The following is a 144,179-nucleotide window of genomic DNA, read 5'->3' on the forward strand; positions in this document are numbered from 1 at the left end:
TTGTTATCACTTGCTGTTTTTGTGCACTTACTATATTGAAGATACTACTGCACACTGAAGTATCTATAATATCTATAACTTCATGCACCTAAGCTGTTTATAGATACAGATAAAAGATTTTAATATTCCTCTTGCACTGAAAAAATCTGCTTTGTCTATATCATGTCTCAATTTCCTTCCCTATGTTTCCAGGGGAAAATCATTGCAATTTTCCTTGAGCCAGTGGAGCACATGGGAAAATTAAATGTCTGTTTGGCCTTCTCACAGCAGCATGGGGGTTCACAAAGTCTTTCCAGGATCAGATCTCTCTGCTTGGCTTCAAATGAAGTGGGAACCTTCTTCAACTGCACTATCAAGCACTTTCATGCAATTACAGTCAATATGTGAGGAATGGTGGTGGGGAGGGGGGAAGGCAACTGACCGGTACGGCTGTCATGAGAGGGTGGATTCTGTAGCACTGGTGTGGGTGGAGGCTTGAGGAAGCAGAAAGATCTTGGTGGGGAATGATTTCAAAGCCATGCGCTCAGCAACTCTGGATGTGCTCCGTGCAGGCACACACTTGATCGCAGACAGATTTGACGATAATCGTCCCAGTGAGGGACAACTGATAATCTTAAAGCATTGCTGTTGTGCATTGTAGTGGAAAGCCGTGTAATACTAGATCTCCACGCATCAGTATGTAAACCTCTAGAATGGAGGACGAGATGGAGGAGAAGAAAGTAAAAAAACAACAACAAATGCAACATGGCATATTATTGATGGCCTTCCTTCCTACTCTTAGTGTGTGTTTAAGAAATGAACACAAGCAACCCAACAAAGAATGCCTTCTACCCAATTTGATGTGGACTTCACTGGAATCTTTGCAAGTCTGAACGAGTTCAAAGTCTAACTGTGAGAGGTTTTCTAAGTGAATCCATTGAAAAGAAAACTTCTCTGCCCTGCTAACATGGTAAGCTAGCTGGACCGCATGCTGTACGCTAGGCTGAGAGCACATGGCTCGGGGGAGAGAGCTTACGTGGGAGCATTACCACTGCCTAGTGTGTGGGCTGGAAAGTCTTTGTTGTAGATTACTGTCCCATGAGAACCCAGAGCAACAAGCAGGCGGGGAAAGCAGGCTTTCCATGAGGGAGGGGTATACGGAGACCGACGTGTATCAAGCCAGGAATGCATGCTGCCCCTGATACACACTCAAACACCAAACATGTGCAGATATACACACAAACACCCACAGACACAATACTCGAGGATCATACAGTAAACAACACTGATGAGGGAATAACATCAGAGGATGTCCCTGAACAAAAGGCATTTGTAGGAAGTCAGGTTCCCAGTCTGATACTCCTGACTGATGCTTGGAATTCCATCGGATTTGAGGTACATCCAGGATGAAAAGACTGTGAAGCTGGCTTTGGTTACAGCATGCAAACTCCATGCAGTGACTGATCTTCCCATTGACCATGCCTTGTTCTTCATCCCATTAGAACTGATACCAGTCATCAGACATTACAACTTTACCACACTCTCTTGACCTCTGTGAAGTTCTACATCACATTTTTGGCACTCCAGCATGCCATGTGTTGGCTGGCCTGGTGTAGGTCAAGCACTGTCTTGCTGTGCCTTATGAGTCATAAAAGCTTCTCCTTTGATATATAACACATAATAATTGCGCTTGCATACTGTGCCTAAGGAGTATCTTAGGAATTCTTGAAAACAACAAGTAGCCATGTAAACTTGTGTGTGGGTGTGGGTGGGTGGGTGTGTGGGTTTGTGTGTGCACGTGTATATGTGTGTGTGTTGCTGCACATTGTCTTACCTGCTTACCTGCTCAGCCACTTGTAATGCTAATTGTAGCAGTGGGAGGCAATGACTATCAGAGCCAAGACCTGAGAAGCTGTCATTCAGGTCTTAAAACAGTAAGTCTATGAGCCTCATCCCCCCTTTATTCATCTTATTTTCCCAGCCCTCCCACACTCTCATGTGTTTTACAAGCGCAATTGGATTACAAGCGCCACCTTGAGGAACCAACATTAAACTGCACTCCTTTCATAATAATCCATATCCCTTTCTCCATTTCAAACAATATTAGAAATGTAATATTTTTGCCTGATTTTTTTTATTTATTTATTTATTTATTTATTTATTTATTTATTTATTTATTTATTTATTTTTGGTTGTGACTTTGCAAATTAAAAAATAAAAAATAAATTGAAAATAAAATGCTACTTCTTTGGATGTTCTCAATCATATGGCGTAATATGCCTTCTCAAAGATTCTTTGCAGATTCCAAAGACAAAAATTAATGATACAGTCCAATACAGAGCATACCTTCTTCAGTGTGAAGTGCAATACATCAAAATTAAAATAAATCACGTTAAACGGTGCATAAACCTCAACCTGATACAATAATTTATGTTCAAATGAAAGTAAATCATATATGGAAAGCAGTTGTCCGATTTCATATATCATGAATTGTTTAAGAACATCATTAACGCCTAATTCTTACATTTACTACACAACACGTGAGCTGTGCAGATGGGTGTAAGTGAGTAATGCATATGTTTAGAGATATGCTTTGGGTATCTATTATTTAAGCTGATGTTTCTGGGCTTATTCTTGTGAAACGTGACAGGGGTTTACCTCTGTCAGACCCTGATAAGTACAACATATTTGACACCCTTTTTTTTCCCTCTCTCCAAGGGTGTGTTAATGCTCCAGAGTGACATAAGCACAGATGATGATTTCATATGTCAAGTTTATCTAAAACTGTCTATTATTAATTAGAAATATTAGAGGAAAAAAAAGAAAGAAAATGATGTAAGATTTTTATTTTAAATCTCAAAACAGTATCTTTCAATATCTAGCTAAAATGATGTTAGAACTGCTCTACAGAAAATAATACACAACCATTAACAGTATCCTGTTAGTAAAATTAAATCTGCTAAAATAAAAATAAAAAGTTGAGAAATAAATATCAATGCAGATGTGTGAAAAAAATCAGACTAGCTGTTGGTAGAGTAATTTAGGTGGTTATTGTTTTCTGTTATCTGTTATTACTGTTATAACCGTGACCTACTTTATTCTAATCTGCTAGTGATCGGTCTTTTTACAGATCACATTTGTTTATTTTAACTCTGCTATCCAGGTTCTATTATGTAGGACAACCTTTTTAGTTCAAGGACAAAAAGCCTAACCTAGTTAGTTATCTGTAAGATACAATTAAAGATACTAACAACATTCATATTCACTTCATTATTCCTTCGATGGCTACAAAAAGAGAAGTCTATTCTTTTTATTATTATTTTTTTCAAATATTTTCACAACAGAAACATTTTGGCACGTACAACTAGCAGTTAAAGCATGCCATTGAGGAGCCAATTAGCATAAAGCTAGCTTTCTTTACTTGTTAGCAGTATTAGTACCCATGGGAGAACTTGTACCCATTGGGGGTGGACTATTCCCAAAGGTAGTCTTTTCTTCCTCCTTCATTGTGTCATCAGTTAGCCCTCCTACAACTACAGGGGTCAGCTGTCAGAGGTGAGACGTTCAAATCGTCTCTCTAACACCGAGGATGTGTATGGGACAGGGAGGTGACAGGGATGTAATGGCCACCATGCTTGTTTTGGCTTGCTTCAGGTCAAGTCAGGTTTATAAAGCAGACCAGGTGCTATCAGTCAAGCAGAGGCCAGGATGCTGACCTGGGATCAGGTCCTTGTTTGCTTTTTAGCATGAACTCATTTGTCAGAGAAGCATATACAGGCATGGTTGCCAAGTCTCAGAAAAAAAAAATTACAGGCTGTTTCTAATTACTTGACTGATGTAGAATTAACACAATCAAATTATGTAGTACTAACATTGAGATATCTCGTGAGGATTTTGGCACTGATAGGAACTTCAGCTACATGCATGGTAGATTAATGCAGTGGTAATGTGTCTGTTGTAAAACACCGGTGTTGGTTTGATTCTCAGCTCAGGTGAATGCTTGCTGTTTGATTTTATTCAGGGCTTCCGGTCATGTTGGAATAATGAAAGCTTACTGCTTGTGTTAATGTTACTCTATTCAATCACATGGAACCGATATACACATTTAAATTACTTTTTTCAGCATAGATACACTGTTTGCACTTTTCTTTTGTTTGTCATAAAACATTTGTAGAATTTGTTTAGATTTCATTCAGATTATTTGCTCTTAAGTAACATCCTGGCAGCCACAGACTGTTTCTTAAAGGGCACCCGTGGACTTGTTGTTTCCACCCACAACCTTGTTCCAAAACAAGCCCAACTTGGCGTATTAACAGTGAGCCTGGCAACCCTGCATTCAAGGCCTACAAAGCTGCCGGTTCTGTTTAGGCTGGTCTATCCTTCCGTTTTCTTGTAGCTGGGTCAACGAGCCAGACAATCACTCAAACTTTGAAATAAAGAAAGGAGAAGACCTGACACACAGGTGATGAGTGATACCTCGATCATTATTGAGTTGTGTAAATATGACAGTTTTTTTTTTCTCCAGACCAACTTGTTTCAGGCTTAAATGCATTATTAAGAGGCCCCATGGGTACACACCCTATAGTAAAACATTCCTGAATAGACACAGAGAATAGAGCTTTGTTCTTGATAACCATGCATGCTCAACTCCATAAAAAAGGAGAGGTCTCTTTGATATTTGTCTTCTGAAGAATATTTTATGACTGGCATACAGTGCAATCAAATGATAAGGACTAACAAGTGCTAACTTATTGCTGGGCTGCAAGACTTTGCCTCGGTTATATGCAACACTGGAACAAATCTTGAAAAAGTTGACCTGGAAAAACAAACACTATAAGGCCATGTGTCTCTTGCAGTGTTATTTTGACCTACATAAAATATCCGTAGATATTTTCTCATGTCTCCTCCCCGACTTCATTGGGCCAAGTTGTTGGAGGAGACTCCTTGCTGTTTACATTTACTCCATATCCTTTACTCTGACACCTTCGGTAGGAAATGAAACGTAGGTAAATATTGATAAAAAGCACTAACACTAAAAGATTTGTGTTCTGCCATCTTGGCATCCACCCCTGTTTGAACAGTGCAGGTCAGATGACTAATGGCATAAAGAAATTGTGAATGAAGGAGGGAGCTACTGATATGAAGAGAGCACCATTCATTCATTGCAGCTCTTTAAGGAAACATGAGCCTAAGTACAGGGGGTGGGCTCTTAAGATCCTGCTGCACGGCTACTGAAAAAAGATGCTGTCAATCATTCCTGGAAATCTGAAGATCATGCAGGCAAAGTGAGGCCTGACGAATAAGTGAATGAAAGAAAGAATGAATGAACGGATACCAATTTACAATTCAAAAGATTGGGAACATAGCACTGTTACCCTGTTATGCAGCTTTGCCATAGTTCCAGAAGAACCGGAAAACACAGACTCCTTGAAGAAACATCTAAACACTTCGGCACATTTATGGCATTTGGCAGACACCCTTATACAGAGTGTCTTACGTTTTTATCTGAGCAACTAAGGGCCTTGCTGAGGGGCCCAGTACTGGCAGCTTGGTGGAGCTGGGATTCAAACTCACAACCTTCTGATCAGTAGTGCGACACGTTAGCCACTGAGTTACCACATCCCCACACTCTTTCCTTAAGTAAACATAACAGAAATCTCCACTCTAAACTAACAGCATATTTTTTATCCATATTTATTAATTTCAGATAACGCGGCATATTTGTTACTTACTATAGTAATAATAACATATTAAAATGAGCATGTTAAAATAAACCTGTCATTTATGTTACAGTCAGAACTACTGTCAAAGCTGCTGTTATAGGAAATTAATCCACACCATCTGATTCATGAATTCAATAGCTCTGTGGTAGAAATGCCTTTAAAACGCTGACCTCACTCCGTGCTGTCATAAATAAATATTTTATGTTCCTCCAGGCCAAGTCTGAAGAATACGTTCGTTTATGGCACGAACATCTGTCTGCATATGGCTGACAGTGTTGCGTTATCCTCTTGTACAGTGTGAAGGAGGTAACCCAATTCCAAGGCCAGCTGTTGCCCAATGGGTGTTCTAGAGCAGGGGGAACATTACTCTTCTCTCTGGCTCCTTCTGTGAGCACTTCTGAGGAACAGTTTATAAAAACCCAGGCAGCGCTTCTACAAACTGGCTCATTCCAGCACTCCTGCCTGACCTCCCCAAATTTAACCTTTGGCCCGGAAGGCCAATATTAACTCTCAACCAATTGTCTGGGGGCTCCCAACTTCCCCTGTGCAGCCCGTGAGAACATTCCAGGACTGGTTGCCAGGCGAGGTTGGGTGGTAGAATGTTGACCTCCAATATGTCCCGGGTTACCCTTGATCTCCTCTCCGGTCCCCCCCTCTCCACCACCTCTCCCAGCATTTTCTTAGAGGGGCTACTGCTTACTCTCATACACAACACCTTGAGTCGTCAAGCCGTGCTACCCCCAGCTCAATTACTACTAAACACCTGTAGCTGTTTAGGTTTTCTGAATATACACAGACACTTCCGGTGTCAGAAATTGCTTTCCAAATACCTGTGGAATCTGACCTTTGAGAGTTGTAATAGGCCACTATTCCATGTTGAAACTCATGTATGCTCAGATATCACTTCTTTTTTTTCCAACTGCAGATTTGAGCACTGCATATAAGATTAAAAAAAAACTCCAGGTTGATACCCATTTACTGTGGACAGTCAGTGTCCATTTCCATTACATGTGTAACTAGGTCAAATTTCCTTTCGTCCTTGTCTATCTCTTTGGAGGTGAAGGATCTGGGGGTTCTGGGGGTGGAAGTTTTTTTTCTGTCAAGTCACTAGTGCATCGGACTGGGAGTGACCTCAAAGAACAAAGGCTAAAGCCGCCGTATCGCTGCGTGGGAGGATGAAAGGCCGGTCGCTATCAGGCCAGAGCTAAGGGCAGCTGCACTCAGCTGAAAAACAACACAGGCCACAGTGTGAGAGGAGCAACACCACACTGTGTGTGTGCAAGCAATCAGAGGGCATGGACCTGCAAGAAAGAAAATGAATGCTCCTCTGCCACAGAATGCAAGGTTTTACTCAAAGTGACAGACCTCCTAACAAGCTGCATGTAAGCTGTTTCCCTAATCAAGTTTCCTTAAGCTAAGCAATGTGACTGATATCTGAGGTAAACAATGCCGCTTTGATAAATTAGGTACACTAAATCATCATTAGTCAGGCGCTTAATCAATTATGTCAGGGAAAAGATTAATGATATTAAAAGGATCGAAAGCGCAGTGTTTTGAGTCAAGGCCTGGGCATGGTAGGTGAAAGTATGAAGAGATATTTTTGCTGTCTTGCATTTGCATACTCAAAAAAGAAATCCCATCCATTCAACCAAACCAGCTGACAAGATTAGAATCAAGAAAGATCTAGAAATCCTGTAGTTTCACTTATAGCATTGTGTAAATGGAGAAACTGTACTGCTTTCATTTGTTTCTTCAACTAAATGATCAAATGCATTTTTCCTATATGAAAGTAGTTATAGCATCTCTATTAAATAGGCTACTAGACAAACTTCTAACAAACCTGTTGGGTTTATGTATGTATGTATGTATGTATGTATGTATGTATGTATTTTGTCTCCTGTTTTACTGTATCCTAAAGATATCCACAACACCTCTCGAAAATGCTGAACCAAGGGCAAATAAAGCCACAAGCCCAAAACTCATGACTCGTCAATCAATGACTTTCTTCACACTGCGCCACATATGTAGTTTGTCACTTACACTAGAATGACCTCTGCTTCTAAACAGCATGAAAACATTTAGACTCTTTCATGGAGGTTAGTTAATGATAAGTAGACAAAGGCATGGGAAAGGGGATCGCTTATCAATTTCACAGGTTAACAATGTCTTGGGTGCAAAGTGTTCTTTGAGAAATACTGAAACTAAAAGTATAACATAAAGGCAGTGACCCATACATGGCATATGTTCCATAAAAAAAAACCAGACACACATAGATTGCTAATCATGATAGATGCCAGAGATATAAATACAGGCTACATGGTATGTAAGACGTTTATTTTATTTAAACCTGGTGTACACCCAAAAATGATACAAGTGAAGCCACATTCAAAATCTACAAATAACAGTCTACAAATAGTACGCCCGAGTCAGCTTTCTGCCCTAAATGCGACCTTTGTGAATAATTCACCGCTACAAAACATTACTCACTAACCTTGAGAGTCTCTTGAGATGAACCAAAAGTATGACTCTTTTCATTCCTTAATAGCAACACTGGCATGTTCACACTTTCCTATATGAGTCACACAGGAATCTAACATAGCTTCTCAAAACAATGCCCTGAAACATTAACTCAAAATATTGCACGAAAAAAAGCTTTTATTGGTTTGGCTCAAAAGAAAGTGCCTTTCAGCCTTCCCTTTTCATCCAAATGATTCAGCCTGCTATTTTTGATAGTTGAGGGTCACTCAGGCAAGAGCAGAGAGTATGAAGGACCCTCCATTCTTCCTTCTGTTGTGTGATTCTAGCTATCTGCATCCCACCTGGAAGGGCTACAAAGACTCGCAGTGAGCTCTAAGGGCTTTCCAAGGCTCTCTGGTCAGCAGCGGTCGATCAAAGAGCAATGACCGCCAGGCCGTGAGAAGCCGTTCTGATTAAATGCATTTAGAAGAGGAATCCTGAGTCAGCAAGTTTGGCAGTGGATCACTTGATCTATCACTGTAACACTGAGTCAAAACTGGTAACAGGGAACATACAGGAGAGGTAGGTATGGGCATGTTTTCGGGCAGTAAACAAACCTCATCTGATGGGGTGGGATGCCTGGTCATGTGATGTCTAGGCAGGTCAAAGCCTTGAAAGGTCTTACATCATTTTGAATTGCAGGTTTTTCTGATCAGTCACAGAGTTGCTGGGAAGGTTTACATATAAATGTTTGAAACGAATTTATGTTTTAATACATAGCAGGTCACACTTTGTAGACATCAGTTTTTTTTTCCTGGTGCAGTCACAATGGCAAAAAGCTGAGAAGTTCATTCTAGATTTCTTTAGAGGCTTAGCTGGTTAATTATAGTTCTACTCAGAGTGCCACTCTGGGGCTCTGCATTGGCACGTCTTTATGTTTGGATAGTTCAGACAGACTTTTTTATATAGAAGCCTTTGCAGCACAGTGAAATTCTTTCTTCACATATCCCAACTTTGGAAGTGTGCCTGGAGTATTGAGGGTTGAGAGCCTTGCTCAGGGGCCCAACAGTGGCAGCTTGGTGGTGCTGGGGCTTGACTGTGATCCTCCGTTCAACAACCCAGAGCCTTAACCACTTGAGCTACCACTGCCCCATACCATAGCCAAAGCAGCTGTCAGAGCAAATTTAAATAAAACTTACTTCATAAAATCCTGAAAAATGGCCTAAAAGATATCTATTTGTTTCAACAATATTTTGGTGAAAACTGCTATTTGAACACATTTACAGTATTGCAATATTTTGAATAGCCTCAGTCTTGTGAGCCAATGGAAAACATGTGGGTGGGGCCATGGTCTCTGGCTGGTTAAAAATGGAGTAGCTTTTTATTATTAATACTGTGTTCATGACGCCTTGTAAGTGGTAACTTGCCAGTTGTAATTTGCATTTATGCAATGCACTTATCCAAATGCTTTGTGTTTATTAAAAAGCAAATCCTGATAATGGTCACAGATTAAGAATACTATCAGGCACAAAAACTATAATAGCTCTAAGAACATAATTTCCTACCTCAGCACTTTCTGTGTGCATACTAACAACAAAAACATGGACAGGCCTTCACAAAAGTGTGTCTTTTGTCTGCTCTGTCAGAGAACATAAAGCTCATTAAAAAACTACTTTAAGCACACATTTCAGTTACAGGCCTGTGTGGCATTTGCTACTGTAGTGAACTTCATTCATGCAACAGCAACAACAGCAGACAATCATGAGTAGTTTAAGCAACAAGCTAGCTGGCTAACATGAGTGATAAGTAATGTTGATAATTACCTTCTCAAAGCAACGATTAGTATCGTCGGTGTCATAGATTAAGCTAAGTACCATGTCTGTATATTAACTGATCTGAAGCCAAAATACTGTTTTTCTTTTAAAAGTAGTGAAGGGGATTTTAGACAGTTCACAGTGTGAGCAGCCATGTTGAGTTTATCTCACTCCATAAACAGGGAAGAAACCAGTAATTGAGAAGTTGAAATTTGTAGTTGATGGGACGTTTTTGGTGGCTTTTACCAGTACAACATCAGGAATTACAAGTTGCCACTTCACCTCAAACACAGCATAAGTAGAGGTTGTAAACATTTTTGCAGCACATTCCACAACACCATGCACATGCAAGCTCTAATATGACTAAAGTGATCCATTCGTGTTTTTATACAGTGCCAGCATGTATAAACTAGTTTGTTCTACTTTGTTCTGCTCTGATTGTTACAAGACAGGAATACAGCGGGATTTTTTGAAGTGAGTGAAGTAGAAAAAGAGGACAGAGAACTAAGGAGCAAAGGGCTTCTACAGCTCAAAGCAAGAGAAAAAGTCTATCCTTGTTTGTTCAACCAAGAATTCGCTGGTTAGGTGAGAAATGTCCAGCAAGACGAAGCTCGTGAGGAAGAAAGGCATTCCTGTGGGTGAATGATTGAAAGGTCCGATGGCCGCTGCGGTTTCACGGTGTTCATGGCTCTTCACACGGATTCGGCCTGTCGCCACTGAGCCTATGACATTTGCTGCTCTTGTTTCACACTCCATCTCTCAAATGGTTAATGTACATTGGTCGCTTTAATCTGATTTTATAGATAGAGTACCTGATTTTCCGAGCTTGAAAATTAACCTCCACATAACTGGCCAAGCAGCTGACTAACGGATGGGCAAAGTCAAGCGTTGTTTTGGAGAGTGAGTCTTAAGGCTTCGTGGAAAATGCCTCAGGATAATTGGTTCCACAGTGATAATGAATTCTGAATGAACTTAATTCTGGTAGCATGGAACCTGGTGAACCAAGCCTCAGAAAGCCTATATCACTATGTCAAGGGTCATAAGATTTGATGGTATACAGTCTGATACACAGGCTTTCTAAAAGGTAATGGGTGACATGGCAGCCATCTGTGGGAAACCCACGTGGATTATTTGTTCAGCATTTTGTTTTGTATTACCTAATACCTACCCATTTCAATGTTATGTGATTCCTATTGACCAATCGTTAAAAGCTAGTAATTGAGAGGGAGGTAAGAGCCCTGCCCTCTCATGTTTAGAGGAAATAGATCCAGATGGCCAGCTGTTCATGTACAGAACCTGATAATCACGGGCCTCCTCCTACTTGGCCCATGTCTGTGCTATGGAAGAGAGTTATCAGGGAAGAACCCTCTCAGGCTTAGACCACGGGTGGAGGTAGACACCCTAATACCTCGCACTGTACCTTCATGATAATAACCTTATCGCCATAACCACATCTGCAGGCAACAAGAAGTAGGCAAAAGGACAACGAGCTAGATGTTTCGCACTTGAAATGTACAAACTACTGGGTACAATTCTTCAAGAGCCTACTCTTCATTGTACCTTGACTCTTTTTTTTTTTTTGGATCCACTGAGTGCATGGAAGAACACAAAGTCCAGTTTTGAGCAGGTGCAAGTAAGGTTATGAGGTTATGAGGAGTGTCTCGAGAGGAACAGAAAGGTGAAGAAGGAAATCATCGGTAGTCAGTCGACTTGCAGCTGCCAGCCTCATCCTTCCTTCAGCCATTTATGATCTTGACACCTCCCTGAACTAGATCCAACACCAACATGCAGCATGCTCCATGGGCTTTGTTGAATCAGAGATGTAAAGATGCAGATGCTATTTATTTATTTATTTATTTCAGTTAGAGCATCTATTTTTAATACCCTCTGCTCCGCTGTGTTCATTATGCTCACTACACCACAAGGGTCCAAAATGGTGTCCTGTATGTCTAATAAGAGTGGGTTTTTCTTGCCTGCTGATCACAATTGCCTTAGACAGCAAAGTCTTGGTATTTATATTGAGTTAAAAAAATGTTAGTTCTGTTTTTATTTTAATTATTTAAAAATAAATGTATTTAAAAAATAATTTTAAATTTATTTTATCCTTTGAAAGTATTTTTTAAATTTATTTTATATATATATATATATATATATATATATATATATATATATATATATATATATATATAAAATAAATTTAAAAAATACTTTCAAAGGATAAAATAAATTTAATAGTGATATATATATATATAAAATGAATAAATAAATTATGTTTATTTCTGTATCCTAGGTTTCTTTTTATCTTATCTTATTTATATAAATTAATCTTTTTTTATTTACTTTTATTTTATTATCGCATTAGTAAGGAGAAAGGACCACTGCCTCCTGAGAGCACAACATAACAACATATAGGTGTGTCCAGCACCTGGGATTAGAGCAGCCCTAGTAATGCTATGTTCCTTAAGTGGCCAGAGATCCCTAAGGACAGGACTAGTAAAGTAGTCATAAGGAGGGAGGACCAACAAGGCCCCTTCAGTCTGTGTTATACAATCGACTGCATGGTGTACTGATATACACTGGAGCTTGGTAGTGCTACATAGCCTGCAGTTTAAATACTGGATTGGAGAAAAAAAAGTCTTAAAACTAAAAGCATATACAGTATAAAACACTGTTTTTTATTGCATTGTGTCATACTGTGTATTCTGTCATACACTATGATGACAAAAAACATCACATCACAATATTTTAAGACACTTGTATGATACATAATATTTATCCTGGTATATAGGCTTTCAGTGTTTTACAATAAACCTTTAAAGAATTCACTTGCTGATTTTTTTTACGTCCTTTTTAATATTTCAGAGTTTGGAAAATTGAAATAAATAAATAAATAAATAAAGGTAAAACATTATTTAATAAACTCACAATACCAGCAATATCTCATAAAAAATTATTAAAACAATCTATCACAAAATCAATATTATATCATCATTTTGCCCAGAGTCATATGCGTTCCCTTAAGAGACAATGAAGTTTATTTAAACCAACAATCGAATTAGTGGTTTTATAAAAACTCTCAAATTGTACATATTCCGATCATTGTGGAAAAATAAAAACCATGTCAGTTAAACAGTTTGTAGATCATTTTTCGGAAGGTGATATACTGGATAGACTTATTAATTACTTACGGTCTCACCCTTTGCTTTTATGTCTAAGCCCTTTCATTTACTTTAGAAGCTTTGAACCATTGTAGTTGACTTATTAATACTTCAATTCTTGACATATCTGTCAGAAAGTCTGGCTTTTGGTTCTTTTCAAATCATTTTCTCTTGATTTTACCTTATTATCACTATAGTTCTTGACATCTGTCAAAAAATGTCTGGCCTTTGGTTCTTTTCAAACTTTTAGTTTCTCTTGTCTGGCTTATGTATTCTCTTATGATGTGCTTTTGATTTTGTAATTTAATTGTTTAAACAGAGTTACCTAGAGGTATTTTCCTTTCTTTCCCTTCTCAAAAACCGTAGGGGATGTAAACTTTTGCACTGTATTGTATATTCCGCATCAAACAACTTACCAAAGGCTTCATGTGAATTTCCTGCCATCGTTCTCAGAGATACAGAGAATGCGACTGCAGAACCAAAGAAATGCTTCTCAGCATCTGTACAATGACGATCACAGGAATCACAGGAACTAGTGACCCATAGCAGGTCAGGCTTGAGGTCAGAGGTCACAACAAAAAACTCACCCACAGCATGCAGACAGAGTGAAGCAGGCCTGAATGAGCAAAGACCAATGTCACTTCCAGATGGACATGATCTTCAAAACGGCATGATGTCTGACACACATAGATCTTCTGTATACCCCATTCTATGTTTAATAAACGTTCCCAGAATGTAAAAAACTCAAACGCTGAAGTAAAATATCCAACCAATGCTACAACATCTTTTCTAATTCATAAAATTGCTATTGATACTTGACACTATACCTATCTGATATATCACTATATCTTATCTATATATTATCCATCCATTAGCTGGCAATTGTTGCAAATGGCAATTTCTTTAATTAGGAAAGATGTTGCTTTGAAACATAGTTTTTGGGAGACATTTGGGACAGTTTATATATTCTTCAAATAAAACCTCAAAAGGTTTCCACAACAAAACCTAACAATTTCATTTATAGCTTACTTTAGATGCCACTTTCACATTCATCCATTTTTTGTGTCGCTGCCAATCCTTTTGACTGTTTAAAAGGTATATTCCCTCGTAAGCCTGTATTTGCTTAACGTCTTCTAAAACCTTCCCCCAAACTAAGTATACACCAAAAGGGACAGGTGGCGAGCGCTTAAGGATAATGAAATAGCAGATAGGAAGAGACATATTGACATTCATATTGTTAACTCTCCCTCCTTTATGGCGGGGAATTTACCTGAGTGCACACCTGCAGCTCCATTCATAAGCCCTGGATTAGTCTTTGTGCATGTGCGACTATGAGGAAGCGCACCGAGAGGGCGTTACATAACAGCTAAGTCAATACGTGTTTGAAGATCACAAGAAAGTTTCTACTGCCGGTTCAGATTTGCAAATGTTTAAAGGTTAAACATTAAAAAAAAAAAAAATTCAGTCATTCATTTATATTTGATAAGTTCTTGATCAGGATCATAGTGGATCCATAGTGGAGTTTATCCCAGGAACACTGTGAGGAAGAATACACACTGGATGGACACCAGACCTTCACAGGACACACATTCTGATACTTATTTAGACCTGTGGGGAATGTTAGAGAAGCTAGTCCACCTGCTGGCATGTTTTTGGTACATGAGAAGAAAACGGACAACTCGGAGGAAACCCGTGTGGACACTGGGAGAACATGCGAAGCTTTACACAGGCAGTAACCAGAGATCGCGTTCTGACTTAAGAGCTCTGCTACCTGCTGTGCCACCATGCCACCTATAAATAAATAATAAATAAATATGCAAGAAGAATCTAGGTCTAATTTAACCACATTTAAATATGAACTTCCAAAATGAACACACCAATGGGACATGATAAAAGGAAGGAAAGAAAATTCCTTTTTTTTCTCATAGCTTGCATCGGTACTTTGACTATAGGACGTTTTCAAATCCCACATGTCCAGTCCACGCACTACACCCAGTAGTCTGACTCACTGACAGATTGTCAATCCAACAGCTAATACGATCTCTTTTGCCAAACTTTTTGATGAGTTTTTAATCCTGTTATATAACCTACAACGCACAGACATGCAATCGCAGTCCTCAAGCTGTCCGGTCCTCCCAGCCACCCACTGCGAGAGACAGAAGAGGACAATTCAAGTGGCAAAGTTTCCCGCTTTCTCTCCCACAATCCAAACTGTCAATTTCCAGAGCAGCACTATGGCAGATTATTTCTAGCCCAGTGGCCACAATCAACAGGTCCTGCTGGCTCATGGCTAGTTTGTCCTCATGAGGACCGTCCCGTTTGCTCACGTGCACACGTCCATGCACATATGTGATGTCAGAGATATGTTTTATAATCAGAAGGAGAACGTGCCCTCCCTCTCGTGTCCTGTGGAGCACGCCTTTTCTAGGCAGCTGTCCCCATGCTGTGTTCGTGAGTGTGCGCTTGTGTGTGTGGCTGAACTCTGCAATTGGGAGCTGCATGCCACTCATATGTCAAGGGACAATACGTGGAGCGAGGCAGATATGGGTGAACAATGGTCATCTGTCTGGTCAACCAAAGACAACACAGCAATAATAAAAGGCTGTCAAAATGATTCAAACCGACCCCACGATCAGACATGTCTTTGTTTCACTGAATGGGCATGGTTGAAAAGAATTTTACATTGCCGTCATATTTAACGGTGTTCGCTGTACCTTTACAATTCAACACTTAGTCCAGGATGTAGGTATTCGTAAAGAGGCTTGTTGTGACAATACAACAAGTTTCATCTCGTGGACATACACAAAAGACACAAGGACAAAAGATTGTGTTTATAGAGCTTCACTCCAAGGCAATGGTCAATCGCAAGCCATCCTTAGCTTACAGATAAACACACAAACATGTGATTTTGAATTGCATCCAAGATATATTTTAAAGTGATTCACTGACCTTATCTTTTGTCACTCCATATTATGTAATTAATGGAATATCATTTTTAGGGAAATTGTATCTAGTAGCTATCAGTTGGCTGTGGTTGTTGGCAGTTTTTGGAAGCTTGAAAGCATGGTCTGATCAAAACAAATGAACACAATGGATTATGGTGTCCATATATTTTCTTCTTTGAAATGAACCAATCAAAAAGCAGAAGTGAGAAGCAACAAAGTACAGGTTAAACTTAAGTACTTAAGTCTGTTTATAGTCTGTACTTTACTCGAGTTATTCTTTCACCTAATACCTTTATTTACCGCTTAAAAGAAAAAAAATCTCTACTTATTATTTCCAGTCATCACTTCAATTCTCTATAATTACACATTTGTAAAGACACTAGGTGGCTTTTCAGCATCAGACAGCTTCAAAGAGTCAATATAAACTCCTAACCAAACTTTAACAGATGTGACAGTGAGAAAGAGACCTAATACCCATCCCTGTAATCTGTATGTTACTATGTACATGTGGTATTTATCACAGCAGTTTGTATTGTTTAAATTGCCGGAGTTATCATTACACTAGCTAACGTTCAAGACAGGAACAAAGAGGACTGTTTATCAATGTTTTAACAAAAGTTGTTCAGACACAAGGTGCTTCAACATTGAGGCTCACTTGCGCTAAGCATATCAATCTCGATAAGATGCAATTCAGTGGAAATGATAACATGCAGAATTCGACTATCTTCCTGGCATAGGGTGGGAATCATTACTAACCTGGGAACCTAATCCCTAAGGAATGCTTCCCTCCACGACCGGATGCATCCATAGCCCCAGAACCTGAGGGAGACAGTCAACTGAAGCTGCCGGATTGAATTTACTCCTGATTTGCAACACAGATCCCTCTATTGTCCAAACATTTCAGCTTCTAAAGAGCAGTCATGGGGAAAGACGCTGGAAAGGGGCATGATTTAAAAACTTAATAGTGCATAGAGGTTTATTAGGTGCACCGGCTAATCTAATATTGAGCTAGCATTTAAATTAAAACAATTTATACCAGCTATAGACAATGCTAGCAAACCTAGCGATTTTATTTTCAGAAACAGTGTAGCCAGGAATGTTGTTTTATTCATACAGTGACAAAGGTTTGTCTACAGTGTGTCTTCATTTTGCCAAAATCAGCAATGTGTGGACTTGGAGTAGGGCCGTAGGTCTTTGGACACCACTACACCACTTGGGACAGTACCGTTCTCATGAAAGTTTTGAATGACATTGTACCTTCATACCTTTAGAGACAACCTTAGACAATTATTTAAATGAAGCCATTTGTGTGGTCCATTATTATTAAAGGGTATTTCAATTTCACATTCTTCCCTAGAAGTATTCTTAGGGTAATATCCTAATCCTAATCATAAAACTGATAATATGATGTTAATAAGGTTGTGTGCCATGACCTGTTGGCCTTCCAACACAAATTTAAATGGACCCAATGGCACTGATAAGAGCAAAGACTGGCCCTGCCAACTGAACCAGTTAAGTAGCCCAGAGGAAACCTTACCTCAATCCCATTCGATCTATTCATCATCACCATAATGTCCTGAGTCCAAGGACTCAATCTGGTCCATTAGGACTCAATCTGGTATCTTTCAGTGGACAGAAGGACCTTAGTTCCATCTAATTGAACACCTTCAAAGTTCACTGATGCTTTTGTTTGAGCAGTTCCCTAACATGACGTGAGGTCAGCGTGTGCCACTCATTAACTTTGCAGACCCTACCAAGCACCTGCTTAGCTGCCAATAGCCAAGCTCCTACCCTTTTCTAAGCAATCACCATGAAACATATTCCTAAATGGATTTGGCCACTGTCCACTCTGGCCCTGCACCCCTCCCCTGGCCAAACCTGGTCTTGCCCTTTCTACCCTCTGCTAACAAGAGGTGTTTGGCCGGTCTGGTGTCTGTGGCACCATCTCCAGTCTGTTTTTGGCTGCAGCCACACGCTTCAGCAGCCAACTGACCGTGCCAGAACCTCACAGCCATTCATACGAGTGAGCTTTGATTCCTTTTGTTGCTGCTAACTGTACTGAGGAGTTCACAGTTGTTCACTAATAAAAGAGGTCCTTGTCTCTTTACTCAAGGGTGGGGCAGGGGTACTGCAGAGGAAGGGAGATGCTGGACTGGCATTTGTTTTACTGTCTGTTTACCCACACTTCAGTGTAGTGTTCATCCCCCATGCTCCTGACACTCACAGATAATGTCTCTGTATTGTTCTGGCAATAGCATCTTTAACAGAGATACACTTCGCTAATTATGTTTTCCAAGTACAACTCAAAGGCTGCCACCACAGTCAACAATGTCATCTGGACAGATGACTAGACAACTTGTATTCCAACCATTTCTTGCTGACTATAATATCATTATTAGGAAATGTGCCATGGGGAATTTTCAGGACTGGTTTGTTTTCTACATGGTTGGTCACAGACAATTTTCATCAGCAAGTAGAATAGACCAGTTGTTGCTCAAATTGCAGATGCCTAGAACTCATTACATGTCAGAAAGATTCAGTCCAATTCTGTCTGTCCTCTGGGGGGGGGTCTCAAAGGTTTTAAGTTGAACAATACGTCTGAGAACTTTCAAATTGAGCCCCTTTGGAAAGATAGATCCATTAACTGTCAAAAAACACTTAAGGAAGTATTTGTATTTTTTCTCAGGTATTGGCCCTAATGCATGATTCTGCACTCAGGACTGATTCTTGGCTCATTTGGAGGAGGGGCTCATAATCACAGGTTAGCTTTCACATAGAAGAATTTTTCCAAATTGTGGATTCATTGATAGATTCTAGGTTAATCCTTTAACAGTGTTTTATTACTGTATTTTGGTAAAAAAAAATATTAAAGTGGCAAAGATAACCACTTTTTGGACGCCTGAATATCATTGTGCAGGAATGCCTGCAGAGCCTTTCTCATATGAGATTATCTTTGGCCATGCAGGCTGGCATGAGATTTTTTTGTGTTTTTCTCATCACCACAAAGGTGAGCTAATTACAGTGCTCCAGTTCTATGAAAGTGTGGTTTTATATATCAGTAGGACATTCCAGCCCCTGATTATAACAACCCTGCCATTTCCCTGCCATCACCAAACCTGAAACAGCAAGCAATGTGAAAAGTTGGAACCAGTCATGTTAATCAGTGTGTACGGATAGCTTCCACACACAATGCACACAAAAGTTCAATGAAACAAGCCTCAGACCAACATTTTCAAGAGCACCAGGGATTAGTTCACAGGACTTCTTTATGTCTGGAATTCCAAGGGCAAACCATTGTGATGCCATCCACAATATTAGGGTTTTAAAATGTTGCTAAGTGAACAGTCCCACTGGAGGCTGATTGGTCTCTCCAAATTGTCTTTGCATCCCTTGAGGGTCATAAAAGTCCAAACTGTGTGGGCCACAACAAAAGGTGCTAGTGTAAAGTACAGTAAAACTGAACACTGTTGACCCACTCCCATTTTTCCCCTCTCCTTTTCTTAAGCGCTCATGGATGGGATGGGGTCATGGGATCTCGTTGAGAAAACTAATGAGTTCGGAATGATTGAGGAACAAGCAATAATGAGGTCAGCATGTTGGGGGAGGATGACCCCCATCCATTAGGGACCACAGGCCAGCCACTGTCTTAAGCCAAGCACACTCCATAACACCCCACTGGGTTCTGTCATATCTGATGGAGGGGAAACTTGTCACATAGTTGACAGAGTGAAGTTAGTTAAGAAAGTGGAGCAAAGAAGACAGATGTATGGTTTGGGTGGTGTTGGTAATTTCCACACTGGCAAGATAGAAGAATTACATTTGGACTGTGGAACGCAGCAATATTTCAAAATTCAGTCACTGTTCCAAGAAGTAATGAAATTTCTGATGCTGAAATGGCCCAGGCATTGTTATACTGTCAAAAACAGGAATATTATTGAAAAATTGTCAAGCCCATCTTTTAAATTCTATAGAAAGAGTGAGCACTTTACTAACATTAATATGTAATTAAGCTTCTTAATTTCTCATGCACAGTCTGCCCGAGGCCTCTGCTAACTACATGTCAGTGAGTGGAGTGACAGGTTCAACGCTATTGTCTGCCATCACTGCCTCCAAAACAAAAGAAGCACCTGCCAGATTAGCTCCCTGATGACCCATCAGCAAGGACCAGCATTGCCCCCACATTGGTTTGCCATGTGCCTGACACAAGGCCTTCATTATTAAACCAACAGCCCAGCTACTCATTTCTAGGGAAGTCCCTGGGGGATTGAGTACAGTATGACATGCTCTGGGGTCAACTCGGTGCAACTGTACAGTACGCACCATGTTGGCCCTTTATCAGGATTACTGTGTGTGTGCCAAGACAATAAGCCCCTCTGGGCGACTGACCTACTGGGGTGTGTTGAACACATGGAGCCATCCTTCCAAAATGAGAAATAAAAGGTCACATTATCAGACTATACAGCTACTGTACAAGAGGCCAGTATGCCCATGGATGGCCGTGCATTGTGCTTTGGCCCAGAAGCCTCATTTGCAGGTGCGGGTGTTATTTTCCCAGGCCAGTGCCAGGAACGACAGCATGGACAGAGGAACATGTGGCACAAAGTTTGGCATGAATCTGCCAAGATGAAGCTACGCACTTGTTACATGCGTCCATTTGTTGCACATCTGTTGCACATCTCCTGCTACAGTATGTGTGTGGTGGCCTGGTGAAACCCTTCATATGATGACATTGTCTGTTGTAGCTCTTAAAACTAATATGTTTCTCTTTTGCTAGAATCTCAAACACAAATAAAGTCTGAGCATTTTAAAATTTGATTACCCCCAAAGATTAAAAGGCAGAAAATTGCATTTAAAATATACCATTCTGACTGCAGCACAGGAGCATCGCAGACATTTGGACAGCTGTTATCTGAGTTGATTAGGTGATTAGGTATATGTCATTTTAGCCATCAGTTCGCTGTCAGCTAACAACATGATCCAACAGGAAATTACACTTAAGCCTCATGCACAATTTTAGCCCCAATTTCGCCCCATTTACAGACTAATTTTGGGGCACAGCATCAAACCAAAGCTGTTTGTGTGGGAGTGTGAGGGCCTAATATAAGCACAATAATACTGGTTCAGTGGGACATTATTTGTCATGCTATACCCAAATTAAAAAAAAAAATAAATAAATAAAAAAAGACAAGATGATTTATGGTGGCACCTAGTATATAAATAAATAAAGTAATAAAGAATATATTATAAATAAAAATATTTTAGCAAGAAAGAATGATTGATAGGCTTAAGTATATATATATATATATATATATATATATATCTTCCTTTTTATTTATACTTTTATTTCTCTTTCTTTTTTGTTCCTGTTCATAATCAAATGCTAGACATTGCTAGACATTCACATTTATTTATTTATTTATTTATTTATTTATTTATTTATTTATTTATTTATTGGTTTACTTATTGGTTTATTTTATTGGTTCATCCTCAGGCACACTGACACAACATGATCTGTGCAAGACTGTGCAAGAGGTAGACTAGGAAAGACTAGGTAAGATTAAAAAGGAGATAAAAAAACATGTTCATGTCACTTTGGTGTCGAAGTATATCACAGGTGACAAAACCTGATTTGGTCCAAAACCTGAATTTTTTCATTTTTATCCCAGAATTCGTAGACATGAACCCATGATTGACCTGATTTTCCCAGTTTGCCCATGCACACCACTGATATACTTAAGTCTTCTCAAGGTCTTTCTGGTCACATGAGCCACAATCAGTTCTACGTCCATGTTAATCATTATAACTATAAAAAGTTCAACATTTCTGTGCAAACTCATTTCTACCTGGCAGTAAAAAGCGCCTACATTTAGAGAAGACCATGGATAATGTTTGTGCAAGTGAGATCAGATCCTCCTGATGTACTGCATCCTGTACTATAATCCGCCTGCCCATCTCTGTGGTGCATAAACAGATAACCATAACTTTTCTTTTCTGCTTGGGAAAAACTGGTTTGTAATAGGTTCTAACCATACCTTGCATTGTCTAAATGCTTCTTTCATCCCCCGCAGGAGGGTTTGTGCATTCCACACTAATCTGATTGAGATGTGCTCATGGTGGTGATTATCATGCAGAGACAGAAGATACCCATAAACAGAAAATGCAAGCTCTTCCCCTGAAGGAACCATGTACATTATATAATGCATTCTAGATGAAATTTCACATTGATTTTAAAGAGGATATCTCATATCACAATGATGCAGTGGGTCAAACCAAGCCAAGTCAAACTCAGAGCAATGTACTGCTTTAAACCCAGCACTGGCAGTTCAGCAAGAGCAAAGAGAAGCATGTTTTCTTGTACTGTGCTTGCAATACACAGCAAACCAGTTGATAAGCTTGGCACATGAGATCAGAAAGTGGTCAACTTGCACCTTAGTCGGCTCAGGTACGTGTACGGATTCCAGGATTCTGCCGCCCACGTTGTGAACACAGGTTAGAGGGTGCAGTCAGCATGGAGCCACCTCAGCAGAACGCGTGTTTGTTTTGGAGAGTAAATAGAGACCAATTACCATGCGGTAACTTTGATCAGCCCGCTGTGTTGTTTGTGGGAAAGAGTGACACGGTTACCATGTTCGACCAACTGGGATTGATGGACAAATATTCTGGAGAAATTAGGATGGAGAAGTAAATCGGTTTCGTAGAACTTCAAAGGTGGCATCGTGACTGTATTTATTCCATTAGCTTTAAGTATATCGGTTTTCAACCAAAAGTTGGTGTTTGATGGAATGGAATATGGTCCTATAGTAGCAAAAAACAGAAAAAGTTGTTGTTGTTTTTTTAATTCTTTGCTTCAACCTACAACAAAGAAATTGCAGGCTTGAAATGCCCGAGCCCTAAAACAAAAACAGACCCGCAGAATATGGTGCGAGTTTCCACAACCTCCGAGAGCCGAGTTCCTCTGTGACTGAGCGCCACCCGTTGGTGGACTGTGCCTGTTGCTAGCCAGCCTGCACTTCCACCTCAAAGAACATACCAATTAACAGGGGTATCAGTGCTGGGCTTTATGCTGCATGATTCGCAGCACCTTCAGACAAAGCTCCCTTCACTTTGAGACATGTTTAAAGAAATGGAGCACTCATCAGAAAGTGAATGGAAGGAACAACACACAAGACAAACGCGCTTTCACAAGAGGGAGTTTCTGAACGCGTAAATCCTCCACGCTCTCTTTGGCTGCGGCCTTAATTCAGAGGTCGATCATGTAACAACAACAAGCGGTGACAACCCCTGCTCCCCCAGCATCTTGTGAAAAACACAAGGTTTTTGCGATGGACTTCAGATTGATCTAAAAAGAGCGCCGTCTCGAGATGCCCACACAATTAAATTACTCTAATGCAAGTAGACAGGCAATCTCTATACTATAGTCAGTGCGCACAATGCACTGTAATTACGCATTCACAAAATGCAAGCATTTAAAATGTAGGTGTAAGAGAACTATAGGCTTGGAAAAACAGAAAATGGGCCACAACCACCGTGAAAGTAAGTGATCTTACCCTTGGAGCCCTACAAGAAAACTGAGCTCAGTGTCCTTATGAATAGCTGAGAGTTAGAGCATGATACAAAGTTCAAATAAATAAACTGCAGTGGAGTGTGGTACACCAAAAGGTCAGCACTATGAATTGAAAGAGGCCCAGAAGTTTACCATCAGCTGTGTAATGCGGTTGGTTGGACATCGTGCTTTTTAAAAGAAGTGCTTTTCTTTCAGTAGCTGAACTAAGAAAGGAGGCAGAGGAAGTGGATAGATCTTTAACGCTAGGCTTGTGTTAAAACTTTGACGTTAAAGCCATCATTGATGTATAGGTACCATAAACAATTATTTAATTGAATTAAAAACGATTTTTGAATGCAATTAAATATTAATGACTATTAATGACTGCCAGACAGTGAACATTAGCAGTAGCAGAACAACGTGTGCTTATAGTGAAATCCAAACAAAGTGAAAATTCTGTAAAAGAAGATTGTGAGGTAGCGAGATCACAATCTGTCATTTATTTTCAATCGATTTTGTCAAATCATTTGGACAAATGTATCTGATATGATCCACATACAAATTCATCTTCAGTTAGATTGACCCTCACATAGCTTCATATTCACTATATGTGCTCACTACATAGGGTATAACATAATGGCATTGTAGTGCACTATAAGCTCAATAGAATGCCTACTGAGATGCGGTCACAGGAACAGTGTGACATCTAATAGTGCTTATAGGAAATTAACTATGTGGATGTAATATCAGGTTTTAACATATCCATACCTAATTTTATATATATATATATATATATATATATATATATATATATATGAAAATGAAATAATTAAATATTTTGTAATACAGCTGACTTTTTCTGAGATCAACAAAAGAGAAAAATCATTTGGCCAATTAGTAATAAATGTACAATGAAACAAAAGACAATAGAGATACATAAGTTAACGCTAGGGGGAAAACAACAACAACAACAACAAACACTGTGGCATTTTAGAACATCAGACTCCAGATGCATTTGTTGGAACAAAAGACTCTCTGCATCAATAAGAAGAATGTAGAAACAACCCAGAGGAGGTTCCTTAAAGCTCTGCTCTTTCTTCCAACCCAAGATTGAGAGCTGCAGAGGGTCTATATTTTCTTAACAGATGGGTGCTCTGCTATGCTAAGCTGTGAGGGTGTAGCTCTTGTGGTGCATGTGTTCAGAAATGCAAATGGAGTCTGCCGGCAGATGTGGCTTTAAATAGTGTCACACAGAGAGCCCCACTGCTGGAACCCACAGGGCTCAGGCCTGAGCAGCGCTGGGTGGGGGAACGTCCCACATGAAAATAAATGGATCCCTTTGGGTTAGGGCTAGTTTAAAAGCGTTAAGGCCTCTCGCTCAAAGACAGAGGGTTCGGTGGAGGGGAAGGAAATGGTGAAAATGTGCATTTAGCACTCTTGTATGAAGGGCTTGAGGGTAGCGTGGTGAGGTTTTTGTGGGAAGGGGGGGTGATTGTTGGGGGACGCAGAGTGTTCAAGAAAATGGAGAAAGAACGAAACAACGGAATACAGATGTTTCTGGAATTGAGAAATTATGTTTGTGTGTGTGTGTGTGTATTTTCTCCCCCAGTTACAGTACAGTGTAGCTCTGTCATCATTTCCAAAGAGGAAACCTGATACCTCATGACAGTCCTAAAAAGATTCAATAGAAGTTCAATAGAAGAACACTGTAATCTGAAACAACACACACAAAAAAATCTACTGTAGTAAACAAAAAGACTCAACTTAAACCTGCACTTAGGTAAATGTAAAGCTGCAGCAGGAAGTGGTGAACGTTAAATAAACACTTCTCTCCCTCACCGTGCTCAAACAGAGGCCTCCCAGATGCAGCTTAAATGGGCCGGAAGAGTTTTTTTTTCCTTTCTCCTCCTTCTGGAAGGAATTCCCATTCACAAAAAAAGATGAAGTGTTTTAAAACAGAGGCTGTTTCGGCCCGTGTTTCTGAGACTGATGAGGCAACAACTCGTTAAATAATCTAGCCATGCATACTTGCAATTTAAGCCATGGTTCATATTCAGGGACGTCTGGAGGTGATTCATTTTGTTGGGTTAAGAGTGATAACAAGGGTGACTAGTCAGATTATCAACATTTGTAGAAATTTCCAGAAGGTTCAAGGATTTGATAGATTTTCTGGATTTCAATGAATATGCAAATTGCATTTGGAGTTTTATATACCGCAATAATTTGCAATTTCTTAATGAACTTTAACCATTTATAGCTACATTTGTAGCTGTGAGAAGCTGGTGAAAACAATTAGTGTAAAGGAATTGTCAGTTTAGAAACTAATGTAGTAGCACAAATGTATGATTTATTTTATTTATTTATCAGTGGAGTTACAGAAGAAACGATCGTCAGAGCTGCTGTTATAGAAAATGAATCAACACCTGATCAATCAGATTCAAGAATTCAAGACTGCTCTGGCATAAAGGAGGGTTCAAATGCAACGTTTATTTATTTTCTCTTTAGTTTCCAATTTTTAATGAAATGTTTTTGTAACAATCCATCTTTAAAATCTTCTTTTCCCCAATCTGAGCATCGCCTCTTGTGGTTGTCTTGTGTAAGTCAATATCTGATAGATAACACGCTCTTTAGTCTGAATCTCTTTTTAAGTGGTCATGGCTCAACCATTAGGTCATTTGAGTTGAGGAATGACAAGGTGACTCTGAAGTCACACAGATGTCTTGGGTATAAATGCTTCACCCTGGGGTGAAACGACTGAGAGACCACACTGTCTGCCACATTCCCAAAATGATGGCCTGGAGAAGGCGAGTTTAAGCCTTTTAAGTGATGAATAGCAACATACACCATGAAATTGGGAGACAACAGAGGGCCATGAAATCGGGGAAAGTACCGGAGGTGTTTTTAGTAAGGTGTAAATTGTAATTGGTAAAAGCTTAAAGACGCTGTAAACATAAGAGCCCTCTTGGAGAGGTGTGAATCCTTGTTGAAGCCATGCATTTTAAACTCTTTCACCAGGCCATTGTTAGGATAGGTCAGGTTTTCTTGGTGTTAGAGAAAAGGGGAAGTGGAGGGCAAGTTTACATGGCAACAACCGCCTCTGGTGGTCCCATTAGGGGCCATTAGTTTTACTGACATTTTTTTAAGGCCTTGGCATCTAGGCTGACCCAGAGCTTAACTCCAGGCTGGATACCAGCACCATCAGTGCCTTATGATAAACATGGCTGGAGAAACATTCCACCGGGACGGACACAGCCCAGCTCCATCAAAGCGCTGGGAAGCTTCCGTTTTGACATGGCTCAGGTTTGGCATCTGAGGAATCCCTTTTAGGCTCATTTATAACAGGATGAGGTGACAAAGACATCATGAAAACATTTGCCAAAAAGAGAGTGACCAGATGGTAGCCGATGAAAGGATTACCAGAGCTCATAGTGTTGTTGATGGTCAAGTACGTCCCTTTATTTTTATGTCCTGTAAAGAAACTGAGTTGGACCTAGAGGTTTGTATAGACTTTATCTTTGAGGTCAGAAATGATTAGATAAACCAAACCACCTAAGAAAGCAGTGTTTCAAGCTGAAACTTTACATTTTCCGACACAGGACAATTTTCAGGACTGAGGATTTTGTGGATTGTGGGAAACAATTTTTTTTTATCTTATTAAATCCAATAAAGGGGGAAAATGAAGACTGATGATGGAACTATTGTTTATAGATGTGGTCACGAACTAATCTGTTTTGTGAATGTTCCAAAAAACCAAAACTGAATATAAATCCAAAAACTGTGTTGTTCTTTAATAAATAAAACATTATTAGCATTTGCAAATAGCTTAATTTATTAGAAAAGAAATAAAACACAATAATATTGTCTGGGCTGTTAATGGAAAATAATCAAAACGTCTTCATGTCTGGCTCCACACAAGGCTCACACCACCCCATTGCTGATTATTTTCCTATAACCACAAATGTTGTATTCCTTACATATCTCTTAAGATTCCATAAAGACTCATTTACTTCACTGTCATTCTGCACACTGCACTTTACTGTTACTCCATGTAACTCACCGGTACGTTAAATACATCACTTTCCAATCTGTAATGTTTACACAATCAGAATAGTTACTTATTGCTAACTTCTTATCATTTCTATTCACTCTTTCATTAAGCTTAGTTCATAAATTGAGTTTATTTGTTCATTCAGTCTAAAGAACAGAGGTCGGGTTTTCATTTCACTGCATGCTGTATACTGAATATAACTCCAGGTGTGATAAAAAAAAATCTTGACACTCGAATCTATGACTTAGTCCTAGCTAGGGTGCATTAATATTCAAGATGCTATATAAGGGTATGTAGGGTTCTTTGAGTAATATGATTCTGTTCAAAAAGCTATGTTGCATTTTTATGGCATTTCTATTTAAAAAAAAAAAAAAAAAAAAGAGGAAGGAAAGAATGTAGTTAGTTATAGGACCACTCTTTTTTTTGGTCTTGCGTAAGTCCATTCCAGCCCTGCAGTGTCAATGCCATGGTCTGGTGTGGCACCCAGACAGGACAGGAATAGAGGTTAAGCCAAAGTCATTAGTACACCCACAGAGCCACCACAAAGCATGGGCATGTACATGTGCACAATTAAACTACTAGGTGCACTGACCAGTAAAAAGCAAACGCAAAAGCTCAGATCTGCCTATTATCTCTGGCACGATAAGGCAACAGATCACCTGATGATAACACGTTATACTTTTGTGTTTTAAAGAAAGAGGACATTTACCAGAACAGGTCCTTGACTTTGGGGGTCCAATAAAACAATAAAATCACAGTAAATCCTGCCAGCTAGGATCTGTGGGAGGGTTGCGGTCACATCGAGCATGTCACAATGCTGGGAGCCCTATGACTGACCACTGAGCTTCTTTGTTGGCCAGTTGAGGAGCAACGTCACCATATAAAAATAAGAAAACAAAAAAGGCCAGCTGTAAAAAAAAAAAAAACCTCACAATGGTCCTATTCTTAAGCTCAAATGAGATATAAATGCCCCCAAAAAGTCATATGAAGGAGAGGAACTTTCCCGTAACAAAATAAGCGCATTCTTGTTCTTAACATTCCCTCGTAAATGTGTTGCTTCTTTTTGTGTGAATTGTAGCGTCTGGCTGTTGGTCAGTCAACTCCCTGGCCTGCGTCGTGATGACTGAACAATTACACGTAATAAAGAAATGAGAACACATGCAGAAAATGCTCATCAGTACAGAGAAATCTGAAAGAAATAAATAAAAAGCTCGAGTGTGGCTTTTCTTCGTTTTGATTTATGGCTCAGTCTTTAAAAACTGGAGTGTCTGAGTTTTCTCTCAATGTTTAGAGTCCACTAGACCATGCATTCAACACCAATCAATCAGTGCGACCAGTCAGACGCAAAGCAGCGGAGGATTCCAGAGCTCTCTCCCATGACGGAACCAACAGTCCATTATAATTTAACAGAAACAACTGTATGGCTGCTGAAAACAACATTATCTCAGTATCCCATGTCATTGGCCAGTGCTTTTGTTTTGAAAATAGCATTCTATTTTTAGTTCATTTACACATTCGTTAATGAGACCTTAAGTAAACAGCAAAAAGTCTGCCAAAAAGGAAGGAAAGGGGTGGTGGTGGTGGGGGTATAGGTTCAACTACTGTTTAATAAAGTGTCAGTTTAGTATGTAAGAGTTTGGTATGAGCAATTAAGATGGAACAGCCTCATTTTAATATTCATACAATATCTAGATATTGAGAGATGAATTTAGTAAAGAAGCAACCTATATGTTCTTTGGTGGTGGAGGTAGCAGGAAGGACTGGGAAACTAGTCAGTACTGAGGTCAAGATGGATGAAGGACAATTAAAAAGTTGCTAAAAAGCTTCTGGCTGCACAATTGCACTTGACTACATGCAGTTATAGAAAGGAAATGATTTATAATCCCACCCTCTGGTGCCACCCAGATGAGGATGGGTTCCCTTTTGAGTCTGATTAAAGGTCTCAGGGGCTTTTTCCATTAATCACTGTTGCCTCTGGTTTGCTCATTAGGGATAAAAAAATAAATTAAAATCTTAAACTTTATCAGTTTTATCTCCCAAGTCTCTCTTTTAGTCTCCCAACTAGCACCCTGGTACAATGACCACACATGAATCTTGAAACAATCAACTAGGAAATTTGGCAGGAAATGGTGTCAAACTAAATTGGAAGTATTTCAAATAGCATGGAAGGAAAGCCTCCTGAGCTACAGGAGGACAGAAAATCTCTCAGTGCGGCTATATTATTATATAATACAATATTAACATATTTCTCTAAATGTTATTTAATACTGTAGCAAAATTAATTAGGAATAAAACCACTGCAGGGACACGAGGAGAACTCAGAAATGATACTGACCTACAAGTTGCTCAGGAGCTCTTGGTTGCACAAATCTACTTGACTATATACATCTGTAAAAAAAGACATTATTTATAATCCCACTCTCTGGGTTCACCCAGATGAGGATGGGTTCCCTTTTGAGTCTGGTTCCCTTCAAGGTTTCTTCCTAAAATCGTCTCAGTGACTATTTCTGTTAACCACTGTTGTCTCTGGATTGCTCATTAGCGATTAAAATAAATAAAAATCTTATATTCTGAATTTTCTACTACCGTAAACTTGCTTTGTGACAATTACCATTGTTAAAAGCGCTATAGAAATAAATTGAATTAAAAAGAATTCCTCTTCCAATCTTCCAGACTTGAGAACAAGACAATGGCCAGAAGTGATAAAAACTACTCTGCAGCAGAAACCAAGAACCTGAATGTGATAGAACGGTCCAGTCAAAGTCCAGACCTCAGTTTAAAAGAATAAAAGTTAAAGGTGGGCGAATACTTATGCAAAACACTCTAGGGACCCTTATTGTTCTAGAACATCCATGAAACAGTTTTCTTTCTCCTGTGGTCACTTACACTACAGCAGCTTTCCCTCACCAGCAGCTGGTCATTTAACAAGAAAAAAAAAAAAAAAACGCTTTAAAATCCCAGAGGATTATATGCAAACTCACAAATAAATGTTTTCTTTCAGAAAAAAATAATGACATTTTTTTTATATGGATTTTTATTTTTATTTATTTAGCGCCTGAATGAAATTACAATGATAACACAGAACACTCCAGTAAATAAAAGATGGATTTTAAACATTCATGATCATAATATAAACGATTAGAGAACTCAAAATTTTATTCAGTGTAGAATTTTTTATTCCTAATTATAAAGTACTAAAACAACAAAATGACAAATAATCATATACTGAAATTAAAATGGCATGATTTATGAATATTGTGTGTCATCCCACTCAGACAAATAGTACATATAGAATATTAGCCAACCTAGTTAGCAGATTATGTAACAGCTAGTAAATAAGCCCCCATGTGTTTTGAACTGATTTTTTTCTAATATTCTCGGTGATTTATTTAACCATTAGAGTAGATTTGTCAGTAAAATGAGTTTATTTAGGAAGCCAACTAGCAGTGTTTCAACCTTTAATCTCATTGATTTGTTTTCATCATTTAATCTGATTGTGTATTAATTATTCATTGAAATGACATTATAACCTCGGATGATGATGATAATTACTATTATTAAAAATTATTATTATTATTAGTAGTAGTAGTAGTAGTAGTATTCCAGAAAGTAGAATGTGAATGGATTCAAATTTTATTTCAGATTCTGTATATTTGTAGATTTTGAGTTAAAGCCAAACAATATTCAAGAAGATGAATATGACTTCTATGACATTTTCTTCAGAATGTGAATGTAGAAATTTAATTAAATTTAATTAAATTTAAAATTAGCTCAAATTTGACCCAAATGATATATTTTTTTAAAAAAACTCAAAAGAAAAACAAAACAAAACTGTTCTCATTGTGACTTCTACTCTGACGGTTCCCTCAGTCTCCTGGCTCTTGGCTTTTTCCTGAGCAGTTTATCACCAATGAAAAGGCAGATGACATTCCATAAAACCCTGCGAAACAGCAGTAATATAACCAAAACCACCACTAGAACACCAGAAAACATTTTGAAACTACACTACAAAGTGAAACCTAATGATGTTTTAAAGCGACAAAAGCCCTTTTACACTCCTCTGTATATTTCTTGGGCCCCCCTTTTCTCTCGTTCTGTTTGACAGCCTCAATGCCCTGTGCCTGCTGGCCAAACAGAGATGTGTAAGTATTAATTCCAAAGACGAAGCAGGAGTGTGTGCCCGGAGCAATGTAATCTCAGCTGTATGCCAAGCTCAGGCGCGGGGCCGAGGCGCGGGGCTCAGGCGCAGGCAGCTGACAGGGCAAGGTTGAGTTGCTGTTGCTGTGTTGTCAGGATGTAGAGGGGGGGGCGCAGTGGTGACGAGGGGGGCCTGCTGCACTATTCAGCCCTGGCTTTACCCACTTCAACCTGCTAACAATGACAGCTCTGTCCGAGAGAACTCCAAGAACCGAGCCGGGGCCCCCTCCCAAACTAAGAGCCCTGATTTGTGGAGTGTGCCCCGCTCCCTTCTCCCTCTGATCCCTTGTCTATCTGTCCTTCGCTCCTTTCTTTGGCACAGCACTGATGTAATCCAAAAACATCCACGGGAGCAGCTGCACAGCGAAACTGTCCTCTCCAGCTCTCTCTCCCTCTCCCTTGCTCGCTTTTTTTCTTCTTCTCTCACTCTCTATCTCTCTCAGCCGCTTTCTTCTCCTTTTCTTTCTCCAGTGGCATGCGAGGCTGTCGCAGGGAGGGAGCTGTGGGGAGCGGAGACAATTAGGGCCTTTCTCTTCTCTAAAATGGGCTATCACTTCAAATCTCCTTTGCCATCTACCTCCGTATCCTGTTTGAAGAGCTTTCGGCGTCTGGGTCGAGGACAAATAAAGAATTCCAACAGTTTGGGAATGCGGCTTCAGACGTGCGTTTAGATTCAGAAAGTAACCTGAATGATGAAATCAGAAGGAGTTAAATTCTATATAATGTGTGGAGAAACTCACCTAGTGTTCAGCTGTCAGGAGCTCTTGCTCAGTGAGCTTAAGCAGCAGTCTTATCCCAAAGTAAAGACCATGTGTTTAAATTTAAGATTTGAAGCGTAACTTTTCTGATACAGACACAATAGCGTTCACCTTTGGTCCGATAAGGAATTGTGGGAGGAAATCCTTCAAATCACATTGGACATACTTGGGACTGTGAACTTCTCTGAAGGTGAACTTGTGGGACTTATGTTTCTGTTTTCGCTCCCAGTGGAGCTTCCTAACACCCTGCTGCACACTTTTCCAAGGAGCCCTGAGGGTTATCCTGTGTGGAAAACCTTGATCGATACCATCCCTTCTACATGCCACAGAAGATGGAGGAGCACAGAGGCTTGGCAGGCTGTGTCCTACCCAAGACCCACAAAAACACCCCTTTCCCAGCAGATTTTCCATCCCATAAAGAAATGAGTACATGTGCTGTCGTCTGGAAGAGCACGACAACAAACACTCCTAAAACAACTCTGATTAGGTTCCATGCTATCATTGTGCGGATCTGGGAAATAGCTGGAGTTCTGACATTCTGTTTGACCCCAGTTGACCTCTGAGAAATTTGAGGTGGGGTGAATGCATGCAGAGTTTCTCAACAAGCCCTTGGTAATGGCAACCAGAGAGGCCAAAAGCTACAAGCTGCCGAGTGGAGGAACAGGTTAGGGCACTAAGGGTCGGAAACAGGACTCCGTACAGCCACAGGGCAGGAAGTGGTCTGTTCAGTGTTAGCAGGGGGACCGTTGATGGTAAATAAACAGTGGTAAAGAACAGTGCAGTCAAGCCTTCTGTCAGCTGCCAACTTCTCTGATGGAGAACTAGTCTTCGATCCAGTGATCTGATTGGTTCTCTGGGAGGAATGGTTTTCGAAGCTTCCTGATCTAAGATATGAAAAAGGTTCTTTCCTGGTTAAAAAAAAAAGTATTCGGTTTCTATAACAACAGCTCTGTCAGTACTTTTCACTGTAAAATAAATCACAGGTTTATAGTGATGTGTTTGTTCCAATACTGTATGTTATCGTTTCTATGGTGACAACTTACTGAGCTATGTTTATTTAACATTTTCAAGAGGAGTCTCCATTTAGCAGAAGTTTACATTTCTGTCATTTAGCAGATGCCCTTATACAGAGCAACATACAGTTTTATCACTTTTTTATACAAGTGAGAAATTAAGGGTTAAGGGGCCCAGCAGAAGCAACTCGGTGGACCTGAGATTTGAACCCACCACCTTCTAACCTTCTAAGTAGACCAACACATTAACCACTAAGCTACCACATCCTGAGTCTCCCGCATCAGAGCTTTGTAACAGGTAAGACTGTTCTCAGTCCCAGGGAAGTGTGCAGAACTTCACAATTTATGGTATCTCTTTAACATGACAGGTTGCAAGACAAATTGTGTCTTATTGGCTTCAAGAGAAAGCAAAACGTCAGGCATGACTAATAACAGGAACTTGTTTTGTGGATATTCCATAACATTTATTGGATAAAAAGTAGATATGACACACTTTAATAAATATTAATTAAAATGTTAGCATTGGCAAATTGTTTTGATATAAGAGGAATGAAACACTTCAGGACATGCTGTTATTGGAAAATATTCTGCTTAGGGAACTTTGAGGCATGTCATCTCACCACACCATCACCAAACAGTTTCTTGTAACAGCATGCTCCATTGTTCTTTGTTTACCATTTTTAACATTTTTGATGAATGTATGCCCATTATATTGCTTAAAACTATCAAAACTTTGAAAATATATGCTTTATAGCTCACTAAATATTTAGATGAATCCTGGCCCTGAATATCATCTACATCATGATCCATATTAAGTGGTCATAAGAAGTCATAAGAAGTGGTTCATAGTTTTATAATCTATTTTTTCATTTCACTTGAAATTCCATCCACAAGTTTAATCCTGCATGTAAATTCTTCACATAATTATCTTCCAGCAATATGCGTTTGATAAGCCGTGTAAGTTTGCCTGCATTGGCTTGTTCACTCCATCATGAGTTCCTCAGTATACCATCACACCTGAACGTAGCTGGCGACACGAATGTTTCTGGAATAAACCGAAACATCTTCAGAAACAATCACATGGACTCTTGGTGATATTTAAGTGACATGTGGACTGATTAAGGTCAGGAAGGAAATAAGGGTTAAAAGAGAAGGAAGCATCACACAAAACCCTTGGTTCAACTGGCAGAACTTAAGAGGGTAAAGGGACACTGCACTGGAGGCAACAGCCATTTTGGTCTTCGTCCAAGCCAAGCTGAGTGCCAAATGATGAGGACACAGGGCCCAGGATGTGGGCAGACTGTGCAGTGTGGGTGGGCTGACCCCACCTCCCTTTGTGCCTGGGCCCCTGTTGATAAAATGGGCATGAAGGGATGTGCCTATTCTATCCCCATTTAACCCACATTGTGAGCCTTCACTAGTTAGCTGGTCTTCAAATGAATTGTTGCCACTGCTTCATGCCAAGGTTCATGCCTTATTACTCTTACCGTAGAAAAGCCAATTGGTTAAGTGTGCATCTCAAGGGCTTTAATGGCACACATCTTTGATATGGTATCAACTTGCGTGGGGTTATAGAAAGGGACAGACCAAACCTTCCACATTATAGGCATCAATTAATTAACAAAGAAAATGATCTTTGTTAAAAAAATCTGGTGAAATTCTACACCATTCATTAAAGCTGCTAAATTCTTTGAAAGCATGTTTTAAAAGTAGAAGAACTGGCCAAATCACAAGGTTAGTAGGACTCTAACGCCCAGCTCGTTTATCCAGGAAGTTGCTCAAGAACTGTTCTCTGTTCACAGATTCTGAAGTCGCAAGATGCTTAATTTCACAGTTCATCTATTCAAAAACAAACTCTAACCAAATCTCATGCAATCAGAGTTTTACATGGAATTTACATTAGGATTCATTTGGTATTCAAGTTCAGCTAAAAAAATTATAGTAGTAATATTCATTTTAGAGTATTGTATCCCAAGGCCATGCCTCTCTGGAGACAAAACAGTATCAAAGTGGGATTTCTCCCCCACTGGGAAAAGCGTTGCGAGTTTATCACTAATCACCATGAAACCGTTGCTTCATGCAAATAAACCATTTACCTGCAAGTTTACAGTAAATTTCTAATATCAGTGTCCCAGAATGCACTGTGCTCTTGGAAATAAAAAAAATTGAGACTATATTTCAAGAAATATTAACACATGGCAGGCTAAATGGTTGAGTGTCAGACAGTTAAATGAGGAATTGTAGACTTAGGCAAAAAGGGGAAATGATAGATGATTAGCCAAGTCTCGTTGGCAATGGCAAAGTTAAATGTTTTTAGTATACAGATGATAGTAAAACTCATTCATTCATTGCTTTATCCCAAGTCATGGTGGATCTGGAGCCTATTCCAGGAACACTATGCAAGGCATACTGAGAAGGAAATAATCTCTGGATGGAGTGCCAGTCCATTCACTCACTCATTCACACCTAGCATCAGTTTAGCATAACCAATCCACTCTACAGGAGATGGGAGGAAACCAGAGAACCTGAAGGAAACCCACATGGACACACTGAGGACATATGAAACTCGGCATTATTGGGACGCACAGTCATGATGCGCATCATCTGTGCAGATTTATAGCCAAGCTTTTGGATTGCTTTGTAAAGTTACATGTTTAAGAGTTTCAATCATATCCATAGTCTTGACTGTGGTATTTGAGAATAAGACATTTTGTCAATAAAATTGAATGTTTAGGAAAAGAGATCTGTGTTTGTGTGAGAGAAGGCAGGAATGGAGTGTGTGTGTGGGGGGGGGGGTGGTTGGAGGGAAGCGCGGGTTATCGACAGGCAGGGCGCAACGAATGGCTGGCGCCAGACGAGCTCTACAAGCCTGGGGAAGATTTAGCGCCATAGAGAACCGAGTGTCGGAGCGAGTGCGTGTGTGTTTGGGAGTGTATGTGAGAGGGTCAGGCTCTGAATGCTGAGCTGTTCAGGGCAGATTTCACGGCTGGCTGATCACAGGCGTCCGAGCCTCGACCCTCGCGACAGCTGCAAGGCCCTGCCGGCATTGCCCACTCCCCCCTCTACCCACACACACACCTCCTCCATCTATACTCTGCACAAAGGGGGCCAGCCTGGACCGGCACAGTCCAGCCCAACACTGCAGCGCCTGACAGGCCGCACTCGCTGCTAACGATGGCAACTGTGTGAGGTATGCATGAAGGGTGGTTGGGGGGGGGAATCATGGTAATGGAGTGAGGGAGCGGGAAACACAGCAGCCCCTGCTCTCCCCCTGCAAGCTCAGCGAGGGGCTCCCGCTTTCTATGAGATTATTTCTCTTTCTTCTCTCTATTTGCTTTGCCCATTTGTTTCATTAGCATCATTTTTTCCTCTTTCTCACATCTTTTATCAAAGGCTTTATCCCAATCTGCATATCCTCCGCTCCAATGAGAGCACACCCCGTGTACAATACAGGGACGCCGTGGCCTTTGCACACGGGAAGTTTTTGGGAGGCCAAATTGGGTCAGAGTTCGTGGAGGACAGATTGGCATCGAGCACGGCTGTGCTTACTGTGCCCGATCAGTGACAAACGGCACAAACGAATGACAGGATGATGAAGATGGGAATAAATAGCTGTAACCGGTGATAAAGGATCAGTGAATCAGTGTAAGCAGAAAACAATGGCAACAGATATGCTGATCTACAACTTTCCACTTATTTCCCAAGCTGTCGTTATTTCAAAATACAAGCCCATTTAACTAGCTCCAGTTCGAAGACTACATTCACATTTAAGTTTATGGCATTTGGCAGACGGCCTCATCCAGCACGACTTACAGATGTGCTATGAAGTCTGTATCACATAATACATAGATACCGGATCAGTCTAAAAACTCGGCTATATTTTTTATTTTTTCTAGTTTTCAGGTGCTACTTTAAGTACTTCAGGAATGGCTAGCTCTTTATATGCCATTTTAATACCTCCAGTTAGCTGTTTGAACCTTTACAGGACGTTCATTCCCCTATAGAAGTGTGAAGGCATATTCCATAATGCTAGCTCTTAAAGACTATAAATCAATTACAGATTTTAACTTTAGAAAAACAGAAAGCTCCATAAAGACGTCATGAATAAACAACGAATTAGCTTAATTAGTAGGTTAAAATATTACACCACAAGCATTTTATGCAGAATGATACAAAAATTTGATTATTTAAGAAACGATACACCTAATGTCCACTATTCAACACTGTCATCAGTGTAGTAGTGTCCGTCTGGAAAATAGGTGAGGTTGTGGTGCAAAACTTTGCATCTCCCATGGTTTCTATGTGAAGAATAGAAAAATCTGCATCTTTAAAGCAAAATTCAATAAATTGCTAGAACACAATTTTAATCATTACGGCAATCAGTAATCAGAATCATTAATCGCTCAGAAATTTGCATTATTTTAGCAGTTATCTTCAACAGCAAGGTTTGTATCCTGGTTTACTTAACCACGATTTAAACAGTCAAACTCCTGGTGTCTTTTTTAGTTCAGAACGGTTCGCTGTTTAGTGTTAAAGGTATAGCTATATAGACCTTTCACATAGCAGGGAATTTGGGGTAAAACAATATCAAAGTTCACTCTTATAGAGCAAAACCAATATCAATAGTTAGAATCTGAAGAAGCACATACAAATGAAAGCAAGAAAAGACCTGAAAAGAGTTAGAGTAAGAAGGGATTAAAATGCCACACATGCATTACATTCTCAAACTTGTCTTTTGGGGTTTTTTTTGATTGTTTTTTTTTTTTACTATTAATGCGAAAGAACAATTAATTTGTATTCTTTGGTTGCACAATAAGTGCAGTGTTTTCCCACACACGGGTAAGATATGGGCAGGATGCCCGGGTATAATAACAAGACCCATTAAAAATAATTTGCATTGTATTTATTAATCTGTTCCAGGGGAAATACAACAGCGCAGCAAGAGCAACTAATATGAGAGAAGAACCTGTAAAATGCCCTCTTTTAATATTAATGCTTGGCTGTTATTTACCTTCTGGCTGCTTTTCAGTAACTACAAAATCTAAAGAAGCTGATAAGCAGCTGCACAAGCATTTTCATGGTACAGCTCCAGTCTGTCAGAGGAGCTCCTAATATTCCCCTGCTCTCACTTTCCATAGAATACAGTAATGTTGCTTGTAAAACCCTAAAACAGACTTAATGACAGGTTAAACAAAATAGTTGCCAATGATTTTCCATCACTAATTTGCATTTTCTAAATGCATACCTTGTCCTTGTGCCCCATTAAACTAATATAGTCACAGCGCATTTCCAAGCAGAAGAATGTGAACGATGAATAAACTTAATTCACCTCGATATCAATTTTGGCCAAGACATGTGGCGACACTTTTGAGCGCTCTTTCAGTCCCGGCAGTTTACAGCTTAAAAATTTCCTCATAGGATCTACCTAATGAGTGTGTGAATGATGCCCTGAAATGGAACGGTGTCCAGTCCAGGGTGCATTCCCGCCTCATGCCCAGTGTTCCCGGAATAGGCTCCGGATTCACCACAACCCTGACTTGGATAAAATGGTTACTGAAAGTGAATGAGTGAATTGAAATAAATCGTCCTTATTATTTCTTTCAACCCCCCCTAAACTTCTCTCAGTCTCCTGATACTTACATTGCATTTGACCACCTACGAGGCTGTAAAATAAATCTCATCCATCACTATGATGAAAAGCAGAGCTTTCAACACAAATGAGGCAGACTGTTGACTTGCACAAGTCAGCAATTGGACATAAAAATCCATGATCATAAAATATCAGCACGATGAGGGCCTTCATTAAAAAAGGATCAAAAGCAGTTATGAATGTGCCAGGAATTAGGTGCGTGAACATACTTGGCTGTAGATAGATCCATCGAGAAGATAATGACCTCGAACATACATTTCAATCAACACAGCAATGGTTGCAAGAACATGGTCATCTCAGTCTTGGGATCTGAACTTTACTGAAAACCTGTAGTCTGTATAAAGAGGACAGTTCACGTGCACTTATACAGCATCTTAAGATGTTCTACATGAAGGAGTGTCCCAGATCCATCTGCCACTGGCTAGTGTAGTTCCTCTAGGAGAGACTTCTTTAAATATTACTTGTAAGGGTGCAAATACTTTGGAATTAAGAAAAATGTAAACAATGCTCTTTTGAAATCCCCATTCATGATTTGTTCATTTTTCTGAGGGGGGCTAATACTTCTGGAATATCTGTTGTGTCATATACCGCACAGGTAAGATTCCCACCTTGATCTGAAGATAAAAACTACAATTAAAAACATGAAAAGTTTCATATTATCCATTGTACCACCACAGTTTGTCTATGGATCTCATGCTGAAGTCGTTTGACCAAAGTTCTTCTTTAAAAATTCTGTCTCTTTGTTACAACTAATAGTCTGGACATGCGCTAATGCTTCATGCTCATCATGGCCCTTCATGCAGTGTAAAGATGATAAACTTTGACCATTCGGGGTCACTATGCTTGATCACCAGTCAGTTTAATGCCCCTGAAACTATTGTAATGAGCTTAGACTGGCCTTGAACTGTGCAGACATGGGCTTAACACATAATAATCCTTTTTCTTCCTAGAATGAACTCTATTCTAACTCCAGTAACTTCAGACCAGCGAACACATAGCACACCTTGCTAAAATTGGGTACGCAGTCATTACACCATACCCCAAAAATGGCTACAAATTGCAATTTATTTTTCAATGACTCATTTACCCACTTGGCTGTATTTGGACTCGGCTGTGGAATGGAACTCATAATTGCATAATTGATCTGTTATCACACCTAAGCCTTTGTTCCGTTTGAGAAAATACAATGACTGGGATGTTTGTCGAACAGATATTAACGTTCATAGCAAGGAATCCGCTCCCCCGCCCTCCTGTTGGCTGGCACAGACTTACACCCACAACGAAAATTTGGCACAAAGGTTTCATGCACCTCATGTGACAGCAAGAGCAGTTGAGTGCCTGCTGAATCTGAGCCGATATATGCATTCCACACGCTCTGAGAGCCGGGATCGGCTAGGCAAAGACAGAGAGGGCAGGTAGCTGCATTTCACCGCTCAAGACTGGGCTCATTGTCCAGCTTCTGTGGGAAACTCGCAATACTTCCTTCAAGGGTGATTACTAGGAAACTTAAGATTTCGTATCAGTGACGCTTCTCACGTTTGCCACAGGAACACACATCTGCCCCTTCATATCTACCAGGCCCTCACATACAAGCATGCGACTCCCTACCTCCCATCCCTAATTTCGTACACATACTCACATTTACACAAAAATACACACAAATGATGAGGGTACCTGGTCTTTTATCACTTGGCCACTTGAACCATTGCAGAGGGTGAGGTGTGAAGATTTAATCCAATCCCTCAGCATGGTCTATGTGCACTCTCTGCAGGGAGGAAGATAAGCTCATTCTGATCAGGAGATAGATGTGGCCTTGCAAGCAAATTATTGTGGTTACTCTGAGCAGGATAATCAAGATTTACCTCTTTATCATTTGAGGCAACTTGTGACTAATCAACTGCTTGTTCAATGAAAAAGCAAAAGCAGATCTCGAAATTCAGTAACCCCAACTGTTTCTTGCATTTCTGTAAGAGAAGTGAAAGAGTATGTCCAAGTCTTTGGTTATGTAAATCTTCTTCATGTAATCAACTGCCTCAGCAGCAAGGACTTCTGCAACAGAAAGAGCATGGAAAGACTGCTGCTCAGATAGAGACTCTTGCACTTGTTGCTTGTGGGATGGGCCATACTGACATCTAGCGGCAGTCTCCATCACAGCTCCACAATGCATTCTTGGAGACGACCTCGAAGCAGTGCTGACATAGACTAATGGCTCCTTTTGCAGCTAATGATGGAGCAATGTGGACAGCTGCTGGGCAGTCCATGGAATGCCAACAGTGACCCCAGGCTTTGGTGGACCAAGAAGAGAGATATTCACTTTACCTCTCTAACTCTCTTTCCTTTACTTCTGCTTGAAATTATCCCTCTTTTGCCCATTCAAAGCTCATCACACCAGTTCCTTTCGTTTCTAAAGGCCTGCTTCTTTTGGGGTCTTTCTTCGGCTCACCTGTATGCAAATTGGCCCAGCATTCTGTTTCATTAATCTGGGAGAGGTAGGGCGAGATAGCAGCAGATTGCTTCCGCCGCGGCAGAATGTTCGCCGCACTTTGGCCACAAGTTAATTTATTACTGGAGGGTTTGGAGGGCCAGGCGCACAGGGGATGTTTGTTAAAGATCCTTTTCAGTGCATTCACTCGGCCAGAGTACGGTGCTTTGAAACCCCCCCCTGCAAAAGAGTGGCCATTCACAGAGAGTGCAGGAAACCTGAGGGAAGAACTAGAGGAACAATTCTGAAGAAAGAGAGAGATTAAGCACGGGGGAGTGTGTGTGTGTGTGTTTGCAAGAGAAAAAAGAGGAACAGAACTAGCTTTAAAATGTACAAAAAAAAGTGTGTTAGGCTGTGTACAATGATTTCAGATACGCTGAAATGAAAACAATCAAGTGAAAAACTTTGCCTTGGAGTAAACTTTAAGGTCTTGTGTTGATCAACTTGACAAAACCTGGATTAAACTATGCATAGTTTACAGTCAGTTGAATATTTTTGAGTTCTGGGAAGGTCCCTAGGTAATGCTGTAAAGTCCTGTTGTCTTCAGTGAAAAGAACACTAAAGAACACCTTATCAGTATGCTACTACTGAAACACACCTCAGCAGCTGCCACTAACAAAAGGCCAGGCAGTGTGAGAAAGGTGTGGGTTGAGCTGAAGATGAGGAGAGCTGAACTTTCTTCTCAGTAGCTCATTATTTACCGCCCTCCTTTTCGACTGAACAAAATTGAGCCGGTCGGACAAGAAACAGGGTACGGAAAGATGACGGAGTGGCACCTGGCCGACAGGTGTTTGGGCTGTCGGGGTCACGGGATTAACGGCTCCGCTCACCTGACTAACCTGAGTGAGGGGAAAGGGGCAGATCCTAAACAGACAGGTGCATCTGCTTGAGCAGTGGTACAAACACATCCAAAAAACCCTGGACCTACAGAGCCGGCCACATAATTACAGCTGGGGAAGCATGTGGATAGGGCTTTGAATTGCAGTGGTGGAGGTGCAGGAGAATAGAAGGGGAGTGAGAGAAGCAGATAAGTTGTCCAGTTTTCAAACCACATCAAAAAATTGATCTGTAGCCCAACTTCATTGTGTGGTTGCAAGGACAACCTCCTTTTCTTCGTCGAAGCCCCTGCCAGAGGGTAAGGACGGCCGTCCTTTTAATCACAGTGATGCCCTGGTTTTCGCTTTCTTTAATTATAGCCTGAAAAATGCGAGCCCACTCAGTCCAAAAACGGGACTTTGGAATTGGGGCCAGGTGCATGGGCTTCAAAGGACTGGGGCAGAGAAGGAGGTAATAGTGGGATGTATGTTTAGTGCTTAAAGAGGCAGTTAGCTAAACCGCCCCAATGAGCACAACACAGCAGTAAAGGGCCATGCAACAGCTGTTTCTGGATCGGTTTCCTTCCATAGAACTGAGGGATCGATTCCTTCAAGGTGTCAGTAGGTCAAGCTGGTTGACGTATCAAGCTAGTAAGCTAAAAGTTTATGTTCTGCCATTAAAAAAAAAGCTGCTGGATGTAAGACTCGGGATTTACACCCTACTAGTAGAAAAACGACACAGCAAGCTACTTGTGAAATAATATTTCGTTACATGGGTTGTATTTCCCTCTTATCTCTCACACAGATTAATCTTATGGCTGCAAGAGCCAAGTTGATGCACATCCAGGAAGTATTCAAGGCTGTATCCCAAACCGCATAATGTGCACTAGGAAATATACCTAGATAGGAACAATCCCAGTGGTCTACTGACATTCTAACAAACGTCAGGCAGTAGAACAAAACTTCTTGGCTGTGCCTTGCTGCCGTGTAGTTCACATATAACTGCATCAGAGACGGCTTCCTGCATCTCCGACACCAATAAACGCAGTGGACCCCAATGTGGTCTGCTGTTTTTTGTCCATCTCAAGGTTTATTGTATTGTGTGTTCTGAGATGCTTTTCTCCTCAGCATGATTGTAAAAAGTGGTTATTTGTCCAGTTTTGTCGAAACCAGTGTCCAGTGTAGCATTGAATTCCTGTTCTTGGCTGTCAGGAGTGGAAATCATTTCGTAAGTAGCTTGCTGTTTTTGTCACTTGGCGTGTTTTGAGATGCCTTCCTGCTCAGCACAACTGTAAAGACTGTTTATTTGTCCAGTGGTAGCTTAAGTGGTTTAAGGCTATGGGTTGTTGATTGGAAGGTTGGGGTTCCAATCTGCCACTGTTAGGCCTTGAGAAAGGCCCTTAATCCTCTCTTCTCCAGGGGGGCTATATCATGGCTGACCACACCTTCCAAAGCTAGGATATGTGAAGAAGAGAATTTCACAGTACTGTAATGTATATTTGACAAAAATAAAGACGACTTCTTCAGTAGGTATTTCTGCCTGCAGAACTGCCACTCACTGGATAATTTTTTTGCACTAAAATCTAGAGACTGGTAAATCCTTTCATGTACACCCCTATGGAGAGTCATACAACAGACAGTTTAGAAGCTAATGATTCTTAGAAACCCTGAAAAGCCGTTTTGACCTTCCCATTTCAAGTCAAGCAAAGAAGCTTTTATTGTCATTTCAACCAGATACAACTGGCACAGTAACGGTGAAACGAAACACCGTTCTTCCAGGACATGGTGTTACATAAAACACAGCCACATAAAACAGCAGAACTAAGCGAAGTGCATGTTCGCAAATAATGCAATACACTACAATACAGTTTTAATGGTTTTTACCTTGCAGCACCAACCAGTACACAGTTCTGTAATGAGTCAAATGCAATAGTAAAAATGCTATGGATGTAAACATTTAACCTTCATAAATCTAGATACGTGACGTGAAAAAAAGGAAGAAAGACCTTATAAGGCGAGGCAGCTGAGTGAGATAAATAACCAGGTAAATAAACAGCCAACAAGGAGCAGGTGAAGCTCAGGAATGTCATCTTGGCCACCTGTCAGCTAGAATTTTATAACCGGAGCCCCAACACGTCGATTTGCATAATTCTTTCATAATCTACTTCTAATTACTCATTAATAAATCAAAACGTCAATCAGCTTTAATACTGTAAGCCTTTAATGCGGCATGAGGAAAAGATCTGCTATAAATCAGCAGAAGAGATTTTTTTTATTCTCTGCCAACTAGGAATGCAGAGGGAGGGCAAGGCCTTACAGGCTGTGAATTCCACAGGTGAACACCTCTGCAGAGGTAGCGATGGGAAACACCTCAGCCATCAGAGAGAAGACAAGATAAGCACAGACAAGCTAACCACCATCCAAATAGTTAACATAATACAGGGCCTCACATCGCTTACACATCTGTCATCACAAGCAAACTGTACATTCCGGTTCGGGAAAGTGTTGTACAGTGTTGGGCGAAGGATCCTGATACAGAAATGCTGATAAACTTCGATAAACCAGTAAATGATTGATCATAATCTAACACAATCACAGAATGAATCACTCGGCATACACAGAGCTGTTTGAGAGATTATTGATTTTAATCAGATTTCAGTTTGGTATGACAAAAAAATGGGACATATATGGGATATATATTTGTTTTCACATATTTCTTAACTATGTATCAACTTCCTAACTGAGCATAAGAAACAAACAGTGCATTGGAAGTGAAAGGGTTAGGGTTAGCAGCTTTACAGAGGTATAGACATATAGAATAAAAATGCTAAATTCTAAAAGTTTAAAATTAAGTTACTATTTATCTCTAACATTTATCCCTATTGAGCAAGCCTGGAGGGAAAAACTCCCTGACATGATATGAGGAAGAAAGCTTGAGAGGAACCAGGCTCAGAAGGGAACCCATCCTCATTTGGGTGACAGGAAATAATGTAAATGTAAATAATCTATTTTCGACAACAGTTTTTAGTCAAGTGCAACTAAGGGCTCCTGAGAAACTAATAGGTCAGCGCAATTTCGGAGCTCATTATAGACTTGATGCTAATTCCTCCCTGCCAGAAGTCTTCAAATGTTTACTGATGAAGACCTGGAATTTCAGGTCAGTAGTGACTTCTATTAGACAAGCAGGTCCTATAAAACCATAAATTTCTATCCTATAATGCAAATAAATGAAATCTGTGGTGAATCTTTTCTTTACTGTGTCTTTTACTGTCTTCATCTTTACTTCTGGGGGATGTCTTTTGTCTTTTGCATTGCTGTTTCAGTAAAAAGAACCAATTTTAGTCTAAAAAAAAAAGGATGGTACAGAAAAAGTGTGTGTATTGTTAATGACATAAATTATAACCACAGCTCTTTTTTTTTTACTTCACAGAAACTGCTAAAGTCTCCACAACATTTTTTTTTATTTTTATTAAATGGCCTGAAAAGAAAGTTAATCGACTTCGGGATGGTAACGTTAATTGTTCTTTGCTTTAGACATCACATGACCCTGTTGTTGATTGTTTTCCTATAACAGCAAGCCATGTTGTTTTTTATTTTAAAGACTGCATTTCTGATTTAAAAGTCCAAAGAACTGTGCATGAGAAACCCAATGCAGGTTTAAAGGCAACCGGCTACACCAAATATTAATTTGTTTTACTGGATATTACTGTTTACATAAGGTGTATTAGTCCAGTGTTGGAGCTCTACAAGCTGCCAAAACGGCTTCAGTGCTCCTTAGCATTGATTAAACATATATACTAAGGGGAAAAGTTACAGTGTAGTTGGCATGGGATTAGTTTTAATGCTGTAGGGGACCTAGTTCCTGTCTATAAATCTGTTTACACATAAGCATATTTTCCCTATGTGCCTTTTATGCTCTATTTTATCTTATTTGTGTCTTAATTGGCTCTATATTTATATTAAGGACAGTCATAAAAAGCATTTCTCTACATGTGGTACTGTGTGATTGTGTAATGAAATGTAAGCTTTAATTCACAATGATCTTCAAGTATTTTAAAGCACAAGCAAAGGCTGGTGGCAGGGAGGTTTTTAATTTTTGTTTCTGGCATAAACTCTAGGTAGTGATTAAAAAAAAAAAAATGTCAATCAATAATGTAATTAGACACTTACCACAGTTCCAGTTCTTCTCATAACCCAAACACTCTTGTGGGTGTGGTCCATTTACAAACGTTTATTTACAGAAATGCAAAGCAAACAAGTCCAAATCAGCTAACTGTAAACTGTAAATGCCAACGGTTACAGGAAGGGCAAGGACAAAAAAAAAAGGGAATGTCCAGAGGACTAGTGTAAGGTCATGCAGCACAGAAGGTACAGTGAGAGGAAATGTGCCTTTAGACTGAATGATTTTCTGCCTGAATTTCCAGCTGTCGCTTTTATAATTTCAAGTTAAAAAGTTTTTCGCTTGTTTGTTTGTTTGTTTGTTTCCTGTAAGCCTGGAGCACTTCCTATTCCTAATGTTGGCACATTTTGTACTGTTATTTCATGTAACATAATACATCATGTTCTACTGCTTAAACATCTAACTTATTATATATTGTGTTTTATTTCTTTTTTAATATATCCTTCTTAATATATTCCTTTTTATTTTGTATTCAAATTGGTTTTGTTGTGTTGTTAAAATACGGAATTTAAAAATAAAATAAAAATAATAAATGGAATTAGCTGTATGGAACAGAAGAAAAATAAACAGACAAGATCTAATTCTATTAAAGTAGTATGTATATATTTTGTTCATTTATTTGCACATACTAGGCTGGGTTTTTATTTCAGCGCCTACTGTATAGAACTGTGTTCATGACAAATAAACACCCGAGTCTTGAATTTCGATTGATAACGTGAGCCAAACTGTAATTGTCTTTAATCGCAGATTGATCTCCAGCATACATAAACTGACATGAAGAACATTTTATCCCAGACTGACTAAATGAGAAGACATGACAGCTTGCACTGAGTTTCAATTAGCCCAATCAAGTAACTATGGCAACCTGCAGTTGGATCTAATCCCTCTAGTGGACATGTGAGGAAGTGCAGTAAGGTGATGTAACATCTACGGACCGGCGAGGTCCCATAGTCTGAGAGCACTAGCAAGAATGCTTCTGTTTTAACACAAAAGTTTTTCATACAAATGATATTATTATCAGTAAAACCTCAAGTGAAACGTAGAATCTTGGAAATATTAGCATGACTTGCATGGGTTATTATGCTATTATTATGCCCCATATGCTAAAATTGCTAAACCCTGCCTTAATCCACCAGCAGCTTTCCAAGGCAACAGAAAGGCCAGAACTTATTTCAATGAAAAACATCAATAGTTTTACTGTTTTGAGAACTGTATTAATAAAAAGCAATAACTTCAACAGGATAGACTTCATCTGAAAACTAGAATGAAACTCTTGGTTACACTATCGTACTTTTTTTTTTTGACTATAAAGTACACAGCAATGGAAGAGAAATGATTTATAACCAGTGTCTCAGATGAGAATGGCTTCTGTTTTGAGTCTGGTTCCTCTCAAGGTTTCTTCCTCAAATCTTCTTCTGCTCATTTGGGATAAATTTATATACTTCTGTATAGCTGCTCTGTGTATGTCTATTGCTTGTGTACTGCTATACAAATAAAACTGAACTGATTTGAAACATTGTGATTTGATGACTACCAATAAATTTGAGGGACGGTGGTTTACAGTTTGTGAAAAGTACTCCCAAAAAAAAAAGCTACAGTATTTGGTCTGGATATACTGACAAATGAAAAGAAAAAAGAAAACCTGTGTGTGATACAAAAAACATTTAAGAATTGTTTTAAACAACTACTTATAGCATTGCCACTATACAGCTACGCTCACACAGTCGCTGTACTGCGAAATCGCCAGTAGGCGTTCCTATTACCGGTTGCCATAGTAACATCAGTAGGTGGAGCAGCTAGCATTTCAAATCTAAATGAGAAATTCTAGAGGGAGATTCGGTGATTGTATATAAAATTCAGAACTGTCTATCTGCATCATATGATACAAGACGAAGGAGAGGAAGTGTGTGCTTTTTGCCACGGATCACATGCACTCTACTGTCTTCATTCCCATTGGTAGTCGCTGCACCAATTCTGTTGCCTCACAGCAAGAAGGTTCTGGGTTCAAATCCCAGGTTCGAACAGACAGGGGCCTTTCTGTGTGGAGTTTGCATGTTCTCCCCATGTCTGCGTGGGTTTACTCCGGGTACTCCGGTTTCCTCCCACAGTCCAAAAACATGTACACTGTAGCTGAAATTAGACTGTAAAGTATACACTGATCAGGCATAACATTATGAGCAGTGAGCGGTGAAGTGAATAACACTGATGATCTCCTCATCATGGCACCTGTTAGTGGGTGGGATATATTAGGCAGCAAGTGAACATTTTGTCCTCAAAGTTGATGTGTTAGAAGCAGGAAAAATGGACAAGCGTAAGGATTTGAGCGAGTTTGACGAAGGGACAAATTGTGATGGCTAGACCACTGGATCAGAGCATCTCCAAAACTGCAGCTCTTGTGGGGTGTTCCCCAATACACTCTGTATTTGAATAAAGTTCGATTTTTCTCAGCTTCAGCGCATCACTGGACACGCCCACATCAAGCTGTCGATGGTCACTGTCGCTCGTGTCACCAGAAGTCACCAGCTCTCATTGATATTGAATGATTTCTGGTAGCTTCGTTGCTGTGAGCATTATGCCATTTACTTTACCAATAATCCTACAAATACTGATCCTGTAACCCAACTGATATTTATAACCATTTAATGTTTTTTTTTTAAATATTATTTATTAAAAAATACAGGAAAAATATATGTACCTTTTTTTTGCAGCGTTTTTTATTTAATTAAACTCAAATCCAATTCTAATCTTATCTATTTGTTACAGGATCGGATCAAATTCATTTTTTCTCAGAAATCTGATCCTCCATTTGTTACCGGTCTTCAGCCCAGTACTGATCCTGTGTATCGGATCAGTGGCATCTGTTCTTACTTATTTAATTGTTTAATCATTTATTTAGTACCAGCTCCCTGTGTTCTTTGCGCTCGGGTGATTTTTGTGACTTTCCAAAGGTTTATTTTATCTTTTCTGACTAAAGCGTTCTGTGAGTAAATTTTCCCCAACATTTTTCCCCCCCATCACATTTCGGTTTGTTTCATTAGCTAAAGTGTGAAACCAAACCAAATAGCAACCAAAACAAAAGTTTACATTTGTTCAGACGTATATAATGATTATGAATGTGCAATGAGCTTTATTTATAATCTCAGGATGTGAATTGACTACGTAAGTAAACGCTAGTGTACTGTGAGTTGTGAACTGAAGGCAATGATACACGTTTGGTGCAGTGGATTAGGTGATGCATGAGGAGGCAAATGACCTGCAAACGTTCATGAAAATGAGAGTGTAAAGTAATTTAAGTGATGGCTGAGGTTGTAGAGCACTTCACGTTATGTGTCAAATCAGGAGAGAAAGTAAACAATGGGCAGAGAGGGAGACTGTTTGTGTACAGAGAGGTCAGAGTGACTTTGTTTGTGTATTGGTAAAGGGGTGATGTGTGTCCTCAGGGGCTCAGGTTGTCAACGCATACTGTTTTGGGTAAACATGCCCCGTGCGACTGGGTGTGTTTGTGTGTTTTGCTCTCCGAGATCAAAAAGGAACAGAAAAACAGACAGAGACGCAGACGAACACACAGGATCAATAGTTTTCTCCCGAGACGGGAATTTAAAGCTGCATTCGGATAAACAAAATGCAAATTAAGGGCAGCGTGGTGGCTTAGTGGTTAGCACTGTTGCCTCACAGCAAGATGGTCCTGGGTTTGAGTCCCGGGTTCGGACAGGCAGGGGCCTTTACTCGGGGTACTCTGGTTTCCTCCCACAGTCCAAAAACATGTACATTAAGTTGAATGGTAATTCTAAATTGCCCATAGCAGTGTGTGTGGTTGTCTGTCTATAAGTGTGGCCCTGTGATGGACTGGTGACCTGTCCAGGGTGTACCCCTGCCTTTTGCCCAATGTGTGCTGGTATAGGCTCCAGCAGATCCCTGTGACCCTAATTAGGAATAAAGCGGGTATAGAAAATGGATGGTTGGAAAATTAACGCCAAATCTGTGAACCGGTGACAGGGTCATGGCTGGCCATGGCTCACTGATGCATATGGGGAGCAAAGGCTGGACCGTGTGGTTCGACCCAACAGACCAACTACTGTTGCTCAAATTGCTGACGTTAATGCTGGTTCTGATAGAAAGGTGTCAGAATACACAGTGCATGATGGGTCAGGGTTGATTTGGCAGCAAATGGAGGACCAACACAATATCAGGCAGGTGGTCATAATGTTATGCCTGGTCATTGTATGTAAGGAATAAGTCACTGTGTTTTGCTGTTATAGGAAATTAATCACCAATGGATTAGTCCACCTTGAAGCTTTTTAACAGCTGTTCTGTTAACAATCCTCCTATACCACAGATATTTTGCAACCGTTACAATCTTAATAGAAACTTCGTTGCTATAGAAGCCATAGCAACCACAGCAACACTAGCGTCACAAGCTGCTGTTATAGGAAATTAATCAACACCTCACTTTCTGACCAATCAGATTCAAGAATTTAACAATGAACCAAAGAAAGATGATATATATATATAAAAAAAAAAACTCCAAGAATGTCATTTCACCTTTAGGACAACATTCTATTTTATTCACATGTACCTCAGAATGCTGAAAGGCTCAGTCGAGGGGACCAGAGATGCATATTATGTTTATATTACACACAATCTATGACTAAGAATGATAGCTTAAAATATTTTTTTTTATCCAACACTCACTATAAAAGTTGTATTAAAATCTTATTTACATACTGAGTTTAAAATGACCCAGTCATATTGAGAGTTTATTTTATTACTGATAATTTCATACAACAAACTATACACGAGTTCGAAAGCTCCATCATACCTTCAGCTACATTTCTCTGAAAAGAAATGAATTCAATAAAGCATTTTTCAATCCAATATTACCTAACCACATTTGTAGAGCGTGTGAGATTTTCAGATACGAAATGAGAAAGGAAGTGAAAGTGTTTGATTTTGGTACAAAGGGTCCGTGATTAGCTCTAGAACATGAATTCAAAACTACACCATTATATTCAAACAGTAAACCGTACTATTAACACGAGAGACGTGACCTAAATGTGAAAGAAAGACAACAAAACAGATTGAATGATTCTAATTCTAGTTCCTTTTTGTGCTATTCATGTGTTATGCTTTATAACTACAACACCTACATAGGAATTCCATCCATCCATCCATCCATCCATCTTCTGTAAGAGTTCTACACTCAAGGCTCAAGGTGAGGGACACCCTTATTGGTGTACCAACCCATCACAGTGCACAATCACACACACACACACACACACACTAAGGACAATTTACCAATCGGCCAACAACACTTTTTTTGACTGGCGGAGGAAAATGGAGTACGCAGAGTTAACCCCCGAAGCACGAGGAGAACATGCAAACTCCACGCACAGGTTAGAGACAGGAATCAAACCCTCACCATGCAAAAAATCAACAAAATATCTTGAACTTAGTCAAACATATCAACAACCAAAATCTCCAGATTATTAAGGCTAGACATATTTTACAGTATTTAAGCTTATATTTTCTTGTTCTATTGGCAGATTATTTTAAGAAGTAGTTTCTAGAAAGAAGCTAAACTATCTGCCAAAAGAATAAGAACATGTAAAGCTTATAAAGAGTAAAATAGGCCTTTTTATATTTGGTTTATTTGAACTTTATAAAATGAAATGTGACTAGATATCAAAATATTATAACTGAGATTTTTTGCATGACAACCATGGACATAAGAGGTAAGCGTTATTAATTACTGCCCTTAAGTTTCCATTACACAAAACTTTTGTGTACACAGTAGTTCTGGTTTTTTGGTTATCACTCCTACACTACAAATGTGGTGGATAAAAAATTAGGATGAAAAACACGGGCTACATTTGACTGGATATACAGACTAATATTGCGCTCTGATGATTGTACACAGCAACGAGAAATGAACCAAATTATCCAGCAACCAGACTTGGTCTGGGAAAACCATCGGATGATTCTGACAAAATGAAACAAAACAAACCAAAAAAATAAATCAGGTTTGTCCAAAATTGAGGATATATACATTGAAAAACCATAAATATATTTCACTGAAATGATATAGAAATGTATTTACATACTTTTTCAATCTTTCTATGCTATAAAGGGCCAAATGGGTCCCATTCACATGTATATTTTAAAAAGTTTTTTAAAACTTTCTGTTCAAAAGGAAAACCCAAATGAACAGAAATATCTTCCTCCAAATGAAACTGCAAAAAAATAAAAACTTTCACATGAAGAGCATGCCAACACGGTGACAGCATTTCATAACCTGTAACATCAAACGTCTCAAGAATTTAAAGAACTTTAAGAGCTGCGCCTTGGGCGGCAGAGGAAGTGTGGAAAACGGTAATAAAAGTAAAATAAACCCTCAGGTGAGGTGCAACAGTTATGTAAGGAGGCGCCTGAATCCATAGTGTCAAAATCCAAATCTCCATGTGGTCTGTACAGACAGAGCAGTCCATTCAGAAGCAGTACAACATCTGGCACATCTGCACAAGGGTGTAATAATAATAATAATAATAATAATAATAATGAAACAAAGCCGGAATTACATTCATGAAAAACCCCAACAGGCATGCACAGGTTCACACAGTGATATCAGCCCTTCCAAAAACAAATCCATCCATCCCGCCATCCATCACACTGCTCATCAAACTGTGTCGCAGGGTCAAAAACAAATATCTGTACTGAAACTTTTCAAAGATATCTGTATATGGATGGGGTATCAGTCAACATACTGTAAAAATGTCAATAGAACATTGCTCGCTAAGTCTGAGTTCTTCAAAAACCTTGCTAGCTAATCCTGAAGCTGTCATCTGCAGCCAGAATGAAATCCTTCTGCAAAGTTTCTACCTTTTCACTTTTAAAAGTAAGCAGCTTTCAAACCTATACTTCTATTCATGAAAAGAGAAACAGGAAAGCCTGCAGCATTCAGAATTAAAGCAGACAGTGGCTTCCTTAGACTGCCCCACACAGAACAGCACCATTTATCAAGGTTTGAAGGTCTCAAGGAAGGTATACTGTATGTGCCATCTACTGCTCCAGTGACCCTATATGCTTCTTTTGTAGAAAGTTTAGACAAAAAGATATCTGATAATGGTGTGACACCATTACATCTTTGTTGAGTTTTAAAGCACCTCAATAAATTCTACATTTCAGCAGCACACCTGTCCTGATCTTCACATTCCCATGACTGCACCGATACACAGTCAGAGCTTCAGGGTTATTTCAGTGCACTAGTTCCATTCCACCGTCATCTCCTGCCTGTGTTTGAGCTCAACGGTGCTTCTGGGAGATGAGTAGTTGAGTGAGTGAGAAGTAGTGGAGTAATAAAAGTGATGCCATTTGACACTTTAATGACATTTCAGACAATGTTGCATAAGTTTTCACTCCCCATCTTACATTTCGCTATTTCGCATTAAGTTACAACCAGGAACTCGAATGGTTTTAATTGGGTTTACTAATCACGACTTATAAGAATTTATAAGAATTCCACCAAATATATTCGTGGAATCAGTGGAATGAAGTCTAAAATCTATAGTGACCTCCCCACACTTAAATAATCATACGTTCGGTGTAGATGCATGATATATAACCACGACAAAATACGCAGAAGTTCAAGGGGGTTGAATACTTATGCAAGCAATTTCCGATTTTTTTGGAAATTCAAACTCTCCATAAAATTCTTCATCTAGATAAAACATTCATTTCAAAACAAACAAACAAAAAAAATCTGATAATTTCCCTTTGGTAACAGAGATAGAAACGTTCTAATACTAAACTAATGGAAAAATAAATAAGTTTAAAAACGATATTAAAAAGACTTTGGCATTTTAAAACAGTGCCATGTCACTTTAGAAGAAAACTGAGCAGCAGATGACGCTGTCTTCTGCACCATCCCCACACCGAGACTACGGACGTCTGCACCCCTTCACACTGCAGGCAGGAGTAATGTAAATGTGTGTGTCGCTGCGGTTAAGAGCTGTGTGATTGCAGCGACCAGCGAGGGAGATGAAGATGTGGAAGACACTGGAGATGGTTCTCTACGTCTTCCAGACTGGGTTCTTGGATTTGATCTCTGAGGAGGAAGCAGGGGGCAAGAGAATACAAATGCGTGTTAAAGCATGTTTTAGAGCAGAGCGTGTTACGGCGCATATAGGTCGCTGAGGTGTGATCACGCATTAGATACGTTCACAAAGGTGCAGGGATTGGACAGCATGTCAGTAAGGAATGTGCAACATACTTTAATTAGAAACCTTGAGGCTTGACTCACTGCATATTGAAATATAACCAGACTTGATATGATGCTCGAGAACCAATACCAATCAATCAATTTCTACAGTACTCTTAACTAGGCTAAAATTCAATGACAGGTCACTAAATTCTAATATTACTATTATTTGTCAAATAATCATGGCATGAGAAATATGAGATGATCACTTTTGAACATCTTTGAGACAAACAGATTAATGAATTGAAGTCTCAGTTGACAAAAGTCTTGACACTATATGTCTCACTTAAACCCATGGAGGCTCAATTAATTTAGTTTGCTTCATATGTGGAATCATTTCCAAAGCTTTAACTCTTTAGTTTTTCATGACTGGAACCAAAGAACTGAATCTTTTGCAGGATCGAATACCAGCAACTTTGATGTGCACCAAAAGCAGGAGGAGAACTTGATCACTTGACACACAATATGTACATGTACATATATATATATATATATAAATACATATTGTGTACTTTAAGAAAATGAAATATTGTAATGTTTAGCTGATTTGGAATAATGTGCATTTGATATAAACAAAAGTTGCATTTGTCTGTCTTGTCATACATACAAGCAACCATCATTAATCTTGCTGTCAAATGTGGATGTCTCTGTCTCTGATTTTTTACTTTCTTTCATGGTTTGTTGATGATCGTTTTTCAGACCCAACAAAGTGCTATTCATATAAATAAATATAAATTTGTTTAACATATATATATATATATATATATATATATATATATATATATATATATATATATATATATATTTAAATTCATGTGGCATGTCAGCTTGTTTGAGCTGTGATCTCAAAGAATGTGATCTCTGTCTATAGAAAGATCTTGTATGAAATTTACATCAGGAACCAAAAGCAGCACCATGTATGTCCAGCATCAAACAAAGTCGTTAGTGCGATGCAAATAGCCTGGGGGGCAATAAACGTATCGCGACCTCCAAACAAAAGAGAACGTAACAGTCTAAACCGTTCCGTGTGCAAAAGGCAGAGGCTCAAGCAGAGAGAAATTCATAGAAAGTGGAAGCACGAGGAGCTTTACCTGAACATCACGTGCACTGTAGTCTCATAGCTTGTTCTCTCCACATCTGATACACTCATCGCATGGCTTTTGTCCCATTTGTAAGTGAAGTTCTAGGACAGTAAACATGAATGTCATTATGTACTGCTTATAAGCATTATATGCTGCGTACACACGAGATGGATAACGCCTGTGTGTGCAGCCTGGAGGCCGATCTTCACTGATTTCACATTCCAGAAGTAAGAACAGAGCGTGTAATGCACATTACAATTTCTCCATTTTTTCCAATAATGTACAAACAACTGTACCATTATCACCTAATTACAATCCTTGTGTGCAATATTATAGCTCTACACTAGTATTTGTACAGTATTTGTGTAGTATGTGTACAGAATATTTATTTATTCTTTTTTTTACTGTTTATAAAACAGTGTATATATCTCTTATATTTTATTTTCATATTTTATATTTCTTTCTTCTTCTCTTATATTTTTATTTTCATTAGAGCAACTGTAACATGGCAAAGGAATTTCCCCCTGGGATTAATAAAGTTCTTTGAATCTTGAATCTTGAATTAGCAGAGCAATAACACAGCTGTACATAAAATATTGCGAGCCACACAACATAATGAGAGACATATCAGTGGCTTTGTGATGTAATCTTTGTGTCTTTGTGAGAGCCAGGGCATCCAGGGTAATGTCGGTATACTAGTTACTTGTGTAACATGTACTGTTCTAAATTTAAAACTGTCTTTCCAATAGTTATGGTGTGGAGAATCCGCAAAGAATCTCACAACCCAGATAGCTGCTTGCACAGAGTGAAGCACAGTGATGGTTCGGGCTGCAATATCATGGCATTCCCTCAGCCCACGACTTTGCTAGATAGGCATGTCACCACCAAGGACTACCAAACCATGCTGGAGGACCAACGGTTTAAACATTGTGTCCTGAAGTTAGAGTCATGTACCAGGATGATAATGCACCAATACACACAGGCGGTCAGAATGGTTAGATGAGCATGAAATTGAAGTTGAACATCTTTTATGGCCTGCACAGCCATCAGATCGAATATTATTGAGCCACGTCATGAAATATATTTTCCTCCACCAGCATCAAGTAGTGACCTGGCCACTGTACCGCAAGAGGAATGGCTCAAAATACCAGTGCTGGACTTGTATCAGTCGTTCCCAGAGAGAGTTTTTCTTTGAACAGCCTTGTCACTTCCTCTAAATATCACTTCAAAATACTTGAATACTCAGAACCATAAAAAACTACAGAATTTATGTGTCTATAATAATAACAACTAAACAGAAAGCAAGACAGCTGTACGTATAACAATAACAGCAAAAAACTAATCCTCTGTAGACACAATAACTGCTCCACAGACATTTTCAGGCTGTTTTCATTACAGACAGCACACCAGAATTTACAGACAAGGCCATAACTGGCTTCAAAAGCTTGGTTTTGGTACTTTGGAAAAACAGTCTATAAGTACTGAAACCTCCAGAGATAAAATAAAATTAGTAACATACCTCCAAAATGAGTGCCACAAACAGATTGACCCACATGACAGACGAGGTTAACCACCAGGATACAAAGTATACCTTGGACCACCTAAAGACCAAGAGGATTATAGTAATTACGCAGAAATGTATAGAGTATAAAAATAGATGAAACCAAAACGACCAAAACTGTTGCCTTACTCAGTGCTGTATCTTGTGTAGGCGTCCATAAACACCTGCCAGTTATTCACCACCATCACGTCATACAGCAGTACTAGAGATGACTGAAAGACCCAGAAGTGAACATCGAGTGTTATGAACAAGACAATGCTTAAACTACGCACTGAATACTTACAGCGAAGTCATCAAAGTTGTTTGGCCAATACTCCAGTTGTTCATAGGAGCCACACTCCATGGTGAAGTTTGATGTTCCATTCTCACTACTACTTGAGTTGGCCACACTGCAAGAACATTTACACAAATAGTGTATAAAACAGAATTGTATCAGCTTCTTCCAAGGAAAGTTACTGAGTTTACTACACACGTCCATCCTTTCTCTACACTGCTTATCCTACTGGGTTGTCAGGAATCCTGAGACTTTCCTAGGAGACTCGGGACGACAGGCATGGTGCACCCTGGACAGGATGCCAGTCTATTGCAAGGCACACTCACACACCCATTCACATACTACAGACAATTTAGAGATGCCAATAATTCATGTCTTTGGACTGGGGGTGGAAACCTGAGTGCCTGGAGGTAAAACTTCCAGGGACAGGATGAACAAGGGTAAAAAGTGTTTACTGTGATATCAATATTATATGATCCATCTGCCAAGCCCAAATCTGTCTATTTACCAAGTTCCAACATCAATTCTGAGTGCATCATGACTGGTCCGTTCTTCCGCAAAGTAAAAATTCTATGAGTATGTAACAGCTTTATAAAGTGATAACCGATGTACATACAGTACCTTGAGAGTGGAGGTGTAATAGCTCCCTGGAAAAGCCAGATACCAATCACGGCATACACATAGTACACCACCTAAACCAGAGAGCAGAGAAGATGAAGACTACCTGCTTAACTCATCGCTGATGATGCTGGTAAAGCCTTAAAGCACTGTCTGTACTCACCACCAGAATTCCGGCAAAAGCTCGCAAGTTCTTCACAAGGTCCACCAGAGTGCTAGCCACCAGAGCCATCAACTACAAACAGGAATAAAAGTAAATTTAACATGTATACATATATAATATATACACCATGGAGTCATGAAGTCTGGACCATTAGCATAATTGGAAAAAAAGAAAAACACGGTTTAAACAAGGGGAAAAAAATATTCCATGGAAATACAATATACAGCTCTAACCACTAGATGGAGCCAGAATTCCATGTAACATGCGTCTACTAGGACCACCAAATTGTAATATTAATGGCTGTTGCAATAAATATTTCTTTTAAATATTTAAAAAATGTAAAATAAATAAATAAATAAAAATAATAATAATAATAATAATAATAATAATAGTAATAGTAATAATAATAATAAAGAAAAGAAAAGAGCTAAAAAAAAAAATTAAAAAGTTAAAAAAAAAAAACATTTTATGCAGAACTGGAAAAAGTGTAATTACAATTAATTCTAACAAAATTAACAAATCGCAGATGTTGATGTCCTAATACATTATTTTTTGTATAGTAACCACATAATTTAACAAAAAAGAGCATAAAATCATTAATATGGTGATGTTTTCTGTTTTATGAAGCAGTTATGGAAGGTAATCGTCAGCACGTTTTCTACCCCAGGAAGATATTCTGGATGTTTTTAATTTAAAATGACAAGTCATTTGTCTTCAAGAGAGAGAGAGAAAAAGAGAGAGAAAGGCTGGTGATGGAGCAACTGTTTATAGCGGCTACACCGTAAGTGATAACAGGAACTAACTTGCTTTGTGATGTTCCACAACATTAATGGACACAAAAGGATGTCATGTACAACATATGGCGCTTTAATCATCTGTAAACAGTAAAAATCAACAGTGAATATTTTAGCATAATGATACTCAATGCAGGCTTGCGATGTGACTGTCGCAGGTGCATGAGGTGGACTGAAGAAGTTGACATAATTATAATGTCAATATAAGTTGTTCATAATAAATGAACTAACTGATAGATTGATTAATTGGTGATTGGTTGATTAATTGGTTGATTGAGTAATTGATTATTTTGGTTGATTGCTTGCTTGCTTGCTTGCTTGATTGTATTGTTGATTGATTGGTTGATTGCTTGCTTTCTTGATTAACTGATTGATTGTATTGCTGATTCATTGGTTGACTGCTTGCTTGCTTGCTTGATTGTATTGTTGATTGCTTGCTTGATTAATTGATTGATTGATTGTATTGCTGATTGATTGGTTGATTGCTTGATTAATTAATTGATTGTATTGTTGATTGATTGGTTGACTGCTTGCTTGCTTGATTGATTGATTGATTGTATTGTTGATTGCTTGCTGGCTTGCCTGATTGATTGTATTGTTGATTGATTGGTTGATTGCTTGATTAATTGACTGACTGATTGTATTGTTGATTGCTTGCTTGCTTGCTTGATTGATTGATTGGTTGATTGATTGATAAATATAATATACATATAAATTAAAAAGGACACCGCTGCTGACCTTGATTTCCGGAATGATCCTGAGGAAACGGAAGACAATCAACATGTTGACCAGTCGCACCATTTCCCACAAAGACATGTCCCCGCTCTGCCTCGGCATCCTGGGAACAACACACAGGCACCGTTAGCACGACTGACTGAAAATAATGTCAATATAGTAGCGTTTTAATACTATGTGAAATCACACTTACGATTGTGGACCAGTAATCCTGAACATGACAAAAATAGTAACCTGGAGAATCTATTTAAATAAAGATACAGATTTCAGAGTTTAGATTATTGTTTAGCGAGTTAGAAATCATGAAGTGTGTCTCCATCAAACATTAACAATGATAATTTTCAAATGAATGCATAGATGTATTTATATACCAGCAGGACGAGGGTGAAGAACCCATCAAAGATGTTATTTCTGTAAGAGAGGTAGCCCCTCCAACCAAAGGCAATCAGCTTCAGTATCATCTCTATTAGGTAGTAGACGATAAACGCCCAATTAATGACCTGTACAAACAGAAAACAGCCAGTTATCTGCAACAGGAAGTACCAAGGTCAAAATGTAGCACCAGTAGATATATGAGGTTTCCACAAAATACAAGATATACAGTATATAAAGTTTTCTATTAGTCTATCCCAGGGGACATTTTAGCTCACGTCATGCATTTTTACACAAAACTCTTTACACTGTAAAGTGTACTAATGATCGTTTCCTGTCACTCAACAAGATTCAGCTGTGTGAAAGTGTTTCACACGTGGCTTTTTCTGCCACAGAGGTCCTTCACATGTTATTTCCTGAGATTAGATCACAAAAGAGAGAAATGACTTCAACAAGACAAACATCCTCCTTATCAGTTAAACCAAATACCTGATACTAAATTGGATATAAAGGTTACAGTGTGCTTGTCTTTCCTTCCTATCAGCACAAAAAGCCATGTGTGAAAGTACCCCTATGGGCCCATAAGCCATCATTCAGAGTAAAGTTACCTCCATGTAGTAATCATTCCTTTCCATTACAGTCTTTTCCGAATCCAGCACCAAGATGGTCTGGAAAACACAATATTATAGTTTTCTTAATAATGCATAGTAACATTAACAAAAATGAAATGTTTCCTTTCAGAAAAACTCAACAGTTTTATATCTTGGGATCAATAAAGTATATCTATCTATTTAAAACTTAAGTGGTTATAAAATCTTTCATAGTTACAGTATATTGACACACAAGGTACATCAGTAAGAACAGAAATGGGGGCTGACAGTGGAAATCATATCTGATCTGAAGAAAATCTTAATAATTATACGTTACTGTGTATGCGAACATGTTACAAATGTGTATATTGCTAGAAATGTGCCTTATATTTCGTCAATTGGATATGTTATATGAGAAAATATGAATTTAATTATAAAATTCTGAAAATCCAACATTACAAAGGTAGGATGATTTTTTAACCCTAACCCTAGTGTTTGAACCTTCAAGCAAACCTTTACTGAAAAGCCCTTGTATGTTTTCCAAACATGTTCTTAATATAACCACAAGATGGCGACATAAACCACTATCGTCACAACGTCTGCTTTTTTTTTTGGCACTGGAATTCGACACACTTCTATCAAAATATGGAAATTTCTCCTTCTTGTACCTGTGAAGTAAAATATTATTTGATCTTAAAAATAAAATGTCTACTCACACAGATGCAGATGACGTTGGCGAGAGCTACGACGTTTCCCACCACAGTGAGGTAGTAATGACTGCACACTTTCTGGATCCACTGTAGAATCGAGGAGCTGTACTGTGGTTTTGGTGGGTGCTAGTGGACAAAGAAAACAAATATCATAATTTTCATAATCTACTAAAGATCTACACGCATGCAAATGTGTTGTCTAGATACATGAACTGTATACTAACTCTCTGTCTCTCTCACACACAGATACACACACTCTCTCTTGACTGTGTGGACACACACACACACACATAATTTATACTGTTCATTACTTACTGCACTACCTCTACCTGTCATCCGCTGCTATAGTTATATTTATGTTTATTCTATTTGCACCACCTCAACCGCTGCTGTGTATTTTTGCACAATACTTTTTTTTTTACATCATTTCACTTTATCTATTTTATTTCACTTACATTCCAGTACACGTTCTTTTATTTCTTTTCAGCGCTAAGTGTCCTGTGTTCTTTTGTGTTGTCTTTATTGTATTTATTGTCTTTTTTGCACTGTCTTGTCTATGCTCTGTTTGCACCTAGCTGCACACTGTGCACTTTACGTGGCTAAGACAAACTTCTGTCCTAGCTCTGTGGTGCTGTTTGTTGTTTTGTATTGAACTTGTTGTTGTATGTTTATGTAGCACCAGGTCCTGGAGAAACGTTGTTTCATTTCACTATGTACTGCGCCAGCTGTATGTGGTTGAAATGACAATAAAAGCTTCTTGAATCTTGAATCATTTATACAAATGATTTCCTCAGTACAGAAAACGTTACCTCTCTGATGTGCTCCTTATCCAGTTCATTAAACAGCCTCTGAAATGCTTCACCATCAATAAAACCATCAGGGAATTCCTGAGCAGCCTGAGGGATGAGATAATAAACTGAAATAAAGCTTATCCTATTCCAGAGCATCTTTTTTTATACTTTAAACCTGGAACTATTTTCTCAGCTCGAATTGTGAACTCACCTTAATGACAGCTTTTCTGTAGTATGAGTTCATCTGCACTCTTCTCATGACCTGCAGCACTGTGCCCACTCGAACCTTCTTTCTAAATACATGAGAACAAATACAGTACGTGTGCGTATTGAACATAGACTAAACAGGCGAGCTCCAGTTATCACAGCTACCGATCAGGCATAACTTTAAGACCACCTGCCTAGTATTGTGTTGGTCCTGACCCGTCAAGGCATGGACTCCACTAGATCCCTGAAGGTGTGCTGGCACCAAGATGTTAGCAGCAGATCCTTTAAGTCCTGTAAGTTGCAAGGTGGCGCCTCCATGGGCTTGCTTAGAGGACTTAAAGGATACTTTTGATAGATACTGACCACTGCAGACCAGGAACAGCCCACAAGAGCTGCAGTTTTGGAGATGCTCTGATCCAGTCGTCTAGCCATCACAATTTGGTCCTTCATCAAACTCGCTCAAATCCTTACGCTTGTCCATTTTTCCTGCTTCTAACACATCAACTTTGAGGACAAAATGTTCACTTGCTGCCTAATATATCCCACCCACTAACAGGTGCCATGATGAGGAGATCATCAGTGTTATTCACTTCACCTGTCAGAGGACATAATGTTATGCCTGATCACACACACTGCACTGCATTGAATGCAAAACCACAAACTCTTCTGTCATGTACATGTGCTGTAACTTACTCATGACCATCAGAATTATCGTCGTGGCTTTGACCCGGACAGCACAGCACCTTAAACGCAGCTCTGATCCCCAGACGCCTCCTTAAAATGGAAGCCTGCACCGACATCTGCAAAGAAGCCAGGCCAAAGGGAAGACGTTCATAAGTAACGCAAGAACCATGCGCCGGACACCGAAGTCCGAAAACGGTCACTCACCAGCAAATAGCCTCGGAACTGGTTGTAGATAATAGCAGTGAGCAAATTCATCAAGATGTAGGTTCCTGTGGGGGGGGGGGGGGGGGGGGGGGAATTGTAATAAGATCCAAATATATATTCATCAAAAACATATGGAGTTCTTAACACAAGTGACATTGTACAAGGTTTTATGAAACTTACCACATACGCTGAAAAGTATAAAAAATATGGTATATCCCCGATTCAGTGAGTATGCATGAACCATCACTATTGGCAGAAAGAAAGGAAAACAATTATGAGTTTGAACTAGAACTGTTTACTCTGTTACCAACCAAAGAGATTCATTTAATGTTACCGACTGTTAATTGTTAATGATTATAATACAGCAGATTCCGGCTTCTAATGCACAACGTACTGAAGATTTTCTTAGGGAGGAAAAATGGATTATTAATGAAGCACTGTAGACTTTACCAAGGATTTACAATTCTTTTTAAACCCGTGTATATGGAGCATCTGCCATGCAAGCTCCTTTATAATAATTATATAATAATATAAAAATCATTATATAATAATAATTACTAGAGAAAGAATAACATACCAGCACAAGCACGTTAAAATAAACCTGTGATTTGCCACGTAGCCAGAACTACTATCAGAGCTGCTGTTGATGAACATTGCTCAATACATTATGACCATTTACAAAATTCAAGCCTTGTGATAGTGATTTATATTATTATTACTAGTAGCAAAAGGAGATCAGGTCTTTCGCACCGAGAGGCATTGCCCAGCAAATGTTTTCCAGTTTAAAATACTGCAACACATTTGTCACAGAAACCATGGAGAACTGGACAATAGGAATATACTTTCCATGGCACTACATATGTACCAGGCTGGGAAAACCCATCAAATGTCTCTGATGAATTCGGGAAAACAGCTAAAAAAGGTGAAAGATGGTGTTTTGACCTTAAAAGAGCCAATTTGCTTTAAAATTCAAATAAACAAAAGTGTATTTCAACAAAATGGCATGTAAATGATATTATTTAGGCTACTTTTTACCCTTCCCGTGGCATCTGCCTGCAAAGATGACATTGGATTTGGAGCCAGTTTAACCAATGGCATTGTAAATGTAAAATCGTTGCGTCAGGCTTTAAGTTAAGTTGCTGGATAGATAAGTGCCATAGTGTAATGGACACAAGCCTGATCATTTCAGTTCGTAATCAGGTATTGTGTCTGTGATGCTCCTACGCCGCTACATCATCATCATCGCCTTCAAAAGTAATAAAAACATATGAATGAAAAGAAGCCTGAGTAAACGAATCAGCAATCATCTCCCCATCAACATTATCATGAAAAGAGATCAGTGCAATGAATAGCAAGGCTCATGTGATGAGACAGACACTGATGTGGAGAGTGATGATAATCAAAGTGACGCCTCATTTCCTCATCATAAACAGTTTGTTGATCAGTATAGCGGTAACTGCAGCATTTTTTAGTGGACTTTGACTTTAAACTGCTAGTAAAAGGCTTTGCTTATGATTGAGACATGCATGACAGAAAAACTACGCAAAGTTGAAAATGTCAAACCACGTAAATGGTTTTCCCGGCTACTACGCATATGACTCAAGTGAGTATAGTGTGAGTCATGATACACAGTAAGACGCTCTGTACCGTCTGGGTTGTTTGCGGTCGTCAGCAGCACAAGCAGAGAGGACAAGGCTGTAGGCAGGTTTCTGAAGTAAACCTCCCATTCCCCGTTCTTCGACGAGTCCTATTGACACAGGACATAAGAGATTTCTTCCGTTAGAAGAGTAATATTCTTCATCAGTTAAACCAACATCTAGTGCTCTGACTTTTTAAACAGTACCTCAGATTTGGGGAAGATCAGCATACCAATCATTGTGAATAAGCACAGATGGAGGGCCAGAAGCAGGATCACACTGGGGAAAGAAAAGGAGCAAGATGGAGGCTACACAGCATTCTGTAACAGTTCAATTAAAACACAGAATTAATTTTAACATATTCTATAAGTGGAGCTTTTCTGTAAGTTTAATCCCATCCTTCTTTAGCAATTTTGTTATGCTTTCACGTCTAGAATAATTCGGCATTATTTTATTTACTATTAAATTATCCCAGACAAATTAAAGGGAAACGTGTCCAAGCTTTCAACAGAGCTGCCTAAAGTGTACTTATACGTGTAAGTCTGGGGTATATATTCTAAACTAATTAGCAATCCCAACTCCCTCAGACCATCGGTCCAACAACAAGAGGCTATAAAAACAAAGCCTCAATGTTCTTACCTCGCTATTTCTGGAAGTGTCCTTTTGATACACTTTAGAGTTTTCTTCATTAAGGAGGAATTTTGCAAGAGGAAAAATGGCCGAATCAGTCTCCTGACCCGTATGGTCTGCATGTGGAAATAAAAAAGCAAATATCACCAACATCCAGAAACAGAATTCAGGATGACCTTTGCGGACTCTGCGCATCTAGCTAGATGTAAACCTGATATATGAAATACGTGTCTGATTAACCATCTCATTAACTCACCGTATCACACAGCATGGCAAAAGAGATGATGCAGTCGACAACCGAAACTGATATAACTAGCACGTAGCCGAGCAGCCATTTATTCACACGGAACTCCTCCCATCCAATCAGATAACTCTGTGGAGCAGAAATTCACATGCACTTAACTAAAGCAGTGTTGAATATTTGTACATATAAATGTTCTTGCACTGTATGTCATTATATGGAATGATTTTTACATGATAATATACCTTGACTACTATGTCTAAGATGAAGATGCAGAGGCAGACCATCTCTATGGCCTCCGGCAGGCCACATGGCGGCTCCCAGGGCTCAGGCCTGTAGCGGGGGTCTGATGTGTATGTGATCGAGGAAGGTTTCTCCACAAAGGCCAGAGCCAGAATCACAGCAATGGTAAAACCAAGACCCCTTCATCACACACACACAAATCAATCTATGTTAAAAATGTTACTGATTTCATAGGCTATGCACTAGATCATTAATAACTACAGATCGCTTGCTTTGATCCGCAAATACAGATATTTTTTAACCATTTCCAGAAGTACAGCACAGGTATAGGTTTGGTAAAAATGCATGCTGCTAAATGGTAAGTGTAGTTTTAATGCTGATCATGATCATATGGTCAGCATGTTTCAATTTGGCACAGGTTTTACCGTCCCTTCCAGATGCAACCAGGCTTGGGGCCGGCACTGAGAATTAACTCATCAGTGACTGGGTTAGCACCCTGCCTGGGAATCGAACCCGGGCCAGGGCAATGAGAGTGCGGGATCCTGCCGTTGGACCACCAGGAGGCTAGTTTCCTGGACTTAACCAGTAAAAAAAAAACCTCCACAGAATTCAACATTAATTAGGCCTCTGCTTTAACTGGCTAGCTAGAGGCTCATGTAGGTGTTTCTCTGCACAGCTTTGTTCCTGAGTAGAACCAAGATGGATGGCTATTATTAATATGTAGTGTAAAAACATAATAATAATAAAGTTGGTCAGATCTCACAAGCTAGATGTCCCCAGTCTTGGGGAAATGAAACTCGCACCAATGATACAGCAAATCAGGGGTCAGAACCACACCTCTTGATCCGACTAGTAAATCAGTTCAGAAGTCAGACTATAAATCCCTGCTCTTGCTTGCTTACCACTGACATATCCTGGAGTAGTACCATCTGTACAAGTTCAAAGATCTTGAGTCAACCTTGTGATTGATGGACCGATACTGTGGAAGAAAACACACACTTAATACACTAAATAAAGTTTTTTAAAACAGAACAGATCAGAGTAAACACTGTGATATACATATACTAGGGTATTTGTATTACCTGAATGGCATCTTCAATAAAGACAACCGCTTGCTGGATGTACAGGTCATCATCGCCTTATTAAAAAAAAAATCCAAGAACAGTACTAAGTGAATAAGTGAAACGATTGTGATGTGATGTTATAAGAAAAAGAGCACAAGGAGTGCTGAGAGGTTCTCTGATAACCTGAATGTTTTATCCTTTATACCACAGCGATTCGCAAACATTTACACCTTTCCTTTACTAAAAAAAAACACAAAAATACTTTTTGTGTGTTTATAGTTACATTTCAATGTTGTGGAATATCCAAGTGACAAGCTAGTACAGTACCTGTTATCTATTATATTATAGCAGATCTCTCGAGTAAGATAAAGATATGCAGCTTGTCATGTTTCCAAGGAACTGGAAAGCGCAAAACTTTCTCATACAAAGCACTGACACTGGAGACTCCTTCCAGAGGATTAGACTAAGCCTGCTACCTTTAAACCTAACTACCTTTAAAATCGTTAAAGTCGTTAAAAAGCTGACCAATCAGATCTGAAAACTGACCAGTACTGTGGTGTTTAGGCAAAAATATACCATAAGCCTTGAAGCCATTTTCACAACAGATAATTCTTTTAAATGTTAGTAGTACTAGTAGCAACATTAGTATCCCGTATTTAAGAAATATTTTACAATGAAAAGGGCTAAAGGAACAAATATATATAAATATACTTAGTGCCCAATCTGCCACATGCCACTTAAAAATAGTAATAATATCTGCAAAACTGCTGTGAATAAAGGTGTAAAACATTTTAATAACATTATTTCTATATCCTCTAACGCTCCAGATTCAACACCACCTTGTGACAGTCAGGTGTCCACTTATGTGTCCTTTTCACTCCTAGGTTTGACCACTGATCTCTCTACTCCTGCTCAAAGAGGTGTGAAGTTCCTGTTCAGATGCATTGCCACTGCGTGGGAAGATATGACCTGCACTGGAGCTATTCAGAAGCAGAATGACACGACTTTACTGCCTTTAGTCACGTGTTCTGAGCTGGCTTGTATGAGTTGCTTGGGCGTGCGGTAAATCCAAGTACATCATGAGTCTGTAATGCTGTTTAAATACACGTTGCGAAACTGAAAACATCTGTGCGGTGAGTGTTTCCCAACAGATCTGGCAACATGCTGCGTCCTGCCCAGAAGTATTTGTTTTTTGTTTTTTGGAATCTGCTATTTAGTAATACACACTGATCAGCCATAACATTATGACCACCTGCCTAATATTGTGTTGGTCACTCTTTTGCTGCCAAAACAGCCCTGACCCGTCATGCACTGTGTATTTTTACTCCTTTCTATCAGAACCAGCATTAACTTCTGCAGCAATTTGAGCAACAGTAGCTCGTCTGTCGGATCGGATCACACCCGTCAGCCTTCGCTCCCCACGTGCATCAATGAGCCTTGGCCCTCCATGACCCTGTCACCGGTTCACCACTGTTCCTTCCTTGGACCACTTTTAATAGATACTGACCACTGCAGACCGGGAACACCTCCACAAGAGCTGCAGTTTTGGAGATGCTCCGATCCAGTCGTCTAGCCATCACAATTTGACTCAAATCCTTACACTTGTCCATTTTTCCTGCTACTAACACGTCAACTTTGAGGACAAAATGTTCACTTGCTGCCAAATATATCCCACCCACTAACAGGTGCCATGATGAGGAGATCATCAGTGTTATTCACGTCACCTCTCACTGCTCATAATGTTATGCCTGATCAGTGTATGATGTATTTATGAATGCATGCTGTATAACAATCAATCAAAGCATGTGTAATACATGTTTGGCCTACTGGCAGGATTAATTACAAGAAATCTAGCACCATGCTACCCAAGCCATGGCGATTGAGGTCATTAAAAAACGTTAGTCGTTAGATTTTCAGCCATTATGGTTTTAAATACCCCCCCCCCTCCTACACACAAATCGCACACAGTCTGTCATTTCCTAGATTTGTCACTCTACATTAAAGTCTGAATGCGGTAGGTATGTTTAGAACGTGTGAAACTTTTGCACCACTGTAGCTGTAACTGTTGCTGCTGCTCATGTCTGCTGCATACTACCCAAGTCTCGATGATAATGCATGCATTTTTTTTCCGAGATTTTGCCACTGTGTTAGAATTACTCACTTGTTGCCAGACACCATTTCCACTGATATGACTGGCTAGAACCCAAGTCACACACTAGCACATTGCCATGCAGCTCCTCTAACTTCTTCCTGTGGCATGAAGCCCTTCCATCTAATACCAGTGAATTCTGACTCCTTTCCTAAACTAAAGTGAAAACTGTTCAGATTCACCAAGGGGGAAAACAAAAAACAGAAAATGTAAGAAAATCTGCTTTTTCTTATATTTTGATTCACTTCAATCATGTGCGTCACTTTAATTTTGCGTGTCATGAAAATAAAATAACGCTGGCTGCTACCTCAAAACCCAACATCCTCCATTCAGAACACTTGTCTGTGGTACTGAACGTTAACCGATTCCATCTGTAAATGTCAATAGGTTACAGAAAGCTTCAACATATCAATGAATTTACTTTGAAGCAGATTTTGGTATATAATCGTGTTGCTGCTGGTACAATGAAAACGAATCAAAACCTTGCGACCAATCAGATTCAAGAACAGAGAAGAGTGCCATTGTATATGGAAATAATTATACTCAGTATTCATTTATCATGATCTAGTGCACCGTCCGTCTCGTATTCGTACCAGAAAAGGATTCATCTAAGTACTGGATTACGTTTCTGTAAGAGAATGCTATAAGGAAATTCTTCTGTGGGCATTCTCTCACAAATCTCTCTGTCCTCACGTCATGCAGCACAGGTTGCAGAGATATGCTCTTAAGAGGAATTACCTGCAAAGTGAGTGCGCCTGTCCGTGTCGGAACACAAAGCTTCCTTTGAGTCATGGGACCGAGCGAGAATTTGCAGGAAGCTGCAGAAAAGTCTCAGAGCCGCTGATACGAGGATCATATCGCCTGGAGCAATTATTGACTATTTTTTTAAAAAAAATCCACATTACATATTAAACCTATCCTTTTTGTGTTTTCGGCATTGTCCTTGAGTATAAGGGACCGTCATCAAAATGAAAGTAGATATAAAAACTAGAAATCCGTAGTGTTGGTCTGGCATTTGTCCATATTCAGTAAAAGAACACATTGAAGATTCCACTTTGAGGATTCCAGCCACCTCGGAAACGTAAAGCTCATTTACAAAGTAAACACTAAACCATACTTTCAAGAATCTTTCCCAGTGAAAGGTTTCATTTTTATTATTCTGCCAGGTTTTGGATAATGAAAACTAACATCACGTAAAGGAGGAATGTAGAAAACAGGTAGATCCTTCTTACACTCTGGGGGAGGAAGAAAAAACAAAAACAACGATGCTTGCCTAATCTTAGTTTTCTATAAAGGTCACGCACTCACAACACCGACAGAATGAGAGCACAGCTCAGCCACTACATGTACATGGCTGTAACGGGTCATTCAAAAGTTGTCTCCAGTGCAAAAAAGCATGTGCGAAAGTTCTGCCAATCCTTTACACACTGCTGTTAACAATATACTGTGGTTTTGACACACACCCTGAACGGCATGAGTCACCATTTTCTCCTCTTCATACATACTAGAAGCATAAGTGCTGACAAAACATGCAAGTACGTTTTAGACGCTTTTTCTCGCCTGTGGTCATCCATAAAGGTTGCTCAAAACTAAAGGAACGGTTCTACAGGGCTTTCATTCAGCGTAACGCATACTGCAGCCTTCTTTAAGACCGAGTTCATCGCTAACGTGCAGCATGAATAAACAGTGTATCAGTGCACCTGAATATCTGACCATCCTCCATTCTGATCGGTCAGGAATTTGATATCTTCTCTACAGGCGCAGTTTTGTCACTTGTTATATTATTTCTTTTACCGATAGAAAAGCCTATTAAACACAATCAGCAAATCTGGGTTTGAACAACCTCAACAAAAACCTCCACCTGTCACACAACTTCCACACAATAATAAACAAAGATTTAGGGAAGACGCAAAGACGGACCATATCTGCCCCCTAACACGACGCTACGGTCGAACAAGACACACCTCCGTGGTCCGGGACTTATACTTTTCCCAGAGCATTTAATTGGATGAACAGAAGACTAGTACAGGATGAGTCAATACAATCTTTTTGAATCGTTTCAAATCATCAACAAAGTGATGTGAGATTATGCAATCTTTATCTTTATTTACATATATATATATATATAAAATTTGTGACACGGGCTTCAGGTGCACTTTGGTGTCTGGTCAGTGTGATAAAAGTGACCTCAGGAAAGGAAAGTTAACCTGGACAGTTTATGTAACAGGATATGACACGGATTTGTAAATTGTGCTGTGTGTTTATGGCATAAACAAGCCGAAAGGTAGTCTGTTTAAATGCACTTACTTTCTTGGACATGGACAGAGTCTCTGCTGTGTGAATTAGAGAGTCGTCTCGTCTCCTTAGAGTCAGACTGGGAGTCGGATTGAGAGTCATGTCGCGAGCCGTAATCAACCGATTCCCGCTTTCTGCTTTCGGATAACAGCGGCTCCGATTCCATCCGGTCCTGTTGGAAGAGTTAGTCATTTCGACATATCAAAAAGAGAAGATACCTATGTGTATGCGTGTATACATTGTGTATCGAACGTAAAATACCGTGATTAAAGTGCCCTAGGTTTCCTCAGGACAGACCTCCGAAGTTTCACTCTTGCCTTTCTGACCCGGTGACTACTTTCCGCTCATGACAACAAGGAGGCGGGTCTTTTTTAACATTCCCCGCCCATGTGTTTCGTCTCGTGTGGCACTGTTTTCGTCTGGATTCGTTAAACTTACTAGTTTAATGGCCAAAGATCTGGAAACCTTTCAGTAAATCTCGCCGTTCATCAATAATCTGTGGCTGGATGTACTGTCACTTGAGTGAGCTTTTTTACACAACCAAACAACCAACACCCTGGCACGTGAGTTATCGAGGGAAATATCGCGACAAAAAACGTGAACTGAAACTAAAAGTGAATCAAGCAAAAGCTAAAAGTGGTGGATCATACTTTGATTTAGATTTAACTAAGAAAAGGTCTTTAGAAAAACGTATTTAATATATATATATATATATATATATATATATATATATTGCACATTGCAATTGCATATGGTGGACCAAATAAACAAAATGAAATAAATTGTTCGTTTTGGATTTTTTTTTCAGAAATTAATACTATTATAATATAATATAATATCCATCCATTGTCTATACCCGCTTTATTCCTAATTAGGGTCACAGGGGTCTGCTGGAGCCTATCCCAGCACACATTGGGTGAAAGGCAGGGGTACACCCTGGACAGGTCACCAGTCCATCACAGGGCCATATAGACTAACAACCACACACACTCACACTCACTTTGGGCAATTTAGAATTACCAATCCACCTAATGTACATGTTTTTGGGCTGTGGGAGGAAACCGGAGTACCCGGAGTAAACCCACGCAAGCATGGGGAGAACATGCAAACTCCACACAGAAAGGCCCCTGTCTATTCGAACCCAGGACCTTCTTGCTGTGAGGCAACAGTGCTAGCCACTAAGCTACTATGCTGCTCTATATTATATTATATTATATTATATTATATTATATTATATTATATTATATTATATTATATTATATTATATTATATTATATTATATTATATTATATTATATTATATGCTATATTATATTATATTATATTATATTATATTATATTATATTATATTATATTATATTATATTATATTATATTATATTATAATATAATATAATATAATATAATATAATAAAACTTTGTGGACAAATCCTGCTACTATTGGCCTTAGACAAGCGAATCAACATGCCTTAAGATTTTCAGTAGAAATTCCAACAAATAAACAATTAATAAACTAATCAACAAAGATGTCATTATTTCTTAAAGAACAAAATATGCTTTCTCCTTTCACGGGTACATTCAATGTTCCTGATATCACTAGCATTACAGCAGCTGTAAGCAATAATGCCAACGCCTGCCTCTAAGTTCATAAAAAAAAAAAAAATAAATAAAAATACAGCTTAACTCTGATCACGACCAACCCTGAAGACGTCCCCAAACTTGCATCTTGTCCCCGAGCTTTACCTCAGAGTATTACAAAGCACCGATACTGGAGCTTTCATCTGGAGATGTCTACTCATAGAAAAACATATCAACACAACTTGTGTAAGTAACTATAGAAATAACTTTTTGGAAATCCTACAAATATAAAACATTCTATTATTGGAAATTAATGGACTGGAGAATTCAAACCAAAATGTTGACTGCAAATGTGAAGAGTAGCAGTTCATCAGTACAGGCTCCTTCAGCAAGTTGGGACAGATGAGCAAGCTATATAAGCGAATGTTAGCTAGGGAAACGTTTCAGTATTCATGTATGAAAGATTTCTTTTTGTTTAAAACGCAAACATTAATATATTTAACATTGTCTATTTTCAACAGATTCAGATACCTGTGACCAACAGAGTAATTGCACCACATCTTACGCATTTTATGAATATAGCAGAAATTTGTTTCTGCACTGGTCAGTACAACGACGATGCAGAGAGAAACGTGGGTGTACACATTATATACGCGTTATATCAGTATAATCATATGGCATGCGTAGTATCATTTTAATGCAGTGATTTCAAAGCATTCAGGAAAGGGCATTTGTGAGACCACAAAACAGAATAAAAGGGGTGACACGCTCTTACACACACAGACACAAGGGTAATTTCTTATCTCAACCCCAGATGAGACCCTTTTGATCATTCAGTGCTTTGGTCATTGTTCTCTTTAACTCCTTATCTCACGCTTCTGTGTTGTTCTGTAAGAACACAGTTCCTCCAGGAGAAGTCACCTGTGGTCACCTATTGTACTGTTTTTAATCTCATCCGGTCTTAAGACAGAACAGGCCTGGTTAGCATTTGAATACCTAATCAATAACAAAGTAGGCTTATCAGTGTAAAAAAAAAAGGACTTATGGGTTAAAAAATAACTTCAAATATCTAATTATTACTAACTGTACTATTATTATACTATAATGAAATGCAATTAAAGCAAACTTGGGTGTGACAAATGCACTATATAAATTATATGTATATTTATTATTATTATTATTATTATCTCCATAGTTCTGGAAGAATCTTTGATCAGATCTCATGGGAAAATCTACTGTCTTATCTTTCAGCATTTAACCTATTGCATGTTTAGCCTATCCTGCACACGTTTCTGTCCGAAGTGCTGAGTCGTGTTTAGATGAACTTCAACCGATTATAACGCCTATCGTTTGCATGTATAAGATACACCACTGAACTGAGAGTAACGTTTTCCTACAGTACAGCAGTTAGAGATGAATAAAAGAGCTTTTCTCATGAAAAGCTTTATTATATACAGAAAGCATTACATTTGAACTGAACATTTATTGTTTGGAATCAGTTTCTCTTTATTGTTGTCAAGTAATAAGTCATAAAAATGCAGCATCCTTTGGACTGTAGAATTTCCTGTAACTGAATAGTTACAAAGCATTTATTTCCTTTTTGTTAAAAACATATCCAATAAATGAAGGTAATGGTACAGTAATATGTATGTACTCAAGTCCCTATGCACTACTGTTACAGCAGCAGGTACTACATGGCACATTTAACAGGCTATTATCTGACATTTAACCAGAACCTTTAGAACATATGGACCTTATATGAATTCTGCATATCCAGCCTCCATTAAGGAAATCTGTAAAAGAGAAAATGTGGCTTAGAATAGCAACATATTCCAATCTGTACACCGGACAGAAACAAAACAGTAAAAGGAAGCAAAAACGCTTGGAAGACAAACCTCCTGGTCAATGCAGCGGAACTGCCAAGACCACCGTGTGTTGTAGAGGAAGGGACGGAGGTCGAAGCGGTTGTCATCCGGGCCGTAGCTCTCGGCGTGGTACGACGGCGTCACTGTAGTCATCTTGTGCCTGTTGACTGAGTACATCCTAAAGAAATGCTTCACTTTTGCAGCCACCTAATAAGCCAGAGATGGAAGATAAGAACAGACTCATCGCTAGCAACAATATCCAATATAACCGTCATACATTTTTTTAATCCTAATTGTAACCGGAAGGTGTCTGGACGATCATTAGCTAAGTCAGTTAACACAGCTAGTGTTGGCTAACATTTATTACAGATATAGGAGTAAGATTATTTTGTGTAGATCATATTATCATCTGCTAATTTTAAGCATCAGTGTGTAGGATTTTTTTTTTTAAAAATTAGGAGAAGGCCTTGTTGTATTCCTAGTTGAAGTTGTCGGAGAAATATTGAACACATTACATCATGCTAGTTCAGATTCATTAACATTAACAAGCATGAGCAGTATTTAGCATTAACCAGCTAGATCATTAACCTGTTACTTCTGTCTCACGATTTTGCAGAACAAGCACAGAGTGGTATGGGCAAATAGGTCAGTGATTTAATAGGTCAGTGCAGGACGAAAAAAAAAAAACAATGCTGTGGGATAACAGAAAACAAAACAAAACAAAACAGAGCTTGTGGGTGACAAACACTGGTGTCTGATATACAGTACAATAATTTTTTATTCTTATATTGTATCATGTAAGGGCATCACGGTGGCTTAGTGGTTAGCAACGTTGCCTCACAGCAAGAAGGTCCCGGGTTCGAACAGGCAGGGGCCTTTCTGTGTGGAGTTTGCATGTTCTCCCCGTGCCTACGTGGGTTTACTCCAGGTACTCTGGTTTCCTTCCACAGTCCAACAAAATGTACATTAGGTTGATTGGTAATTCTAAATTGCCCATAGGTGTGAGTGTGTGTGGTTGTCTGTCTGTGTGATGGACTGGTGACCTGTCCAGGGTGTACCCCTGCCTTTCGCCCAAGGATTGTGCTAGGATAGACTCCCCGTGACCCTAATTGGGAATAAAGCGGGTATAGAAAATGGATGGATTTATCATGCAGTGTTTGTGGATATAGTGTCCAACCAAATTCCAAGTTCCTCAATGCGAAATTAGCTAAAAGGCCTACTAGCAGTTTCCATGTTAATTGTCTTCTTCTTCTTTCTTCTTAATTGTCTAATCCTGAATAATTAACCCAAAACCATGATGACATCTGAGCTCATAAGTATCACTTCCCAAACCAGGAGTCTCTCTTTCAGATAGAGAAAGCTGTGACTTTTGGTGTGTATTCAGCTATTTCACTCAACACCAATTTATATCTGAATAAACCAGCCACCCAGGGGGAGTTTGTTACGTTGAAATACATCGTTGAGATAAATTGGTTGCTTTTGTAATCAGATCATATTTATGAGCTATACAATATATTATAGAGTTAGCTTTTCCTCAAAATCCTCACAAATGGATTAAAAGTATTATTCGACTGTGTTAAATCATGTATGATTTATGAAATGAGCCTGACTGTTTCAGTGTGAAGAAGTCATGCTTCCATACTGACTGTGTAGAGGACAAAGCTGACCTGTGAGGGAGAACAGCTTTCTCTCCACGAGTGGATCAGCTTGCAGAACATGCTGTACGGGCCGCACTTTGAGATCTTCCTAAGCTTGCCGATCACCGACAGCTCAGAGTAGGTCATCCCCATATCAGCCTGAGAGAGACAGAGTCAGAGATTGCGCGATAACATTAGCTCACCAAAACCACACACAGGTAGAAGAAAAAAAAACAGGTAGTGATACAGTGATGTGGGAAAGATGAGAAAGACAAGGAGTTTATAAATGGAGATGTCATCTGTAGTTATAAGCATGACCTAACAGTGATTTTTGTTCAATCTTTGCCTTGAAAAATGACCTGCCTGATTTCTAGAATCCAAACAAATATCCATATAAAAGCGATGTATGTGTAATATAAGCACAATATATTACACACAATAAAACATATTTATTGTTTTAATTGACTAGAGAATCTACTAAAGTAACAAAACCATTCTTTAATTATTAAAAACCACTGTTGCAAAATTATTGGCACCTTAAAATGTTATTGAAATGTAATTCAAATGCCATATTTAATAACAAATTGTAAAAATGTTCTATTTTGCCCTCAGTCTCCGGGAATATTATTAAATATTAATATATTATATAAAATATATATAAAATTTTGTCTTCTTTACAGTAGGGGAGATGATTTTTTTCAGTGTTTTGACCTGCACAAGTCATGCAATTAAATAAAAAATTATACTCAGTCAATAGTATTTAAAACTGTAGTAATATATTGCAGACTTCTAAATTATTACTTCTAAAATTAAACTATGCATCGCCAGGTTTAAAGCAGCACTCATGATTCATTTTCATTCACTGAAAGTTGCCAATAATTCTAGAGCTCACTGGATGTCTCCCAGGCTTTTATAATTGTGTGTAGCGCCTGTCCTTGTCTCTGTCAGAGAGACTAATCCGTACCTCGTCGGTCTGAGACACCCGGCCGTGCGTCAAGGGTTCGAGCTCTGCAGTGGGAGGAGCAGCCACGATGCTACAGGACAGAGGAACAGGATAAACCTGAGTGACTGAGGACTCAAAGAGAGGACTCTTAGAAACAAACTCCCAGATGATCTAGTCAGGAAATGTTCCCATGTCTGCATATTTGTGCTCGAACACACCTTGTTCAACTGGTTTTAGCCAAAATAATCACAAAAATGTGCTAAACTAGATTTAGTTTGCACTTCCTGGTATTTAATACACACTGTCGATATAGTAGCTTAACTCTTTTTAGTGTTCATTTTTTTTGTACAGTGCTTTGCCCCCCATGACCCCACCCAGAGTTCTTCTAATTCAGGATATTGGTCAGACTAAAGGGTTTCAAAACATTCATGCAGAAATGTATTTGGACCCAGTTCTTATGTCAACTTGGTTAACGAATGATTGATGGAGTAACTATGCATTGTAATGTTTTCTTTTTTTTGTGTACAGTGCTGTGAAAAAGTATTTACCCCTCCCTGAGTTCCTCTATTTCAGCATATGTCACATTAAATGATTTCAAAACCTTCCTATAAATTCATTTCAAAATCTTCCTACTAACCAAAAATGTCTCTCAGAATCAGTTGGTGCTTTGATAACGTTTTTGCTTCAATCAATATAAAACTGAATTGTATCATTTTTTATATGGACGTGTTGCATAATAAAATTATGCTTCGGACGTTCACACACCTCTTAAGAGCCGAGAGCCGAAAATGCTCGGCGCAGTAAAGCAGGAAGCTCTTCAGATCCATCTTACTAATACCACCGATGGGGTTTATGTCGGCACTGGAGCAGTCGTATTTAGTGAAGTAGCCAGTCAAACTATGAGAACGGAGAATATTTCATGAAGCCATGACTCGTTGTTTATGAAAATGTGCGGCTGAAACGAGACAAACCTCTCATCCACGTTGGCAGAGCCGAGCACCAGCAGACCGCCAGGTTTCCCCTGAGCCCACAGATACAGCTGGGCAAAGAGATAGGCCAAAATCATCCTGACACGAGCCTGGAAGATCAAAAATACAAACGTACATACTCAGATATGAGGAAAGAATAAAAAGGATGGAGTGTTCGATGCCAACATTACCATTTATATTATTAGTTGATTATTTTCCAATAACTGCATCTGTGCTTTATTCCTTTTATACCAAAACAATTTGCCAATGATAATTTTTTTCTTTTACGAAATAATAACTCATGCGATTCTATCTAACTGGTTTACAGTTTCCTTTAATGTTAGTAAGTCAGTTCATGTCATCACTTCCGTTATATGAAGCTATAAACTGCCGTTCCCTCATCAGACACGGTTTTCATTTTGTTGAAGTTAACAAGACAAAAAAAGAACTAAAGATCCTAAAGAACTTCCTGTGGTGGAAAAATGAAAGGAACAGCTTTATCTCGGATTGTTTCTGCTGATTCGAGCATTCTAGCAAAGTTCTGACATAAGCGATTATACAATAACAACAACAACTTTTTTTTATTTTTTTTTATTATATCACCGTATTAGTTATTGGAAAATTATTAATATAGTAATATTTTACTTCTTTTGTATTATTTATTTTCTTTATGTCTATTATTTTCTTATTTTTTATGTAGTTTTTCCAAGTCATTTATGTGTTTAAGAAAAATAGTGGATCACCTATGCAAGAAAGCATATTGGAAATATACATTTTGGAACTGGAATTGTTTATATGTAGAGATTTTTAAAATTATTTATTATGTTATTTATAATTAATATATGTATTATTATTTATTATATTTACAATATGTGATTTTTGTTTGAAAGCATATATATATATTAATAATATATTCTATTTATATTTCTATTTATATTCTATTTAATAATATATATTTTCTATGTAATCATTTATTATTATTATTATTATTATTATTATTATATATGTATTTTTTAAAGCGTAGTATTTTGTTACTGATATCGTCTGATACTCAAGGTTTCAGTAGCAGTATCAGAAAATAAAAAATGGCATCATTCACATCTCTAGCTGTTACTATAGAAACAATCACCTAGAGTGAGTGCATTGATATACTAGTCACTGTTGAGTTACTTTTTCAGAATAATAAATAATATATTTCTTACGAGTCAACAGTGTTGTGCTTCAAGTTTATCATCAAGCTTTAATATTATCATCATCACTGGAGTCATTCAGCGATGATTAACATTATTATTAACAAGTTATTAATATTATCATCATCACTGGAGTCATTCAGCGATGATTAACATTATTATTAACAAGTTATTAATATTATCATCATCACTGGAGTCATTCAGCGATGATTATCATTCCAACACATACACACACAGTCTTGTAGGTTCATTAGAAAGCAAAGGGAAGGAAGCAGACAGGCGGCACACGGGCATGTATACTGTTGCACGAAATGCGCTTCGTTTTCACAAATGAAGGAACTTGGCTGAACGACTGAGATGAACAGTGTCAAACGGTCCAGTGTGACCGTGAAGACTGTGGTGAGACTGCAAGTGGTGTTACACTGTAAGCAAACTCCTTAAGCAGAAACAAGCAGTCAGCACAGTTTACCCGGGCTATTCTAATGGGTTATAGTTTAAAACAGGCATACCAGTACAAAAACAATGTGATTCAGCTTTAATGAAGAAGAACAGAAACTTTTTGAAAGCTAAATATATAATAAAGCTAATGAACAGACAAAAAGAGGAACAGTTAGGCAAGGAGCCAGAGCGCAGGGTCAGCTGTGATACAGCGCCCCTGGAGCAGTAAGGATTAAGGGCCCAACAGTGGAAGCTTGGAGGCTTGAACCCTGACCTTCTCATCAAAAACCCATAACCGCCTGAGCCACCACTGCACCATAATATTTGTGTTTAATATTAACCAGTAAGGAGCCACAATTTTATAAGGTGACATTTTTGTCTTTATTATCAATGTTTTGTATCTTTTGTCGCTCTAAACTCTACTGAACATGTAAGTGAGAGCTGAACTGAAGCCAGCAGTTTAGTCTTACCTAATCCAAGTTTCTTTTTCTAGTGGCGTTTTTTAGCAATGCCTTGTCCACTTCCCCTCAATAATTTCCCCTGATAGGCATCGTAACGTTTGTGGGTAACATTTTGCAAAGCCGCAGGCATCACAGGAATCCCCTGAATTCTAGCAAATGCTATACTTAAAAGAAAATGAATAAATCTCACCTGTACATTCTGCAGAGCCAGGTTCTCTCTACTGCTGCCTCCGTTTGCACGAAAATTAGGCCACTTTCCCATCACCATAGAGAAGATTCCCAGCATGCCTTTCACTGCCATGTCAATATTGATGTTGAGATGATTACTATAACAAAGAAATAAATAGTTTTATCATATTTAAAAGTTTCACAGCAATCGTGATGCCTGGTCTTATGTTTCTAGAGACTGTAGAAATCATGATGTAACGATGGAGTGTTACGGTAAACGGTTACAATGAACTTCATAGGACATTTTTCATTCTTTAATTGTTCTATTCTGGTCAAAATGGCCTGGTAGTAGAAGAAAATAAAAATATGTTTTCCAGCTTGAAACATTTCTGCTTGGTGCATTCGCAAGTGAAAAATAATGGGGGGGGGCATGATTACAGTCAGTTCTAGAAATTTCAGCACCCTTCATGAGCATGCTGAAACCTTTCAAAATCTCTAGAAAATAATTCTATTGTGCTGTCATGATTTATTTATTTTTTCATTTTAAATCATATTAATAAAATCGAATCGTATCATTTTAGATTGATGGTTCAATACTGAATCATTGCCCTGTGATACCCTATGAGGTTTAAAGTCCTAACATGTATTCATGACACAACAGGGCATTTTGTTATGGTTTATGGTATATTTGTGTTAACTATTCTGTTTCGTTTTCTTCAATGTATGGTCAATAACCTCCAGGCAGAAGCAACCAGTTTGTGGACTAGAAACATCATGGAGAGGAAGGGATCTACATTTTATAATCGTCTGACCTGCCGATTTGAGTAGCCAGGTCTTTCGCTCGGTTGTGGGTGTCCTCTGAGGAATTTTCACTGCCCATATAGCAGGTGGTGAAGAGGCGTCCACACAGCTCCCTTGGATCTTCGGGCCTGTACGAGCCATCGCTCACTATGCGCTGAACATCCGCCAAAACACTATCATCTGGAAGAACAGTGCCACTAAGACTACATGCAGCTGAGACGGCGAATTCTACTCCATCAGTGGTTTGAGTAATAAAAGCTTTACGAATTAAATATTTCTCTTTAGGGAGGAAAGCGTGTCTATGAGTGTGAAACCTGTTAAATTGTAATGCATTAAATAGTTTGGAAATGGAGTGCGAAAGTTTGCGTACCATCAAGATACAATGGTAAATTCTGACTAATCAATGCCCAGGTTGCTTGAGATGAACTAGCTGTGCTAAACTGCCTGAAGGTGTGAAAGCATGTGTGATGGATTGGTGTTCTTGCCTCAAGCTCAGTGTTCTGGGGAAAAGCTTCAGATACTCCTGACTAGGATAAAGTGTATACTGAAGAATGAATGAATAAACTTCACCTAAAATGGCATACAAGGCCATGACTTGACCTGCAGTGCAACTGCAACACGTAAATACTCAAAACTAGATTATTAAAGACTTCAAGCCTAAAAGGCTTTTAACAAACAATGGAAAGACTCCTATTCCATTACAAAATGTTGTGTGTGTAAAACGAATGGCATGTGTGTGAGACTTACTGCCATCTTTGACTGCCTGACAGACGAGAACGCACATGGAGTAGACGACGCAGGCTGAAGAGGCGCTATCAACTCCACCACTCAGAGGAAGCAGGAAGCCAGCCTGAAACCACAGAGAGAAAAAGACTTGATAAATGAAAGACCTTTTGCTGAGGCATGTGCGCACACACACACACACACACCCCATGAGCAAACAACAAAAGATTCTCACCTGACCACTCCTCCTTAAATAGTCCCATAGCCAGCATGCAGGACCAAGACTGAGGGGGAAAATAAATAAAATGAAAACATAAGAATTCCACATTTTTAACTCTACAATAATTTGTGATTACAAAGTAAAGCATTTGGGGCGGTTTACATAAATTCTGCAACAAGACGTCCGTTATCAAAACATGAGAAATCATGAGAAGATCTCAAAAGGCTTGAGGCTTTCTAAAGCAAAGGATAGGTGAAGAAGTTACTACGAGACATTTTGTACATTCAGAAAATGAGACACAAACATTTCATATCGTATCACTGAAATTTGATTGTTTTGGCCATTCGGGTCATTTCTGATTATTGAGGAGCATCTGTGAAATTAAATGACACTCAACGATGGGTATGACCAAGGGGTGCGCAAACTTTTGCACTCCATTGTATGAGCAAGGAAGGGAAAAGAGATCATTTATGGCTGATGTTACACATATTAAAGGAAAAATCTGGATAAATATTGTGCTGGAATCGTGTTTCCGTAACTCTGACGCACCTGATCTCCTCCTCAGGAGTGTGAAAGGTCCAGTCGATGGCCTGGTGAGTGGGTAAGAAGGTGTCTTTGCAGTCGGACAGTGAAAACCCGACTTTGATCCTTTGGTATGGTTTGTGTTCGTACTCCTGCAGGAGGGAAAAAAAGAAACACAGCAGTGTCAATAACAAATACTTGGTAGTGAAGCATGAACTTTTCAACATCTTCATCAGCACCTTACCATGTGCGGGTGACATCTCTCTCCTCTATAGCTGCGTACGTCCTCCAGGTCAAGAGTGGCCGTGAGAACTTCCTGTAACGAGTAAACAGATATGAAGAAAACACCTAGCCTTTAACATTGGCGCTTACACACAATATATACCTTAATAGTCTTACTTCTGATAACGAACCCAGTTTCACAAACACTGAAAAGTGCAATTTCTAATATTTAGTGCCCTCTGTTGCCAGGTTTGAGAACTACAATAAAAAATGGAGACGAAATCAGAACATCATTTAACTGAGCCGAAAAGCTGAGCGTAGGTTCGTCCGGGGGGGTGGAGCCAATGGAAGCACTATAATCTGATTGGTCAGAAGGTGTTGCATAAAGATGTAGATGAAGATGTTGTTGCTGACAGCAAATTCAAAATGCACTCATTCGAATACACTTATATTGCCAAAGGTTTTGGGACACCCCTCCAGATCATTGAATTCAGGAGTTGTTTTTCAGGGGTTGGACTCGGCCCCTTAGTTCCAGTGAAAGGAACTCTTAATGCTTCAGCATACCAAGACATTTTGGACAATTCCATGCTCCCAACTTTATGGGAACAGTTTGGGGATGACCCCTTCCTGTTCCATGTCCCATAAAGACATGGATGAGCGAGTTTGGTGTGGAGGAACTAGAACCCTTGTGGAAAGCCTTCCCAGAAGAGTTGAAGCTGCAAAGGGCACGCCATTTCCATATTACATTCATGTGCATGTAAAGGCAGACTATTATTATATTAGAAATGAATTGCTTTCAGGGTAAATAATGAGTAACATCACATCACCTGGACATTGATTATTGATTACAGCAATTGCACTCGGATTCGCAAACCAGTGTGCCCAGTGTGAAAATCTCCTTTAGAAACCATGAAGGTGCAGTTAATACTAACAGTTTTACTACAATAGCTGTGGTTGCTATGATAGCTTTAGGATTGCAATGACCACAAATGTCTCCATCAGTGAACAGTTCAACAAATTAAATGTAATAAAATAGACTTAGAACTATTCTGAATTTCCTGGTTACACAACTGCACTTTCTGAGCATATAGTACACAGTGATAGAAGGGAAATGGTTGATAATCACACTTATTCCGTCACTCAGATTCAATTACAATTCAATTCAATTCAATTAATTTGTATAGCGCTTTTAACAATAGACATTGTCTCAAAGCAGCTTTATAGAAGTATAGAAACAAAGAAAAAAAATCGAAAGTTTAATCCATAACATTTATCCCTAATGAGCAAGCCTGAGATGACAGTGGCAAGGAAAAACTCCCTGTGATCATATGAGGAAGAAACCTTGAGAGGAACCAGGCTCAGAAGGGAACCTCATCCTCATTTGGGTGACACTGGACAGGAAATAATGTAACTGTTGATAACGTCCTTTCTACAACAGCAACCAAGAGTTCTTGAGGAACTAATAGGTCAGAGTTCATAGACTTAGCACTAGGTCCTTGATGAAGATGAAAATGGCTTCCCTTTTGAGTTATTTAAAGAGTAAGTTTTCCAACAAATTTATCATTATAAAATTTCTGTATGAAGCGACTTTGTGACAATGTCCGTCGTTAACAGTGATCTAGAAATTGAACTGAACCCAGAAACATGAGTTCTTCCTCAAACTCACTTAAAATAGAACATTAAAATATACAGTGACTTTTTATCTTCTAATAAGTATTTCATTAGCAGATTAACACTGCAAGAAGGTCCTGAGGCAGAGACACTCACCACATCGTCAAGAGAGAACTGTGTCCCCTGAGCGACGATGTCTCCGTTGATGCCGATCATAGCGCAGCCATCGTAGTACAGGCGATCTCCGTCACAGCCTTTCTGATTAGCGAACAGATAGATGCCTCCACTCTGTAAACAAACATGATCAACAATAAAGTACAAGCTGAGGAATGTGTTTTTAAAATCATATAAATGACACTTATACCGCAAATCTTAAATCTGATTGGTTGGAACGTTTATTCTATCGGCAGTTCTGATAGTAGTTTCGGCTGTAGTTCAACAGCTCATTCACAGGGCCCTGTATCATACACCGACCAGGCATAACATTATGACCACCTGCCTAATATTGTGTTAGTCCCCCGTGTATTCTAACACCTCTCTATCAGAACCAGCATTAACTTCTTATGCAATTTGAGCAACAGTAGCTCGTCTGTTGGATTGAAAGCCTTCGCTCCCCACGTGCATCGATGAGCCTTGGCCGCCCATGACCCTATCGCCGGTTCACTACTGTTCCTTCCTTGGACCACTTTTGATAGATACTGACCACTGCAGACCGGGAACACCCCACAAGAGCTGCAGTTTTGGAGATGCTCTGATCCAGTCGTCTAGCCATCACAATTTGGCCCTTCGTCAAACTCGCTCAAATCCTTACGCTTGTCCATTTGTCCTGCTTCTAACACATCAACTTTGAGGACGAAATGTTCACCTGCTGTCTAATATATCCCACCCACTAACAGTGAGGAGATAATCAGTGTTATTCACTTCACCTCTCACTGCTCATAATGTTATGCCTGATCGGTGTTTAATCAAACTGAATTAAGTAAGTTTAAAAATAGTAAATTCTGTAAGGAGACGGTATTTAATATGCTACATTAATGGAATGAGTCTCCAGTGTCAGGGAGTTTTCCTCCATAGGGATTTAGATATAGGCATTTACATAGAGTTAGTGCTGTTTTTTCCTCTTATCAAGAGACATAAAGAAAGGGTTTAAGAAAACAGCTGTTTATAGCTGCTATATGTAAGTAATAACAGGAAATAACCCGTCTCTCAGACAATAAACAGAACTATAAAGTCGAACATTATGCAAATATGGAGCCACTCGGTGCAGCGACTACCAATGGGAGTGAAGACAGCAGAGCGCACTTGATCCATGACAAAGATCACACACTGCTTCTCCTTCATCTCATATGATGCAGATAGACACTGCTGAATTTTATATACAAACACCAAATCACTGATCTGGTATGCTAGTTGCTCCACCCATATTGTAACGTTATTACTATGGCAACCGGTAGCTGGAACAAATACTGACGACTTCATGGTACAGCGACTGGAGATAAACTTTCTTGCAGAGAAGAGATCGCTCTACGTGTGAATGTAACTTAAATGGAATAAACACTTCCTCTACTGTTGTTCTTTCGGCTCCTCCCTGTTCGGGGTCACCACAACAGATCATTTGTTCCAAATGTTTTGATTTGGCTCAGGTTTTACACCAGATGCCCTTCCTGACACAAGGAAGGCACTTCCTCTACTACCAGGAGGCACTTCCAGGGGGAATTCACCCTGGACCCTCAGGAGGCACTTTCTCCACTACTGTGCTGTAATAGTCAAGTTACCATGATACATGTTGGGGTGAATTTCCAGAGTGGTTTATTCTTTAGTTACTTGATAGAACTGGAAATATTTATTATTAATGGCAGTCTGAACAGTCCACATTAATAAAAGTGAATTTTAAAGGTCATATTTTGGCTAATAGCTTCATTACTAGCATTTTGTGAGATGATTTCCTGTTGATAATAACAGTTAATAGCCTGTGAAAGAACTGTGTCTATTTTGGTCTCAGGGCAACTGTCGTTCTCTGTCCTGTGACAGGAGGTATGAGTGTGTGTGTGTGTGTGTGTGTGTTTGTAACTGACCTTTGTGGTTGCTGACTTGACCAGGTTCACCCTCTGGTCAGCTTTGCGGAGCTCATGATAGCTGGCAGAAGAGTTCGTAAAGATCTCTATGCCATCTAATCCCATGTCCACATGAGGACTGAGGGAACACTCGCACAAATTAGTGTCATAAATCGCACGTTTGGAACAAATCGCTTGTGTGAGTTTTGTCTGGCATGCAATATAACAAAGATACAATAAGACAGTGACGAAATACTATACTCAGAAATTACGCTGACCTATTAGTCGCTTGGGAGCTCTTGGTTCAATTGACCATAACCAGTTATTTACAAGATGTACGTTAATAGCATACCATTGGCAATATCACATTCAATATGGTCTTAAGTCAACATATATATATATACATTTATATACTGCATATATTTATATACTGCATATATTTCATTTATATTGCATTTATATTTATTTCTCTTGTGTATTCTGAAGGAGTCTCTGGCAAAAGAATTTCCTTCTGGATTAATAATTCTATCTTGTCTTATCTATTATAATTACAGACTAGACAAATAATAAACACATTTAAAAAAAATTAATAATAATAATAATGGTCAATAAATATTACTTCACAATTAAGGATGCTTCCTAATAATTAATATTAGTAGTAGTAGTAATAATAATAATAATAATAACAATGGATTAAATAATGGTTTGATTACATCATTAAAGTAACTGAATGATCATCGAAATTAATAAAAATAAATCCCATAAATAAATATTAAATGGAATTGCTAGCACTCTTGAATGTTATACCGTCACTGATGTAAACATTTCCGGATTAATGTGTATGGAAAACGTAAAGCTTTTGTTGCATATTTTTCTAAATTTGTCCAAAAACTCTGAGCAGCAGCCGTGTCCAACATCTGTATCTGTAGCGCTGAGTGGATTTACAGTGCAGTACCTCCTGGGGTTCCACAGTTCAGCACAGATCTCACTGCCGATACACGTGTCCTTAGTGGAGAGGACTGCATCACCGAAAGGAACCGTCACCTAAACATAGGATTAGTGGAAAGAAATCAGATCATTTTAGTACAAAATGCGGTGCACTTCCTGATTCATCTCAAATCCACTGTTTCTAAAGGAAAAAACGAGTCAGTCTGGAATGTGAAATTAATCTAGAACTTTTTTTAACAAACACTGGTCCCATACGGGAAAGGAAAAAGATGTTGGTAAGGATTTGTTGCAACATAATTAGTTTCTTTGTTAAAACATGTCTGGGGTGGAGTAGAGTGTAGAGAGTTTTACCTGTCCTGTCACATCCTGGATCATTCTTGGCAAAAAGTACTCCTCAACACATCTGCCAAAAAATAAATAAAAAGTCATACTTCATGTAAACATCCACCCTTAATATATTAATCTTTAACATCTTTAATGTGATGTTTGAAAGCTTGATCTCTTTGGTTACTGCTTTCCTACAGCTGTAGTGGAATTAACCCTCACTTCAACCCTCACTATAACTGGAGCAGATCCTCCAGGATTTCACGAGTTTCATGGAAATTAACCAAAAAACGCAAGCAAACTCACGCGCATTCAGCCAAAGCCCTCTTCGATTCACGTGCTTTGAACATTTACACTTACATTAATGGCATTTGGCAGACCTTATACAGCTGAGCAATTTCTGGACCTCACACTTTCTAAGCAGTAGTCCAACACTTAAACTACTAAGCTACCACATCCTCATGAGTACAGCTCTGACAGAAAGTAATTACTGACATAGAAAGTAGTAACTCCTTCACTGGTAGGAGATTACAAGAAGAATACTATGCTTGCAATTCAAATAGTTTTTCCACGCATTTAAGGCTGCATCAATCACAAAGAAAAACGCCTGGAGCGACTGATAAATCAAGTTTAAGTTAAGTTAAGCTTGTTCCCCCTTTCTACCCTGTCATTCTCGAGAGGAGTATACAAAGTAAGCATTTCAGTGTACTAGTGCATATGACAATAAAGCTCTTGAATGTGCTGAAGAGAGCAATGCAGCAGCGCTTTAGTCCCTCAGACTGTCCAGAAGCCTATTCGCTCTGTTCAAACTGAGCTTCAGCTTCATGTGAATACGGCCATCATCACCGCCATGTTGTGTACGACATTTGAACAGATGCCTGCACTACTTTTAATTCTATTTTAATGCCACATACATATACACTACCAGTCAAAAGTTTGGACACACATTTTAATTCAGTGTTTTTTGTTTAGGGATTTATTTTCTACATTCTAGAACAATACTGGAGATTTCAAAACTAGGAAATAACACACATGGACTTCAGTAATCCATATGTAATGACGACAAAAAACAGTCAGTTGTTATTTTAAGACACGAAGGTCAGGTGTTCTGGAATAGTTCTTGCAAGAACAGTATGGTCAAGTGCATTTGCAAAACCCATCAAGCACCATGATGAAACTGGCTCACATGAAGACCATCCCAGTAAAGCAAGACCAAAACTTACCTTTGCTGCAGAGGAGAAGTTCATTTAGAGTGACCAGCCTCAGAAATCACCAATTAACAGCACCTCAGATTAGAGCCGTTATGAAGGCTTTACAGAGCATCAGTAGCAGACATATCTCAATATCAACTGTTCAGAGGACATTATTGTGTATTTTGGCCGCCTTCAGCATTGTTTTACAAAGTAAAAAGAAATAAACTTAAAAAACTTAAAATAAAAGACCATGGAATTAGAAGATCTTTTTTAGCATCGCTGGAAAATGGTGAGGAAGGATAGACTCTCATCCATCTCATCAAAATGTGACCATTGTCCTGTATGTTTGAGATCAATGAAAGCACTTACTCCTATTGAACATCATTATAACTGTGCCAGTAATAAATTGAAATGTCCCTCTGTGACAATGGAGCAGCAGTCAACCACTGGCACAGGAATTTGAATGAATGAATGAATGAATAAATGAATAAATAAATAAATGAATAAATGAATGAATGAATGAATGAATGAATAAATAAATAAATAAATAAATAAATAAATAAATAAATAAATAAATAAATAAATAAATAAATAAATAAAATAAAATAAAATAAAATAAAATAAAATAAAATAAAATAAAATAAAATAAAATAAAATAAAATGCAATTAAAACAATAAATTTGCACCTGAATTTTTCTGTAGAAGCATATTTCATATTTCAGGGTGCCATGTTCCTTTAATAAACTGTTGAGAATATTTGCTGTTCATGTACCTGGGTTTACTCCATGGAGAAAACCAGCGGAATTCCCGGTTGTTGCCATAATTTGCCAGCAGCATTTTCGGGCGGATTAATAAAATTTTCCTGTAACAAAAGCAAAAGCAAATTCCAGCTTCACTTGTTGCATGTATTGACTTGCAACCACATGATCAAGCTAAAACCATACCAAGCACTGAACAAATATGACTTATACTTATTTGATTTGTCAATACCAAAGACTGACTTGTTCAGGAAAAGAACTCTGCAGTTATAGCGAACGTTGTGATGCATAACAGGCCTGCGAGGATAAAAAATAAACACAACACAAAGATTAAATTAACTGAATGTTGGAACGGAATAAAGTAAGTGAATGACACTCACATGCCGACATCGCAGATAATATCCTGCGTCTTAGGTGACTCCAGCAGTGTCTTGAGGACTTGGAAGCAGTGAAGTAGTGTGTCAGATTCGTAGAAGTGGTCAGCGCATCCATAGCCACTGATTACAGGGGGAAAAAAAAGAATTTAGTTCCATTTCAATAGGGCTTCTCACTCTGCAATTTATTTAGGGATAGCATCATATACTAAACCCCAGGTAGAGGAACGTTTTCTACCTGTAATTTAGAAGCCACTCGAAATAGTTCCCCTGAGTTCTAGCACACCCACAGGTAATCAAAATCCTAGCTTATCTTGCGTCACGTTTCACACTGGTCACACTTTACCCAGGGTTAACAATTAATCCTGGATATTCTTAATCTGACACTCTGAACCAGTTGAAAAGTTTCCATCCCCTCGATTCTTAATACTGTGTCTTCTAACAACACACTGTGCAAGGAATCGAGGGGATAGAAACTTTTGAACCGGTTCTTTTGTGTAAATCCGTGTTAATTTTGTGAAAAAGCAAAGCCAGGTGCAGAACAAAATATAAAGAAATCTAACTTCAATTCATACGATCCATCTCATTTCTTTTATTACCATTTATTTATCTATTTATTAACATCGCCAGGGCGGTGTAACCTTACGACCTCCACTGTATTTCGAAGGTCTGCAAAACAAGTTACTTCCTGTGATCACTGACATCATAACAATTATTTAGAGTCTTTTTTCTCATTATTTTCCTTGGAGTTTGTCATGTTACAGAGAAACAGTAATGCAGATGTTTTGCCTGAAAATCTGCCGAAACATCTTCACCTCAGCCTCACTGGTACAAAGCTCTCGCTCTGGAGACTCCTTCTATAAACGCTATATTAAAGTCCCCCACCAGAAAACGTCACCATGTCAACACTTACACACATTTCACTCATTTATCAAGTGTCCACCATGCAAGCCAGCCTGAATGAGTTATTACTATAGAAACGACACCAGATTAGAGCTAGTGTGTGAACATGACATAGATATCCGTTATAGATAATTAATCTACACCTTCTGACCAATCAGAAGCGACAATACAAAGCAATAATGACGTCATTACCAGATTTCCAGTTCAGGTCCCAGTCTGTACTTGGCCCCTTTAGATTTGGCGATCTCAATACCTGTTTTAAAGAGCGGTGCAGAATAAAATAAACCAGATCCACCTTAATACCAGACACCATACCCTGAAATGCTTATTTTGCCCAGTGTTATAACGTTCATGCAATAATCGTCCACTACTCGTCCAGACAAACGCAAACGTTACAAATGATTAAAACTTACTTTTCAGTATTCTTTCTAGATTGCCATCAAAGTCTAAAGCCCATTGATTGAGGGAGCAAGTGGCTAGAGTAACTTTCCGCCCCATGATGTCAAAACAAACTGCCCAAACTCTACTAACTGCCCAAGCAGATCAGCGCGCGAGCCTTCCTGTTGCTCCACTTCCGGTTTGTAAACCCCGCCCAACCTCCCCATCCCCTCTCCGTCCAAGTTCTCCAATACATCAGCTCAGAAAAAGTCATTTCAGGAAAACGGACATAAACTTTTCTTTAAAGATAGATAGATAGATAGATAGATAGATAGATAGATAGATAGATAGATAGATAGATAGATAGATAGATAGATAGATAGATAGATAGATAGATGAAAAAATAAATAGATAGACAGACAGACAGACAGACAGACAGACGGATAGATAGATAGATAGATAGATAGATAGATAGATAGATAGACAGACAGACAGACAGACAGACAGACAGACAGACAGATAGATAGATAGATAGATAGATAGATTGATTGATTGATTGATTGATTGATTGATTGATTGATTGATTAAATAAATAAATAAATAAATAAATAAATAAATAAATAAATAGGTAGTAAAATCAAGAAGGATAGAAGTATTAGGAAAAAAGTGTGGTCCTTTATTCCACACATAATTCAAGAAGAGTTAACTAATTAAAGATTAACTAATATCATATTTTATCATGAAAACAAGCAGAAATGCAAACCTTTTTTTTTTTTTTTACTAAGGAAAATATTTTTAAAAATCTGAAAACTGTTATTTAACTGTTACTGGTATAGTTTCAAGTCTAAAAATGATATTTCTAAATATGAAATAAATGTGATTTTGTCTCTATAGACTCTTTAAGGTCAAACAATTTGCCAACAGTTATTTTTTCTCCATTTAGAGTTACGTTTATTGTTGAGAAATATCCACAAAACAAGCTATCACTTGTTGCAGCTGTAAACAGATGTTCCCTTACTGGTCTTTCTTTAATTTCCTAGTCATATCATCTTATAAGTTAAACTTTTAACCCACTTGCCTCTACAGGATTATTCATGCAAACTTAGGTTTATATAATAAATAAAAAAATATGTGGTTTTAATAGTGTCCTAATAAAATGTAAAATTCGTTACGCATTTACTCATGATACCCGAAGGAATGATTAAAATTAAACTCAAAATGTGGGATTGTCTAACATTTCATATTATATTGTATATTGTTTATTATGATTTTATTATTATTTTTCTATTGTACAATTTTATATTATAATATCAATTAAACTCTAAATGTGGGATTGTCTAACATCTTATATTACATTGTATATTGTACACTTGTATATTATAATTTTTATTATTATTTTATTATTGTACACTTGTATTTTATAATTTCATTATTATTTTATTGTTGTACAATTGTATATTATAATTTCAATTCAATCTAAATGTGGGTTTGTCCAACATCTCATATTATAGTGTATTATATCTCTCTCTATATACATGATGTGAGTCATTATATCCAGCAAATGCACCATTTGTTAACAATATACCTAAAACCAAATACCCCCTTATATTTGTGTAAGGTCAGTTTTCTTCTCTGACATTTTGTTTTTCTTATCCTGCTTCATTCAGTTTCTCATGAACCATGATCCTTATAATCAACAAACAAACGTGCTGCGTAAATCCAGCGCAGTGCGACGCTCTAAAACACGGGCACAGCGCTCCAAGGGCTCGATAGTCTCATCAGGCGCTCATGGCGTCAGGCCCGCGCTGTCTAATCACAGAGCAGGGTTTATTCTGTGCAATATTCTGATTGGTCGAAACCTCATACACAAGGTATGGGCGGAGTTAGAATTTTACACACTTCCCATCTCTTTTCTTTTTTTTTTTACTGCTCCGTCGTCAACATCTGGACAGATCGGTAGGGCTGTTCTCTTCTAATAAGTAAGTTATACTGTCGATTTCATGATGTTATTTAGTGTTAAAATAATTATATCGAACGGCTGTATAGTGCATATAATCAGTTTGTGCACAATGCAGTTTTCACATAGCAGCTGAACTGCAGGAGGGAATTAAAAGTGATCGCTTAGAATAAAGAGTTCACATTAATGGATAATTATAATTAGTGCTAATTGGAGCCCAAAGAGGCGTGTTACAGCAGAGGGGGGTGAAAGATGCGGAATTCAATTCAGTATAGCGCCTTTTACAATGGACATTGTCTCAAAGCAGCTTTTCTATACAAAAGTATAGAAACAGTGAAAGGAAGGGGGGAAATTATATTATTAAACTATTTTATCCCTAATGAGCAAGCCTGCAGCGAAGGTGGCAAGTGATCATATGAGGAAGAAACCTTGAGAGGAACCAGGCTCAGAAGGGAACCTCATCCTCATTTGGGTGACACTGGACAGTAAATAATGTAAATGTAACTAAATAACGTCCTTTCTACACCAGCAACCAATGGCCCATGAGGAACTTTTAGGTCAGTGTAGTTTCTGAGTTCATTATAGACACTAATTCCTTGCTGTCAGAAGCTGACAGATGTAAGGGCAGATCCCCAAGTGGCTCTGTCCATGGCTGTCTCCTGGTCTTCAAAGGCTGTCCATACAGATCCATCCACAAAGTCAAAATGGAGTTAAATAGCTGAATAGTAAAAGCAGTGTTATTAAACCATTGTGTGAATTCATTGTATATTGGCAATAACAGAACAATATGCAACGTTATAGCACTTGGAAGGTCTTTTACAAAGAGCTGTCATTCCTTCATTCATTCATTCATTCATTCATTCACTCATCTTCAGTAACCACTTTATCCTGGTCAGGGCCATGGTGGATCTCAAGATCACCAGGTGTGAGGAGGGAATACAGCCTCTACACAGTGTTTCCACCATTTGTAGGGAAAAATACCTAATGCATGCTCAAGGTGTGATATCAGAAGGCAGTCTGGGGTGTGATACCCACCCCATTACCACCCAAAATGTATTATCATATAACACCATGGTCCAAAGTGTATTATTCCACTTATACCATGAATATGTTTAATTTTTTTTAAATACTTGACACATCACACTTTATGTATTAATTCCTAGTTGGGAATAATGGTGATTAGTGGACTGGTCATTGCGAATAACGTTGATTAGTCATTTGGAATAATTGGTCATAATTGGTATAATACTGATCAGTGATTGATCATTAGGGGTAATGGTGATTAGTGATTGGTCATTGGGCAAAACCCACTTTTCTAACTCTTTTAAATCCTACACAATAAAGTTACCAAAGGAGCCTTAAGTTAAAGTTACAGTTTGGAAGTACTGCCTGGACATAATGCTACTTCACATCTGTGAAAAATATCAATGCATTTTGTTATAAAAATAATAATGGCTCATTATTTTCCTAAAGTGTGATTACAGACTTTATCAAACTCTTTGACCAAGTGTCTTTATTATACACGTTACCACACTTTATATAACAATTTATCTTTAAGTTTCAAGTCCATTCATCATCCTTGACCTTGGTTCCCAATCCCACCTGGGTGTGGTATAAGGGTTACCTCTGCATAGATAAAGGATGATACAATCCTGATGTCTTCACAATAACTGATGTTCTGCATCAAGTGCTCCCGGGTGCTGGAGAACCCACTGACCTGTTTTCCCTATACACACTTCAGTACAGGAAGGGCTGTTAACCAGCTAGTTAGACGATTCAAGCATGTTGGGAAGAGTGAAAATACTGTACAGGGTAGGGGGTTTTCTTGGACGAGAGTTAGGTGCCTGTTTGTGTCCTGTCTCTTTTAAAATCACGTTCATGGTATAAACAAATACGCGTCAGCGAGTAGGATTAAAAATTCGATCTAATATTGCCTCAGCATTTTAGTTCAGTATCAGTAGCCAGTGTCTGATAATAGTATGATTATTTTTGTGTTTCTGGAACTTTTTCTGTTTTAGAGACCCATGAGTGCGTCAGAGGGTGCCCGAAAGCGCCATAAGGCTCGGCCAAGTGGCACTAATGTGGGGCAGAAAGAGAAGAAAGCAGAGGTGGGACAATGGGGAAGAGCATGGTAAGTTCATATGAGACTCATCGTACTCATAATGGCAATTACTGAATAATAGGTTTTAAGTGAATAATAATAAAATGGCACTTTCGGGACATTGGCGACTTAGACATTAATGCTACAGATTACTGATCAGACAGTTGAGTGTTCAAGCCCCAGCATCTGCCAGTGTTGAGCTTTGGAGCCAGTCCCTTAACCCTCTCTGCTTCAGGAGTTCTGTAATTTGGCTGTAATGAACATGTGTCAAATAAAACCTGGATAGATTGCAGGAAATTTAACTTCCTTTTATTACTTCATCAGGGAGGTGGACTGGTTCTCATTGACTGGAGTGATTCTTCTTCTGTGCCTGGCGCCGTTCATCGTCTTCTTCTTCATCATGACCTGTGATCAGTACCAGTGCTCCATCAGCTTGGTTCTGCTGGACATCTACAACGGAGACGCCAGTCCTCTGAGCATCTTGAAGCAAGCGCCTTCATTCACGTGGACCGCCGCCAAAATCTATGCAGCCTGGGTCACTTTCCAGGTACAAATATTCATATTACTGCAAAGAAAATGACAAGATGAAATCATCACCATTACTAAATTTTTTTAAATAGTATATTTAGTGCATTTTCACCAAATAACCATCATTAACAAGAAAAAAGAACATTCTTTCAGCTCTAAATAGACAAAGGCGAGAAGAAGCTTGTTTCATTTCAAAATGTTCTTCACACTAGCTTTAGTGGTGGCATCCATGATCCCAGTGCAACATAAAATCAGTTTCCGAGTGGAAGGTATTCATTCCAGTGCTTCTAATTCCAATAATACATTTAGTCAGCCTTTCACAGAACAGGTTTATCAGTAGTCCACTGTAAGCGGACATTCTTCCTAGGAGCAAAGGTCATAATGGTCAATAACCTTATTTTACATGCAGTATCGACAAAGGATTTAACTCTAAAACTTTACTCAGGATCTTTTGCGTTTTAGTTAGTATATTTAGAGCTAGTTTAAGTTTAGAGCCTAGTTTATGTATTTTAGGAAGCAGTAGGTCTTCAGCTTTAGTTTGAAGACCCAGAATTGATTAGTGTTTGAAATTCTATTCTATTAATGTAGAACTTGTCTATGTTGGAACATTAAAAGCAATAATAGCTCTTATCACTTGCCAAAGATGGTCAACCAGTATGACCAGTTTGCCCGGTGTTTTGGTAGATGGTAGCTGGCTGAACTGGATGCTTTTTAACATCAAGAAATGAACCATTTCTCAGCACAGTCCATTGTCTCAAGGACAAAGCAAATTTAGAGTCGCTGATTAAAGTTGAGTGTTTAGAAACACAACCCTCGGTATCGTGAGAAGTGGAGTGCAAGACGTGAGACTTCAGTCAAAGTCCAGGTTGTTTATGAGGTTTGTGCTGATTGTGCTGAATAGACTTGTGATTTGAAGTCTAAGAACTAGAACAAGACAGCAGATCATGGATCACGTAAATCGGGTTGTAGCTGCATTCTGGAAAATGCTGCTGGTGCACAGTGCAGAGGGAACAATGTTTCAGAGTCAATGAGGAAGAAGCTCGAAGAGGAAGCATTGCATAAACATGACACTTGCTCTTTTATTGGCAAACATTACAGAATGGCGTCCATAAATCATTGTTTCCTGTTGCTTTGTGTCAAATGGAAGAAAGTGAGCCAGATATGTTTTACAGTTTTCAAAATGGATAGATTGCAGGGGTGTTTCTAGAGTATGATCTAGAAACAGTTGGGGGATATGGTAGCTTAGTGGTTAAAGCTGCCACTGCTTCAGCTGCACCCTCAGTTGTATAAAAAATAGCTAATAAAAATTAGCTCAATTGTAAGTCACTCTGGATAAGGGCGTCTGCCAAAATGCGGCCCCCCAAGAATTTTAACCAAAGCATTCAGAACTGGGGAGTTTTGGGAGTCGAAGAAGAACTGAGGGCATGATTACAGCGGAATTCTTTTCTTTGCATATCCCAGCTGAGGAAGTTGGGGTCAGAGCACAGGGGCAGCTATGATACAGCACCCCTGAAGCAGAGCGGGTTAAGGGCTTTGCTCAATTGCAAGTGGAGTTTGGTGGTGCTGGGGCTTGAACCCTGATCCTCCCATCAGCAACCCACAGCCTTAACCACTTGAGCCACCACTGCCCTTGTATTTATTAATTCAATTATTTAAGTCCACAATTTTCATAAGTATTATCATACGCTAACTGTCCAGCCAGTTAATAAGCTAAATCTATCGATCAGAACTGTGCCAAGTATATTAGATGTGAAAAAACACAACTAAACCATTCCAGTAAATCCAAATTCACACACTACTCAGTAGTTACCTCTCCTCACTTCTCAGCTACAGTGTCATCTTGGGTCTATTGACACCCCTGGTAAATTGGTCAAAGTAAAAAAAGGATGTAATAGAGCAGCCTGGGTTAATATCATGTCACTAGATGATGTTTTTAAGAGTTGAATCCCATGACACCTTACCAAAAAACTATCATTGTCTGCAATGGAAACAGCGCTATTACATTGAAATGTCTTCAATTGATGTGTCTGATTATCATCTTGTAGAGAAAATCATAATAATATGGAAATAATACAATGGGTTTTTAATTCCTGTACTGTGCTTCTCTCCACAAGGTGGTGCTGTATAGGTGTATTCCAGATGTTACCCACAAGTTTCTGCCAGGTTACGTAGGAGGAGTGCAGGAAGGAGCTCGGACCCCAGCGGGTAAAGAGTTTTCTTTTCTTAATTAACTACAAAAAGTACAGCAAGGTATTTTATCTCTACTTTTAGAAAATGACATAACAACTGAAATTATTAAGCTTTGAGATGAGTAAATATTTCATTTGAACACATTTACCACCAACAACAGATATCGTATCCATCATGTTTTGCACCCAAATCTGGAAACTTAGGGCTGAAAGGAAATCCTACTCGTAATTACGACCTCATGTACGTTCATCTCATAAATACGACATAAATTGAATGCATCGTTGCTGTATTTGATCCAGCATGCAGTTCTCCCACACCATTCCAATCCTACACTCCCTTTCACTGGCTTCCTGTAGCTGCCCACCTCAGATCTCAAACAATGATCCTTACCCACACACTCAATTACCTCAGAGCACTGATCACACCCCACACTGAACCACACTCCCTCCATTCCTCCAGTACTGCTGGACTGCTCGATCCCGCCATCTCTCAGGGTACGAGGATGGCACCCCTTCTGCCCTGCTCTGTTCTGGCACCAAGGTGGTGTGAATGTCCCCTAAATGAATGAATGTCCGAACAGCTGAGTCAGTAGTAGTCTTCACCCGATGTTGTATCTCTTAAACTAGCAATGTTCATTTACCATTTTCGTTTTCTTACTCAGAAAATTCCCGTACTTTAACTCTTTTCCCCAGTTTCTGCATGGTTTGGTTGCACCAGTGGTGGTTAATATGAAGCTTGATATATTCTGAATATATCTTGGCATGCCGTGCCCTGGGCTGACTGTGTGATGCTATTTGTTTGACCTCAACACCTCATTATGTCCATGATATACTTTGTTTTGTCCTAGAAATTCTTTCTGTTCCGTTTCGATAAACATGTGCTGAACACAGACACTCCATGTCAGTTACTTCTTCCGTAACTTAGATAACCATTTTCATAATAAACCCGCCGAACCGCCCGTGAACACGTCAACCACCACGTCCGTTTCCGCTGACGCCATCAATAGATAACACTGAATATTTCACATCTCCTTTTTTTATAAATACTCCTCGTTCATCCGAGTACATTTCAAAGAGTTTTGCTATTCAGTCACTATGTGGTTCTTTGCCAAAAAAGCTTCCCTGATATCAGCAGAGATAATGGCAGTAGCACGGCTCAGGCTTCTTTTACGACTGAACGCGAAAATTCTCTTGTGAAACTTAACACTCAGGTGAAAGTAGACGCAATTTGCAGTTTTTCATAAGTATTTCTGTTTGTAGCCTACTAGGGGCAATATATTCATAGAAAAGTTCCGAACTACAGAAGCAATTCATTTTCTTTTCACACAAAGATCAGATTTTCCAGATCTTCCAAGTAAATGTTGATATCAAACCCATTTCTGCTCTCCAAGTGCTTGTTCATAAGCATCTAAAATTTAAAGGTGTTATCTTCAACCATTATAATTCGGTGGGAAAAACACACGTCTCGCATTATAAGCAAACAGAGTCCGATAACAGAGGTGATCTGTTAAAAATTCTAATTAAAAACAAGTCCCTTTTTCCTTCTTTCAGGTCTGATTAATATGTATCAGATCAACGGGCTGCAGTGCTGGATTATAACACATGCTTTATGGGCAGCCAATGCTTATCACTTCCACTGGTTCTCTCCCACTATCATCTTTGACACCTGGATCCCGCTGTTGTGGTGCACCAACATCCTCGGCTACACCGTTTCCATATGCGTGTTTATCAAGGCCTACCTGTTCCCCACCAACCCAGAGGACTGGTAAGAACATATTTTAGTATTTTAGCTTGTTTGTATCTGGTTCCATCGTGTTACTGACTGACAGGTTCGTGTTGTGCAGCAAATTCACAGGAAACTTCTTTTACGACTTCATGATGGGCATCGAGTTCAATCCACGCATCGGAAAGTGGTTCGATTTCAAGCTCTTCTTCAACGGCCGGCCCGGGATCGTCGCCTGGACTTTGATTAATCTGTCCTACGCTGCTAAGCAACAAGAGCTCTATGGATATGTGACCAACTCCATGATCCTGGTCAATGTGCTGCAGGTGAGCGATTCTGCCGCTAGATGGCAGTGTTTTTTCTTTTTTGTGCTTCCATGAAACAGGAACAGAAACTCAAGAGTGCTTGTTCATAATCATCTAAAATTTGATGTTATCTTCAATCACTGAGGGAAAAACACACTGAAAGCCAACATTTTATATCAGACACACGGCCAGAAAATCAGTAAATTGTTTACCGTGATTGAAAAAGTCATTACTCGGTTGTAACACTAAAAAAGGGGTGTGAATATTTATATAAGCTGCTGTATATTGACAGGTATATAATTAGGAATTTTTTGTAATTGAAACCATTTTCGTACGTGTCATATGCTCAGTGTGCATGTTGTGCTTATAAGATAAATGCTGAAACACATTTAAGAGATATTGATCTGCTAAACTGAGTTTTCAGTCCATAATATGGCACATTATAGACTGTAATGTGAGCTTGACACCCCTGAAATATACATAGATATACACGACTAGACTGTTCCTTTAACACCGATTTGTGTCTGAACGATTGCTGGATTCATTCGGATGAACGAATGACGCTCGAGACAGTCGGCCCTGTCAGAAGTTTTGTGTCTGGAATAGTGGTACCCATGTAGTCTGATTATTCAGTCTTCTCCACTCAGGCCATCTATGTGTTAGATTTCTTCTGGAATGAAGCCTGGTATTTGAAAACGATTGACATCTGCCACGATCACTTCGGTTGGTACCTGGGCTGGGGCGACTGCGTCTGGCTGCCGTTTCTTTACACGCTACAGGTACGTTAATGATACTCACCGCTTCACATTCACACACACTGTATAGCGAGTCACAGAGACGATCGTTCGTTATCAGTGAGAGCTGGCAACTTCCAATGACACGATCAACTTAGCGACTAGATATGGGCGTGTCTAGAGTGAAGACAGTAGAGCGTGGCACTGTTTTTTCCTGCGTCTCATATCATTTGATGTAGATATGCACTGCTGAATTTTACACACAAACACAAGACAATTGATTTGGCTTGCTAGTTGCTCCAGCCACTGATAAACGTAATTGCTATGGCAACCAGAAGTAGGAACACCTACCGATCATGTCATAGTACAGTGACTGACGACTCACAGAGATAAAATCACTGCGTGTGTGAACGTAGCTTTAGAGTTAGAGCAGCTCTGCTTCGTCTGGGGGCGGGGCTAATTTTTGGGCCAGAAAAATCTAAACAGGAGCCTGAACCAAGTGGGATTGATTGCATATTAGATAGAATAGAAATCCTTTAATGATTATGTGTATGAAACCGAAAAACATATTTTTAACACAGGCGCTTGGTACAATTTCTGTAAACAACATGACCCCGAGAGGACCAAGATACTGGAAACTACACAAGAACCGAAAAAAGTAAAAAGCATTTCAAACTTTTGGAAATGTTTTTGCGTCTTAATTCCTGGAAAGATCACGTCATCTAAGTTTCACAGACGCGTCAGTAAAAACATTCTGTCTGCCTAAAGATGTCTATAGCCTGGCTAGCTAAGTGCAGATTCCTCACACAAGAGGATCGCCTGATAAATTAAGTTTGTAATCAGATACCAGCTTTCAGAACGTCTGAATAAAATCTTTAAAAGCAGTATTCTGCCTTTCTTGTATTTTTTTTTTACTTTAGTTCTGGTTGAGCCGCATGCAGAAGAGAAACATGCAGTGTGTGTTTTCTAGCACTGTCTATATACTATATACAGGGTGTCTTCATATACAGGGGAAATTATTATTGATCACAATATTTTCATACTTAGTTTATATTATATAACACATGAAGGCCATGATGTACCCGGAAATGATACAAGATTTTTTCTTTTATCATTTCCTGGTACATGATGGCCTTCATTTGCGTTCCTAATCATTTACAGGAACGCAATCGAAGTGCAGTTATGTGCATAACATCGAAGTTGATGGCATTCGGCGGATACCCTGAGTAGTTGAAGGTTAAGGGTCTTGCTGAAGGGCCCAGCAGTGGCAGCTCGGTGGTCCTTCCAATCAGTAGTTCAAACCTTAGTGAGTCTGTGTGTGTTAATGAAGAAAATAAAAATCATATAGAGGATGCAATAGGATATCCTAAGCTATATACACAATCTGTCAAAGAACATTTCAGCGTGTGAATATCAGATAACGAGAGGTTGAGAGGATGCAAATGCAGGTTAAGGCAGTTGTAATGGAACACAAGTGGACAAATCCAAAACATCAAGCTCAGGTGATCAGCGGTCAGTATCAGTAAGGAAAACACAGGAATTAGAAAGTTAAGAAGCTTTAATATACATTTCAACCATAAACAGCTGGTTCAGAACACAATTAAAATGAAACAATGTTCCTCCAGGTCCGTAGTACTACATAAAACACAGAACTACAAGAGATGATACAGAACTAGGTTCACTACACAGTAGGACATAAAGTGCATGTGTGCAAATAAATACAAACCAAAGGCTTGGTAACATCTGCCATCCTGACCTTCCACCCCTGGTTGGAGTCTCCTCGCTTGGTTGTGCTCACTGCTGCTAAGGATAGATCTGTGTGGACAGCCCATGACCCAGGGGGCTGCAGTGGATAGAACCACTTAGAGACCTTTGAACTGTCGTTGATTCGGTCAGCTTTGTGCTCTGGTCTTCATTAGTGAACATTTGAAGACTTTGGCAGGAAGGAATTAGTGTTGAGTCTTCAGTGAACTTACACTGACTTATTAGTTCCTTGGGAGCTCTTGGTTGCACTTGACTATAAACTGTTGTAGAAGGGACATTATTTACATTTACATTATTTACTGTCCAGGGTCACCCAAATGAGGATGGGTTCCCTTCTGGTTCCTCTCAAGGTTTCTTCCTCATATCTCAGGGAGTTTTTCCTTACTACTATAACCTATTGCTCATTAGGGACAAATGTTAGAGATACCTCTGTAAAGCTACTTTGAGACAATGTCCATTGTTAAAAGTGCTATATGAATTGAATTGAATCAGGACAGAGTGTAACTAATCAACTGAGAGTGTTTTCTAGGAAGTGGAGTCTGATGTGGCCATATTTGTAGGGTGTGGTGCATGTTGGGAGTTTGCTAAGTTGATAGTGATGGGTTTATCATTCCGTTGCACATTTCCACTTAGCAGTGTATGCATACCTGTCATCAGGAATATCCACAATGATATGTTATTTACTATCATTAACCATCTTAATTTGTCTCACGGGTATGTCGTAGCTTAGTGGTCAAGGTGTTGGTCTACTGACTGGAAGGTTGTGAGTTTGTACCCCAGGTCCACCAAGCTGCCCCTGAGCAAGGCCCTGGATAAGGGTGTCTGCCAAATGCCAGATATGTAAATGTAATTATCTCTAATAGGTGAGATGAAGAAGCTTTTAATCTACTGAACAGCCACGTGTTAACGTAAGAAGTCTTAAGTATTTAACCTTTCCTTCCTACTTAAGTATTTAACCTTTCCTTCTTTTCTCTGTTTAAGGGTCTGTACCTGGTCTACAACCCAGTCCAGCTCTCCTCCCCTTACGCCTGGTCCATCCTCGCCCTCGGCCTGGTGGGCTACTACATCTTCCGTTCCGCCAACCATCAGAAGGACCTGTTCCGGCGCACACAGGGCGAATGCAAAATCTGGGGCAGCAAGCCGTCCTTCATCGAGTGCTCGTATCGTTCAGCAGACGGCCGCATCCATAAGAGCAAGCTGCTCACGTCGGGCTTCTGGGGGGCAGCACGTCACCTTAACTACACCGGCGACCTGCTGGGCTCACTGGCGTACTGCATGGCATGTGGCTTAGGCCACCTGCTGCCCTACTTCTACATTATCTACATGACCATCCTGCTGGTGCATCGCTGTATCCGGGATGAGCATCGATGCAGCAGCAAGTATGGGAAGGACTGGAAACGTTACACGTCTGCCGTGCGTTACCGCCTACTGCCTGGAATCTTCTAGAATAAAAATATATAGTTTTTCATCTCATATCTTCATTGAAATGTGTATTTTTTTCCCTCAGTGTTCTTTTTTTTTTTTGCTCAATAGCCATCAGAATTATTTAGGACCACATACAGGTTAACTTGTCTACCTCATTTCATGTCATTTGGGATTTACCTGGATTTTAAAGCTCGGGCAGGAATCTGTGATGAAAATTGCCGTGGTTCTATGGCCAATTTGTAAAATAAGTGTGTATGTGGTGTGTTTCTTTACATAGTATGCAGTATAAGAGTAGGCACTTCTATGCAGTTTTAAAGGCACTTAGATGTTTTATACATAGGCTTTTGTAGGAATTCTTGAGCAGTCACTAAAAGGAATCCAAACAGCTAAATCCAGCTCGGCGTCAGAGTTTATTTTCAGGAATAAACGCCTTTTAAGATACACAGATTAACAGTTCTGTTAAGACCAGGTACATTATCCTATACAGAATGAAGCTTGAACTGTTGATGAGTTTCCCGTATTAGACTTTTCTTTTCGAAATGTTTGGATAAATAAACATACACTGATTTCTATATTACAAATTGATGAGATGCTTTTTTTTTGTTTGTGTGCTACAAACCCAGTGGTTATACCTTTGAGTTCCAGTTGATAAAAATACTATAGAGGATTTATTTATTTATTTATTTATTTTAGCAGCTTGACGAGCTGTGTGTTATTTTTATCTTGTTCACTTGAAGACAGAGTGAAAAGAAAGACTGGTGAGGGGCAACAACAGATGTTTATAACTACTAGAACTCATATTTCTTGGATATTCCACAGAATTAAATATAACTACAAAGCGCTAAAAAAATACTCGTTGGCTGAATGGTGCGGTTTAAGAGAAATGATGCGCCACGAGATGTGTTTTGATTAAAAACTTCAGGTTGTGAGAGTAACTCCACAGTGTTGATCATTTCCCTTCAATTCAATTCCATTCAATTCGATTCAATTGAATGTGTATAGAGATTTTAATTAACGGACATTGTCCCAAAGCAACTTTACAGAAATATCTAAATTCAGAGGATATATGATAAATTTAAACGTATTTATAAACAGCACATCCTGAGGGCTTTATACCTTAGATATAAAGGATCATCACATGAATTCCCTAAACCCAAATGCAAGCTGGTTCTAACTAATGAATCTGAATGTTTCCTATTACAGTCTGTCCTTTACTCTGAGACTAGAAAGGCTTGGCAGACATTTCCAGCAGGTGGCATGAAGGTCCTGTGTTTAAAATGACCGAAACTCCACTTATCATATCAGTCTGGCCAGAAGAGTCCTTTTTGTATGTGTTGATTATATGGTATTTCATATATATATATATATATATATATATATATATATATATATATATATATATATATATATATATATATATATATATATGAAAGCCTTGATGGAAATTACAAATTTCAACCAAATAACACTGAAAAGTTTCCCAAAAGGTCATTCAGTTTCAGAAGCACACACATGCTCACAAAACACACCTCTGTGTCTGCATTTAGGCACACGCTCACCATACACCATGATGCATGACTCCCACTTTACTCATAAACACACGCTCACGCACATACACATACTCTCCTCCCATCACTCCTCTTATAAATAAACTCGTGTGGGCTCACCACAAGGCAGGACCTATCGTAAATCAGCATCCTGCAATTTCACAGTGGCTACTTCACTAAAGACAATGTGGAAGTACTTATTCTCAGTCCTGTAGGGTCCCTGACTGATCGACTGCACTGCCCTGGACATGTTGTGAATCACAATGACTTTCTTAATGAGTCAAATTATGTACAATAATGGCAGAAAAAAAACGCAGTGGTTGTAACCCGAGATAACTCTTACACACTCAAGTGCAGCTTCTGACTACATGAAGAAGAAAAAGAAGAAGACATCAATAAGATACTCCAGCTTGACTAAAATGGACGTAAATAAGTTAGAGTAATAGAATATATATTGATTCACTATTTAATCAAAAAAAAAAAGACATTAACACAAAGTGTAATGAATTTGTTGCATTATGTTGCATCATACCAAATGACTTTGAAAAGAGGGAAAAATAATGGAGACTCAATGGAGAAATAATGGTCTCCTGGCCTGTTTCTCGGGCTTTGACCTCCTAATATGATGAACTCACGGAATTTAAAAGAAAATATAAACCAATAATTCAAAGTTGGTTGCACAGACACAGCCAGACAATACACTGGCTTTAAAAACTTTAAGGGTTTATTTGATACAGCTTGTATAAGCGCTTACTCTCCTGAACATGTGCATGTGTGACAACATGGAACTGAAATAGACGTAACTGGTATATGTCATAAAACTTTCACAAATATTTTCCCTTAGCACTTAAGTTTTGTCATAAAAACAACTGTTCATGGAATGTCCCGGAGTTATATAGAGAACATATCTAAACAAAGAGCATCATGAACTCCAAGGATGCGTCAAAACAGCACCAGAAGACATCAGTCAGAGCTTAGATGTTAAAAAAAAGCACAATTCAATGAATTAGTATATGGAAAGAATATGGCACAACCTCTGCTTAGAGCATGTAATCCATTAATAACGATGGGGAATAATCAGAGAAGCAACCAAAAGTCCAAGTTAATATGATGCTACCGCCACCATGCTTCATCGTACAAACAGTGTTCTCAGGGAGATTAGCAATGTTGGCTTTCTGCAAATACTTTTGCTAAGCCTCCAGCGGGCCTTTCGCTAAACTCCAAATGGGAACAACTTTCTGTAAATCTCAACTTTGTGAAGTTTCAAAGTTATTTGTCACACTAATACTTAGTAGGAGATGCAGTGAAATGCGTTTTTAGGACTTTATGAATAAAATAAAAATCGTCGAAATTTAAAACGTGAAACAAAACAAAATGGAAATGAAATGAAATGATTTCTCATAGGAAAGCACTGTGCTTGAGGTTCTATGTAAAACCTTCTTCAAGGGTCTGTAACGTCTTAAACGTGTACAATTGGACTTTTTCTAGCATCGTGTGTTAAATATTTTAGCTCTATTATTTCTTACCCAAGAAATCCTCATTGTTGTAACAGAAAACAATCCACATTATATTCATCAGTCAAGTATGAACCCATGTGCCAGTACTGGATATACGAACCATGCACAGTGTTTACATGGTTAATTATTAAATTTACTGTTATCTACAATCCAGATTAGGTTTCTGGTCCTGGCCTGATTCTCTGAGGTCCCAGTGTGAGTAAGTCATTAACTGATATGCTTTCCCGGAAGTACTGTAAAAGCTGTTCTAAGATCACTGATGTTTTCTTTTCTCTTACTTCCTCTTTATTTTATTGCCTTTCACTCCTTGAAACGAATCTGAAAAATGTCGCAATATTGTTTAAAACACATCACAGGACTTTTTTTTATGCTAAAATAAAGCTAATTGAGGAAGCGAAAATAAATTAGTCAAATATGTTTATGCTGAGATGCAGCTTTTATCAGTCTCATCAGTCTATCTATGTTTTCCCACAGGACTGATGTGTATGAGGAAGCTGTACTTGGGGGTTTAGTGGTTGGTGGATGGTGTACAAGTGTTGCCTTTTATAGTTTAATCCGCACTTTGTAAATTCCCTACACAAGCGAAACTATACGCTCTGCTTGAAATAACACATCAATCTCCTGGCCCCTTCACCTTTCCCTTACTTTCGCTCTCATATGGTGTACGACATCTGTGTCTGGGGAGTAGATTCTTCCTCCATTTTTCTTTCCTCTCAGAGGTGGTGTGAAGAATGGGGGAGGGGAGTGTGTGTGTGTGTGTGTGTGTGAGGGGGTGGTTGTTGGGGTAATCAGAGCAAGACAGACTAAACACACCTGACAGAGTGACCCTGGAGGTCATCCTGAGCCCACCCTACATAAATCAGTAAAACAAATACACACATGGAGGACAGTTAAAGCACCATAAGGTACAGTAGAAAACCAATGATTGGCATAAGTGTAGTGGCTTTAGGTGGCAATAAATTTTATGTTTTCTGGCCTGCAATAGATCTAGGTGTATTCCTGCTTCACTTTCCAGTGTTCCCACTATAATCTCCTGATCTTCCATGACCCGTAACCAGATAAGGCATTTTTGCAAATAAATAAATGAGCCTTCTCCTTGTTGAATGCCGCATTTGCGGTTCCTTGTACATGTTAATTTGCACATTGTAATAAAGTAATTTTCGCACCTAGGTTTTTGCAATATGCAAAGTGGGAAACAAACATGAAAGACACCACAAAAGTGCGTCTACTGTTTGCTCTGTCAGAGAACGTAAAGCTCATAAGAAGCTAATTTAAGCTCTGGTTTACAGTTACAGGTCTGAGTGGCTATTTATACTGTTCTATTATAGCGAATTTCAAACATTCATGCAACTTTTTTAGACTGAAATTGCAGCACAGCAAAAACAGCAGGCAATAGCGAGTAGCATAAACAGCGAACTAGTCAGTTAATATTAGTGATAATTGTACTGCTGACGATTACCTTTTCAAGACAGCGATTATTATGGCCAAAGATATAGATTTAACCAAGAATTTTGTCTGTACATTAATCGAGTTAACCCCAATATTGCTATAAAGTAATAAAGCAGAGAAAGGGTTAGCACTTTGCAGAGCTAACAGTGTGAGCCACCATGCTGATTTAAAGTCACTCGGTAAATGGGGAAAGAACTGGTAGACTAGCCCATGTTGATGAGTTGCAACTAGATTGATTTCTTGTGTTCTCCATGTTCCCGTGGACAATTTCCACCCCTGGTAATCTCCAATCTACAAAATCATTCTACTTTTACTGGTACTGTTTTGTGATGGTGAGAGAAAATGGAAACCAAAGAGCCAAAAGCAAAGTGAGGGTAACAAGGCCTGAGTTAGCACAGCCCTCATCCCGGAATAGCAACAGCTTTAGCAGGAATCAGACACTTCTCCCTGCTAGACACTGGATTAACTTCACTGCATCATGTTCTGGTTAGAAATTATTGTTAGAAACCACAGAAAGTGGTGGAGGTGCCGTCAGACACGGAAAGTTATTCATTTGTATAACTCATACCACAGCATTATAACTGTATATTCATTCAGGGCATAGTTTGTCTCTTTGGGGCATGTAGCAACTGCTACTGTTGTAGCTTGAGGGTGTGGCCTTTCCACCATTTTTTGGTTCTAATACAAAAACAAATATAAATATAAATATATACCAAGATGTTAGCTGGATCAGACGTATTTATCCCACAGACGCTCAGTCAGATTGAGATCTGGGTAATTTGGAGGCCAAGTCAACACATTGAGCTTTTTATACTCCTCAGACTGTTTAGGAACAATTTCTGCAGTGTTGCAGGGCACATTATCCTGCTGAAAGAGGCCATTGGCATTTGGGAATACCATTGCCATGAAGAGGTGTACTTTCCCAGCAGAACATTGCCCAAAGTATCATACTGCCTACTGCACCATGGAACTATCTCTTCCCCAGGTAAGTGACCACACACCATCCATTTGACGTAAAAGAAAACATGATTCATCAGACCAGGTCAGCTTCTTCTATTGCTCCATGGTCCAGTTCTGATGCATATGTGCTCAATATAGCTTACATACACAGCAAGCTGTGATGCATTGTATTTTCTAACACCATTCTACCGCAGCCACGATTAACTTTTAGCAGTTTGTGCTACAGTAGCTCTTCTATGGGATCAAACCATTCAGGCTATCCATGACCCTGTCACTGGTTCATCGTTTGTCCTTCTTTGGGCCACTTTTGGTAGGTTGTTACTACAGCATACCAGGAACACCTCACAAAAGCTGTTGATTTTGAAGATGCTCTGACCCAGTTATATAGCCATCACAATTTGGCCCTTGTCAAAGTCGCTCATGTTCATGTGCTGCCAAATATATTGCACCTCTTGGCTGGAGCAATGTTATTCACTTTACCTCGGCAGTGTATATGATGGAACCATGGTTATAACTTTTTCATCCATTGTTGTGTGTCAAACTGTAAATGGCAACAAATTGCAGGTAGGAACTAAATTTGTGAATGAGAAAAGTTATTGCAGCATAGGATTGGCTTGAGTCACTCAACCGAATGTTTTTGATTTGCAGCTATACAATTTGGCAGTAGTGAGTGAGTCTAAAGGGAAAAAATGGGCTTGTCTCATTGTGTGTCTCTCGGCACCTGGCACTGAGCATTACTGTGTATTAATCTGTAACACAATCACAGGTGAATTTTTATGGGATGATATAAAGTCTGGCATCACATACAAATCTTCATGACGCACACATTTCGGGTGATTTATTTTTCCGTTTCCCTTGAGCATTAACCCACATGTGATGTACCACACGCACACACATCCACCACACATTCCTTTACACCAGTTCACACATAATTCCCTGGCTGTAATGCGTCACGGCGAGTATCAGCTGTCTCTTCATTTTGATGTACAAGGGGTCATATTCAGGGTGTGTTCCACCACCCCCTTCCCACCTTATCACTGCATATCTCTCTCCTCCTACTGACTGTCTCTCTCTGTCTTCATCTCTTGCACTGGGGAACAGGTGGAGAGGTTCCTAAGGGAGGCAGAAGCTTGACACATGTCTGCCAGTTGCCACAGCGACTGACGGACATATTTGGCCTAGAATGGGACGGGAAGGGTGGTGTGGGGTGTGCAAGGGCGATGGGCAGCTGTCCCCATAGAGCTGGTGAGAGAAAACAGAGCCCAAACTCACACACAAAAGTTGGCAAAGGAACCGGGCAGAAAGGTCAGCGAGGCCTGTGCCAACACACCTCTCAGCCCAGAATAGCAACGGCTTTGGCACAGATTGGACTCTTCTCACAGCAGTACTGGTCTTCCATGAAGCAGCGTTATAGGCTAATAGAGAGAGAGAAATAAGATAAAACTCCTTAAAGTGCCCATGAACATCATTTTAAACCATTAGCTATGTAAAATACTAAAGACTTTCCTATACACTTTTACACAATAGACTATTTCTAAAAACAAAACATCTCCTAACAGAAAACTTCACCATATCCAATTATAACAATTACACTTTTTAAAAATCTATTCATGTCAAGTATAAATAGAGGAAAAATAAATATAAACCATGCAATTGGCACTACTATCAGAGCTACTGTTATAGAAAATGAATCAGCATCTTCTGCCCAATCCGAATCAAGAATTCAACAGCACTTGTTTAAACTTCACAGGCATCATCTTATTGCTTCAGATTTACTGACCATTTGAATAGCTCTACTTTTTAATATTATCCTTTATAATTAGTTTAACACAGAAGTTTTGATTGGAAGACAAAAGCAAATTTTGATTTATTTGTTTATTTGGCAGTGAAGTACTTTTTTTTTTTTTTTAAATGGTGTTGGAGATAAAATCTGCATGTAGGTGATAGTTTTAGGATTATTTACGAATTATTTAGGATTAAAAAATGTTGTTAAGTCAGTCTGAATTGCTTTTGTGTCACCGGAGACAAATGGTATTTAGCAACATATTAGCAGAGAACAAACTGCTATGGATGGTGCCATATTGAAAATACTATAATCTTTAAATGCACAATGATCCTGTGGCATGTAAAGTAACTTTAGATCATGTGACCTCACCACAGAGGAATCTCAGCAGAGAGGCTAGGACAGAGCTGCCACTTTTGCTTTATGAGCATGCCAGGCTCGCTTCGTGTTGTACGTCCTTTGAAGGACAAGACTGCCTTCACCCGCAATTTATTCAGTGCGGTACAGAAATAAAACCTCACCGTCTCGGCTGATGTCCTGACGGTCCATCGATCAGCAGCGAATGGGTCTGCCAACGCAGCCTCCTCTGCGTGAGGTCCATTCTTAAATACACTCAATCAGATGGGGCTTTGCCTCCTCACCTTACATTTCTGAGCTGCTTCAGTGCCAGGGGATTTATGAGCCAGTGGCAGCTTTGAATGGTGGCCAAAGGCCATCTTGTAGTCCTTGAGACACAAAGAAACAATGAAACCATAGTTCTTGTCTTCTGTAAGGTCAGGCAAGTATTTCATCTAACATTCAGTCCAGAACTGCTACTTTACTGATGCAAAATGACTTTCAAATACAAATTTTTGGTCCTTAGTGTAAATCAGCATTTTCATCTGACTGTGTTTATGATGTATTTATGACTGTATTTATAAAAGTACTAGCAGAGATCAGAAAAAGTCCCCCCCCCCATGTCCGTGTGGGTTTGCTGTCAGTTCTCTGATTTCGTCACACCTTTCAAAACATGTTGGTAGCCCAATCAGTTACTATAAACTGCCTTCGAGGTACAATTAGGTGTGTAAATATATGTGTGCTCGGTGCCCTGAGATGAACTGGGATCCCAGCTAGGGTGTATTCCTGCCTAGAAGCCAGTCTTCCCGACGATAAGTATTAGATCTACTATGACCATGACCAGGATAAGGGATTTACTTTAGATAGATGGATGTATGGATTAAACACAGAAACATTCTGTTCTTCATACCGTACTTGCCTAGTGTGGAAAATGTGCTGTTTCAAGAAACGAGTACAGTACGTGCTCATTAAAATGATGGTTCGTCATCGGTTATGAAAGGGAAGCCCTCTGATGTATCTACAGAGGCCTAAGGATTTCTCCAAATGGACAAGTCTATGAATGTGATGGAAACACCTTGAATATATGACATCATGCTTCAGTCAAAATATTTGCATAGCAGCAGCCAAAATCTTAGTACCTACTGGGAATTTTTTGGGGAGTTTGCTTAATATAATTAATGGGACTCTACTGAGGTCAAGTTTGGCTTTGCTGAGTCAGAGATAGAGAGAGGCTAGTTCTTTGGCCAATGAAGTCTTGTCTTGGACACACAACACACATACCCCCCCCACACACACACATACACAACAAGGCTTTCCTCTTCCGTCTCCTATAGTCCACAGAGCCCATATCCTGTATTATTTCAGAGTACCCTTTGCTTCCTTCCATCCTGGCATATCCTCCAGACATGACAGACCAATGCATATATATCCATGTACAGACAAATATAAAGGAAAAACCAACACGGTAAGATCAGCTTCACTCTGGAACAGTGCTTGAAGGATGAACACCATTCTTCCAAAAGGTGTGCCCTCAGTTGGTGTTTTGATAATAGTTGAAGAAAGCGAACTCCGAAATACCCCACAGGTTTTGAATTGACTACAAAGGCCACAATGGATGATTTAAATCACTTTCATACTCAGGGGCAACCTCCCGTTCATGAAGTGTGATGTTAGTGTTACTTTAGTCAGCAGATTTGTTCTGGTGCCAGCTGTGCTTTGGCTGGGTCTCTGTGAAGTACAATATCTTTTTATAAACATATCAGGACAGGACTAAAGTCAGCTGTGAACAAGGAAAATGAAGACCAGAACTGGGGTATAAATGTGTGATCAGTGAATACCTTTGGGAACTCTTTCATTGGGAATTTATTTAAACTTCCTTAGTGGCCAAGACCATCCTAAAATATATTTAACAGTAGTCAGACATGCTAATAATTAGATATAGTGAAGCATCATGAATGACAGCAAAGTCAAAAACTCAGTAATAGTAACTGGCAGCATGGTACCAGTCCATTGAAAGGTACAATGTGCACACACACACACACACACACACACAATCCAGTAAAGCTGTAGAGCTGGGTTTCTGCCTGCTAATGAGAACACAGCATTAAGGCAATGGAGCCCAGAGCTCTATTAAACTAGTTGAGCAAAACTTATGGAGCCCACTTGTAGGACATCTGTGCCAGGGCCACTCCAAGATGGGCAGTTAACATTCAATGTGTTTGCCCACATTTAAATACACTAACAGACACTAACACACTCACACGCACACTTTCCTCTAACCCTCCTTACCTCATTTTTTATTCACTGTAGGGTGGGCTTCCTGCAATTATCCTTGATCATATCCAAGCTTCACCTGCAAAAGGACACAATTAAAGCCTCTCATATTCGTCCCACCAATCTCGAAAATTACTAACATCCGAAATGACAGGGACTGCGCAAGAATTCTAAACAGATTCTGAACTAGCATTGCCACTTCACCTTTTAGCATGTTTTTGGGAGGTTTGAGGAAACCAGAGTTCCAATACTCACCTATAATTTGGAGTTTTCGGGACTCAAATAGATCAAGGATACAAAGTGCCCATCAATGGAATAAAGGTTGTATGGTTAAATGATTAAAGACCCGGTGCCATAGTTGCCAAACCTACTGTACCACTCTCATCTGACCAACAAATCAACATAGATTGAATTAATCCAAACTTCATTTTGATGCAACATTTCCAAACATGAAAATGAGGCAATGATAACCTTAACTGTGGCTGCTTATAGCTGGACCACTATTTTGTCCACGATATGCTTTCCATTACCATGACAGACTCTTATGTGTCCAAACTCCACCATATTTGGCCTGGAATCATCTGTTAACCAGGGATTAGGAGAGCATATATGTGTTTTATTGTTTGGAAATAAGACAGTGTAGAAGAAAATTCTGATTTAGTCCAGACACCTTTGGAATTCAAGGACATATCTGGCTGACTAAGAAAGACCTATCATATCCTAACATATGAGACTCCTGGTTGACTCCTCACTATGATGGAACCACTGCGTGTTCTTGTTACGTATTGCTTTTTTTTTTTTATGCACTAACATTCCGAAAGGGTCAAGGGTGTGGGTTTGCTTTCATCCATAAGTAGGAAAAACCTTTGGGAAATCCCTGGGTAATTTATCACTCCCAAAGGCCAAGGGACACTTTTCCTCCTTTCATTCTTCATTTTCTTTCCCTTCATCAAATACAATATAATATCCCCATACGTCTTCATGCATCAGTTCCAGTAAGTGTCTCCGACAGCAGTGGGCATATATTTCACGGATTCCAAGAGCATTTTATCGCTGCCAAATGTGATCCCAGCCTCGAGTTGCCATCTGAATAATTCTCAGTTTGTTTGTTGATGGCGACAAGCAGTCATTAACAACTGTAACCTAGAATAACCTAGTTACAGCAAATAATAGATGGAATCCATGCAAGTATATATATATACACTATATGATTCTGTCAGTGTGTATTTTAACTACTCTATACTTGGTTGTGCATTGGCTGGAAGGAATGCTTCATAGAGAGAGAGATGTGTGTGGTTTGTTACCAGGGTCACCCAAAGCCTAACAAACAGTTTATTGCCAGAATTGTCTGGCAGTGAGCTTTTCCATAGCTCTTCTGAGAGCTGTTGGAAATCTAGCTTGTAAAATGGCCCAACTGATCTCCACTGCTCCACTGTCCTAGCACATTAGGTGCCCTGTTTTATCCTAATTTAATGCTGCACCAGGTTTTCAAGGTCTGTGGTGAGAGTTCAGTGTGTTAACTTTATTAATCATTTCAGTACAACTACAAAGCCATGCCTGCTCTCCAGTGCTCTTTGGAACTCCATACTGCTTATCCACCACTGGACACCAAATTTTGACCAAAGCTTGAACTGGAGCCCAGCTGCAAAACAGGACTCCAGTTTCATAGAACCCAATGTCACTTCAGATTATCTGCCCCACAACCACAATGTTATAGCTGGTTGCAATATGTCAGCTGCACATCCTGTCTGAAACAAGTCACGTGTATCCTCTGGTCTCTGGGAACCATGATTTTCTCATACTTGTCAAAAAAATGTATGTCAAAAAAATATGCAATCTATTAGTGATTCAAAATTACCTTTGGTACCTTTGACAAGGAATTTTTGCACGCTTTTTGACATACATTTTAAAGCTTGGGAAAGTCACTCCCTCTAGATGGAGCTCTAAACAGCTGCTCATGCCAAGAAACGCTCCTGCTGACCATGCAGCCTTTGTCTGTCACCTCTGTCTAGGGTCACACTGTGGCCTTCTCTGTCCAACACACAGAAAAGGACAAATGGGATAAGTTCAAATTCTCTAATGTTTCTGGAGGTTTTTATTTATCCAGGTTAAACTGAATTGTCTAACTGTAAAAGATCAATGGAAGTCCAGTATAATATAGGTCAAAGTTTGACCTTCTTATATAGTTTTAAAGTTTTTTCTGCATCAGCTGTGTGGCTGGAAATTCGGTTGACATTATGAAACTCGTCATGGGAAAAAATCAAACCCTGCAATGTGGAGGTATGCAAACACAGGTTGTGAAACCTGTGGGGTAAAAATATGTAAATTTAACATAACTATAATCTCAGTTTCAGCCACCACTTTGGCTTCTAATCATTTAATATAGAAAGTGTTCCACTGGCTGACCATAACCTAGACCATCCTACCCATGTGGCAAGTTCAGTACGCTTAAACAATACACTGGGCCACATCCGGCCTTTTCTTACAGCCCACATATTCCTTTTTCACATCAGAAAACTTTACTGCAATTCAGTCTTTTGAACCATTGTTGCCACAAGTCAGCCACCGCCCACGCACAAATATCATCAGCATCACCTATGCCCATCATGGGAACAAATTGTAACTACAGACGTAATAAACTATGAGAATTGCTTCGTAATTAATTTGCATTAAAGTATGCATAACTGTCAGAGATGGTGTTATAGAAAATAAATCAACACTAATCAGTGTGACGAATTCAGCAGCTCTGCGATATAATTCTGCAAGTATAATCTGTAGAACCTGTGAATTATTTACTGTATTCGACAGCTGCTTCATTAGCTGAGAGGTATACACACTAACACTAAGTGCTCTCTTTATGATCTACATTCCATGATATGATAGCTAGAGTTCACCTAAGAGTGATGGCCCATAGAAATTTGCATGCAGCCAAATGATGCATTCAAAAGCCAGGAAGGAAGTCGAGGAGATATCAGTAAGAGGTTCGTTCCGATCTATGTCTGCCAGCGGATGAAGAAAGGGACGGATATGAAGCAGAGGGGAATAGGTGTGGAAAGACACAAAAGCGTACCATGATGACACCTCCTAGTCGTTGTGTACAACTCACACTACTCTGGAGTCGGTGAACTGACAGTCAGTATTTAACCCTATAGGGTCAAAAAGGGAATTGGTTGAATAGAAATATCGCTTAGTCATCATTGATTTCATTTTACAATATGGCTCCACAGCATTTTCCTTCTCCTCTTCTCCTTTTTTTTTTTTACATCCGTAGGTTCTCATGGTGCTCCAGGAGAGGACGGGGAGGGTGGTGGTGGGGATTGATATGGGGAGAGGAGGGGCTCTGCTCCCTGGTCTGTCTACATGAGCTGGCTCCATTACGTTGATGGGGTTTTTATTAAATTAGCTAAAACAGTCTATGGGTGACTCCTCCTTTACCAGAGGGAGAAAGAAAGATAGAGAGAGAGAGAGAGAGACTCAATCACATTTGTCCTTATCTCATTAGTCAAGACAGGACAGAGGAAAGCATATTATTCTTTATCACTAGGAAAAGAGAAAGGCTCATAAATAGCCACATATAATAGATATGGGGATGAGGAGAGGGAGGTAGGGAAGAGGGTTGAGCAGGTGACAACAGTGCCAATTTGTCATCCTGTGGTCAAGTGTTAGCAAGCTACAGTTTACACGCTGGCAAAAGGAATTTCTAAATTGGTTGCGTGCTTTTCAAACTCAGCGGGTGTGTGTTAATCAGGGGGCGTTGGTTAGGCAGACATTGTAACAGGCAGTCATGCGGGCAACATGCTCAGCTATTTTACTGGTTTAGTTTTATAAAGAGATTCCCAGCTGGGAGAACTTAGTCTCACAAGACAGACTGCTAGCATTCACAGAAATAGGCAGTTGACATGGCATATGACCAACCGCAGACCTTTCCTCCTAGCCTGTTGCCAAACACATAGGATTATCTCATTTATTCACCACAAATTGCTTCAAAATAAAGTCTTTCACAACTATTTTTTGTCGCAGTTTGAACTGTAACCTTCAAGATCCTGAAGCTTATAGCCAGAAAAGTATACGAAAGATATTAGCTCTATGGCACAAATGCCATTCAGCCTGTCATGATGGTTGACTCTGAATCGTATTGGTTACAGGCAAATTCCACATCTACGTCTATGCATTTCCGTAAGCTGGATAAGAAACGTTGAATATCGTGAGGTTATAAGCTTTCCTGACAGCAAAATAGTCACTGGATTAAAATGACTGTATTAAAAACACAATTCTGCATGAGCAGGGCTACAGAAAAGAAGTCTGAAGGTGGGTTTTTGCATGTTTTAGTGATGACAAATAACACTATTTAGTGGATGTAGAGATTAAGTTTCTAAAGTAGTAGAAACTATATTGTCACGAATCTCCCCTCCGCGCCATGAGCCGTTCTGCGCAGCATCCTGCAGCGATACAGCACTCGATTTCACTACATTCCCTGTGTTTATGTCCATGACATGACCAAGCCTCTCTTCTGTGTTTATTAAACCTGTATTTTAATGAGAATATTCACTTTCTGTTCAGTACCTGATCTCGACTTAGCCTAGCCTATGTAACTCAATTTCTTTTGCCATGTGTTTGACCACAGTCTATTTTTTTTGAGTCTGCTCTTGGATTTTGGCCTTTTGGATTTATTGTTGGATTTAATAAAGTAAAGCCCACCTGCACCTGTTTCCAAGCAGCCTGTGACTCTATATCCTGTGTTCCACTTGGCAGATATAAAGGCGAGAATTATATAAATATTGTCATTTCGAAAATAATTCTTTCTTCTTCTATTTACAAAGTAATGATTTCACTCTGTCATCTGACTCATTCCTATTCATAGTATGCAGGCTATGTCACTATCCTATGTGAGTAATAGTAAAAATTTAAAAGGTGGTGGACTTCGGGACTGGCTACTGAATAGATCATGTACATCCTAAGAATATTTCACTTTGGGGAATTTGGACCTTCCTCATACAGACATACGTAGGCACAATGACACCACTGGTTGTTTACGTTTCCGTAAAAAGACGGATGATAAAACACATGACATTTTCACAACCCTGGCATGATGCTATTATGAAATAATCTAAGTGTTCTGCTTTTGAAAATTTTCAGAATTGAAAGCAGACACTTCCTTCTTCCTCGGTAGCCTGAGGATGTGAAACTGTGAAAGTATGAGGAGAGAGACTCTTGTGTCATTGGACACAAGAGTCTCTCCATGGAACTTTGAATGGCTATTTCTTGGCATATTTGCTCATCCTCATAATATTTGATGTGTATAGATCTGTTTTGTATAGCACTTTTGAGCAGACGACAATGACCAAGCGTCATATATATATATGGTTATAGGTGTCTTATTGTATATGAAGAATAAAACATGACAAGGCCAGCAGCAATAGGAAAATAATCAACAACAAGATGGTTGATTATGGCAGCCTGCTAGCTTGAAGCTTTTTCGATCCGAATCAAAAATTTTACAGCGCTGTGGTAAAATAGTGCTCAGAAACTTTACAAGAATTATGTTTTTTCCACGTTTTATATTTGTGACCAATATGTAAATGTATATGTTTCAGCATTACTATAAAGAAAGGCGAGAGAGAGAGAGAGAGAGAGAGAGAGAGACAAGCGACAGGACATTGGAATGTATTATTATCAGCGCAGACAAGGAGACAAGGATGCCAGCATCTTCCAGCCTTGGTAAACGACACTGTCTCGCTCAATTAAGTTGAGAACAAACAACAGAAGAACAGTGGAGAGGTTATGTAGAGGGCAATAATGACAGCCTTGCTGGCAAACAGTCTGATTCTGGCGTCTGTGGCCTACGCCGAGCACCAGGGGGGCTTGTCTGAGACCTATATACCTCATTAGAAGACACAGAAGCTCTATTCGCATATAAGGTCACTTAGTTCACAATGAATTGTACACCATACAGGCCAGACAGGACACGGTACGACCAGGTAATGTTTACTTTCTTTCTGTCTTTCTTTCTTTCTTTGGTTATCCTGAGTATTATTAAACACATAATCCAGTAGATCTGAATTCACCGTGCATGGGTGAGAGTGCAATATCAAGAGTTATGTCATATTACTGGCTCTGGCTTCCCTGCTGCTGTTAAGACATCCACACGCATGCTTTCTGCAGCTTAGAGCTAATCTGTTATCCCTGTTTAATATTAAAGAAGCAGTTCGACGAAAAGCAAATCAAATACAGCGGAAAATCAAACGGGAAAGAAAATGGGACATGAAAAAGGATTTTTTGAGGGACACTAATCATGTTTAAATTAATTTAAGCAAAACTGAAAATGTTGCCCTGATTAGCATGAGGAAGGACGTTTCTAATACATATTTTATACGTCAAGTGAATGACTTTTATTCATCATCAGATCGAATTTGTGAAGTAATGTCTTATTATGTTGGCTCGTTAATAAATTGATATTATTTTCAAAGACTTTAAAAGATAAATACATTATTAAAATTGATGCATTGGTACAAAAGCTAATAAATAACACAGAAACAGAAAACTTTTTTAATTCAGACTGCCCTAGATTTTGGTTTGGGCAAAAAATTCTTACTGATTCTTACTGATCGCATGTCAGGTCCCTTGTTTTCAGCGTTCCTTCCCACCTTTCTGATCTTTTTTTACACAACCATTTGTTCTGTACATAATAGCCGAGTATATCGCTCCTCGGGGTCACCAAGGTAACGTGCCACAGCACACAGGACTACACAAACCTTACAGAACGCTCAGTGTAAATAACGCAGGGCATCGTGGGAAATGACTCCAGGGTTAATAGTCAAATAGCAGCAGGATTTTGCAATTGGACACGCTTTCTCTGCGTTTGTCTCTTTTATGATAGCCGGGCAAGGCTTGGTTCCTTTGAAGGCGAGATCAGAGAGAGGTAGACTCCATAGGCCTGAGTGGTGGCAGTAGGATCCATTACGCCGGCCGTGACCTCACAGGCAAAGCATGGCATCTGTATTATTGCTCCATTAGAACAAGCTGAGACTCACGTGCAGATTGTTATTGAGAGCGGGCCAAAGGTCAAAGGCATGCAAAAAAAAGAGCTTTCTTCCCACCCCTGTCTTTGTAAGTGCGACAATGTGTATATGTAAGTATAGGTGTGTGTGTGTGTGTGTGTGAGAGAGAGAGAGAGAGAGAGAAAGAGAGAAGAGAAGAGAGAAAGATAAACAGACCAAATTTGTAAGTGATATGCCTAGAAAAAAACAGAACAGCAGAATAGGAGACTAAATCAGACTGAATCAGCTGACACGTTTACTTCTTAAGCTGTAATTACCCCAGAAATTTCCTTAGTTCTGGTTGTGTTAGCAATTTGAACATGACATTGCATTTTAGATGTGGCTAGCAATACTGTAGTTAAAAAAGACGAAACATCAGAATACGCTAGCTCTGCTTCTGGGGATTCAGAATCAAATTCCTTCCAAAAACAGTTTTACGTTTTGTTTTGTTTACAATCTAACCTCACTATTAAAAGCTATTATAAAGTTATTCACAAAAAAAACACAAGTAAAACGGGTGAATAAGTTGCTAGCAAACTAGCTAGCTAGCCAATCAATAACGGTTAAAAATAGAAAAGTCATATTGTGTAACCTATAGTCATGGCAGGAAGTTTTATATAAAGTATCATACCTACATCCTGTTACATTTAGCTTGTCCTCCATTTTGGATCTTCCCTCCTGGATCATCCCTCAAGAGAAGTCATGCTATTGGTAAATGATGCAGATGTGTCAAACCTTAAATGTAAGTTTGCTTGCTTGAATTGTGTATCCACAATAGATGTCTATGACACAGCGTTTGATCAAGGCTAATCCAATTAAATGAATTGAATTTCAGCAAGAATGATTTCCCTGACAATGTCTTGGAAATGATTGGGCCTTTATATTGTCTTGAGCCATTGTGTTTGGCCTGTAATGATTGTGTTCAGGTCAAAATAATGAAGTAATTTCCTTTGGGTTGACTATAATCCTCCTCTTAATAGAGAAACAAGTGAAAAAAATCAGTCTTGTGTTCTAACTGTGTGCCGTACAACCTCTTTTCATTAAATCTGGCAGGAAGTATCATATACTGTACAATCATCCATTTTTATCTTTTTAACATGGCACCAAAATTCCATACTGTTAATATTTCTGCATTTATCATCCTTACCTGGATCTGCATGTCTGTTCCTTTTTCTTCCCTGTGTAAAAATCTGACTGACAGGAAAACCACAGGCAATGATTCAACTTAAGCATCACACTTACTGGATCTTACCTCCATCCTCAAATGAACTCATGCGCTCAAGTGTGCGAACAGGGAATATTAGATGTTTTTTTTGACGTAGTAAATTTTATGGTACACCTTTACAACCAGAAGCCCTCTGTTCCTCTGGAGCGGTACCGGAAGTGAAGTCACCCTTAGCTTTTCCGACAGGAAAATGAAACTAGTCGAGTGTGAACTTCCCTCCCCCATTTTCCTCCACCCTTTCTTTCCTCCCTCCCTCCCTCTTCCCATTTCTCTGCCTTCCTTGGGGGCATGGGAAGAGGGGGAACAGGAAGTCCATTCATTGTTCTAGCTGATTTCAGAGCTCTCGCTTCATACAACCCAGCCCCGCCATTCATCTAAATAGAGTGCTGATGTAAGCATCCCAGACATGTCAAGCGTCACACTATGAACTCATCACCAGTCTTTCTTCCTTTACCCTTCAATAGTATTACTACACCAAGCTCCACTTTAATGCCAGCTCTATACAAAGCTCACATACAAGCCCAGTGTAATATCCTTTTCATTATTATTATTACTATTATACGCCAATTCTCAAGTAGCAAATGTGTTTATAAATGGCTGCCAAGTAGGAAACCCCCTAATTGTAATGGTCCACCAACAGGAACATAACCTCAGGGGGGGATTTCTATGACAGACTTCAGGGCATCTTTACAGAATATAAAAGGGAAGTAAATGTCCTTAGATACTATTGTATGGAATAAACAAAAGCCACAAGCGCTGGTCCATAAAGCTCAACAGGACATGCTTAGTGAGATCACAAAGCCTCAAGATCGTCTTAAAGTGAAGAGAGTACTCTTTTCCCTACAAGCTGGACTTTACCATTCTAGGCAAACACACAGGCATGACAACGCAGTCAGCATTTCCATTAACTTCCCCTACATTCAAATGTGACAAGTAATTATGATTATGCACAAAACAAGCTACAACAGTCTTCGAAAAATATTAAAAGATTAAAGATAAATCTATGAAAAAGAAAGAAATTGAGCAGATTACCCGAATCTCCTTTCAAAAATACCAATGAAGACTACTTTTCTAATGTTTTTGCGAATACTATTAGAAAGTTTAGGGGTAATATAGTACTTAATTAACTAATTAATTAATAATTAGGGGTAATATAAAGAAAAGAAAAACCAAGTTTTATGGAGCAGATAATAATGCAAAACTGTTTAGTATCATTTTGTCTGATGTTAATGGACTTCTGTAAATTTAAAACCAGCCTTTCAGCAGGATACATTTGTCCTGAAGTGACATTCGACGGTATGAGAGGTGTAGAATTAATCGATTTACATAAACACCACTCTGTAATTATCGCTTTAATGTGCCCCATTGAAGCAAACACACAAAATGGACAGCATTATATGTTCCTCATGTAAAAGACGCAATCATCTATGGGTTTGCATGTTTCTTTATGACCTTTAATAAAGCAAATCTTAATAAAATGGTAGAATCCTTCCAAGGAAGAAGTAAACAAGAGGAAAATGTGTCTCTTCGATTCCAACAATATCCACAAAAGCAAGCAGGAGTTCACTACTATGCTAATTCCAAAAACAAGATAAATATATATATATAAAGTACAGAGGGAGACTGCAGAGATGCTTTAGATTACGTTGTATTACATCCATTCAAACATGACCTTTGAAAGCAGCCTCCTGTGTTCACCAGAGTGACTTGTGTATATGTCTGCGGTCTGCATGCATCCTCCATCCCCTCTAATCTTCTTCATTTAACTCAGCCGAGTTACCTCACCACTGGAGCCAAGAAAAAGGGACAATCCACGCTACTGTAGTCGACATGACCCCAGCCACCATGGAGGTCATCAAGTTAATGAATTCCATTGATTCTGTTGCTACGCCTACACACACACACACACACACACACACTGTCTTCACACACACACACACACACTGTCTTCACACATACACACATCTCACGCATGCCTTTTTATTATTTAGGTAATTATTTGTATATAATGCAGGAGGTTTTATTATTTAGACAGATGCTAACATTATCAGGCACAAACATGGATGAACACATCTGTAGTTTTGCACAAAAACTGAAAATGATAATGATAATAATAATAATAATAATAATAATAATAATAATAATAATAATAATAATAATGCATTTTATTTATATATGCACCTTTCCGGTCACCCAAGGTCACCTTAAAAATCTATAAATACTTTCAATATCTCCAATAACTGCTTTACTCTGTTCAAAGCCACTGGATCCCTTCCTTTTAGAAGTATATTTTATGTTTCACACAATTTTTCCAACTTTTAATATACAGTTTACATGATTTTCCATGATTCATTTATTTTCACATGTGATTCTTTACAATTATTTCTTTATTTTCACATGTGATTCTTTCAAATGATTCTTTTATTTTCACTTGTCTTTCAAATGATTCCTTTTTTTCCACATTTCCTATACTTGAATTTGTTTAATTGAAGAAAAATATTTTATATATAAAATTTTCTTAAATATTCTTATATTTTAAGAAAATTATATGGATTCATTATTTTCACATGCCATTTTTAATGTGAATATTTACATTAACCTTATTTTTGTGTCCACATTTGATTTTTTTCACAAGTCAGTTATATCCTAAGCTGATTTCCTGACTTTCACTTGTTTTTCACATTCGTTTATTTCCACATGTGATTCTTTCAAACAATTCATTTATTTCCACAAGCGATTCTTTCAAACGATTCATTTATTTTCACATGTGAGTCTTTCATACAATTCATTTATTTTCACTTGTCTTTCAAAGGATTCATTAAGTCCTGTCTCTGTACTGCTTAGCATCTCTGACCTGCTTTAGAAAGGTTAAATATGAGGTCAGAGACAATGACAGGATCAGTTAATGTTCCATTGGCTTCGAGACTTAATTAAATTTCCCTGGAAGTCAATTGAGTGAATTGTATGTGGCAGCTTTAGCCCATTCAGCCACTCGAGATGGCATATAGATAGAAAACAGAAAGCATGCACTATAACAGAATACAAAATGACATTTTCTAAAACCCTAAAGTTTATTTTCCAGGTAGAATAATGATGCTGTGATGGCCTGTTCATGACCTGAAGCACTTTTTTCCCCGAGTGTTATCTGCAGGAACCGCACTCCTCTGCGGACGAATGTGAAGAGAAAAAGAGAGAGAGTTCTGGGCAGAAATAGCTGAGCTGAACTCACATGTGTACTGCAGAGTGTGACAGCAAAATTGCACTTTTGTTTGCCGTGTCTGCAATCAGAATCTGTTTAGAATTCTTGCACAGTCCCTGTCATTTCGGATGTTAGTAATTTTCGAGATTGGTGGGACGAATATGAGAGGCTTTGCTTGTGTCCTTTTGCAGATGAAGCTTGGATATGATCAAGGATAATTGCAGGAAGCCCACCCTACAGTGCATAAAAAATGAGGTAAGGAGGGTTAGAGGAAAGTGTGCGTGTGAGTGTGTCTGTTAGTGTATTTAAATGTGTGCAAACAAGCATGAATGAATGTCAACTGCCCATCGTGGAGTGGCCCTGGCACAGATGTCCTACAAGTGGGTTCCATGAGTTTCGCTCATCCAGTTTAATAGAGCTCTGGGCTCCATTGCCTTAATGCTGTGTTCTCATTAGCAGGCAGAAAGCCCAGCTCTACAGCTTTGCTGGAGTGTGTGTGTGTGTGTGTGTGTGTGTGTGTGAATGACTACTCTGGAGCCACATGTTCTGAATGCAGCAGTTTTGGCTTAGACATCCAAACTCTGGAAAACTAATCCCAGTCATAGTACTGGTAATGATGATGATGATGATGATGACGATGACGATGTTGAGGAAAAAGACGGTTACAGAGACAGGACTGTGTAATTTACCAATCCTCATCTTTCTTACCACCTACTGTGCCTGTTTGAATGAAATTAGTTCGAATCAGCATTTATTACTGCCACTGTCTCTCCCTTGGGGCCACAGTATCCAGTTGCCATGGCGATCGTGACCATATCCCTTAGTGTTGGAACTTAAACGACAAAGATTTCCCTCCTGGAATTATTCTAACAAGGCTTGACTCCACACATGGGCACAGATCTCCATGTCAGCTTAATCCTCAGAGACAACCAGTTGTAGCTACTATACACCAGGGATCGCACGACTCCGGGTCATGGCACCGTAACTCGCCTGTAAATATTGTCCCGGCCGCCATGTGGTCGATGAAATCATCTCTGCGAGCCCTCCACCCACAAGCTAAGAGCAGTAGGTTCTGCAGCTGACTGCACACAAAGCGTGCAAACCGTATGAAGGGAGCCCAGCTGACTTAAGCATGACTTAACCTCTGTTGGGATTTTCCCCTTCATGATGCATTACACTCAGGGAGCACACGCTTGTCCTGTGAAATATGTTTTTTTGTTTTTTCTTCTGTGAGTCTACAGAATATGCGTGTGATTTGCTCCTTGCATGGACTTGCTAAAAAACCACCAACATTGTCATCACAGCTGTAGCGAATGTAAGAATATGTCTGAGTTCTACTGCATAAATCATACGCTTGTTTCTTTTCACAGCTGTGCGTTTAATATAAAGCGTATGAGCAAAGGCTCTCGGATGAGGAGTGACATAACACTCGAGCCCTTTTTTTCGTAATTATATCCTCTGAAATTACTACAGTCTGTTTACTTCATCAATCAGTGCGATCCAGGATTGCTTACACTGGGTCGAGGTAATGAGGTCATTTTTCTCTACAGTGACTTTTTTTTGTTTTTGAATTCTTTCCTCTATTGATGCTGTTGTGTTCTCACTGTCCTGTGAGCTTCACATCGTCTTTTGCCGTCCTTCTGTATATGGCTTTCTGAAACCAAAAGTTTCTGTCTCTCTCTCTCTCTGCACCTTTCTCTCTCTCTCTCTCTCTCTCTCTCTCACTCTTTCTATCTCTCTCTCTGAACCTTTGTGTCTCTCTCACTCTTTCTATCTCTCTCTCTCTCTCTCTCACTCTCTGTGTGCCTTTGTGTCTCTCTGTGCCTTTGTGTCTCTCTCTGTGTGCGTTTGTGTCTCTTTCACTCTTTCTCTCTGTCTCTCTCTCTCTCTCTCTCTCTCTCTCTCTCTCTCTCTCTCTCTCTCTCTGTGTTTGCCTTTGTGTGTCTCTCTCCCTCTCTCTCTCTGTGTGTGTGTGTGCCCTTGTATCTGTGTGCCTTTCTCTCTCTCTCTCTCTCTCTCTCTCTCCCTCTTTCTAACTCTCTCTCTCTAATTCACTTTGTGTTTCTCTCTTTGTGCCTTTCTCTCTCTCTCTCTCTCTCTCTCTCTCTCTCTTTCACTTTGTGTTTCTCTCTTTGTGCCTTTGTCTCTCTCTCTCTCTCTCTCTCTCTCTCTCTCTCATTCACTTTATGTGTTTCTCTCTTTGTGCCTTTCTCTCTCTCTCTCTCTCTCTTTCACCTTGTGTTTCTCTCTTTGTGCCTCTCTCTCTCACTTTGTGTTTCTCTCTTTGTGCCTTTGTCTCTCTCTCTCTCTCTCTCTCTCTCTCTCTCTCTCTCGCTACACACTCCTGAGCTCCCAGTGTTCCCTGATCCATCCTGATGTCCTACCTCTAGTTGGACTTCTCATCACCTGGAGGCTGTTCACTGTTACTGAAGATGCCTCCACATGGACAACCTGGAGATCCATGGGGTTGCAGTTCCACTTTGTGAGAGCTTTGCACTGCTGTCTTTGTGCTCAGGTCTACGTCACTGAACATTTGATTGCTTCATCAGAAAGAAATTCATTTTAAAACTATAACAAATTACGAATCATGTTGATGCTCTTCTTCATGAGGTGCTCAAAAGCTCCTGGTTACACAATTGCACCTGACTATATAATGTACAGAATAAAATTATTTTATAATCTCACTCTCCAGTGTCACCCAGATGAGGTTGTGTTCCCTTTTGTGTCTGGTTCCTCTTGAGTTTTCTTCCACGTGAAGTCTTGCCACTGTCGCCTCTGTACAATTTGTACAATGTTACCCATCAAACTGCTTTATTGTAGTTTATCATTTTACCTGTTACTTGCTTTAAATAGCAATGCCACCTCCTTACTACCGTACTTTAAAATCTAGTTGAACTGATACACATAGGAGTTTCCATTAGTACCAAAGACATGTAGACTACTTTCCCCCAACATTATGTCAACAACAACAAAATGCTGCTGTCATTGTCCTAGTCTTTATTGTTTTTTCCTGATGTTCACCTCCCACGGTCATGCTCCTGGTCCTTTTCATGTACTTTTGCACACGCTGCATCTGGTTGTGTTGAGCTTCTTGTTGTTTGGGTGTCTGGTTGCTGTTGTCTGCTTTGGCTAGTAAATAAAACAAGCCTGTAAAACTTCAACCTGGGCCATACAAAAGTGAAATCTGTGTGATGATTTCCGCAACCTAAATAACTGAAGATAATCAAATATGAGAGAGGTTTTCAGACTAAATATATTTCAGTAAACATGCACCATTGATCAAGACCACTAGACGGAGGAGTAATGGGGGGGCAGGGGTGGTAGCTTCAGCTTCGTAGGTTCAGGTGTTCAGATCTGAGGTCCTCCACTGAGCCACCGCTGGGCCCTTTCTCACGGCCCAGAACAACCTTCTGATCAGTAGTTCAACACCCTAACAGGGGCCCAGTTCAACACCTTTGCTCAGGGGCCCAGTGGTGGCTGATTGGGGGACCTGGGATTTGAGCTTGCGACCTTCTGGTCAACTACCTTTGTATAAAATAAGATAAAATGTAAGTCTCTCTGGATAAGGGCATCTGCCAAATGCCATAAATGCACTGCTATTTTATTTGCTCAGGAAAGCAAAGAGACGCAACACTGACAAAGGCGAAATGTCTAGCAAAGGTGTGAAGGAACGATACACGACACTTTGGTGGCAAGTAATACCACTCGCTTTGTTGTTAGGAAATTGCAGGTTCACAGCAAAGCCACAGCCGTCTGTGTTCAGGAGATTGGCTTGTTATAGAAAGGTTTTTTTTGTGCCCCTGCCTTCGTCTTTGCCTTGTGTCTCCAGCACTTTCAATTGCTAACAAGCATCAAGCAAAGCCACTTTTTCAAAGTCTGCATTATAAACCGTTAATCCCATTCCCTAAACTCGATCAAACCACAAAACCCTTCATATATGTCTGAAAATCAGCTCGTTCAGTCATGCTGCAACAAGTCTCACTCAGAGAGCTCACTCGGTGCGTGAAACACAAAGACCTGCAAAAAAAACACTAAGAACTTGGATCACTACAGAAACGATGAACTGATTTTTCAAACATTTCTATATAGAATAAAGATATCACCTTTATCACTTAATTGAGTGTATGGAAGTATGCGGACTGTAACACGAACAGATCAGAAATGCTTCAATATCCTAAAACTCTTCCTCTTCTTCACTCTTCTTTCCCCACTTCCTACTTTCCATGTCTTTCTTGATCGGTGTTTCCGAGCAAAATCATTCTGAAGTCGTCCCCTTTTTAGCAAAACATGATAATGAGACTAAAAACAGGACACCTGAGTAGGCTTTTAGCTGAAATTGCATTTAGCTGTATTGGGAATAATTATGACTTCGTTTTATTGTCAGTATTCTTCTAATATTTTCTCTAGATTTCAAGATGGTTACTGCTGAACCGCACAACATTTGTCCCTTTTTGTTTTGGATGTGAACAATTTTGAGTGGCGTGTGTTAGCATTTATAGAATGTGCTGCAAATACAGGTTTTTTTTTTGCTGTTGGTGATTGGCGAAAGAGTTCATGGATTTCAGAAGATCATCGAGTGGTCACTGAATTCATTTTTGAATTGATGTGAAAGTAATGAAAAGCTTGGTTCACAGTTTGGTTTGTTCGGACTGTTTGAAGAGTTTTGTTCATGTGACTTTAATTTTAAGCGATGCATTTTAGCGATCCAAAAATAATAACAACAATAATAATAATAAAAACCTATCACAATTGTCCAGAATCTTCCAGAAAAAAAAATCTTCTAGTTGTTAATTAGGTCAACATCCAGCGTTTAACTTAAAAATGTAAGACAACAGGCGTGACACCTTCATCTACCTGGGGTTAAAACCTTGTCGTTTAAGAACGACAAGAAATCATGGCTCTAGTAGGAAAAGCTTTTAGAAGCATCATATAGTTGTATTTTTAAATATACAATAGTAGCAATGCAACACCTCAAAACTGCTATTTGCCTCTTTACCACAATCCAAGCAGTCAAATTTCACAAGGCTGTAACTAATGACCATGAAGCACTCCACACACACACACACACACGCACAGTATATTGCCAAACTGTTCCAGGTTAATGAGGCCTCTAATGGATGGGTTACTGTAATATCCTCTCATTTTATGTGCTTATATGTGAACATTCTGCACTCGCTGTCTCCTGATATTCATTCCTGACTCTTGTAAGTAAAAGGGCTGTATCAGCGGTACACAATACTCCTCAAAAGAATTTCCGGTTAGACACAAACCACTACAGTCAAGGCAGGTCACGCTGCTGTAAAACTCTCAGCATTCTGCTGTGGCAGCTAAAAAGCTGACGTGAAAGAAAAGCCGAAAACATAAAGATAAAGGAGGAGGGTTGTTTTGTTTTATGAAGCTCTTATATCTCTGTGCAGAACCATTCAGTTCAAGAGCTCCGGTGTAACCCAAGGTTTGGACAGGTCATCAGACGCACACATGTATGCACCAGTCATATAACACAGCAGATTAACACATGAAAGCCCAAACTTGTTCTTCGGGGCACGCAACTGAGATGAATTCCCACTTTATGGCAGCCATGACGGATTCCCGCTATTAAGGGAAGATCTTTTGATGTCAGCACCTGCTGACGATTCTTCCAGGAAAAGAAGAAAAACGTAACAGCCATTACAAAATGCGAAAGAGCAAAACAGCAACATATGTCTTCGTCTCTTCCAAAAGAGGCGCGTAGTCAGCTGGGGAAAAACCGTTGTGTTGGAGCGTATGAATGTGTTTATTACTGTGGTTAACATGCATCAGCATGCACCTCATATCTTCAACTGTCAAGAGCTCGAATAACAATGCTGAGCGCTATACAAGCCGAACACAACCGCTAATATAGGGTCAGAACAAGGACGACTGTATAAATAAACATCATTTGCTGATGTATTATTTCATGAACAAACAGAGAAGTGCTTTAGCAAAGTTATTGAGTCAAAGATATCTGAGCACACTGTGGTATAACAGAAAAGACTACGGACATGAATGGACAAGAATATTATTTTCTGCACTCGTGATTCATTCTCTGCTATACTGTAGATCTTCGGTTCTTAACCTGAGGGTCTCACCCTCCCCAGGATGTCTCATAGTGGTCATGGAAAATCTTTTATTTTGGAGGAGTGTATAAAATAGTACCAGGTATGGGCGAAATGATCTGTAATTAACTGCTGATTGGAAGAAGTCATGTTGGCTTAGCAGATTGTGGATTATAGTCATCATAGCTGGACTGCTGATTAGACATGGAGCGAGTTCATGTCCAAGTAAAGAGCCAGACCCACAGCTGAAGATGGAGTATTATTCAGCTTTGTAGTATACAGTTTGTTGATGAATAACAATCTCAGTATCTGGAAAGGATGCGCTCCCCAGGTTTCTTGCTCATGTCGTCTCAGGTTCTTTAGGTTTTCATGCCACTCCGGGTTGCTGATTAAAAATTTTCATCCATTTCTGTAAATCTGTTCTGTCATGATGTCTGTTGTAGGGATGTGAGCAAATACGAATACTTTATTTAGAATAATATCATGTTCCAAAAAATGAGATAAATAGTTTTTTGGTTTTTTAAATATTGTAGTAAAGATTCACAGGGCATCTGGCTGAGTCTGGAGTGTGTTATGACTGGGATCCCCCGAGACAGACATTCATTAATAAGACCATACAACTTCGATTTATTTATTATTAGTAACTGTCTGGTACTGCCTAGAAAAAACACCATGCATGCAGTTTTTCCAGTCTTGACCTCTCAGATTTCAGTGAGGATGTATCCACAGTAGCCTCTTGCTGGAGCTGATAGGAGTTGATAGGAGTGGGGGCAGTGGTAGTTCAAGTGGTTAAGACTCTGGGTTGTTGCTAGGAAGATTGGGGTTCAAGCCTCAGCACCACCAAGCTGCCACCAATGGGCCCTTGAGTAAGGCCCTCAACCCTCCCCCATTGCTCCAGGGGTGCTGTGTCATGCACTTTGACTTCAAACCTCCAGGCATGGGATAAGGAAAGAATTTCACCCTGCAGTAATGTATATTCACAAATAATGGCTACTTAACTTAGATCATAGTGTGATCCACCTCATAGCTTCAAAGTTATTATCCTTTCTGAGATGCTTTCCAGCTCAGCATGGTTATAAAGAGTGCTTATTTGTGTTACTGTAGACTTCCTGTCAGCTCCAACCAGTCCAACCATTCTCAGAGTTCTCTTATTAACCAGGCATTTCCTGCAACTTACTGAATGCTGTGTAAACTGTGTGAAAATCCCACATTGTATATACATGATTTTCTGCATTGCCCTACTGCCACGTGATTGGCTGATTGGATAATTGTGCAGATGAATAGATTAAAGTGGATGATATGTGTATATACCGTAGGCCACACCCACTTTGTGTATAAATCTGAATACCAATACAGATAGACAAATCAAATTTAATTGAAATCTAATAAGAGATGTCTGTGTAGGTTTTGTGTGTGTGTGTGTGTGTGGTGTGTGTGTGTGTGTGTGTGTGAACATGTTCTAAGCCTCATTTCAAAAGGTCCACAAGTCCACACTGACATTAAGCAGATAAAACGCGACATGGGACCTAATTGTCTTACTGTTTCCCAGCCACTGATACCTGCGCTAAGACAGATAACTGAAAGGGATGAGCATTTGTGATTTGTGTGGTCTGAACACAAACAGCCCCAAACGCCGACCACCTACAGGCTATCAGGGGTGACTGGTGAGCTGTCTGTGACACGGCACAGAGCTCTACACGAGAACATTACTCTGATAGCATTGCTTGCCATTTAGTCTTAATGGAGACAGATCAGCTGAAAGGTTATGTCTGCCTGAGCAAGACGAGAGCACTTAATGTAACAAAAAAAAGGCTTGCATCTCTAAATTTCTGCAGAATCGTAGTTCCAAAGCACAATATGTACTCTAAAACGCACATACTTTGATTAAAATATGATTGGAATATCAAAGAATCTATCAGGCTGTGTTAAGCATTGCATTTTATATGTTGTATAAGAGGAAGCTTGTTTGTGTGGTACACAACAAGGGTGCATTAACAAGCAGAATGAAAATAAACAGGTCTATAAAACAGGCTGGAGAGTCGTAGTGGATGAATGTGAAGGGGGGTTATGCGCTGAGGAAGAGGCGCCTCAGTGGTCGAGCTGGTGGTAATGTGTGTCTGTGTGTTTTGCATGCACTTATCTGCATTCCTGCGGTACAAACAGCACAGTGCCTGGACAGGGACGGATGGAGGACACTAAAGAGGACGGCATCAAAAACATTTGCAGACATCTAGAGACGTCATAGTTCTTCCAATAAACCAAAAATGTCACTCTTTGGACACAGCAATAAAGCAGTGTGAGGGTATAGAAAGAGTAAGATTTGTCCAAAATGATACGAGACACCAGAGAAAAGAAGAGGGAGCCATCGGAAAACAAAAACATTCTCTGATACTGTGCCAGTGAGTGTTTTGTTATAGTGGCTATAGACATACTGGGAGGTCTGGAAGTCACTTCAGTACACACACACACACACACACACACAAAAGTCAAATATCCTTAACTATTTGTGATTAGTGTATATATATATATATATATATATATATATATATATATATATATATATATATATATATATATATATTAAAAAATGGAAAATAAATGAAAACAAATTAGAAAAAGGCCCTCAAAGATACACACCTCTTTTTCCTGGTAAGCTAATGCTTCATGGTATTCATTTGCAAATGTCTGGTTTAAGATTTTATGACATAATACTCTTGTGTCATATGTTTAATATAATCTTTTTTCCAAAAAATTTTCTGCCTAAACTTAGTACTTAACATCAGGATTTCCTTTTTTTTCATTTTCTGCTCATTTAATATTTTATACCTTTCTTTTATATCATCTTTTATATCATATATATATATATATACACAGTAATACTTTTAGTAGTTGTATTGCTTTCTATAAGTAGAAAATTAGGGGCCCTAAAACCTAACCCTGTGGAATACCATCTAATATTTTCAGCTCAGTGACTCCCCATTAAGGCTAATCACCAAGTAGAACGATTTTTAAATGAAATATTCAATACTAGTTGAATCAGATGAGAAGAAGAAATAAAGACTCAAGAAGAAGCTTGAACACAGCCTTCAGAAAGTAAGCTTTTTAACTTCACAAAGGGAAGTTAAATCACCAAGCAAGGCTGATCTAAGGAAACAGTCCACCCAGATTATCTAATCAGGCTTTTGCCTTTTACTCTTTACAGTTCTGTCCATCATCAGCTGAGAGAAAGACATCATGAATTTCAGTTGTGTGGTTCTATCTGGCTTCCCCAAACCTTTCATCTCCCTGCTCTCTTTCCCCTCTAGAGAGAAGACAGGAGTTACAGCAAAACAGTGAAATCCTCAGAAGTCACTTCATCTTCAGGCTACTATCATACACACATCTAGTAAACAAAGCAATTATTTAAATACAGGGCATCCTGTTTTAAATTTCACTAAACTTTTCACCAGTTTGTTATTTAGATCAGATGACTGGGTGGGGGGAAAAAAGAGGACACAGATGGCTGGCTGAATTCCACAAAAAGGAATGTGAAATATTAACTCTCGTACCTTATTGTTATCCATTTTGATAATTTTGTTTAGTATCCATTAGCGTAGACAGTCTCAGGCTCTTAATGTTATTTGTGCAAGGGAATGGCAGAGATATGCATTGTACATGCTCACTTAACTCCTTGTCTTGTTGAAACACAGTGATGCTTTTGTTGGGTGTTGGGTGTGAATCACACTGAAAGTTTGGTATTTATTATTCAGAAACTAAGTGGCACACATTCAGCAAAATTCTGAAGATGCTACATCTGCTAAAACAAGAGATTTTCAATCTGAATTGGGTGAATACAAATGTACAGGATTGGTTATGTCATTATGAGCAATACTTCAAGGAAAGAGGCTTTTATTGTTGTTCCTCTGTATAAACTGGATCCTAATTTTTTTGTGTTCTGTAAAGTGGTGCCCGCAATCTACAAATGAACAATTTTTGATGGGAGAAAGCAGTAAAAAAAAAAATGTTTATAAACTGTTAACTGTGAGAAAAGGTGTAGCAGCAAGCTTGACTAATAAAAATAGCAAGCAAAAAGTGTTTCATAACAGCAAAAGTGTCCCAAAGCAACAAGAGAAGGTGTCCACGTGCTGGTATGTGCTACGACAGGAAATGAAATCATAATGAAGTTTGTGGTGTGTATTTGTAGGGACCTAGTTATTGTGATTGAAAACAGGTGTGTGTGTATGTGTGTGTGTGTGTGTGGCATTAGAAGTTCAGGGTATGAAGGCATGGTAACAAGTCATGTGACAGGTCTTGCAGTCTATTAGTAAATGTTTAACGCTATCAACACATAAGTTTCAAAATAATTTGGCTGCCTCAGAATAGATTTTTCCATCTTGCGAAACATGCGAAATCTCACTGACTGTATGGAAGCCATTGGGCCATAACAGATTAGTTGGCTACAGTGTTAGACAGAACATGAATTAGTTATTTAGAAATATTGTTCAGTCAAAGTGTTGTGCGTAAGTGTATAAAAAAATTATAAATAAACCTTGGATATGAAAAGAAAAAATCCTTCAGTGTAGCCATAAGGTTTCTCTAAAAGCTAGAGAATAAAAATAGGCTTTTAAACTCTATTTAAAAAAAGAAAGCCTTATCTCACTCAGAGTTTACGTGCAAACATGAGACCTTAAGATATAAGCGGACACTGATGTAATTTATGATGCAGTTTTTAATATCTGCTGGAGTATTTCAGGTCTTATCTGACTGTCGAGGCACCGAAACCCAACATGGTGGTAAAGAGAGTTGGAAATTAATGAGCGTGGTAAAAAAACAAAACAAAAACAATGGAAGAGAAAGCAAAATATGCTGAGAACATGTTTTAGCCATCACAATCACCCACACCTACAGGGTGGAGTGAAGCTGGGTAAATGGAAGGTCAGTGGAGAAAGAACCCCCACTGCTTCAATTTTAATCCGATCTCATCACCTTGTTAGCATCCAGTTTCAACCGAAGTGGAAAATGGAGTGTGTATTCGTCCTGCCTACAATCACAAGCTTAAATTTGGCTGTGGAGAACAGATAATGGACCTGGTCCACTTAGAGTATGTCCAGAAGACATCATGAGGCGGCAGGGTGCTTTGAGGTGCTTTTGTCATACATTTCCTGTTCTGAGCAAGGAATGTGTTCCCAAACAAATCCCCTGGATTATGACAATCACCAAGTTAAATAATCTAATATATCAAGATCTAGCCCCAAGCATCATCAAGTCTTTAAACGTATTGTTTTTTGTTTGTGTTTGTCGCATACCACACCACACCTCAATGTCAACAGCTCCCCTCTATTTACCCCAATTATTACCTGCTATTTTATACCGTTCTCTAATTATGCTAATGACTACAGCATTAGCAGGTTCAGCTAGGGGTTTCATAATATATGTGCTGGAGACACCTGTAATATTTATGAGATGCCCAAGGCTTGCCAAATACACAAACAAAACATCCTGTGGAGCATTTAGAGTGCTTACAGATGGAAATGCTTCCTCAAAAAAACAGCCCGAATTCCTTACACAAAACAAGAGTGTGTTTAAGGGATGACACAAGAGTGTGTGTCAAGACAATCGCGTTGTTCATGGTGTTGCTCACCATGCTGAGATCCGGCTGTGATGAAAAACCGGGAAGTAAACCATGAACAGACTCTCATACTCTTAGGGTTGTCACATCTTACTCACAGGTCTGTGGTAAAAAAAAAAAAAACCTGGTCAGTTACATTGAAGCACATCCTTTCATCCTTTCAATACATCCTTCCATATGGAGCTGAATCGTTTCACTCATGACCCTCCAGTGTAATTTAGACAAGATGGTATTTTGCTGGGGTAGAACAATGGGGAAGTATGCTAAAGCCATTGGTGTTTATATTCACTGCGTTGAAAAATGTGTCATCAAAAGACGGGATTTTCAGCTGCGCAGTTCCACAGTCGTAAAGAGCTGTCTAATAAATCAGAGCAAATATGAGCATATGCTGCTCATCATGTACATCATGAGAAACAGATATATATATATATATATATATATATATATATATATATATATATATATATATATATATATATATATAGGAGAGAGAGAGAGAGCATGTGAAAGCAGAGTCTCTGGAGGAAAAGTTTCACTCTACTGAGAGTATTTTGGGGTGTGAAAGATCCCAAATGTTTCGAAAAATAATCTTGTTTTTAATTTTGATATTGGAACGTTCACCTATAAAATTGTGTTTTTCTGCCATTACTCCAATTCATACTCAATCATTCTAACCAGACAGAAAGCATCTGCTATATTCTTGGACGTAACAGATGTATGAAAAATGGCAACAGAGCCGGACAATTAACCAGGCATCACTAGCTAATTTTGCCAGCTAGTTATAGTGTCTTATAAATCAGGAAACACTACAAATATTGCCTAAATTGCAATGTTACGAACCTTTTATAGAGCACTTGACACAGTTCCATTTAAATTACTAAGCTCGCTAACAGATCACACAGTAAAGGAAGTGCCATGGAACTGACATAGCAGCAGAGATATATTTGTCTTCCCTGTCTGTCTTACTTAAGTGTTTGAGTTTCCTGTTTTGGTAATGGATACAGAATAACACTTTGTAAACATGACATGATATCACTAGCGCCATTTCTGTCAAGGCTAGCAACGGTTTTCAACCTTAGCAAACTGTGTACTTGCTGCTATTTATGCTTCAGAAACCAAACTGGCGTTGTCCTCTATTATATATCATAAAACATTTACAAATGTCTTTTTCATTTATAAATTATTACTACACAACAAATGTTAACTGCCTGTTATATTCCCCCCCCCCCCCCCCCCGAGTATTTTAGCAAGAGCAATATAGCCAAAAAGATAGCTAGTATCTACTGGCTAGCCAGTGAATGTAGGGTGAATACTAACTGTAACTGAGCAATCTTTAAATATTTAGGCCAACTTTTTCATCTGTGATATAAAAATCAGTCATCAATTTCCTTTTACTTTTTTCATGACCCGCTAATTCACATCAGTAAACATAATTTATATGTCATTTCCTAGTTTCACAAATCACAAGAGCAGAAAACTCCCCCCCCCTAATGATAGAGGTAACATTAATAATGTATTCACCCACATTTTGTGAGCTGTTTTAGTGTTATAGTTTTTATGAGCCCGCTTTCGTGTGTATCTCCAGGGTGCTGTGGTGCTGAGCTCATGGAGGTTATGGGAACTACAGGGTGAGCTCATCACTGCTGAAGACAGGACGAGATTTTCTCTCAGGAAACAGCCTGACCCGGACACACCACCTGACCTTGACAAGCACTTCCTCAGATCCTCACTCATCTGAGGGATAGTACTCGTTTAGCAGCATGATACAACTTCTGCTATACAGAATATTTCTCTGTTTGTTTGTTTGTTTGCTATACGAGAAACCTGATGGTGTAAACCACATGATAGACTCACAGCACAGGGGAATGCCACTCAGCCAGACAACTCAGCCTGAATAGAGGAACACTGTTGTGGAGAAGGAAAAGTCATTTCCTGCATCATCGCAGCTCGTCAGTATTCTGGCTCAGATTAAAGGAATCATCATGAAACTGCTTTACATAATTATAGGCTTCACTGTCCATAGAACATGACAAGGCTACAAAGTTTGCTGAGTGAGAATAAAAAGCATAGAGTCATTTCCAGACTGTCCCTTCGCCTTAACCAAAAGTCCTTAATAGTAAGTTCGTTTCCCTGCACCGAAGTCATTATAGTAAAGTCTGTCAACTCTGCGGCCATTTTGTTGCCAATTGTTTTCAGTTGTACAAGATCAGGCTGTTTACTCCCCGTGTTTATGGGAGGAGACCCATAAACACATCATAGAAGTTCAAACACCGTGCAAATTGCAACGAGTTACACCATTATCTGACAAAAAACGAAATGAAATAAATAATTTGTGGTTTGGCTTTGGCTCCGATAACAAAAATATTTTTGGTTGCTCTGGCTATACTGTGTGTATTTTTTGGCAGCAATGCTATTTCTATGGTAACACTGCTCATCAGACCGGATGCTAAGCCAAATCCCAAATGATTTCTTACTTCCTACTAATGAGCATTACATAGAGCAAAACCTAATGGCCTTTACACCCTATTTAGTGGGCAATAAGAAGGCATGTAGATTGGTAACTGTTTGGCTTGAAGTTTGCCTAATCTGATTTTAATATTTTCCATGTCAGGATGTAAGCTGAAGCAAAACGATGAAGCAAAACAAAGCTTTAAAATGGCTGTACATTATGGAACGGGGCGGTTATTTGTAATCACTCGGTTTTCTTTACTACGTGCATTTTAGCTAATCCACAATAAAACTGCATATTCTATATAATCTTCATTTTATTAGAGTTTAGGACGTTTGGCAGCTGCTTTTGGCACTGAGAGAACAGTTACAAATATAAATACAGCTTGCTAACTAGCTCATTGCATGGTAGATCTAGTTGAGTGGCTTAATCAGTAAAAAAGACATAATCTGTTTTGTTTTTTATTTTTATTTTTTAGATTGTATCTCTGACAGCTACAAAAACAACAGCATCAGCAGGAACAACAACAACAACAACAACAACAGACCCAGATGTAGCTGAAAGCTAGGCAATTCACATGCTAAAAAGATTGCTAGCAAACTATGACGGAAAGCTAGTGATAGTAAGCTAGTACAAGGACCGGAAATTACAGTCAAATGGTGTGGTAAATGCATTTGTTACACAGTTTACACCATTTCATCTAAATGTCTTGCTAGCTAGATAGTTTAAAACAGGGGTGTCCAATCTTATCCAGAAAGGGCCGGTGTAGGTGCAGGCTTTCATTCCAACCAAGCAGGAGCTACACCTGATTCCAACCGGCTAATCAACTGATCTTGGCTTTCAGTGGACTCAGGTGTGGCTTCTGCTCAGTTGGAATGAAAACCTGCACCCACACCGGCCCTTTGCGGATAAGATTGGACACCCCTGGTTTAAAACAAAGTCTGTAAGTCTGTAACTTTTCTGCCCTACCTAAAATCACTTACATTTGGGGCAAAATGGTTTGTAATTGAGTTTATTTCACTTTTTCTCACTATCTGCTGTGTTCTTTTCTGTGCATTCCCAATAGACTCACTATTTTACAAGACTTACAGTAGATCTCAGATGTTTTGTTTCAGATTTACTCAAACCGAGGTTGTTTTTTTAGCAATACTTGGCCTGAACTGTGCTTTAACCTCATCTTAGCTTCTGTCAGCTGCTTGTGTTTCCTTCTGACTGTTCAAGTAATGACGTATTTACCCTTCTTAAGAAGCCCTTAAAATCCTGTGAGAAGTTTTAGTGAAATTGTGAAGCAACGATTGGAAAGACTTACTAGGTTATTTTGTAGGATGTGTGTAGTTGTGTGTGTGTGTGTGTGTGTGTGTGTGTGTGTGTGTGTGTGTGTGTGTCCATGTGGAAATTCTTCCCGGATACAGAGGTTAGTTCTGTAACACAGGCAGGCAAGAGAACAAAAACAGAACCAAGCTGCCAGTAAAACTGTTTCAAAGGTAACACCTTGGAGGTTCAGTATAAGACTGAGGATTATAAAACACGACTGCAAAGTCAGCAAAGCAAATGCTGCACATGTTACTAATGTGGGCAGGTTAAGACAGAAACTAATTGTCAAGGGTATTTCCACCCAATTTTGCTTGATATGCATTACTTTTCTATTCTACATTACTATAATTTGGCATAATAAAACAACACTGGTGAAGTCTGAGTGGTTAGAAGGTGTTGATTAATTTTCTCTAACAGCAGCTCTGGAAGTCGCTCCAGCTGCAAGGCAAATCACCGGATTATGTGTAACTGGAACAAAATGACCAAGCCCAAACCTGATCCAGCGTGATAATACCCCTATGCACAAAGTAAGATTTATAAAGACATAATTTACCAAGAAATTGAGTGACCTCAACCCCAGTGAACAGCTTTTGGGATGGACTAGAAACACTGACTTCACATTAGGCCTTGTAGCCTTCCATGTCCATCAGCATCAAAACGCTTACTGTAGGCTCTTGTGTCTGAATAAGCACAAATCTCCATAGCCACTTTCCAAAAGCTGAAGGAAAGCCTTCTCAGATGAGTGGATGCTGTTCTAACAGCAAAACCAGGACCAACTCCAAATGAATCCCCATGGTTTTCTACAGTGTGTCCACATACTTTAGGCCAGAAAGTGTGTTTTATGTCTGGTGTGTGTGTGTGTTTTTCTTTCTTATACCCCAAGCCTGTAGTGATAAATATGTTCTCAGATGGAGTTAGAGCAGCAACACTTGCCCTAAAGCACATCACCAGTTGAGAAGCATCAATCACTTCCCTGCTTGCCAACGTTACATCATCCAACCTGACAGTTAATGTAAAATGGCTATACAATGTAAGTTAAAGGTCACACTGGTTATGCAGTGACAGGCAAGTCTACTTTCCATAAGCATATTGCAAGTTCTTAAAGAACAAAATCAATCAAAACTGCTTTGACATTTATATTCTGTGCCAAACAGCCTACAACATCATTATAACAATATTGAGCACTGCAATGAAATGTAAAGTAAAATCAGAACTACGACTATGTTCTTCAAACTCGTTCTTGTACATTGAGCTTAACCGCTGAATTGAATAATACTACAACAAAATGATTTTCCACTGGAAAAATGCTTACTCTTTCAAAAAGCTCAAAAACCGGCAGCGTGTTTCAGTCCTAGAGGCTATTCAACTAAAACAGGTTTTAGACATGCGCCATGTCCTGACCTGTACACGGCATTGAAGTTCAGATTCTTCCCTGTTAGCACTAAGAGCATGTTTGTAAAGGCAAGCGTGCAAATTTGAACAAAGAATGTGCTTGCTAGAATGTGTTTTGTGAGACGATTACACATTGCAGAAAATGGGCTGTTAGCAAACATTAGCTAAGTCACTGCACACCCACTCCTCGGTGTCCTCCTCTAATATCCAAACAAACACACTCGAACCGCACATTTTACCCTTTATACAGTGACTTCATCCTCCGAGAAAAGCCAAATGAAAAAGATCAAGCAAATAAGGGATGGCGTAGTGAGAGGGGAACATCAGCGTGATGTGCCAGGCAGCACAAGTGTTTTCCTTGCTGTGGTTAGCTCATAGCGGTTAGCCTGTTCCCTGGGGATGGGCAGGTGCTAAGTGGGTTTGTTTAACAGAGCCCAGGTGGAGAACGGGGAGTGATTAAAATGCAGCAGTACTGGATCTGAAAAAAAAAAGCAATGAGAGGTGTTTTTAGCTGTGAGCCAGATGACTAAACATTCAGGCCTTTTTTCCATATGTTCTGCCAAGTGATTTGGATATGGGCCTTTCATGCTGATGTAAAGTGACTTTATGAAGTGGACTTACTTGTGTTTCAAGCTATATAGCCTATAGCACCTGCTATTTCACAGACTTCCTCTATTCTCTGCTCCTTTGTCCTACAATGAGCCTCTATAAATATCCCGCCCAGTCTCCCATGGCCCACGAGGTCCTGCTCTTTCCTGAGGGACAGGAAGTTCAGCCCGAGGCAGAGACCCTGAGTTCTCTTCAGAGCTTTGAGAGGGAGATGGGAATCGTGGAGGGTGATGATGAGGGATCTGTTACAGTAGAGACAGTATGCTCTCGTGTTATCAGCGTAATGGGAGTGCTGCACTGCTCTTACTCCTACACAAAGATACGGAGCATGAAGTAACATGAA

The 144,179-nt window shown here is 39.2% G+C and overlaps 3 protein-coding genes across 6 annotated transcripts; 1 reads left to right on the plus strand and 2 right to left on the minus strand.

The window, feature by feature from the left end:
* Positions 1–51,303: 51,303 nt before the first annotated feature.
* tpcn2 (two pore segment channel 2) lies at positions 51,304–72,594 on the minus strand. The gene is made up of 26 exons (XM_058401062.1): positions 72,322–72,594; positions 72,073–72,232; positions 67,635–67,690; positions 67,455–67,531; positions 66,555–66,732; positions 66,325–66,441; positions 66,078–66,184; positions 65,645–65,717; positions 65,449–65,548; positions 63,982–64,047; positions 63,802–63,866; positions 63,607–63,713; positions 62,918–62,999; positions 62,725–62,811; positions 61,922–62,041; positions 61,224–61,283; positions 60,615–60,743; positions 60,437–60,486; positions 60,247–60,346; positions 58,715–58,786; positions 58,555–58,625; positions 57,943–58,048; positions 57,789–57,871; positions 57,618–57,699; positions 56,108–56,199; positions 51,304–54,863 (listed from the first exon to the last, which is right to left on the minus strand). Exons 2-26 carry the CDS (start codon positions 72,224–72,226, stop codon positions 54,761–54,763), a joined length of 2,337 nt encoding a protein of 778 aa, XP_058257045.1. The 5' UTR covers positions 72,227–72,232; positions 72,322–72,594; the 3' UTR covers positions 51,304–54,760.
* Positions 72,595–75,100: 2,506 nt separating this feature from the next.
* Positions 75,101–92,535, minus strand: nadsyn1 (NAD synthetase 1). 3 transcript variants are annotated; one of them, XM_058400928.1, is made up of 21 exons: positions 92,373–92,535; positions 92,152–92,212; positions 91,063–91,179; positions 90,926–90,979; positions 90,697–90,786; positions 88,759–88,810; positions 88,415–88,503; positions 87,481–87,598; positions 85,562–85,693; positions 83,817–83,888; positions 83,600–83,724; positions 83,066–83,114; positions 82,855–82,957; positions 82,119–82,287; positions 81,329–81,464; positions 79,053–79,159; positions 78,847–78,978; positions 78,103–78,172; positions 77,169–77,297; positions 75,532–75,708; positions 75,101–75,429 (listed from the first exon to the last, which is right to left on the minus strand). In XM_058400928.1, exons 1-21 carry the CDS (start codon positions 92,455–92,457, stop codon positions 75,391–75,393), a joined length of 2,106 nt encoding a protein of 701 aa, XP_058256911.1. In that variant the 5' UTR covers positions 92,458–92,535; the 3' UTR covers positions 75,101–75,390. The 3 variants fall into 3 exon arrangements, with proteins under 3 accessions (XP_058256911.1, XP_058256912.1, XP_058256914.1); XM_058400929.1 differs by lacking the exon at positions 92,152–92,212 and having other exon boundaries at positions 92,373–92,511; XM_058400931.1 differs by lacking the exon at positions 92,152–92,212 and having other exon boundaries at positions 90,915–90,979; positions 92,373–92,511.
* Positions 92,536–94,200: 1,665 nt separating this feature from the next.
* dhcr7 (7-dehydrocholesterol reductase) lies at positions 94,201–105,635 on the plus strand. Of its 2 annotated transcripts, none has more exons than XM_058401729.1 (8): positions 94,201–94,316; positions 96,313–96,425; positions 96,720–96,942; positions 99,038–99,128; positions 100,664–100,877; positions 100,957–101,161; positions 101,788–101,919; positions 104,620–105,635. In XM_058401729.1, exons 2-8 carry the CDS (start codon positions 96,319–96,321, stop codon positions 105,082–105,084), a joined length of 1,437 nt encoding a protein of 478 aa, XP_058257712.1. In that variant the 5' UTR covers positions 94,201–94,316; positions 96,313–96,318; the 3' UTR covers positions 105,085–105,635. The 2 variants fall into 2 exon arrangements, with proteins under 2 accessions (XP_058257712.1, XP_058257713.1); XM_058401730.1 differs by having other exon boundaries at positions 94,275–94,293.
* Positions 105,636–144,179: the final 38,544 nt, after the last annotated feature.

This window comes from Hemibagrus wyckioides, linkage group LG10 (genome assembly GCF_019097595.1).
Source record: "Hemibagrus wyckioides isolate EC202008001 linkage group LG10, SWU_Hwy_1.0, whole genome shotgun sequence".
Taxonomy (NCBI): domain Eukaryota; kingdom Metazoa; phylum Chordata; class Actinopteri; order Siluriformes; family Bagridae; genus Hemibagrus; species Hemibagrus wyckioides.

Coding starts and splice junctions, on each gene's coding strand:
- tpcn2 (XM_058401062.1), bottom strand. CDS start 72,226: ATGGAATCGGAGCCGCTGTTATCCGAAAGCAGAAAGCGGGAATCGGTT. Junction 66,733..67,454: donor TACTCCAGGATATGTCAGTG/GTAAGCAAGCAA, acceptor TGTGTGATGAAG/GGGTCTTGGTTTTACCATTG. Junction 58,787..60,246: donor GGATCATTCCGGAAATCAAG/GTCAGCAGCGGT, acceptor TCCTGTTTGTAG/TTGATGGCTCTGGTGGCTAG.
- nadsyn1 (XM_058400928.1), bottom strand. CDS start 92,457: ATGGGGCGGAAAGTTACTCTAGCCACTTGCTCCCTCAATCAATGGGCT. Junction 88,504..88,758: donor TCCAGGATGTGACAGGACAG/GTAAAACTCTCT, acceptor TCCTATGTTTAG/GTGACGGTTCCTTTCGGTGA. Junction 78,173..78,846: donor CGGCTCTCGGCTCTTAAGAG/GTGTGTGAACGT, acceptor TCTGTCCTGTAG/CATCGTGGCTGCTCCTCCCA.
- dhcr7 (XM_058401729.1), top strand. CDS start 96,319: ATGAGTGCGTCAGAGGGTGCCCGAAAGCGCCATAAGGCTCGGCCAAGT. Junction 99,129..100,663: donor AGGAGCTCGGACCCCAGCGG/GTAAAGAGTTTT, acceptor TCCTTCTTTCAG/GTCTGATTAATATGTATCAG. Junction 101,162..101,787: donor TCCTGGTCAATGTGCTGCAG/GTGAGCGATTCT, acceptor TTCTCCACTCAG/GCCATCTATGTGTTAGATTT.